At 38.2% G+C, this 143,602-nt stretch overlaps 8 protein-coding genes across 28 annotated transcripts in view; 2 read left to right on the forward strand and 6 right to left on the reverse strand.

The window, feature by feature from the left end:
• LOC105039542 (probable WRKY transcription factor 2) overlaps window positions 1–1,738 on the forward strand; it is a 4,814-nt gene extending 3,076 nt beyond the window's left edge. Inside the window, exons 4-6 of the mRNA XM_073250878.1 lie at window positions 1–562; window positions 648–806; window positions 972–1,738. The exon at window positions 1–562 is cut by the window's left edge and continues 295 nt beyond it. Of these exons, the coding sequence (XP_073106979.1) occupies window positions 1–562; window positions 648–806; window positions 972–1,530 (1,280 nt within the window). The 3' untranslated portion in view covers window positions 1,531–1,738. The remainder of the gene's footprint in view (window positions 563–647; window positions 807–971) is intronic.
• A 21,757-nt stretch (window positions 1,739–23,495) lies between these two features.
• Window positions 23,496–31,274, forward strand: LOC105039516 (uncharacterized). Of its 6 annotated transcripts, none has more exons than XM_019847294.3 (5): window positions 23,499–23,599; window positions 24,866–24,882; window positions 24,965–25,247; window positions 26,111–27,341; window positions 28,136–31,274. In XM_019847294.3, the coding sequence occupies exons 3-5, from the start codon at window positions 25,096–25,098 to the stop codon at window positions 30,872–30,874; spliced, it is 4,122 nt and encodes a 1,373-aa protein (XP_019702853.1). In that variant the 5' UTR covers window positions 23,499–23,599; window positions 24,866–24,882; window positions 24,965–25,095; the 3' UTR covers window positions 30,875–31,274. The 6 variants fall into 6 exon arrangements, with proteins under 6 accessions (XP_073102767.1, XP_019702853.1, XP_073102764.1 ...); XM_019847296.3 differs by lacking the exon at window positions 23,499–23,599 and adding an exon at window positions 23,617–23,779; XM_073246666.1 differs by having other exon boundaries at window positions 23,496–23,599; window positions 24,866–25,247.
• Window positions 31,275–43,969: 12,695 nt separating this feature from the next.
• On the reverse strand, window positions 43,970–45,576 carry LOC105039517 (chlorophyll a-b binding protein 8, chloroplastic). The gene is made up of 3 exons (XM_010915687.3): window positions 45,350–45,576; window positions 44,904–44,965; window positions 43,970–44,792 (listed from the first exon to the last, which is right to left on the reverse strand). Exons 1-3 carry the CDS (start codon window positions 45,494–45,496, stop codon window positions 44,177–44,179), a joined length of 825 nt encoding a protein of 274 aa, XP_010913989.1. The 5' UTR covers window positions 45,497–45,576; the 3' UTR covers window positions 43,970–44,176.
• LOC105039518 (uncharacterized) lies at window positions 45,432–52,737 on the reverse strand. Of its 4 annotated transcripts, XM_073246692.1 has the most exons (8): window positions 52,082–52,735; window positions 49,128–49,226; window positions 48,877–48,978; window positions 48,514–48,642; window positions 47,654–47,794; window positions 47,233–47,568; window positions 46,461–46,716; window positions 45,432–45,974 (listed from the first exon to the last, which is right to left on the reverse strand). In XM_073246692.1, exons 1-8 carry the CDS (start codon window positions 52,568–52,570, stop codon window positions 45,955–45,957), a joined length of 1,572 nt encoding a protein of 523 aa, XP_073102793.1. In that variant the 5' UTR covers window positions 52,571–52,735; the 3' UTR covers window positions 45,432–45,954. The 4 variants fall into 4 exon arrangements, with proteins under 4 accessions (XP_073102793.1, XP_073102794.1, XP_073102776.1 ...); XM_073246693.1 differs by lacking the exon at window positions 45,432–45,974 and having other exon boundaries at window positions 46,232–46,716; window positions 49,128–49,190; window positions 52,082–52,737; XM_073246675.1 differs by lacking the exon at window positions 45,432–45,974 and having other exon boundaries at window positions 46,232–46,716; window positions 52,082–52,734.
• Window positions 52,738–59,147: 6,410 nt separating this feature from the next.
• On the reverse strand, window positions 59,148–64,865 carry LOC105039520 (ubiquitin-conjugating enzyme E2 8). Of its 3 annotated transcripts, none has more exons than XM_010915697.4 (3): window positions 64,819–64,865; window positions 61,545–61,765; window positions 59,148–59,660 (listed from the first exon to the last, which is right to left on the reverse strand). In XM_010915697.4, the coding sequence occupies exons 2-3, from the start codon at window positions 61,758–61,760 to the stop codon at window positions 59,430–59,432; spliced, it is 447 nt and encodes a 148-aa protein (XP_010913999.1). In that variant the 5' UTR covers window positions 61,761–61,765; window positions 64,819–64,865; the 3' UTR covers window positions 59,148–59,429. The 3 variants fall into 3 exon arrangements, with proteins under 3 accessions (XP_010913999.1, XP_010913997.1, XP_010913998.1); XM_010915695.3 differs by lacking the exon at window positions 64,819–64,865 and adding an exon at window positions 64,555–64,712; XM_010915696.4 differs by lacking the exon at window positions 64,819–64,865 and adding an exon at window positions 64,555–64,712 and having other exon boundaries at window positions 61,545–61,768.
• Window positions 64,866–67,527: 2,662 nt separating this feature from the next.
• LOC105039521 (high mobility group B protein 15) lies at window positions 67,528–76,222 on the reverse strand. Its single transcript, XM_010915699.4, has 6 exons — window positions 75,864–76,222; window positions 72,159–72,237; window positions 70,970–71,132; window positions 70,687–70,845; window positions 69,066–69,400; window positions 67,528–67,834 (listed from the first exon to the last, which is right to left on the reverse strand). The coding sequence occupies exons 1-6, from the start codon at window positions 76,049–76,051 to the stop codon at window positions 67,805–67,807; spliced, it is 954 nt and encodes a 317-aa protein (XP_010914001.1). The 5' UTR covers window positions 76,052–76,222; the 3' UTR covers window positions 67,528–67,804.
• Window positions 76,223–81,894: 5,672 nt separating this feature from the next.
• Window positions 81,895–91,861, reverse strand: LOC105039522 (uncharacterized WD repeat-containing protein C2A9.03). 3 transcript variants are annotated; one of them, XR_003799931.2, is made up of 12 exons: window positions 91,647–91,861; window positions 88,135–88,300; window positions 87,699–87,866; window positions 87,533–87,619; window positions 85,009–85,143; window positions 84,752–84,862; window positions 83,598–83,689; window positions 83,413–83,518; window positions 82,967–83,053; window positions 82,467–82,881; window positions 82,216–82,365; window positions 81,895–82,111 (listed from the first exon to the last, which is right to left on the reverse strand). XR_003799931.2 is itself a non-coding variant. In XM_010915701.2 (11 exons), exons 2-10 carry the CDS (start codon window positions 88,273–88,275, stop codon window positions 82,468–82,470), a joined length of 1,341 nt encoding a protein of 446 aa, XP_010914003.1. In that variant the 5' UTR covers window positions 88,276–88,300; window positions 91,647–91,861; the 3' UTR covers window positions 81,895–82,365; window position 82,467. The 3 variants fall into 3 exon arrangements, 2 of the variants coding, with proteins under 2 accessions (XP_010914003.1, XP_010914004.1); XM_010915701.2 differs by having other exon boundaries at window positions 81,895–82,365; XM_010915702.4 differs by having other exon boundaries at window positions 81,895–82,365; window positions 88,135–88,315; window positions 91,647–91,852.
• A 13,166-nt stretch (window positions 91,862–105,027) lies between these two features.
• LOC105039523 (phosphatidylinositol/phosphatidylcholine transfer protein SFH13) lies at window positions 105,028–114,922 on the reverse strand. 9 transcript variants are annotated; one of them, XM_010915705.4, is made up of 18 exons: window positions 114,597–114,922; window positions 114,041–114,107; window positions 113,758–113,828; window positions 113,580–113,638; window positions 113,150–113,456; window positions 112,823–112,922; window positions 111,753–112,019; window positions 111,491–111,568; window positions 111,306–111,407; window positions 111,175–111,224; window positions 110,982–111,081; window positions 110,450–110,506; window positions 110,078–110,176; window positions 109,715–109,828; window positions 108,288–108,453; window positions 106,931–107,307; window positions 106,345–106,419; window positions 105,028–105,732 (listed from the first exon to the last, which is right to left on the reverse strand). In XM_010915705.4, exons 4-18 carry the CDS (start codon window positions 113,584–113,586, stop codon window positions 105,715–105,717), a joined length of 1,917 nt encoding a protein of 638 aa, XP_010914007.1. In that variant the 5' UTR covers window positions 113,587–113,638; window positions 113,758–113,828; window positions 114,041–114,107; window positions 114,597–114,922; the 3' UTR covers window positions 105,028–105,714. The 9 variants fall into 9 exon arrangements, with proteins under 9 accessions (XP_010914007.1, XP_010914011.1, XP_010914005.1 ...); XM_010915709.4 differs by having other exon boundaries at window positions 113,150–113,453; window positions 113,758–113,836; XM_010915703.4 differs by having other exon boundaries at window positions 113,758–113,836.
• Window positions 114,923–143,602: the final 28,680 nt, after the last annotated feature.

A 143,602-nucleotide genomic window follows, 5' to 3' on the forward strand; every position in this document is an offset into this window, starting at 1 on the left:
AAGGAGAAGTCTCATCTCTAGCTGTAGGAACTCCAGCTGAAGATGGATACAACTGGAGGAAGTATGGTCAGAAACAGGTTAAAGGTAGTGAATTTCCAAGGAGCTATTACAAATGTACTCATCCAAATTGTCCAGTGAAAAAGAAAGTGGAGCGCTCCCAAGAAGGCCACATAACTGAGATAATTTACAAGGGAGCTCACAATCACCCCAGGCTTTCTCACTCATTCAGAAGCATGCAGCTTGAGGGTTCGGAACAGCGCGGCTTGCAATCCGGTTGCCATGGGGAACAACACTCCAAGGTGAACACTCGAAATGGAACCAGTGCTCATGATGGGAGGAATGATGGCCTCGAGGCAACACTATCTCCTTCTCGAGCCGCTGAATTCCGTGACACATCCACTTCAATGCTGGTCACAGAGGGCTGCGCCAGTTGTGAGATCAAGGATGCCATGGATGTTTCCTCCGCCTTATCCAACAATCAAGAGGAGAATGACCAGGCAAACCATGGCAGTATGTCACAGGGTTGTGATGGTGAGGGAGATGAGATCGAACCAAAACGAAGGTCAGCTTCTCTTGGCTTTTGATGGTAGCTTTTAGATGTTAGATTGAGTGACATAGCATTCATTGGCTTGGATTTGTTGGTTCAGGAAGCTAGATGCTGGAGCATTAGAAATGAGTGCATCATCAAAAGTAGTACGTGAACCAAGGGTTGTGGTCCAAACCACCAGTGAGGTTGATATCCTTGATGATGGGTACCGCTGGCGCAAATATGGACAGAAGGTGGTCAAAGGGAACCCAAATCCGAGGTAAGTTGGTACATCATAGATGACTCCTTCTCAATCAATCAATATAAGAATAATAAGATCATTGCCTTGCTCAATTCTTTATTCTTGGTCCTCGTTCCACTGACGGGAAGCATAGGGGTTGTGGAATAAGTGTTTGAAAGAGTCGAGTTATTTTGTGCGATGCAGAAGCTATTACAAGTGTACGAATCCAGGTTGCATAGTTCGAAAGCATGTTGAGAGGGCATCTCATGATCTCAAGTCAGTGATCACAACATATGAGGGAAAGCACAACCATGAAGTCCCAGCTGCGAGGAACAACTGCCAGGCTAGTTGTGGATCCTTCAATGCACCACAGACCTCAGCACCCCAACCTCAGAGCCTTGATAGAAGGCCAGAGCTAGCTCAGATGCAAGAGAGGCTGGCTAGGCTGGAGTGGCCACCGCCATTGGGCAAAGCTTGCACATCTGGAAGTGGTCAGCTTGCACCAACCTCCAGCTTCTCATTTGGGATAAACCAAGGCCTGGCAATGAACCTTGCAATGGCTGGATTTGGCCCCCTGGCTTCCATGCAAATGCCAATGCCCCCTTTGGGTTACTCATTTCTGCACGACCATCACAGAGCTTCTGAAGGAGGGTTCATGGCATCGAACGGTGAGCCCGAGGAGAAGCCCATATCAGAGCCCAGGTTGCCAGCGTCGATCAACCATCAGTTGACGGGAAGGATACCTCTGGGACCTCAGCTGTAAACAGTAGTAGGATGATAAGCATAGATCCGTTCACCAACTCTTTTGTTTCTTTTCTTTCTTTTTTTTTTTCTCTCCATCTTCATTCCTTGCTTTTTTTTTATAGGCATCTTTAACAGGCCTCTCCAAAGGAACTTCAAACTTTAGATCAGGCCTAACCTAGCCTGTATTCAAGTTTACTATATGGCTTAAGCTTACACATAACCTTAGGCAAAAACTAGATCTTAATATGAACTTGCCTAAAGCTTTAATTCCATGAAGATATGAATTTTGGGATGGTAACCATCTATTCTGACGATATAAGAGGTATTTGTGGGCATAGATATTTTCATTTTATAATATTCTGAAATTTATATTCATATTATCTGATGACACATCACCACCCATATAGGAAGAACTTCTTACGTCCATGTCTAGGGTTCATGGTTTTATGTTTAGGCATACCCAGAGAATAGCAGATGCAAAAGCTGACATGGTCTAATCTTTTTTCAGCTACACCAGGCATATAATTAAGTAGACAGAAGCCGATAATTTACCTTCATCATCAAAGTACTCGAACCACTAAACTTTTCTCACAATCCATTGAGCTAAACCTTGCATGAGGGGCTCTGAAAGTTCTTATTCTCCGGCACCATTTTGTTGTGCACCCGAACTGTTACTCTGCTCGACAGGCTTACTCTCGTCTCTATAAGCTTATATCAATATTGTGGCATGAGTTTTCGTGGTGGAAGTGCCCTCACCCAGAAAATCTTTCCCTACGTCCATATCATATTATTTTTCGGTTAAAATCAATCTCTTATCATGTATAGTCTTCAAGCAATTCCAGGTGCTAAACCTTGACCTTAGCATTAAAAGAATCTGGCACAAATATTTGCTTCAACCTCTTTTAACTTTGCGTTCAAAACCGTACACCCTGGCGAATTTCTAGGATTTTAAAAGAACAAAGATTAAATAAACTTGCTGCAATATATTACCATCTCCTTAAAAACAGACCGCCAGAAGAAGAATTGAAAACACAATTCATTGAAGGGAAGGACTCCTGTATTAATTCTTGTTACCATGGAAGATCATGCGGAGTGGGGAAATTATTCACTTCTACAGAGAATCTGGAGCTATTAGAAGGTGGCGTTCTTTTGGTCATTTTGATCTTTAGGATCATATATCTTGTTTCATAGATTGTGATCACTCATTTGAAGTGGTGCATTTTTTTGGCCTCTATGATGCTTTGAATGATCACGCCTCTTGTTTCAGAGAATAAGATTGTTAATATCAGGTTGTGTAACAATGCTTCAGAGACTACCTCAACAACAGTTTCCTTAATCTTCCCAAGATAAACTGCATGAAAATAAATAATTAGAACCAAAAAAAATTATGCACATGATAGACATAATCCAGTTGTTCCCTTTAAAGCTTTATTAAATGAAATTTAACTTAGTGCTCCCACTTCTTGAAATCAAAGAAAAGGGAATTATCTTCCAAAGTATAGCTCCATTTTATTCAGATCCACAATTATTTCGTAATTGAGGTTTAAAGGCTGGACACAAGGCTCTGCGCAACGACCGGAATAAATCCACAAATATTAAGCCAAGCGAAAGTGGCAGGGCCTCAATGCTGTACATGAGCATCTTAACAGTGAGTCAGTGACCCTGGGCCTCCAAAGAAAAGAGAGCTACCGACTGCTTCCGGCCCTCGTGCAAACACTGTTATCCACAGTATCTGCACATTCACTTTATGGTATCCTGCATCCTTCTGTTTATTTTTAGATCTTTTTCCCCCCTTCACATTTTCTTTCATCTGATGAGACTGCAGTCTCAGATATAACATAGATAGTTGATCCGATAAGCTGCGGTGAACTGTGGGTCATGCAGCTCTCCGATTGGAAACAGCTCCTCAAAAGAGCTGATCACTTAATTACATTCTTTTTTCTTCATTCCTTAACAAAAATTGGGTGGCTTACAGCCTCCCTTTCTATCGGAGAAAAAACAGAGAGAGAGAGAGATAACCTGGGGTGAACTCATGAGCCATCTTCATCATTCAGAGAGAGAGAGATAACCTCGGGTGAACTCATGAGCCACCTTCATCATTCAGCAACAAGAAGAAGATTAGGTTGTCTTCCAAAGACTCCACAAGAACTTGTCTCAGTCTCATCCATTGAACTTCCAAAACTAAGTCATCCATTTCGGCCGGCACCCCATGCCCAAGCCTCCTCTCCCTTTGAAAGTGAGAGCAACTGAACATACAAGTCCGGCTGAAACAGACCAGTTTTTCTCTACTTACAACTTCAACCATCCTAGGAACATCGTCTCAATCCTAGCGTCCAAGTTGGTAGCGCCGGTTTCATCCCCATGAGATCACGTAGGTTCCTCCTTCTGAAGCTCCATGTGATGAAGCCTGACACACAACTAGAGAGCAACGAAGGCCTGCTCTGTGCGTGCGTGCGAGAGAGAGAGAGAGAGGAGTAATAATTTCCATCCTTAAGTCGGCAAAAACAATACTTAGGGGAGCATCTAAAAGCCCGGAGTAATAATTTCCCTAGAAGTTCATCATTTCCTGTTCTTTTGAATGAGTATATACACACCCTCATCAGTACACCTGTTAAATAGTGACACCATGAATCAGCCCATAAATGCTAACTTCCTAAATACAATTCCCCTTTAAAGCACATGAACTGATAATGCAAGGCATGAAAGGAAAAGAGGACATAAATATACAGACGATAGGATGCAATGGTTTCTATAAAGATTCTGGTTGAAACTGACAGAAACATCCAAAATTAGGTGATGATCGAAGGAGTGAATACTCACTGAAGAGCACTAGGGAATATCAAAACCACAAGCCACATCAGAAACTCTTGAGAGAACTCAGTTCAGTATATACGATGCAAGGCTCCAAAATGATGGGCACATTCTTCTCTTCCTCTAATCTTTTTCTGCAACTTGTTTGTCCATTACTTGTAGCAAAGAAGTGGACTTGTCCAAAGGCTTGTGAGAATTTGGAGGTTGGTGGTTTATCTAATAACTGCCCCCTTTCTCCCATAAAGTCTTTCACTATACCATAAAATATAATAAAAGATACATGAAGCTTAAGGCATTGGCACTGTAACTTATGTGATATTAACAGTAGTTGCACATCAGAGTTAACTGATATGGGGAACCAATGTCATAAATCATCTGCAACAAAACTTGAAATCACAGACTTGATCAGAAATCGATATTGACAATGTTGTGCTAAATCATCTACAACACTGCAAAAATTCCACTTTGACAACCTATTTCTTGTGGTTTGCCAACTCGTCCATATTTCTGTGTTTTAAAGTTCTGTTGCAGATGATTTATTACATTAGTTCCCTATATCAGTTAACTCCAATTGCACTGTCAAACAAGTGTTAATATCACATGAGTTACAGTGCATACTCTTGACAGAGTTCAGCTGAAGAATTTTTGGTCATTTCTTATAGAACTAGAATGTCAATTAGCGCCTTTATCATCTCATGCCTTGCAAGTGCCTCAATGCTGGAGGCCTGGTAGCTTCTGTCACTCCTTTCCCAAGAGCAAGTTGGCTATGCTTGGTTCAGCCCCATACCCATAGAGAACCATCATCCCCAATAGCTGCAGATATTACACCAGATGCGAAAGCAGCTTGGACTCCCACATGATCCAACCCTGCCACACTTTTCTGGTCCGTTCCATGTGTCTTTGTCATCGGTAAACTCACAAAAACATAAGAACAGGCTTGTTGACCTTCGCAATACTGAAAGCTTGTTTGATATTACAAATACACCATTGCTGACAATGAAAGAGTTGATTAGTTGAAACTGCTTTCTATCATTCATTCCATCTGAACTGTACGGTGTTGTTAAGTTTTCTTTGCTTGGAAACTCTTCTAATCTGACCAGCTGAAAAGTTTTCTCATTTGCAGCACTAAAAAACTTAAATTTTGTTTTATTGGGAAAGACAATTCGATTTATTATCATGGTGAGCTTTTAAGAATTCTCTTAAGAGCTCTTATCCTATGAAGGCTTTGCCAATTGTTATTTCTTCTGCGAAAGCCCACGCAGTTTAAATCTGGAACTTGATTCATTACCTTCAGTTTCAAAACTATAGAAACTGTTGAGTTCATGCGCACCCGATTGGATCGATCTAGGCTTTTGATCTAAAATCTAATCTCTTTGAGACAATTCACCAAACACATTGCAGGCATAAATAAACAAAGACAAAGAAACCAAGATTTACGTGGTTCGGCACAAGAGGCCTACATCCACGGGAAGGAGGAGCAATCCATTATAAATCCGTCCCGAAAAATAGGTACAGTATGAGGTATAAAATATCTTAATTCGAAAACAACAAGAAGGCAACAGAGTATCAAATAGAAGGCAACCAAGATCCAATCGGATCTACCAATCTCAGCCTCGGCAATAGATTAAGGTAAAATAATACCTGAGGTGAAGATACCTTTCTCAATCCTCGGTAAAAAATCAAGATGAATACCTCCTTACCAACCGAGGCAGCACAGGGCATCCGTGAAACCGAGAAGGAAGAAGACAGGTAGACCACCAACAGAACACCAACGGGAGAAAGCCAGGAAGCAACCCACACAAGAGCACAAGCGGGAGAAAACCAGAGAGCAAACCAGCACAAGAGCACAAGCGGAAGAAAATCAGGGAGCAAACCCGCACAAGAGCACAAGCGGGAGAAAGGCCAGAGAGCAAACCCGCACAAGAGCACAAGCGGGAGAAAAGCAGAAAACAGGCCCGCACAGGAACACCAGCGGGAGAAAATCAAATCGCACAAGAAACCCTAGAATCTCTTCCGCACACTCGAACCCGCACAATGAAGAAGGATGCCGCGGCCTCCTATTTAAAGAAAAAATCAATCTCCTCAAAATAGAGATTCACCCGAATTAGAATTCTAAACTGTCACGGGAGATAAACAAGGAAAGAGTAATTTTTGGAGCAATATATATATATATAACAATCCTCCTCCTTGCGACAAATATTGTACCTTTTATATCAAATGTGGATAAAAAACTTTTATAACCTCCTCCTCACCACAAGCCCCGCAGGGCATTACCAAATGCTTATACCAATCAAGTTCAGGAAATTCCTGAACTTTATTGCAGGAATTGGTTTAGTGAACATGTCAGCCGGATTATGGGCAGTGTATATTTTCTGAAGTCTGACATCACCTTTCTCTACCAAATCTCTGATGAAGTGATACCTGACATCTACATATTTTGTTCGTTCGTGATACATCTGGTCTCTGGCAAGGTGCAAAGCACTCTGACTGTCACAATGAATGTCTAAATAATCCTGTTCGAGATCCAAATCCTGTACCAACCCTTTTAGCCAAATAGCTTCCTTTGCTGCCTCTGTCAATGCCATATATTCTACTTCAGTGGTAGATAAAGCAACTGTAGACTGCAAAGTAGCCTTCCAACTGACTGCACATCCAGAAAGAGTAAACACATATCCAGTCAAAGATCTTCTCCTGTTCAAGTCACAAGCATAATCTGAATCACAAAATCCTGTAATTATGCAATTACTCTGTACAGTGAATATCAATCCCAATTTAGAAGTGCCTTTTAGATATCTAAGTATCCATTTCACAGCTGACCAGTGAGCCTTTCCAAGCTTATCCATGTATCTGCTTACAACGCTTACTGCCTGTGAAATATCAGGTCGAGTGCAGACCATCGCGTACATGATGCTGCCAACTGCACTCGCATATGGCACTCTAGACATATATCTCTCCTCATCCTCAGTCTGAGGAGAGTCTCTGGCAGAAAGTCTAAAATGACTGGCAAAGGAGGTAGTGACAGGCTTAACTGTAGACATATCAAATTTGTCCAAGACTTTTTCAATATAACTATGCTGAGTAAGAAAAAATCTATCCGACTGTCTGTCACGAATAATCTCCATCCCAAGTATCTTCTTTGCCGGTCCAAGGTCCTTCATATCAAATGCAGTACTGAGCTCGACTTTCAGTTTCTGGATGATTGACATGTCTTTGGCTGCAATTAACATATCATCCACATATAATAATAAATAACAAAAGGACCCATCTGAAAGCTGCTGGTGATACACACAACTGTCATATGGAGATCTACTGTATCCATGGTCGACCATAAATCTGTCAAATTTGCGGTACCACTGTCTTGGAGACTGCTTGAGACCATATAATGATCTCTTGAGTAAGCATACATGATCTTCTTTATTTGAAACCTAAAATCCAGGTGGTTGTTGCATATAGATCTGTTCCTCTAAATCACCGTGAAGAAAAACTGTCTTAACATCTAGTTGTTCCAGCTCCAAATTTTGAGAAACAACAAAAGCAAGTAACACACGGATAAAAGAGTGTTTGATTACAGGAAAAAATACCTCCTTGTAATCAATACCCTCCCGTTGACTGTATCCCTTTGCTACCAACCTGGCCTTATATCTAAAATCTTGAGGAGTGGCTCCTTCTTTCCTTTTGAAGATCCATTTGCAGCCAATTGCCTTCTCACCTTTTGGTAATTTAACTAACTCCCAAGTCTGATTCTTTTCTAGAGACTGTAGTTTTTCAACCATAGCCATGGTCCATTTATCAGCCCGTGAACTACTAATAGCCTCCTGATATGTGGTCGGCTCATCACCAATGGTGTCTGCAACACTCAGAGCATAATAGACTAACTTAGCACAAGCAAAATCCTCAAAATCATACCTTTGAGGTGCTCTGATCTGACGCCTAGATCTTCGAGTGGCAATACTATCAATCTGATCCTGATCTTGTAATGTCACCTCCTCCTGAGTCTGAATCTGTGTATCTGTCTGTTGTTGTTGTTGTTCATTGTAAGTATCTTCACTTGACTGCTGCTGTTGTGATTTAACAGTCTGATCAATATCTACAACAGTCCTATCCTATTGACCCCGATCCTGATCACTTTGAGAAGAATTAGGCTGTAGCTGCCTTGAAGCAGTGGCTGTCTCATGAAATGTCACATCCTTGCTGACTAAAAATCCTTGAGATCTAGGTTCTATGCACCATAATCTATAGCCCTTTACCCCATATGCATATCCAATAAATATGCACTTTTTAGCCCGGGGGTTCAACTTTCCGTCTCTTACATATGCATAAGCTGGACACCCAAAGATTCTGAGTATTGAATAGTCTGCAGGTCTTCCTGTCCACATCTCTTCCGGAGTCTTCATGCTTAATGCTGATGCTGGAGATCGGTTTATAATATAGCAGGCTGTGTGAGCGGCCTCTGCCCAAAAATCTCTACTAAATTCTGAACTAGATAGCATAGATCTGACTCTCTCTAGTAGTATCTGGTTCATGCGTTCTGCCACACCATTCTGTTGAGGTGTACCCACTGTTGTTCTATGTCTAATAATGCCTTCTGACTTGCAAAGTCATCAAATTCTGTAGAACAAAATTCTAAACCATTATCAGTCCGAAAAGTTTTCACTTTCCTTTCAGTTTGCCTCTCGATCATAGACTTCCACCATTTGAATGTTTCAAATACATCACTCTTATTTTTAATGGTGTATATCCAGACTTTTCGGGAGTAATCATCAATGAAAGTAAATATATATCTTGATCCACCCTTGGATGTAATTGGTGCAGGTCCCCATAGGTTAGAATGAATATAGTCTAATATACCAGTTGTCCTATACACGCCTGTAGTGAAGCTGACTCTGTGTTGTTTTCCAAATATACAGTGCTCACAGAATCCAAGTGCACCAATCTTCTGACCACTCAGCAGACCACGTCTGCTCAGCTCCTATAGACCTCTGTCTGAAATGTGTCCTAGTCTCTAGTGCCATAAATGTGTCAACTGCTCAAGAGAAGATTGTACTGCTGATGCCTGACCAATAACTGTACTGCCATCCACGTAGTAAAGGGTGCCACTTAATTTACCTCTCAATAAAGTTAATACCCCTTTATTGATAGTTATAGATCCTCTACCCCATCTGCTCTCATATCCTGCTCTGTCAAAGGCATGTATTGAAAGAAGGTTCTTTTTTAATTTAGGAACATATCTGACATCATCCAATATCACCATGGTATTTGAATTTGATTTAATTTGTATCGTTCCAATACCTTCTATATTACAGATACCATCATCTCCAAGAAGAACAGTACCACCTTCACAAAATCTAAAGGAAGAGAACCATTCCTTGTGAGGTGTCATGTGGAAGGATGCTCCAGAATCCACGATTCAAGTGTCAGCATGACTAACACTGCAGACAGCTGTAAATACTGCATCATCTGATATACTGCTATGACTTCGAAGAAACTGCAATTGATGCTATATCAGAGATTGTTCCTTTATCCTTTTGTTCCTTTTTCCTTTTGGATTGTAGAAGTCTACATTCAGATTTCCAGTGGCCTGGCTTTTTGCAATAGTGACAAATACTTGATCTTTTGGGCCTAGACTTTGATCTATTTTTGGACTTACTTCTACCCTTCCCCCTTTTTTCTGTTCATCTCTACCTCTAACAGTAAGACCTTGAGCTGGAGTCTGAGCTTGATGCTGAAGCTGTACTTTTAATCTAAGTTCATTGGATAACAAAGTAGCTTCTACTTCTTCAAGACTTATTGTTTCTCTTCCATAAAGCATGATAGTGGTAATATGCTCAAAGGACTTAGGCAAAGAGTAAATTAGAATCAAAGCCTTATCTTCTTCATCTACATCGACACCAACATTTACTAGATCAAGCAGGAGCTTAGTATACTCATCCAAGTGATCCTTAAGTGAAGTTCCTTCTGTTATACGAAATGTGTGTAATTTTTCCCTCAAATATAATCTATTAGTCAGGAATTTTGCCATATATAAACTGTCTAGTTTTTTCCATACACTTTTGGCTGTATCTAGTTCCACAACATTGCGTAGGACTTTATCACTTAAACCTGAAAACAAGGTTCCTAGGGCTCTCTCGTTAATTTCTTCTTTAGCAGCTTCATTATCTCCCGGGATTGAATCCATACCCTTAAGGGCTTTTGCAACATCTTCTTTAACCAACAAATATTTCATCCTTACCTTCCATAGTGAAAAATCTCCCGTGTCATTAAAGACGGCCACTTCATGCCTGATGGTGGTGAAGTGAGAGACAAACGTCGGATCATTAGCTATTAAAAAACTTTGTTTCTTGTCACCAGTCATCCAAGAGCTCTGATACCAATTGTTGAGTTTACGCGCACCGGATTGGATCGACCTAGACTTTTGATCTAAAATCTAATCTCTTTGAGACAATTCACCAAACACATTGCAGGCATAAATAAACAAAGATAAAGAAACCAAGATTTACGTGGTTCGGCATAAGAGGCCTACATCCACGGGGAGGAGGAGCAATCTACTATAAATCCGTCCCGAAAAATATGTACAATATGAAGTATAAAATATCTTAATCCGAAACCAACAAGAAGGCAACAGAGTATCGAATAGAAGGCAACCAAGATCCAATCGGATCTACCAATCTTAGCCTCGGCAATAGATCAAGGTAAAATAATACCTGAGGTGAAGATACATTTCTCAATCCTCGGCAAAAAATCAAGATGAATACCTCCTTACCAACCGAAGCAGCACAGGGCATCCATGAAACCGAGAAGGAAGAAGACAGGTAGACTACCAACAGAACACCAATGGGAGAAAGCCAGGAAGCAACCCGCACAAGAGCACAAGCGGGAGAAAACCAAAGAGCAAACCAGCACAAGAGCACAAGCAGGAGAAAACCAGGGAGCAAACCCGCACAAGAGCACAAGCGGGAGAAAGGCCAGAGAGCAAACCCGCACAAGAGCACAAGCGGGAGAAAAGCAGGAAACAGGCCCGCACAGGAACACCAGGGGGAGAAAACCAAATCGCACAAAAAACCCTAGAATCTCTTCCGCACACTCGAATCCGCACAATGAAGAAGGATGCCGCGGCCTCCTATTTAAAGAAAAAATCAATCTCCTCAAAATAGAGATTCACCCGAATCAGAATTCCAAACTGTCACGGGAGATAAACAAGGAAAGAGTAATTTTTGGAGCAATATATATATATAACAGAAACCTTAGCCCAAAATGTAAACAAGGATAGATTCATATATCTAGCCTCATAGAAGCAACACGTCAGTAACAAATCAATGAAATACTTGTCAACAACTCAATGTGAATTTTTATCAGGAACACAAACTAGTTTTCTGCAAAAACTCATTCAACACTCTTAGACCCTAAAACTCTAGGGCAATACTTGAAGAACTGAGAAACTTATTTTCAACAGTAACTGTTAATTTTGCAAAACAAAGAAAATGTCCTATACTTCAAGAGACAAATATCCTAATATAGATTTTCTGGAATAAACCAAGGCATCAATCAGCTCAATAATAAAGGTACATCGAAAGGCTGGATGTTCAACACATAATACATAGAGCCCAAGAAAAACCCTGCAAACTTCAATAGGTACCCCAAAACCCACCTTGCAAGAATCATGACTCATAGAAAAGGTAGCAACGAAGGGTATTACCAGAAATTCCAAAGGCACCAAATTGTCAACAACTTGAACAGGTACAAGAATCCACAACCACATGACGGGCCATAGAATCAAGACCACCTTCCAAGCAAGCCACCCAAATTTGTGCCGTGATCACTAATTGGAACTTCAAAACCTATTTTCAAAAAAAAAAAAAAAAAAATCAAGATCACAGAAAAGCTGCAGATCAAATAATTACAAAAGAAATTCAAGAAATCAAAGGCATTGCCCGAAATAATTCTTAATTATGACAATAGAAAAGGTCACAAAAAGAAACCTCGCACAATAGATGGAGTGATTCCAAACCAGCGTCATCAAACTGCAATGAGAGAGGGAAACCAAATCTCGACCAAGAAGCAGAAAGGCAGCGCCCAAAAATCATCGCAACATAGTTTAAGAATTTGGCATTCCCTAAAAGGGGCGAAATCAAGCTGAAAATGGGTCAAAGGAGGGACCTTGGACCGGCAGTCGCCCCTTCCGAGGTGACTCTCCTCGTTCCGGCCCCACGCCCAGACCTCACCGTCGGCGGTCACTGAGAGGGGAGAGAGACCTTTCTGCAATGGCTGCATTTGAGTAGGCAAGCATATAAAGCAAGGAATGCCGCCTTTTTGGCCCTCGTCCAATTTTCTTTGTTCATGTGCGCCGTTTTTCTTTATTTCCTTCCTTCCTCCCTCCTCCTTCCTTTCTTTCTTTCTTTCTTTCTTCCCTTTCTTTCTTTCTTTGAACAACAAAATTATCATACTTCTAATCTAATATTGTGAATCAAAAATTATGATAACCATCATATATTCATAAAAAAAAATTTTCATAAACATACAAAATATCTTATCACGGTATCAATACTTCACAGCAAAATAATTAGATAATAATTTAAATTAAAAATATAATAATTCAAATTTTAATTTTAATATCTCAATAAAATTAATAAAATTTTATAGATCTGACATCAAATTCAATAAAATTTTTAACATAAAATAAAAATATGAAAATTCTACTTCTAATCATTTTTTTTATTCATATCTTGTACATCTTAATTATTTTATTATAAATTTATTTTATTTTTATGAATTTAGTTTACCTCACATTACATCCTTATCCAATAGATGAAATTTACGGATGCAGTCCATGAGATAGTAGAAGATTATTAGATTTTTATTTTATTAAATTTTTATTTTTTAAATAACGGAGATTGATGAGAAAATTTTTTGTTAACCATTATTTTTTATTTGTTAGGATTTGACGCCTCGAGATTCAGTCCACATTGAGCCCATAGCGAGGTTCGCGGCGAAAAACGGAGTCCAATGAGACCAAGATCACCTGAAACAGAGCTCGGATGGAGGAGATACAAGCTTTTAAAGTCGGTACGAGAATCGAGACGGCGGAAGACCGCCGGCGACCGGCGGCGCGGCCGCAGGCGGCGGCGCGTGGGACGTGCGACCCAGGCCCGGCGGCCCAGGCGGGCGCGCGGCCCAGGCAGGCGCGCTGCCCAGGCGCGCGCAGGCGCGGGCCGGCCCAGGCCAGCGGCCTGCTGGCCCCTTTGCCTCGGTCCACCGTGGACCGGGCGGTCCACGGCGGGGCCTGTGGACCGCATGGGCGTTTCTCACGCATTTCTCGCGGTCTATGATACTATTTCGTGGATCGGAGCGCGATCCAACGGCATGGGTGGCTCCCGGTCTTGATCCGACGGTCTGGGACGTGATTTGGGTTGATTAAGGAGTTCTAATTATGATCTAAGTAGTGATTAAGGTCTATAAAAGGCTCCTGTGACGAACAGAGAGACAGTGGATTCGGATTTGCGCCGTACGAAGCTCGTACGAACCCGAGAAGAGAGAGAGAGGCGAGAGCGCTGAGAGAGAAGGAGCAGGAGGCTCTTGGACAGTGGTCGCTAGGCACTTCAGGGGTTCAGGGGGTCTTCAAGAGAGAGAGAGCTTTTGTGAGGGGAACTTTAGGTCAGAGAGAATTGGGTGTACGAGGGTTGAGGGTGAGGTCTCCTCTTGTAAAATTTTCTTTTTCATAGTGAAGTTTGCATGCCCCGTGGAGGCGAGCCCTTTTGTGGCTGATTCACGTATTTTGATTATTTTTCTTTTGTTTTGTTTCTTCTTTCTTCCTGTTGCATCGTGTGGTACTGAAAAGATCTTGAGAGGTGGTGTCCTGGCCAGACATACACCCAACAAGTGGTATCAGAGCAAGGCGGTACAAAGATACAGATTGCAGTGGTGGTGAGCAAGACTGAAGATGGAGAAAACAGGAACAATCAAGATGGAGATCAACAAGTTCGATGGTAAGAGCAATTTCTCCTTGTGGCAGGCAAGGGTGAAGGACATGCTCATCCAACAGGGGTTGATCGATGCTCTCTTGTTCGATGAGAAGCCGACCACCATGGAGGTGCGGGATTGGAAACGGTTACAGATGCAGGCGGTGAGTACCATCCACATTTACCTGGCGGATGAGGTGGTGATCCATGTGCTGAGCGAGACTTCTCCGACGGTGCTGTGGTCGAAGCTCGAGGAGTTGTACATGGCGAAATCTCTCACCAACACTTTTTTTCTTTGGAGGCAGTTTTACCAACTGCGGATGACTGAGGGACAGAGCGTGCAGAAGCATCTCAGCCACTTCCAGAAGATCCTCACCGATCTTCTCAGTGTTGGTGAGAACGTTGAGGAGAAGATCAGGGCGCTGGTTTTGCTGGCGTCGCTTCCACCTTCGTACGAGTCCTTGGTGACTGCTCTTCTAGTGGGGAAGAGCACTATCAAGATGGACGAGGTCACCGCGGCGATACTCCAGAACGAGGTTCTCAGGAGGGAGAACCCAGCTTCGAGCTCAGGTGGCGGTAGCTCAGTTTTGGTGGCTTCTGGAGGAGCAGGAGGTGGTAGACGGAGCGACAGGAGATCGCAACGAGGGCGGTCCAAGTCCAGGAGGGACTTGAGCAAAACCAGATGTTACCGGTGTGAGGAGTTGGGGCATCTAGCCAGAGATTGCCCTCAACTTAAAAATCGGACGGTGGCTGCTGTAGCGACGGCCGGCAGCGATTCAGATGGAGATGTCCTGGAGATATCTGATAAGGTATCTACTTCTTTCCAGCAGTGGATATTAGATTCTGCATGCCCCTATCATGTATGTTGCAGAAAGGAGCAGCTTGACTCTCTGGAGAACAGTGAGGGCACTGTATATCTGCCGGATGGATCGAGCTGTACGATCAGAGGCATTGAGACGGTCAGCTGGAGGACACATGACGGTGCAGTGAGGAGATTGGGGGAGGTCCGATACATACCCGATTTCAGGCAGAATCTTATCTCACTTAGCAGACTGGATTCGAGAGGCTACAGGATGGTAGCTGGTGGAGGAATCCTGAGGGTGCTACGCGGCGATAGGATTGTACTGGAGGGGAAGAAGGGGAGCAGAGGATATTATTATCTGGCGGGGATCCCAGTACGAGGTGGAGCTTCGGAAGCCAGGTGGAGCCCAGAGCGAGGTGGAGCTCCAAGAGGTGGATCGGGCACAAGACAGGAGACTCGGGAGGACGAGAGGCGACGTCGCAAAGTGAGATTCCTGTTGCCGCAGGATGATGCCCCGAGCAGATCTCAGGTCAAGAGGAGCACAGCATACAACGGAGATGGGATCGAGCAGCCTGGCTCGACTCTCATATTTGCCCATTCATGATCAGCAGGCGATTGCCCCAGGGCATGGGGGCGAGGAGATCCAGAAGCTCTCGGAGTTTGGAGGAGGCCGAATATCGAGTCGAGGTGAAGATTGTTAGGATTTGATGCCTCGAGATTCAGTCCACATTGAGCCCACAGTGAGGTTCGCGATGAAAAATGGAGTCCAACGAGACCAAGATCACCTGAAACGGAGCTCGGATAGAGGAGATACGATCTTTTAAAGTCGGCACGAGAAACAAGGTGGCGGAGGACCGCCGGCGACCGGCGGCGGGCGGCAGCGGCGCGGCCGCAGGCGGCAGTGCGCGGGATGCGCGACCCAGGCCCGGCGGCCCAGGCGGGTGCGCGGCCCAGCTGGGCGCGCGGCCCAGGCGCGCGCAGGCGTGGGCCGGCCTAGGCCAGCGGCCTGCTGGCCCCTTTGCCCCGATCCACCGTGGACCGGGTGGTCCACGGCGGGGCCTGTGGACCACGTGGGCATTTCCCACATGTTTCTCACGGTCCACGGTACTATTCCTTGGACCGGAGCGCGATCCGACGGCATGAGTGGCTCCCGGTCTTGATCCGACGGTCTGGGACGTGATTTGGGTTGATTAAGGAGTCCTAATCATGATCTAAGTAGTGATTAAGGTCTATAAAAGGCTCCTGTGACGAACAGAGAGGCAGTGGATTTGGATTTGTGTCGTATGAAGCCCGTATGAACCCGAGAAGAGAGAGAGAGGCGAGAGCGCTGAGAGAGAAGGAGCAGGAGGCTCCTGGACAGTGGTCGCCAGGCACTTCAGGGGTTCAGAGGGGTCTTCAAGAGAGAGAGAGCTTTTGTGAAGGGAACTTCATGTGAGAGAAAATTGGGTGTATAAGGGTTGAGGGTGAGATCTCCTCTTGTAAAATTTTTTTTTTCATAGTGAAGTTTGCATGCCCCGTGGAGGCGAGCCCTTTTGTGGCTGATCCACGTATTTTGATTGTTTTTCTTTTATTTTGTTTCTTCTTTCTTCCTGTTGCATCGCGTGGTACTAAAAAGATCTTGGGAGATGGTGTCCTGGCCAGACATACACCCAACAAGTGGTATCAGAGCAAGGCGGTACAAAGACGCAGATTGCAGTGGTGGTGAGCAAGACTGAAGATGGAGAAAACAGGAACAATCAAGATGGAGATCAACAAGTTCGATGGTAAGAGCAATTTCTCCTTGTGGCAGGCAAGGGTGAAGGACGTGCTCATCCAACAGGGGTTAATCGATTCTCTCTTATGCGATGAGAAGTCGACCACCATAGAGGTGCGAGATTGGAAACGGCTACAGATGCAGGCGGTGAGTACCATCCGCATATACCTGGCGGATGAGGTGGTGATCCATGTGCTGAGCGAGACTTCCCCGACGGTGCTGTAGTCGAAGCTCGAAGAGTTGTACATGGCGAAATCTCTCACCAACATTCTTTTCCTTTGGAGGCAGTTTTACCAACTGCGGATGACTGAGGGACAGAGCGTGCAGGAGCATCTCAGCCACTTCCAGAAGATCCTCACCGACCTTCTCAGTGTTGGTGAGAATATTAAGGAGAAGACCAGGGCGCTGGTTTTGCTGGCGTCGCTTCCTCCTTCGTACGAGTCCTTGGTGACTGCTCTTCTAGTGGGGAAGAGCACTATCAGGATGGACGAGGTCACCGCGGCGATACTCCAGAATGAGGTTCTCAGGAGGCTGAACCCAACTTCGAGCTCAGGTGGCGGTAGCTCAGCTTTGGTGACTTCTGGAGGAGCAGGAGGCGGTAGACGGAAGGACAGGAGATCGCAACGAGGACGGTCCAAGTCCAGGAGGGACTTGAGCAAAACCAGTACCGGTGTGAGGAGTTGGGGCATCTAGCCAGAGATTGCCCTCAACTTAAAAATCGGACGATGGTTGCTGTAGCGACGGCCGGCAGCGATTCAGATGGAGATGTCCTGAAGATATCTGATGAGGTATCTACTTCTTCCCAGCAGTGGATATTAGATTCTGCATGCCCCTATCATGTATGTTGCAGAAAGGAGCAGCTTGACTCTCTGGAGAACAGTGAGGGCACTGTATATCTGCCGGATGGATCAAGCTGTGCGATCAGAGGTATTGGGACGGTCAGCTGGAGGACACATGATGGTGCAGTGAGGAGATTGGGGGAGGTCCGATACATACCCGATTTCAGGCAGAATCTTATCTCACTTAGCAGACTGGATTCGAGAGGCTACAGAATGGTAGCTGGTGGAGGAATCCTGAGGGTGCTACGCGGCGATTGAATTGTGCTGGAGGGGAAGAAGAGGAGCAGAGGACATTATTATCTGGCGGGGAGCCCAGTACGAGGTGGAGCTTCGGGAGCCAGGTGGAGCCCAGAGCGAGGTGGAGCTCCAGGAGGTAGATCGGGCACGAGACAGGAGACTCAGGAGGACGAGAGGCGACGTCGCAAGGTGAGATTCCTATTGCCGCAGGATGATGCCCCGAGCAAGTCTCAGGTCAGGAGGAGCACAGCATACGACGGAGATGGAATCGAGCAGCCTGGCTCGACTCCCATGTTTGCCCATTCATGATCAGCAAGCGATTGCCCCAGGGCATGGGGGCGAGAAGATCCAGAAGCTCTCGGAGTTTGGAGGAGGCCGAATATCAAGTCGAGATGGAGATTGTTAAGATTTGACGCCTCGAGATTCAGCCCACATTGAGCCCACATCGAGGTTCACGGTGAAAAACGGAGTCCAACGAGACCAAGATCACCTAAAACGGAGCTCGGATGGAGGAGATACGAGCTTTTAAAGTCGGTACGAGAATCGAGGCAGCGGAGGACCGCCGGCTACCGGCGGCGGGCGGCAGCGGCGCGGCCGCAGGTGGCGGTGCGCGGGACGCGCGACCGAGGCCCGCACGGGACGCACGACCCAGGCCCGGTGGCCCAGGCGGGCGCGCGGGCCGGCCCAGGCCAGCGGCCTGCTGGCCCCTTTGCCCCGGTCCACCGTGGACCGGGCGGTTCACAGCGGGGCCTGTGGACCGCGTGGGCGTTTCCTACGCATTTCTCGTGGTCCACGGCATTATTCTGTGGATCGAAGCGCGATCCGACGGCATGGGAGGCTCCCAGTCTTGATCCGACGGTCTGGGACGTGATTTGGGTTGATTAAAGAGTCCTAATCATGATCTAAGCAGTGATTAAGGTCTATAAAAGGCTCCTGTGACGAACAGAGAGGCAGTGGATTCAGATTTGCGCCGTACGAAGCCCGTACGAACCCGAGAAGAGAGAGAGAGGTGAGAGCGCTGAGAGAGAAGGAGCAGGAGGCTCCTGGACAGTAGTCGCCAGGCACTTCAAGGGTTCAGGGGGTCTTCAAGAGAGAGAGAGCTTTTGTGAGGGGAACTTCAGGTGAGAGAGAATTGGGTGTACAAGGGTTGAGGGTGAGGTCTCCTCTTGTAAATTTTTTTTTTTCATAGTGAAGTTTGCATGTCCCGTGGAGGCGAGCCCTTTTGTGGCTGATCCACGTATTTTTATTGTTTTTTTTTTGTTTTATTTCTTTTTTCTTCCTGTTGCATCTCATGGTACTGAAAAGATTTTGAAAGGTGGTGTCCTGACCAGACATACACCCAATATTATTAAAAAGAAAAAACTATACCAATGATGAAAAGAAGCAAAAGAAATGCACACAAATAAAGATGCAGGATCAAAAGATGATAAAAAGAAAAGCAAATAGCACAAGCATGGTAGCAAAAACCAATGGGTAATTGCACCAGAGAGAAGCAGAGGCAATGGGAGAAATTAGAAATAAAAAACAAATAGCAGATGCAGAAGAGAACTTTAGTCAAAGCATGCCAGATAGAAAACCAAATTAACAAATGCCAAGTTTCAGAGTCACCAATGGAAGTAAAAGTAGCAAATGAATCAAAACACCAAAAGGATCATGACGTATTATGGAGGCAGTGGACCTAGTGATAGTGTGATACTTTTAATCATCTCCCAAATCTTGCCAAAATCTGGAAGTACCTTTTGATCACAAAGAAAAGACCTAACATTGAGATGACGAAAAATTTTAAAAGCAATAATAGAAATAGAGAAGCAGCGGCTGAGCAAGATACGAGCATTCCTTTCTTACCAGCACCACCAAACAAAGATAACAATAAATATAAAAATAGATGGCCGCAGATCCATGGAGAAATGAGCATGTTCTCTGTTTAGTACAATAGGTCTTTGAGATCCATCTTAAGGCGAGGGACATTGAGATGAATGCAAAGAAATTCCACAGTTTAGAAGTAAAAGAGTAGGATATAAATAGATGATGTGATAACATGATCCGATCAACCAGCAGTATGGATCTTAAAATGGCCATAAAAAAAAAAATAGATAGAAGGATTTTCTCTCTTGTGTCGCTCTCCTTCTTTATAGGATTTCTCTCTACTTTTTTTTTCTCTCTCTATTTGATCCAAGAATTTCATTATGAACTTGAGATAGTCTTTTCAAAGAGATCCAAAATCATTTCGATATCCATACAGTATGTCCATCTCAATCCATCCTTATCAGATATTTATAAAATTTGATTATTATTAACACCTATTAAATCATCCTGAAATGATTCTTGACGATCTTGATTATGATTTTCTCTTTTAGAGATACAAAAACTCTCTCTTCACTGTCTCTCTAGAAAGACATGTACTTTAGGATGACACCGAACCACTTTGGTACTTGTGTGATCTATCGGACTGATCATCTAGTTAACCGTCATCTTTTATTATTAATTAATTTTATCGAATTTATCAAATAAAAATTGATTATAATTTAATATTTTAAATAGAATTATCTGATTCTTCTAATTAAGCCTAAAGATCTAGAACGAATGAGATAAACGGATCTTACACTCTTTATTTATTTTTAAATTATCATATTTTTTATTAAATGATCTATTGCTGATGAAATCATATTTTTCATAAAATAAAGATCAGCATATGAGATATAAAAAAATATATTTTATTGTGACAAGTGATTCTATGAATATATTTTATAAAAATGATATATTTATGAAGCATTAATTTTATTATTTTTCTATCTACATATATATATATCTTTTAAGAAAAAGATATAAAGATTTCAAAAATTTTCATATAGCTATAAACGAATCCTTATAAAAAGGTCGACAAAAGGAGTTAGCATTCATAAGAACACAGACTTTACCGTAGGGTAAGTTGGCATACAAAATTAGAACTTTATCAATTAAAAATGTTAGCCCTATCATGGATATAAAATAACTATAACACGAATATCTGTAAGTAAAATTTTAAACTATGATATAAATACATGGCAAGAATGACTTATAAATCATGTTTACAAAAGGTCCATAATTTATGTATGCATGATTATCTTTATAAATCATTTTATCATTTATCCTATAAAATATTTTATTTTTATAATATCTATTATTTTTTAAATATTACATTATTTTATAAAAATATAGGTTTAATCTAATAAGCAAGTGTAGATTTTACTTATTGAGCTGGTGTTGCTCGTACTACTTTATTTTTTTCTTTTATAGAGAAATAATTTTAGAAATGATGAAGGATCTAAGTTTAAGGGTTTGCATAGCAAGTTTAAAAATTTTGTAACTGAAACTTAGTTGATCGGATGATCATGAACTTATAGTTAATTATTATGAATTTTGAGATAGATTTGATATTTGATTTTGGATTTAGATACTTTGAAGTAATCTTTGTTTAATTATTTAATGAATGATAGAATTAATTTTTTTTTATATCTTATTTATGATGGATTTTAGTTGACTATAATTGACAGGCTTTATGTTTATCGAGAGTGGTTCTCTCGGTAGTATGGTCATGTATGTCTTGAATTTGGGACGTGACAAATAATTCCCAAGTAATCCAATCATAAAGGGAACAAACGTGCCCACTTAAATTTGTATATAATAGTGGACAAGCTATCTACGTATCTATAGTATTATTTATTAGTAAACAATATATATTTTTGATATTGATATGGTACTTCTTTCTCATCTTATTGGTCCTTGCTTTTTTACAAATCTTGCAAAGCTAGTTATTTATAAAGATGTCTCTCACAAAACTATATGTATGAAAATAACCAGCCGAGTGATACAGACAACCAATCTATTCATCCTAAATAAGATATCTTGATACCATAAACCATGAAATTCTAAGAGTTCAGGTTATGACTAATGAAATGAGATTAAATGAAAATTCATCCCTCTTGCTAACAACTATTTTTCTTTTTGTTTTACATTTTAAGTTGTGATCCATCTATGTCCTAACTATTTGGACTAACATATTTTTGCTTTTTGTTCTGTTGCATCAAATTATTTAAAAATCGAATCATTCTTTTATCCTAAACACTAGTCGTGTTGCTCATGTCAACCAAAATATTAATTTTTATTGATATATATATATATATATATATATATATATATATATGCTACAATTTGATATATCTCAAAAAATCAAAATATGTTTAATAAAAAAATATTAATTTATGAAATCAATAAAGCTATTTTATACGAAACAATTGGATTCAAATTCTACCCTCACTATGATATTTGGAGAGCTATCTTTGCTAGTTTAACTCATATTAAAAAGAAAAACTAATGAGAAATACCTAATGAAATTTAAACTTAAAAGTAGCTATTCACTTAAATTTCAAATAATTTTTTTTTTAATTTGAAATATAATTTAAAAATAATTATCCAAATAGGATGAAATGATCCAATTGTCCTTACAGTTATAAAGCAATACTAACTATTATAAAATAATATTATATCATTATAAAATAATATCGTTATATAATAAAAGCAACATTACATTATTATAAAGTAATACTACACTATTATAAAGTTATACTATACTATTATAAAGCAACACTGCATTATTGTAAAGTAATACTATAATAAAAAAATACTACACTATGATAATGTAATATTACCTTATTGTAAAGGAATACTACATTAATATGATACAATAAAGCAATACTATATTATTATAAAAGAATACTACACTAATATAATATATAATTATCTTATTATAAAGAAATACTACACTAATATAATATAATAAAATAATACTATATTATTATAAAGAAATACTACACTAATATAGTGTAATACTACCTTATTGTAAAGGAATACTGTAATATGATAATGTAATACTACGGTATTTTAAAAGATTTAAAGATAATTTCAGCTAAAATAGGTAGTTGCTTTTAATTTATGTTTGGAATGGATAGATATTTTTACATAAAATTTATTTGGAGGCTGCTTTTCAGTTGAAAATAGAGCTGGAGATTTTTTCTAGTTCTTTATATTAAAAACTCCTCTAACCAAAAATATTGATTATTTTTTGATGAGAAATAAAATTTTAACTAATGAACAAATTTTAACTTTAACATCTTCTATAATATTTATTTCCAAATTATTTTTAATATTTTAATTTATATATTATATGGCAGTGAAGTGGATTACTCCTAATCTCGCTTAAAAAACTTCTCTGAATTTTTATATCTGGCTGAGATAAACGGACGTTCCAATTTATTACTGTATCAAGTCCAATTTCGAACATGTCGTTATTACTCACATCAGGAGTATTTTAGCCAATCAAAATGACCAGTGGAAAGGTACGAGCATAGTCTCTTTTTTTTTTTTTTGATAAAATATGAGCATCGTTTAACTGAAAGGTAGGACTATGGATACACACCCTCGCAATTAATACATGATACCAAAAAAATAAAGCTGAGAAGCAAAAGAGAAAAAACAAGGAAAAAAAACAGAAAAGCTGACACACTACGTATGGTATAGGACAGCTACCTCTGAAAGCCCCTTCGCCTCCCCCCCCTCTCTCTCTCTCTCCTTCTCTCTCTCCCCCCCCTTTTGGGTTACTGTTCCGTGTACTACGTCCTGCTTTTGGATGGACAACCTGAATGCCTTAACATTGTGTGAGTGGGTGGTGTTTTCTTTTCCCCAACTGTTGCTCTCTCTCTCTCTCTCTCCCCATTTGTGAATCTCCATGTTCTTTCTTCTATTCTCCTTTCAGCACCTGAAGGGACATTAAAATCTCATCTGCTATTTTTGAGCGTCTGCTCTGTTTTGCAGACCAGTTGTAGTACATGAGGGGGGTAAGATTAGGAACAGAGGTTTTTAATATACTTGTTCTTCTTGGGTCGTTTTTCCTTTCCTTTCATTTCTTTTTTGTTTTTTATTTTTAGAAGAAAAATAGCGAGTCTTTCACACCCCTCGTTCAGAACCTGGGTTTTCTTTCTTTGAGAAAAAAAAAAAAAAAAAAATCTGTTGTGATATTGCATCATAAAATAGCGGTAGTCATGTCGTGATGGATTCTCCCGTTCTCTGAGTTCTCTCTTCCTCTACTCTCCTTTATTATCATCCACCTTTCTCTTGGATCCAGGAGTTTTATGGCGTCTTAGTACCTTCTAAGAGGGAATCTAGGATGGATCTCTTGTAGATTTGCTTATGATTATGCCCATGTGTTCTAATATCATCTGTACGTACGGCTCCTCAGTGTCACCCCTCTTCTTCTCTCTATGAACTTCTGGTAAGAAGCCATCAAAATAAAGTTCGACATCTAAATCTTTTTGTGATACCATCGCCTCTTTCCCCTTCTTTATTCTTTCTGTTCTGCCTCTACTTCTTTGTGCATCCCATGTTAAAAAACTTTTAGCCTCTTTCCTAACAGACCGGTCGGTGAGTTTGCCTCATGGTTTGCTTGTGGTTTATGGGCTTGTCGTCTTTTTCTTTCCCCAATCTCTTGTTCACTCCACTCAGTTCTGTATTTTTTTTTTTATTATTATTTTCCTTTTTCATATAACCAATATTTCATGTGATGGCATTTATTTGGCTGCTCCAAATTTTCCTTCCCTCTGTCTGATTTATTTCTCCTGATATTTTGGATTGGTTGTTTTCCTTTCTCTGATCGGTTACTTCAAAGCTCTATCTTCTCCCATGGATTCCTTCACCTTTTTCACCACATAAAATAACACTCCTTTGCTTTCATGGCTTTCAGCTTGAAAGGAGTCCGATCTGATTCCATGGCTTTCCGAGTCCTCAAGTCTCTCTCTGTCTTGCGGCTACATAAAATGATGTTCTTGAAGCGACCCTCCATGTTTTTCCATCTTATTATTCTTCCCAGAATTATCTGTTTTTCTTATTGTATATAATCTAATTTCTAGTTTTCTTATATCTTGCAGGCATCAAATCAGGTGAGGTGAGGAAAAGAAAGGGTGCCTCTTTTGCTGTACGGGGGGTTTGGTGCTCTCTCAGCTAGCTTGTTTTGTTTTGTTTTGTAGACGGCTGTTGCTTCAGAGCTAAAAATCCTTGGTTGTGCTGGAGGCTAAGCATAAGAGCAGGCCCGGTTGCAGTAAAGCACTTGTACTGCTGCAATTCTGAGCATTAGGAAAATAGAGAAGGCCTTCTTCAGATGTCATCTGTAGAAAACTCTTCAGACCCCTTAGTTCCCTGCAAGGCTTCGGCATTGAAAGGTGATGAGAGGGATTCTGATGAGCCTGCCTTCCAAGAGTCCGCAGATCCAGCAGGCCTTGCTGAGACCCAGCCCCCTCATTTTTCCATAAGGTAAGCTGTTCTCTTACCACACAAAAAGCCTTTGTCATGTCATGTAGTCTTCCTTCCATGAGAGAATCTTATAAGTAGGTTCAATCACTTCAGAGGCTGGGTTGTTGTCCTTGTGGAAGACTTAAGATGTCTTTGTTTCCTCATATCTTGGTTCATCTCTGGCAAATTTGTGGGATGTGGGGCTAAATTTTATGTGGGTTTGTGCTTTCAGGGTTTTCATCTTCATTTTGTTCATGGGTTTTGAGGAAGTCCTTGCGAGAACCTTTTCCTTGGGTTCAATCAGAAGAATCTTCTGGTGGCGACCCCTTGCAAAGGGGGAAAAAAATTGTTTGATTTTGAGCTTTCCAAATGTTTTTGCTCCCATTTCATAGATTCGTCTAAGTCGAATTGTTGATGTCTATCATGATGATTTCATGTCTTCTCCTTTGAGATTGGAAGCATGGAGAAGTGGTTGCTTGAATTTTTCATGAATCCTTCGCTTCTTCTTCAGATGCCTCTGTGCTTTGTTTATGGTTCTGATTCTCCATTCATTTCTATTTAAATATCAGGTGTTGAAAAGTATGCTTCCTTCTTAATGGTGTGACTAATTTGGTGGGCCTATCCATCATGCGATCGATATATGTTCAGTTCCGTGGTTTATTTGTGTTTTCCAATAATGGAAGTTTACATGTGATAAGGTTTTAAATAATTCATTAGAAAAGTTTGCTGAAAATTTCTGAAGAGAAAAAAGAGAGTGATGAATATACTTTTTAATGTAATCTTTCGTTGAATGGGAAGATGGGATGTGAGGTTTCGACATTGGGGTTTAATTAGTTATTAGCTATGTAACTTTGTAAATGAAGAGATTGTGGTTTGTCTTGCAGAGATTATGTTCTCAATTTGCGGAGCAAAGATGTCACGAAGAATTGGCCGTTTCCTTGCAAATTTTTGCAGCTTTGCTTGGAGTGTGGTGTCAAAGATATATTGCCACCTTTTGAATCGCCTGATTTGGTAAGAGCCCAATTCTGCAGAAGAGGAGCAGAATCCCAGCAACAAATTGCATGCTCATACAGTGAACAAATCTCAGCAGAGGTCAAACCACTTGAAACTAAAGATGTTGGTCGAGATGATGATGAGGAGCCCAATATCATCATGCATGAATTGTGCCTGCCACCAGATCAATTGGCTATAGAGTGCTCAAATCGAGCTCAAAACTTATCCTCAAAGTCTATGAAACCGAAGATCGATCACAAAATCCATTCAGGTGATGAACTGATTGGTGTCGAAGCTGAACCTATCTCCACCATTACGGGTCATGATCAGATTGAGAGAATCTCAGGTAAGATCAGTGAGCTTCCTTGCACAGTACATGTAACTAAATGTGCCTCAGGTGGATCATTAGCATTAGAGGTTGGGGAGCCTCCTTTATTGCCGGAAAAGCTTGATGTCAGACATGAATCATCAGAGAATAAGTGCAAGTTAATAGTAAAGTTGAGCAGCACTTCCGAGACCATCCAGGGAGAAGACATAGTATCCACTTCTAGCACTGTTTCAGATACCATGGCTTCAAAGGTCTGCCCTGTTTGTAAGACGTTCACATCCACATCCAACACCACTTTGAATGCTCACATCGATCAGTGCCTGTCTGAGGATTTTAAAACTATGCGGCGCATGACCGAACTCTCGAAACTCAGAGCGAAACCAAGGAAGAAAAGGCTGATGGTGGATATCTACACTACCGCACCTCACTGCACCATTGAAGACCTTGACAGAAGAAATGGCACAAACTGGGCTACAGATTTAACTTTGGTGGCACCAACCAGGGAGGTGGGCACTGAAGTCAAAAGATCAAAGCTGTCAATGTCAGGTACTATAAATGATGTAAATGAAGGGGCTGTTTATGTTGATTCAAATGGGACGAAGCTTCGAATTCTATCTAAGTTCAATGATGTACCAAGGGAGGATTTTAAGCTGAGGAAGCATGTGAAAGGCATTAAAGCAGGCAGGAGTTCTTTGATTAGCAAGAAAAAGTGTCTGAAATCAAAGTACTCAAAGTGTGCAGAAATTAGTCAACGGAACAAAAGACTACATTCATTAGAGCTGTTTAAAGAGAAGGTACGCCGCACTAATTTTTCCTTTTAAGTGCATATTAGAGCAATATGCTGCCAAATCTGAGCGAACATAGAAGCCTTATGCTTTAGTTGAACTCATGATGAATCAATATGTGGTAGCTGTTTGATCTCCTGAAATCAGGAGAATGTGGTCCTCTGGAGAACTTTGATTTAATCTACCATCTTGAGCATAAGCTACTAATACTTGAATATATGTTTGTCTTGCTTTTATTTTGTATAGTGTTACAAACTTACACTAGGTCTGTCAGAAGTTTCAAAATTTGTATTTCCAATTCAACATATGTTGTCTGAAGCATGAAGTAACCACCATAGTCTTTCTTTTCTTTCTTTCTTTCTTTCTTTCTTTCTTTTTTTTTGGCTGATATTGATCTGACCATTAGCTAGTAACCCATAAATAGGACTGCTTGGCCCCGCATTGCAGTCTCAATATTGTTACAATATTCTCATGATCATCATATCATGCACCTTGCTTATGCTTTCTATTCAACTTTGTGCAGTTTTGAGAGGTTCTAGCCTTTCAAAACTCTGGTATCATTTTGCACTCATAATGTTCATTTTTATTTGAATACTTCTTATGAAGTTAAGTGATAAACAACGAATTCTTGTTTGAGCATCATGCTGCATTTATCTTTTTTTTTTTTTTTTTTTGTATCTTTCTTTTCTGCACCTCAGCATAGTTTTACTTGTTAGTTTGAGCTGTCATGGAAGTTCACTCTTGTAGCATGATATGAGATGTGATAGTATGTGTATCCCTTCTCCTTCCCTTTTTCTAATCAGACTCAAGTGACACAAATTGGAGATTGTCATTCAAGCACTTATGAAGAGAAGGAAGAATCCCTATCATGCATACTTAATGCTCAAGACCAAGTCAAGGGTCATGGTCCTGGAACTTTAAGGCAGTGGGTATGCTCTAAGCGCTCGGGCCCCTCTAGAAAACTCGACAAGAAAGGCTATGATAAAAGCATGGAAAGCACTGTGCCTAGCACTATGGACACTTTAGTAGAAGGTAATCAGTCAAATCCAGCTGACTCTTCTGTTGTTAAAAGCCATATTCTGAAACTCTCTAGGTCATCTGAGGACTTGCTGTCTTCTACAAAGACCAAGAGAGTGGATGTTCTATCTAATTCTGTCCATGCCACTTACAATGGGAAGACAAGGCCTCCAAAACCTCTTGATTCGAATTCTGGATTATCCCCTCAAAACATTTCTTCAGAAAGTGCTCTTATGCTGAAACTGACAAGATCATCCAGGAATTTTGTTTCTTCTCCAAGAAGCCAAAGAGAAGAGATAAACTTGAGCACCATACATAAGACTGATAGTTCTTCTGACATTGCTATAATACCTTATGGAAGTTGTCATCCCTCACTTAAAACCAAAAAAAGATTAATGCCAAAGAATAATGTTTTGCTGGGAAAATCATCCTCTTTGGAAGTGAGCAAAGGTGATGAGAGAGAGAAAAGATCGACTATCAGGAAGTTCAGTAAGCAAAGATCCATATTAAGCAATGGTAAACAGAGAGAAAAGTTACCATCTGGCATCAACAAAGGACTGCATGCTTCTCCTGAATATGTTGGCTTTGAATACTCTCCAAGAGCTAATGAAACAAGCAATGCTGACTTGCCCAATTTCTCTGAGACTATACCAATCTCCAGTGTCCCAGGATCTGAACGAGAACGAGATGCCTTCTGTACAATGGCTAAGCAGGAGTCTACTAAAACGAAGTTGCATATGGGAGCTGACTGTTACAGTTTTGATGTTGAAGCTTCAGATATGCAGCATGAGCCCTTGGACTGTGAAGATATTACAAATGATCATTCCATGGATAAAGCTGTGGATGAACATGGTGGCAGTGAAAATCTAATTATTCAATGTTTGACACCAGCTTCCAGTCCCGAATTAGACCCATGGCCATCCGGACAAGAACACCTAGAATCTGTCTGTGGATCTGAAGCACCTGTAGAAAGTGGATTGATTGATGAGCAAGTCATGCTTTGTCATGATGTTGCCAGTAACAAAATCATTAATAAGAACATTGAAAAGGTGGGTGAAGAGGGAAATTTGTTCAGAGTTATGCAATTAGAAGACCAAACAAAGACTTCCATTAAAGGGTCTTCTACTTGTTTGATTGGCCATGTGGATATGGTTCCTGAATCTCCTCAAAAGAATTCATCGGCAACCTCCATGAGGATGACATCAAGTCAAGATCATAATTTGCATGGTGGTGTAGAAGCATCTGCTTCTCCTTCAACTTCCTCAAACATCTCTCTCCGTTCTCCTGAAGTTTCCCAGTCAGAAGATGCCAACAAAGAACAATTTGTAAGACATAATGCTGACCAAGATAATTTAAGCTCAAGCTTCTCAAATAACTCAGAATTGCCATCCATAGTAAACATTAGAGGAACTGAAGGAATGAAGGAAGAGAAAAGGGATCAAAAAGTTAAAGCAATTGCAGTGGCACAGGAACCTGAAAAATTGTCAGATGATCAACCTTGCTGCTGCTTTCACAGGGAAAGTCTTTCACAAGAATCTCTTCAGCTCTTAAGACAAAGTATCATGACTAACTCAGTGTTTCCTTCAAAAGTAAAGCAGGTTGTATCCAACCCGTGCATTAGACCGGTCATCTTGTCTTCCAGTGCTTTTCATAGTTTGAGAGCAGGTGAAATGTCTGCCCCCATCCTGGAGTCGCCAACTGAATCCATTTTAACAAAAACTCCTTCAGATCTTGCTTCTAAAATCCCACCAGGTATTGATTCTAGGCCACCAAGTCCATATTCTCAGGCTCAGGGCCAGGCCTCTTCCAATCCACTGCTGAGGCTGATGGGTAAGGATCTAATTGTGAAAACAGAAGAGTTGGCCGAGCATCATACAATTCTCCCTTGTGATACAGACTTTGCCTCAAAAGTGAAATCTCTACCTCCTGGATTTACTTCTACCAATTGTGGCTCAAGCAAGGTTAGCTTCTCATGCCAACAACATCAGGTTTCAAGTGGCTCTACAATGCGCAGCAAGGCTTCATCAAAAACTAAGCAGCAGATAAGTGGCTTTGTGGGGCTTGGTTCAATGAAGTGTCAGCAGAAGAGAGCAAAGAAACTCCATAATCCTTTGCCATGTAGCATAAAGAGAATGGCTGCATCCCACCATCACCAAAAACCTATTTCTTCTGCTCAAGCTCCCAACAGCGATGTAATTGTAATTGATGACTCTCCTGGCATTGAGGTTGAACCAAACAGAAGCATACCTAGCCCGGTAGTAACTTCGCCACCAGCTTTTCCAGCTTCCAATCTTATTCCACCATGGCCTTGCTCTTACTTGTCACCAAAGAACCCATTTGTGTCAAGAGAGGTCTCTGGAATGATCAGGCCTGCCTCCATCTCATATCCAATGGCCAATTCTTATATCCCTGTGAAGCATGATAGCACTTTAGAAGGCTCGGTTCCATGCAGCTCTTATATGTTCCGATCACCTTTGACAGCCCATTTGACACCATCATTGCATTATAGTCGGACCTTGGAATGAAACTATCTCATAGTGAATGAAATTATCTTGATCTGGAACTCAAATGCAGTATCCAAGGAAGGCTGACATTTTTGCTCAAAAAATTGGCCATAAAGCTAGGACCTCCTCTTTGTGCAGACTGATGGCTTATTGAGATGCAGGATCGATGATGAGGACTGAAAGCATGAAAGTGGAGAAACTGAATTATGGAGTTTTGTGATTGTTTTGATTGTCTTTTCAAAAGCATGAAAGATGATGTTAAATGTTGCGACTACCTTTCTGGATCGATGGTCTTAATCTTGTTCAGAGTATGTTTTATGTGTAAGCTTGGAATATTCCATGACTCTGATCAGTTTACTGAATGAGAGAAATCTTTCATGCAGTTTTTCTTTTCTGAGGAAATCTTGAAACATGTTCTTAATGGTCCTTAATCATTCTTCATGCTGCTTAATTGAGGACCATATCGGTCTTTTTCTTTCTCGTTGGAACGTACAGTGCATGAAATAACTAATGGTCTTGTGAAAAGAATTTGAGTTGTAATCATGGCAGGTCAATTTCATTTTAATTTTGGTTAGGCCTTGAAGTTATTCATTTTCCATGAATCCCTGGACCTGCTTTGTTGTTTTTTTTAAAGTTATCAACTATGTCGATGGCGATCCTTTTCTAATGATTCTAGCATTTGAAGAAAATGTCAGATTTGCTCTCTTTACTGGAGCTATAGCTAATCCTGTTCCTTATGTTCAAGCTAAATACCTTTGGATGGATGCAAATGCACTTGGTATCTGATTTTGTGTGAGGATAATTTAGAAATTAAAATACATTCACATATACTGTGGTCTGTCTCACTTTTAGTAGTGATATAAGATTTAGTAATCCACTAGCTGCACATGTAGAACAAAGGACTGCAATTTTTACAAAAGTGGAGGAGAAATTGTTGAGGTGGAAGATGATAGGAAGGTAATTTTGGCTATATATACATTAGCATAGGTATCATCTGTGCTTTCCCATTTTCATTTGATGCAACTCTTGTAACATAATAAATATATTATTATTTTAAAACATGCATTTTTTGGGGACTTTACTAAGTGAGCAGTTGGCACTCTCATTGAAGTTTTATATTGAAGACACTCATTTTATGCTCTATCTTAATGCCAATCCCTTGATTTAACTAAATGATTAATATTACAGATGTTAGCTGGCCTATCGACCGACTCACCAGATACAGGTTCGGCGTTATATTTCATGTAGTTATGTTCAATCATATCATTCAGATCCTCAGTATTCTAGTGACTCCTATTTCATGCGTCGACTCAACACATATTATTTGGTCATAACAACTTAGAGGTTGTCTGCTAGCCACCATTTTTAGATGCCTGCATTATTATACGTCGACATTTAGAAATGTTGCAATTGTATTTGTTAGTGTCTGTTTGACTTGATTGCATTTGAAAACTGGAAAACAGTAATTTCTGTATTTGATGTTCAATGTGATGAGTATTATATAAAAATATCTTTATACTATAATAATATTATATTGATATATATATATATATATATATATATATATTATTATATGATGTTATGAAACAATTATTATGTTATAACTATTGTGATGAGAATCACGATAATATTATAATAAATTTTTTTATTACTAAAATAATAGCACTATCATTCTCACATGATTATTAGAGAAGCAAAAAAAAAAAATAGGGGTGATTTTAGCCCCTCAAGGCTACATCTAGAGCATACATTTTGGGGTGTGGCCATTTTTATCTGCATCTCTGGATGCAGCAAAAGCGTTTTAGGATGCAACTAAATTGCTTGCATTTGGCAACCAAAAACCTGCATTCCGTCTATAACTAAGATATGGTATTTGAGGCTTGGATGCACTCAGCCAAACAACCCCTAAATACTTGAAAGTTGGATATATATGTCTTAATGCTTTTGCCGGAGGTGGCATTCATGTCGTTTGTTTCGGTAAAGAAACAATTGGAACGGATGACAACTTCTATCAAAAGTCACTGAGCGAAGTAAACACCATAGGTGACTACAACTATTCGACGGCACCCGTTCATCTCAACCATAGGATACGGAGGTTCGTTAGGTAACCCTTCCCCCTGGTATATTTAAGTTCATTTCGATATCTCTTTTCTACAAGGTTAATTTGTGCTAGTTTTTTGGCAAGAAATCATCCTGTTCAGGTCCTATTGCTGGCTCCAGAGTTCTTCTGCTGCATCTGTTCCACTATCCAAGTTTAGGTTTGTATGGAAAGATTGTATATTAACCAATATTCATGAATTACACATTGTAATAACTAAGATCATTCTAGGAGGGGACTCTGCTGTTGTTATCAAATGGATGTCAGAAGCTTCCACAGGCAGCCCACTGCATCCCGGCCAGCTACAGTATTTTGAGGTGCACCTTATATTCAGAGCGGCAAACTTCTCTGCATACTGATTTACTGGACGACACACAAATTTGATTATTGCTATATATTCCTCTTTTCCTCCAGATCATTTTGCTCGTTTTGTTCAATATGACGTTTTGGATTAGATAATTTATTTTCTTGAGATCTCTCCATCCTTCCAGTTCATTTAAAAAAAAAAAAGGCTGTAGGTGGCAACTAGACAAAGTGTCTGAAGTCCGAACCAATAAAAGCGCCCCTGCTAGGTATTTCTACAAGCTCCTGTATCGCGGTTATCACCTTATCCTTCTCGTGTTGGCTTCGCTGAATGCATTATAGGAACAAAAGGTGGCAAAGGGTATTCCACTGCAAGGGGTACATGGTCATTAAGATTGCGAGACGAAGAGAGGGAGAGGGAGAGAGGGAGCACTCTATGCGAATATGCCACTTGCGAACAAGCCCCTTCGATTCTGTTGCCCAACCGTAGTCCTGCCTTCGTATTACATTATTATTTCCGACCCGTTTGTACCATCCTACGTACATTTTCTTGCTCTCCAGGGGTCAGCGGAGGTGGACGTGGTCCAATAGTAATCCGCCACGTAGGATTTTTTTTGAATAAATCGGATGAATTAAACCAATAAATACATCCCTGGGAACCATGTCGTGATTTGCGCGCTTGGAGAAAGATCCGCGGGTCCCATGGGGTTTGAATTCGCTGTACCCCGACAAAACATACACCGGAGCCTCCTCGACTTTCTAGCCTCTCTTCGTTGAAGTAAAGAGGGAAAAAAAATTTAAACCAGTGTCACATCATTTTTATTTCTTTTATATTTTAAAATAAAAATAAAAATATATTTTATATTATTATTTTATCTGTTTATTTTAAATATTTTATTATATTATTTTATAAAAATAAAAAAAATATTTTTTAAAAAGACAAAAGAAAAGTCATGCTTTTATGGTGCCATCCAAGCAACTTTCATCACCACTATCATCATATTTATCTGCCACTGTTATCGTCTTGCTATCTTCACCATATCATTATTATAATCATCACTATATTCACTATTATTGGGACAAATCAACCGAATGCCGACTCTAACTCTACGACGGTTGACTCCGACTCTACGACGGTCGACTCCGACTCTATGATCGAATATCGACTGAATGTATTTCACCGACTCCGACTCTACATCGGCCAATCGAACATATTGCACGTACTCACAAATGGTTGATCGACCTACAGTCGGCAACTATCGATCAACAAGCAAACGACTTGATCAACCTCCGACCTAAGACCATCGGCATATCAAAGTTACTAGCCGATGGTTACTCGGACGTTCTACTGACATATAGTCGGTCAATCTGCTCAACATACTATAACCGTTATTAAAGGTTATCGACTACGTATCATGGCAATTAGTGAGAATTAACAACCCACTAATTCTACAATTATGGTCCGATAATTTAGCGCCATAAAAAGCGGGACCACGTGCTTGACGGTTACATCAGAATCATCTATAAAAGGAGGATAAATGAACAACATCGGTAAGAGACTTCGGAGCCAAAGTTCTGCTACTCTCGACATTCAAATCTACTGTTCACTAATTTCCTCTCTGACTTAAGCATCGGAGGGTCTTCGTCGGACACAACTCCGATCTGTGAGGACGTTGTTTTGTAGGTGCTCATCACCGATGACAGGCAACAAGGAGTTGGCCGCAGGGGTGGCTCAACACATTGGGAGGCCTAAAGCTAAATACTAAAATATGATCTTTTTTTATTGAACTTTATGTAAATTTTTTACTGAAATTTTAGTTTTCTAACTTTTTGAGATGCAAAATTTTTAATTAAATTTTTATAATAAAGTTCTTCTAATATTTTTTTTTCAATTGATAATATAGTTAATCCATTTAATCTTTTTTGAGATATTATTGATCTTAAGAAAGATTTTATTAATTTTAATTTTAAAATTTTTTTCTATCGAAGCAACACTTACTGAAATTATTAATATTATTTTAAAAATAATATATGTATTTAAAAAAGAGTCGAATCATTTTATATGATTGAGTATGTTCATTGGACTGTTATCTTCCACTTGTATAATTTTTTTTTAAATTTTTAGCTCTGAAAATAAATCTAAATTATCAATATCAGAGTAGTTATTATATTTTAAGAAACATTCAAGATTAAGATAATATTCTTTCAAACTATCATTGTCTAATGACTTCGATTTTTTATCGTTAAATATAAAATTAAATATATTTTCAATATATCTGAAACTGTTCTAATTTTTTTTAGAGTGAAAAAATTGCTTGATCTACTATATATAAGAAATCATTAATTTTAAATATTTCTTCAAGAGATTTTATTATTTCATTGTAAATATTCTCATCAAATTATTTCTTTCTATAAATGATACATTTATCATAAAATTTAGGTTCTATTTTTATTTCAAATATAATTTCTTTAAAAAAAATCATAGTAGATGCAAATCTATATTCTCTATATTTTTCAAAAATAGAAAGAAGACTTTTTAGTTGTTCTATAGCAACATCAATATGCATATTTTTTGATTGTAATTTTTTACTAAGTTAACAGTAAATAATATATCATACCAAATAGCCATATCCAACAAAAACTCAAAATTTTCAAACTCATATGTTGCTAAGCAATTAGCTTTACTTTTAGTTTTAGAATTTTTACTAATTTTTACTAATTTTAATAAAACATCTCTTATTTGTGGAGCTTGAAATCTTATTGCTTTAACACTTTCAATATGACTTTTTCAATGTATTTGTGACAATGATTTAAGAGTTAGATCAAATATATTATTGTGTAAATTTTTTTATCATTTAGTAGAAGAAGAAAATAATAAATATATATATTGTACCACTCTAAAAAATGATATAATTTTAGTACAAGAATTAGCCTTCATATATTTCTGTTTACCCTTCATATTATATCTAATATGAAGCCTTTTTTATACACGGCTATAGGAGTTTATTTAGAAATATATACTGTGTACAAAACATCTGAACATAGCCCCAATACAAATATTTGCATTAGTAAACGGAGAGGACTAAGTTCAAAAAGTAAAAAGAAAATAAAAGAAACAACAACTATGAATAATACAGTAGATCCAAAAGGTATAAAAATCGTTAGAAAAGAATATTAATCTGAGTAACCCAGCCAAACTTTGAACCTGAACAAAAGGTGTGTAGTATGCTGAAGCAGGGATAAGTGGCCTCCATCTATAATAGTAAAGATTTATCATGATTGTTATAAAAGGTGCTGTTAAAAGTGAAGGGAATCCATAGCACGATTCAAGTTGAACCTTCTTTTTATAAAAAAAAATAACAATGCAGCATTATTTCTTCGATCATGCTATTGCCAGTCCCAATTGCCTCATGTGTCGTGACTCAGGAAAGGAAAAAAAATAAAAGAAACAAACCGATGCATGAAGACTCTGACCTTCCACCTTTCTTATCGTCGCTCAGACATCGGAAGCCGGAAAACCCCCCACCGCAGTGCCGACGGAAGCCTGAAACTCTACCCCACTGGAGATATCCCTTAAGCGTGGAATGTCCGCCGTCGGAGACCAGGAGATGCCCCTCAAGTCAGATCGTTACCGTCGGATGGTGGGACGGATCTGCATCCTCTCTATCGATGGTGGTACCATCAGTGCCTCTGATGGCCTTCTCATTGGTGTCGCCCTCACTTGCTTTAAGGCCTCCCTCTGCAAGCTCTCCGGCAACCTCACTACCCGAATTGCCAACTTCTTCACCCACGGCCCCAACGGGCAACCGCTCTTCTCCACCTCGAGGCCTCCTCACCCACTCCTGTCTCGTCGCTCCCGCTCGTCGTCTCCTGTCTCGCCGTCTCCATCTTTGTCTCCAGTACCGTTCATCTTCTCGTGCCCGTAGGTTGATGGCTGGATGTAGTGCAGATGGATGGCAGAGGGAGGGGGCTTGGGGGCCTAAAACAAATTGGGGCCTAAAGCCCTTGCTTTGGTGGCCTTACCCTTAAGCTGGCACTGGTTGGCCGCAATAGATTGGCGCACCAGGTAGGGGGGCAAGACATCTGTAGTTCTTCAACCAGAGCCAACTTTCAACCAGTTCGGCGAGGCACTCTTCCCGTCGGGAAGATCTTCCTCCCCTACATCCGGTAGCAGAGCCTAGTTCTTCACATCCCGTGGTCACCACGGACGTCCAGATCACTGCACTTGTGCAGCAAATGAATGTTTTGACTGAGGCGATCAAAAAGCTCTAACAGCAGCAAACTCAGCAGCAGTAATAGCCACTGGCGGAACAACCGGTGGCACAATCAGTGCCTTCCAGGCACAGCCATCGTCCTCCACGGTGATCACCTTCTTCCTCTCCAGAGCGGCCGTCTCGACACTCTCATCGAGACGGACGACCACATTCTTGGCACTCTCACCGTGCAACCCACTACTTACGGTGTTCTCCCTCTCCTTCCCATCTCTACAGTGCTAGGAAGGGAAAACGACCGCAGACACCTTCTGCTTCTCCTTCAAGCTCGTCAGGAGGTTCCACCTCTAGAGTTTTCTGACAACGGCGGTTAGACGACTATGAACACAAGTTCAAAAAAATTAACCACCGACTTGCCCGACTTCAGGTGGAAGATCGAAAGTCTTCTAGTGACTACGACTTCTACACTGCCCAGCCTCTCTCTCAGCACATCGTAGATAAGCCGATCCTATCTCGATTCAAGATACCGCAAGTGGAGTCATACGATGGCTCCACTGACCCAATCGACCACCTGAAGAGCTATAAAGCTCTCATGATGATCCAAGGGGCAACTGACGCCCTCTTATGCATCGACTTTCTGGCAACTCTTCAGAATGCTGCTCGGGCCTGATATTTCAGACTTCAGTCGGAAAGCATCGACTCCTTCGAGCAACTCGAACATTCTTTCATGGCTCACTTCAGTACTAGCTGAAGGCTACCACAAACATCCGAAAGTCTCTTCTCGATCAAGCAAGAAGAGACTGAGACATTAAGAGATTTTGTGGTCCGTTTCAATATGACCACACTTGAGGTCAGGGACCTCAATGAAGATATGGCTATATCAGCCATGAAGAGGGGTCTGAGGGGATTCAGATTCGCATACTTCTTGGACAAAACTCTCCCCCAGACCTATGTCGAACTTCTCAAATATGCATACAAGTACATTCGTGCGGACGAGACTACTTCTGACCGATGCCAGACAGAAGGCAAGAGTCAGAAGAAGAAATAGAAAAAAGATGGAGCTCTGACCGAATCAAGTCGACCATCTTTCAATAAGCGAGTTTCATCCTGATGTCGGAGTTCGAAGCGAACTATGATAGGTATGACTCCTATACTCCTCTCTCTACTTTTCGTATGCAGATTCTCATGGAGATCGAAGGAGTAGAGTACCTACGGCACCCCCACCGATGAAGGCACCCTCGAGGAATCATGATCGGAGGAAGTACTGTCGGTCTCATTATGATTATGGTCACGATATCGAACAATGCATCCAGCTCAAGAATGAGATAGAGGCCTTGATCCGATGAGGCTACCTCGAAAAATTTCGAAAAGATCAACCAACCTAACCTCCTGCTGATCGACAATCTTAGCCACAACCTGAGGAGATTATCAACAATCGACTGATTGCAGGAGCCATTAATATGATCTCTGGATGACCAAACTGGGGGGGGCAACTTTCGAAAAAAAGTCGGCAAAAAAATAACAATTTGATGACGTAATAACTTTTTCGAAAGAAGATGTTCGGAGAAATCAAACTCCCCATGATGATGCTATCATTGTTTCGATAATAATTAGTTAATAAAAGCTTGACGGATGTTTTATTCTACTCGACTTTCTTCCAAATGCGACTACTCGATGAAATCAATATACTGCATCGCCCACGTCCATCAATAAAATACTAAATTTCAGAATCACTAAATTTGGCCAACTATTAAGTGATGGACGGTCAATTCCTATCGACATCAATATTTTGATTTTCACTATAAAAACTGACATAGAGAATATATTTTAGCTTTCACTGTAAAAGCCAGAAGATCGACTTTATCTCGGCACCGACTATATTTCGACTTTCATTATAAAAGTCAGAGAATCGATTTTATCTCGGTATAGAATATATTTCGACTTTCACTGTAAAATCCAAACTATCGACTGTCTCTCGGTGCAGAACACATCTCAGTTTTTCACTGTAAAAACCGACTTCAACTATACTTTGGCTTTCACTGTAAAGCCATAACACCGACTATGCCTCGATACCAAACATATTTCGGCTCTCCATTGTAAAAGCTGATTATGCCGACTTAGTCTTAACTAAGTGGAATGCTATGCCAATACGATCAAGATCGCATTGGAATCATATCGACTAGACTACAATCGGTCGAAGCATATTCGATTTGCCACCGATTATCAAATAGCCTGACGTACTAATCCAACTAAGGTCGGATGGAGGGTATGGCTTATTACTATTTATCCTAATACTTAAAGTACATCAAATAAATATGCGACTAACAGATGATCCTACAACTACTATCGAATGTTCGATTTGTCGATTGAGGTTCGGTAATTAAATGGTTACTCTATAACCTTGCAGACATACAAAAGAAAGAGTTTGGACTTAGAAAAAAAAAATTCATTCGTTACAAAATTAGACCGAAGTTCAATTACAAAATAGTTTGATTATAAAAAAAAAGCAAAAAATTACACCGATCACCAGTCGTCATCTCCATCTCTTTGCTCCAGTGTAACATCGGTGATTTGAACAACTTCTAATGTTGTCGGTACTGTCTGCAGTCGATGCGACTTCTTCGGTAGCTCCACTTTCAGGAGCAAGAGGGATGATACTGCTCAAGTCAAGATCTGGATACAACTTTCTGACTACCTCACGTGGCCAACCACATCAACAGTCTGACCCACTCATATGGGAATAGAAAAGGGCTTCAGATTTTTCATCCACTGTCATTAGCATCCTTGGTTGCATGGCTAAGACAAGGATATAAAGCATATAATGGTAGCTCGTTCACTCGCTGCAAGTAAGACAGGAGTGGAATGTATCTGAAATCCAGTAATAGTCTTCGACCATCCCGCCTTCAACGGATGGTACCTCAGGGAGCACCGTCCGAGCCGACAGTGCCAAAATTGGCTCAAGAACTGACGCCAATGGTAAGTCGGATTCCCCCGACGCAGATGAAGCACCTGTCCGATCCTTCTTCAGTCAAGAAGGTCCAGCTTTGAATGCTCTCCTCTTCTTGGCAGCATGTTGATAAATATCGGTGCCCGATACTCTTATCCTCGACTGCATAGCTGCAATCAATACAAAGGCACTGCCATATCCTTCAACCGGAGGAAGTCTTCCCGATCATCGACCTCCACCCGACTGTTCCTATTGGGGTTGATCCTTGGATCACCCCAGCACGAAGGGAAGCCTCAAGAAAGACAAAAGACTTAACCTGAAAGCTAAAAACAAAAAGGCGAAGAAGGGTCTTCTGGCGCTGGGACGATCTTCTGGCAGAGTTTCTGCAGCAGAAATGAAGACAAAATACAAAGTAAAGGCGTGGTCTAAAGTGACTCTATATATATAGGATCCCTCAATGGTCAAAATAAAAGCGATCAAATCGAAGTCTCATCAGATGACGACATATGGCAACATTCAAACCGATCGTAGATCAGACGGTTCGACACACCTACTTCTAATTATGCCACTCACCATCATCCACGTGAACAGCTTCGGCCCAATGTCGTTCTGACACGTGGATAAAATCTACTTGTCAGAATCGTATCATCCGATGTCGAGTCATCTTCTTGAAACGACATCCGATACGGACATCCGATACAATGTCCCATCAACATGACAGTTTAATGATAGTTCTGCAGTTACCGAAACGACAAAACAGCTGACTCTCATACTCCAAAGAGACTAGCAGTCAAGTCAGGGCTCAATTCGACATATGAAGACTCCCTTCGTCCAACGTAACAGACCACGTGATGATATACACGTCGGATCATCTTGGATTTAGGAGTGGAGGGCAACTATTGGGACAAATCAACTGACTCCCAACTCTGACTCTACAACGGTTGACTCCGACTCTACGACAGCCGACTCCGACTCTATGACCGAATGCCGATTGAATGTATTTCACCAACTCCGACTCTACATCGGCCGACTAAATATATCGCACCTACTCACAACGGTTGACCGATCTACAGTCGGCAACTGTCTATCAACAAGCAAACGACTTGATCAACCTCCGACCTAAAATCATCAGCATATCAAAGTTACTAGTCGATGGTCACTCGGATGTTCTACCGATATATTAATATTACCGATATATAATCGGTCAATCTGCTCAACATACTGTAACCGTTATGAATAGTTATCGACTACGTGTCACGATAATTAATAAAAATTAATAACCCACTAACTCTACAATTATGGCTCGATAATTTAGTGCCATAAAAAGCGAGACCACGTGCTTGACGGTTACATCAGAATCATTTATAAAGGGAGGGCAAGTGAACAGCGTCGATAAGGAACTTTAGGGCCAAAGTTCTGCTACTCTCGACATTCAAATTTACTGTTCACCAATTCCTTCTCTGACTTAAGCATCGGAGGGTTCCGGCCAGATACAACTCCGATCCATGAAGATGTTATTTCGCAGGTGCTCATCACTGACGACAAGTGACAGGCGACAAGGAGTTGGCCGCAATAACCATATATATCAATACTTATATTGTCGCATACTATTACCACTATCATCACCATCTCCACTGTATCTCATCATCACTATATTTATCATTATATCTTCACTTTCCTACATTACTGATTTTTTATTACAAACACTATCATTATTAATATCATTACTAGATCCATCTTATCATCATCTTCTTCTTCATCATCATCATATTTATATTTAAAAAATAATTTAATAATATTAAATATATTTATATTTCAAGAATTTGGACATAAACGAAAGTAGGATTTTTATTTTTATTTCGAAAAGTAAAAAGGAAGTGATCCCCAAACGGTACCAATTTCCTAATTAGTTTTCCTCATGTTCAGTAATTTAATAATTTAGGATTGGTTGCTTTTTATGGTTTGTGGTATAGTTACATTATGGATACATTAATCATGAAGTACAGGAAGAATTTTCAGGCAAGCTTTTGATTCCAATCTGTTTCCTTCATATAATGTGATATCTTAACAATTATAAAATTAAATGAAGCACAGCTTGTACGGAGAATTACCGTTTGCCTACATAGGTCAACATCTAGTGTAGCTTATTTCATTAGGATTATAGGTTGGTAGCACTTTATTTCTCTTCAGATGTTGATATATAGGTGCACTTGGTATACCGCAAGAATGGCTGTCCCCTTGGTAGAAAGATTATATAGAAGAAGGTGGAAGTGACACTAAATTTGTTTAAAAAGGAAAAAAGAAAATTAGGAGGAGGATGGTGGAGCAGTGTATCTTTTAAAAACCTAGTTAGAATTGAGACAAGTTTTATTATATTATTTAAATAAAAATGAGAAACCATCACATGCCAAGAGTGTGGAAGAAGAGAGATCACCTAACTGAAAACCTTTCCTCTATGATAGATTAGATAATATCAAACCAACACTAGCTCGTGCAGTGGATCATGATGCATGCCACGGAATAGCTCTGGAAGCTTCCGATACCTTGATAATTTGAGTCATTCGGCGTACCCTGAAAGGATTCTGTAGTCCCACGATAGTAGCCAAAGGGAATTTATCTCTAAACCATGTACACAATCGACTAGCACTGGGCTGAAATTGGATTAAATACGAATTAGATATCCATATCTATGTTCATGTTGTTTGGTAAATGCAGATGTGAATACGAACATTAGTAAATTCATATTCATATTGGTTTAAATAGATACAGATTTATCAAAATATAAATATAAATATGGATATAGATTAGATAATTAAATTTTATGATCATAAAATCAAAAATATTATCAAGTGGATGATAAATCAAATTAATAGCATGTCAATATAGTTATATATATTTTTTAAAAATTCATAAATACTATATTAAATTAAATAAGATTATAAATAAAATCAAATATTTGGATATAAATCAGATAGTTATCTATCTATATTTATATTTATTTTTCTTTGGTTGATATAGATATGGATGTCAGTCGAATGCTCAAGTTTCTATGCATATACAGATAAATTCAGATATAAAAATAGATCTGAATATATATCATGCGGTCCACTATCACCACTAGACTCATGCATCTTAGTAGATTTATAATGCATAATTATGAATACAGGTGATAGGGATTTTTCAAGTAGTTTTGTTTGTCTCTATTTTAGGAAAAAATCATGTCAGATTTTTGGATTACAAGCAAGGGATCGATGGATCAAATGGGCCCATCAACAAATAATGTGGAAATTGAATGGGGTGTGTATGTCTGTGTGTATGTGTGATAAATCAGATGTTTTAAATTAAAAAAGAAAAGATACATGCATGAGAGTCAAACAATAAAATATTATAAAACTCGAGAAGAATATCAACTATGGATGCCTATAAATAAAATATGGAATGATATATTTTTTATATATTTTCCTAAATAATGCATCCACTGCAACTATGTTATTTATCATCGTAAGAAAATTAGCAAGCATTACCTTCCTAGTTCACCCAAAGGGGCCATCAACCACTATCCTCCAATCCAAAGTTCCATTTAATCACAAGTTCTGCAACTTATTAATTAACAGAGATCAGGATCATAACTACATAGGTTACAGTTTTTCCAACATGTCCGCAGCTAATGATACACCATTCACAAAGCCTTCACAAAATTAAATGTCACCACGCAAACAGAGAGAGTAACACCAGTCTCAGACCAATAGTCCAAAACCGTAATCTTAGTGGAACTTGAGGCTGGTCAAGATGTTGTTGTTGACCGGGTCAGCCAAGTGGTCCAACAGATTCTGGTAGGGCCCCACCCCAGTCGCCAGGGCCTGAACAAAGTACCCCACGATAGCCAGCATGGCCAACCTCCCATTCTTCACCTCCTTAAGCTTCAAGTCTTTCATGGACTTCTCATCCTTCCCAAACCCCAGAGGGTTGAACAAGGGACCTCCAGGGTATATAGGGTTCCCGGATCCACCCAAGTACTTCTCAAGCCCCAGAAAGTACTGCTTCCCCATGGAGCCTGGCTTGGCCCAGTCCTGGAACCGCCGGTGCTCGGCGAACCCCATGAGGGCCATCTCAAACACAAAGAGGGTGTAGGGGTCAGCCCAGTAGTTGTAGGTCCCTGCCGGGGGGATGACTCCGGTCTTGAACCACGGGAGGGCGGTCTCCGCCGGAATTAGGCCGAGCTGGCCCAAGATCTCGGGTGCAATTGCACCAACTGCACCGAGCATGGCGTACCTTCCATTGATGACCTCGCCATAGGCTAGCCATTTGGGCTCGATGAATCCACCGGTGCCCTCGGGGTCCGACAGGCCGAGCGGGTCGAAGCCGTAGTCGCCGGGGAGGCTGCAATGGTGGAAAAGAAGCAGCATGAGTTGTGTGCCTTGTACATGCTAGTTGCTAGCCATGCAGGTAATGTTTATTTGAAGAGCTAGTGCTTGGAAATATATATAGTACCTTCCATCTAAGTAGGTGAGGGACTGCTTGGATGCAAACCATAGCTGTCTGTCTGCTCCTTGCTGTGAAGGCATCAAGCAATTCACATTAGCTGTGGATAAGGTCCTCAAAGCTCTGAAAGTCTTCACGCTTCGTATTAAAGTCTTATGAAGTTTCATAAAAAAAAAAGTCTTACGGTCACATGCGAAAGAAATTGAATCCTTGGTTTTCTGAGGCCCAACATAGATATCAGACTGCTAAAATTTGATAGATGTTTGAATATATGATAATATATATAAAATTAGGATGTGTAATCTGTTAACAAGAAGCCCATTATTCAAACGATAACGGATTCAAAACTCTCATCCATCAAGCGAGGATGATAATAAAACCTTATGCTAGTTAAAACATATATATGTATGTTTTGCCGAGGGCAACAAGGAGTCGATTGCTTAGGGAAAACAAACCTTTGCTGGGGGTGTGGAGGCTGCTCTAACAACAAAGGAGGCCTTTCTTGGAGACCCAAAAGATCGCGAGGGAGTGGATTGAAGGGGCCTTCCTCCTAGAAGTTGTCTTCCAGCCTCCATTGATGAGAGAAGAGTCTGGGTTGCCATTGGCTTTTTGTATGTCCTCCCTCTGTTCCTTTCCTTTCCTACTCTACAGAAGTTTTCACTCAAAATTATAGAATGTCTCCTCCGGTGTTGATCTTTGTGAACAGAATCCAACAAAAGAGAGGAAGCAAGAAATCTTAATTAGATTTGAGGTGGATACCCGCCAGATCGTGCCTGATCTGGATGCCCAATAGATGTCTGACATATGGCAAGGGTATCTAGATAAGGGGGGGTTTGTTTGTGGTCTTCGATTGAAGCTCCATCGCAACGTGGAGAAGTGTGACCCAGTGGCTGAGATTGCTTAGATGGGCCGCTGGTTGGAGGGCTGATTTTTTTTGCAGAATTTGTGGCCCCAAAGGAGCGTGGCCTTAGACCGGAACATCTATCACAAATAAGGGAGCAGCCAGATCAACCATGCAATTGGTGATCCCTCTTCATGACAAGGCGTCAAATTTCCCCAACTACATTATATGATGGAGACCTAAAGATTTAAAATATGACCATTCGTCATTACATTAAGCCTCGATTCCAAACAAATGCTGCAAAGATCAAGTACTCAAGGATTACAAAGATGTAACCAAGCCATCAAAAATCTCTTGTAAACCTGAGTAAGAATTGTGCCCAACTTACCAGCAACTCCAGCATAGACGATCATGGAACTGAGACGACGAAGGCCACGACAATAATGTCAAAGCCAAAACTCTAATGCAATGCAGTTTGCGAGCCTTATTTAGCAAATTTAAGGAACTGATGCTCCTTTATAAAAGATAGCAACGTTCAGTTACAAAAATTTAAACAGGGGTGGTAGCTTGGATTTGAAAAGCAGACATTTAACGCTCAACCATTTTAGGCGGATGATCAATTCAAATGTCTATATACAACACTCTACGTGATACAAAGAAAGCTAAACTTAGTTAAATCTCAAACCAGCTCTATAGTATGGTTCTTCCACATAAAATCAGGCTACCTGATTCTATTCTCTGCCTCTGCCGCAGCCTTTCGAAGAGGAGATCTTCATTGCGTTGCAAGGCCAGGTAATCATCCATGTCAAAATTAGACCCTTTTGCTCTACCATCGGAACTGCTCAGGTGGTTTACTACATCTCCAGGTCTGCCACCCTTTTTGTCTCTGCAAGGCACAGAGGAGCCGGGATCTCCTTCAGGGTTCCAAATCCCAAGACTACTTCTGATGAGTTTCCCACTATCAAATCCAGCACTTGCTTCCTGAAACAAAATCATGTCATAGAGAAGTCATTATCTCACAATTCAACCAGCCAAGGAGAATCGGATACTTCAAAAAAAAAAAAAAAACAAAACAAAACAAAAAATTGGGACTCGGCACAAATAATGGTTAATATGTAAGATAGTAATGAGCAAATGTCCGAATGAATTGATTCATGGTAATACCATACACATAAATTCTCAAAAAAATAATTACACATAAAACATTGTAATGCTTGGAAAGCCAGCACTTGGAGATTGAAAAGGAGAGTCCCAATAAATACCAGTCTCACACAAAACCATATCTACCAATATATGTTAGATTGCACATTATATAATTGTTACAAATAACAAGATGCATTTGGAGTTCAGCACCAGATTTTATTGCCCTACTGTCTCATGAGTCATGAGACTTACACGATCTGAAATATCTAAGGTTATTGTCCAAGAAACAGATTTCACCATCACGTTCAAAAGAAGGAAAAATACTCAAGAATAAAATAAGGACAAAAAAAAAACCTGTGCTGAAGCAGGCAAAATATTTTCTGATGCCACTGGCGACTCTGTCTTAGTTTTGCATGGTGAAGGAGATGTATCATTACTGGTTTCCCACTGCAACCAAGGAAGTACAACACCATCTGCCTCAACAGGCAGTGAAGCAGCTTTTGTCAAACTTGTCGATGTTTCTGGTACATAATCATGCACCATCAAGTCTCTTATCTTTGAGCTTGCATCACTTCTTTCTCCATCAAAGGAAGACATGTCTGTATCTTCAACATTTGAAAGAAAATCTTCAAAATACCTTTCTGCCTCTTCAGTCAGATGTCTTGACGCCCTTATTCTATCATTGCTCCTCTGATATATGTTCAACCAAAAATAGTATTGCAATGAAAAAAGGAAAGATGAATTTACTATAAAGGATGCTTAAGAGGTAGCTTACTCTTCTAGATCGAGAGGGTCTTTCCGAAGCAGCAGTTACTTTTGACGAAGGAAGAAACTCTTTAACAATTTTAGAAAGCTCCTGACCATGCTGCTCCTCTGCTGCTAGTTCTGCCAGTAATTCTTGCTTCCGCTTCTCTGACTGGAAATAAAGCAATAAAAATATATTTTAATATGCAGCAAACTATAAAAGCAGCTGCTATAAGTTTAGAATAATTTAATCTGAATTTTCAACATAACATTATCTTTCTTTTTTTGCCATCAATTTGAAAAAAAAAAAAGTCGTGTAAAAGAACATAACATTATCAAATTCTACAACACATTATAGCAAAATATGATGATCAAGAAAGAAAGGGCATCTCAAACGAAGCAAGATATTTTGACTGAAAAGATTAAAGGCAACAAACCCAAATGAGGCAAATATTGATTGATGGAGAAGCCTCAGTACCAACCTACACGACCAAATGAAGTGTAGTGGTTTACTAACCCTAGGTGACTTCAACTTCATAGAAGAATGATTGTTTGGTATCCTCAGTATGGTAAGCAATGAAGGAAGGTGATCAATAGCGGAAAACATGTAATCTGAAACCAAAAGATGCTTTTGGAAAACAAAAAGTACACAAAAGATGCGAGCTAAAAAAAAAAAATAGTGCACATCTAGCATCACTTGTTTCCCACATTCCCATGCATTTCTGACACATTCTCAAAAGTAATACATAGAGTGGGATATGTACCAGCATGACAGATTAGACAGACTATTGCACCTTCATGAGTTAACAGAATTAACCATGCATTCTATTGCAAAACATAACCAAATACTCCATTGTCACAAGCATCAAAAAGGATTCTCCTAAATCATGCCTGTTCCAATTTGGTGGTGTAATTCCTTCTGATATCAGCAATAACTTGGATAATGTTGGAACTATTTGCCTGTTTCTCATTGTCACTGAGAATTGTTGAGGGTTCCGTTTTTGTCATGACCTGCGTAAACTACAAGTTCGGTTAGTATAGGAAAGTACAGTATATTTCATATCTTTCTTATTATGAAGATAATGATGAAATGAAAACGATTATAAGACATCCACAAACTATAATAAATGATTATAATAATAACAAGCCTCTCCAACTATTTGGGGATAGAAATAGCCACAGCTAATGACAAGATGGACAAAAATTTAGTCAAATAATGAAAATTGAGACATGAATTCAGTAAGAACACAAAACCTTCTCGAGCTCTGTCCTGATCTCTTCTACTGCATGTCTCACTTCTTTGCGCATGGCTTCATATAATCCAGTCCCTTCCCCATCCCCAGTGGGATGTTCCAACTGAATATGCAATGGAAGCCACAGATGTTAGATGCGCAGGCTGAACTGAATAAATTCGACTAACTGATGGAACTCTATCCCTTAGGAAATTACTGCAGATATCGAACATTATCTCATTCAGACCGTTGGTCTCAACCAGTAAAACTGACCTTTTCCTGGGCATAAACTGCCCGAATTGTTTTCTCAGTCCCACTTTTACTTGAACGAACTTCCTGTGCTTCATCATCAGTTAGTGAAGAAGAGTGGCTCTAGAAAAAAAATGAATGAAGGAGAAGAAAAGAAAGGCACATAAATTAAACTTTTCTAGTTGTTCAAGATTACTTCTCACCAAACCAACACTAAAAACAAAGGGTGCGATAATCAGTATCAACACATTCCAATAAAAGCTATACTCAAGAAAAATCAATCCTTTTGCAACTATTTATTTGATCTCCTACTGTATTATTCTTTTTATACAACAGTCATCACACCTCCAATAAGGGGAACATGCATAACAATCATAAAATTTGATAATAGAATCTTTCATGTGACTCAAAGAAATCTTTTTGACTCATAGATCTTCTCAAAGCATGACATGCATTTGTTAGGTTTTGTGATGAAGGCCACTGGGAGCTAACACTGCCAATACTTCTCCATTTGGTTTGAGTGATGATATTGTCACAAAGGTCCAAGTCATTTTGTACTAAATAAAATAAAATAATTAACCTTTCTAATTATTATCTTCTACAGGAACAATGAAAATCTATACATCGGAACCATCAACTGGTGGCCAGATCCTAAAATCTCTCATACCAAATGCAGATTTGCGATGAACTGCAAAACAGTTTCTAAAAGTGCAGAGATGAGGACAGGTCATGTTCATGGCACAAAAGCTCTTAGCAATGCAAGACCCCCTTATGAAGTGAAAAATAAATTGTTGATAGTGTTCCACAAGTTAATGGAGACCAAAGCATGCCATACCATATAATATGATCAAATCAGATACCGACACTGAATGTCACACAGAATGCTATTTAGACACTGCATTTTTCAGGTTGCGGGAAGACAATACTTTTGGACATGCAGACATGGATGACACAACACAAATAGGTACTCCATTGTAAAGTGCCTGCTGATGTCAGCAAAAAGTGTCTGACACTTGGCATATTTTTTTAGTGTTGTGCAAGGAACCCTGAGTTTCAATGCTAGACACTTTAAGCAAATTGTCCTTATATTTTTAATATTAATCACCAAGGTTATATGGACACTTCAAACAAAGTGCCTAAATTTTTTGTGTTCTGTATGCTCCAAGCAAATTGTCCTTATGTTTTTAGTATAAAGCTATCAAGGTTATATGGACACTAAGCAAAGCATTCTAATATTTTCAATATAAAATTATCATAATTATATGGACACTTTAAATGGTGTCAATATGTTTTAGTATAAAACTATCATGATCAATTGATCAATTTAAGTATTTTAACAAATCTCGAGTAATCTTAAACAAAGAACTCAAAAGCAACTTACACACACATGGTTATTCTATTAATTAGTTTGTAAGAGACACTCCATCTCCTTTCTGGTTTCTACTTTTTGGATAAGCATCAAAAGTCCATGGTTTGTTGTACCAGACAAATACCGGTAGCAAATAGATACTTGGCACAGGGAATTTATTGTGTGTTGATATCACGACCAGCCTACACCGACATTGTACCACCATGGTACCGATACAAGCATTAAAACTAGTATCGTTAAGCATGATCAAAATAAACATATAATTTATATAATTGGATTGGTGTCGTTAGTGCATTATATGCCATGTCTGTATATCTAGATTTTTGGAGGTTGCCATGTCCGATACTTGAGCACACTTCGACACTTGGTACCTGTGCCAAGTGTCTAGGTAATATTCTATATACCTCCTTTGTAACAGAGACATCCAAGGTATTTAAATGGGTGCATGTATTTTCCTATTTGAAAATACAATATGTTATCTTATTTTAGATTGCTTTCTAGAGACACTAATACAGTCTAATACACATACTAACCACTGCATTTCAATTCAAAAGGCTTAAAAAAAAAACACACATCAATATAAATTTATAATAGATGTTAATCTAATCCAAAGTTCTCTTTTTTTTCATTGATATTGCATTTTACATAGATGCATGTTGGTGTTAGCTCATTTCCTAGATACGCTAATATACTTTAAGAAGGGATAAAGTTTCCATGGGAACCAAAATATTTCTATTGAAATAGGCTGATTTCAGTCAAACCAAGCAAAATTGACCCCACAAACTTGTTTCAGTTAGCTTCAAGTATAGGTGAGCAGTTTCAGTGGTTTCACTCGGTTTTGCTAAAACTAATGGGAAAAGGTCATAAATGCTCAATTTAATTAGTACCCGAACGTCTGTGGTCGATTCACCATGCCAAATTGACCTACAAACTAATTTGGTTAGTTTAAGGTAAATGTAACTAGCTTCAGTAGTTTCACTCAGTTTTGCTGAAACTAATGGGAAAAGGTCCTGGACGATCAATTTAATTATTTTGATTATTTTTTGTATACTGATTTTAATCTAATATATTGATATAACCATGTTAAATTGTTAATAAACAAATATTACCTTAATATAGATAATATTAATATAATATTGATATTAATAAATATTATATTATTATAAATATTATATTACATCATACTATATAAAACATCAATAGTTAAAATTATAGCCATAATGATTATTTTTATAAATATAGTAATAAATTAATATAGTATATCAATAGAAACAACATTCTGAGGGCGGTTTGATTATTTTTTTAAATTAATTCTCCCACTTTTTCCCGCACTCCCGCATCACCTGCTTAACCCAAAGTTACAGCTCTCCTGGTATGAATCTATCCCTAATATGCCTAGTTTCACGGAACTGTCGGGGATCGCATCTAGGGGTAGATAAAATGGGCATTTAGGAATTATCTCAGGGATAGACGGTGTTAAACGGGTTAAACCAGCCTTATCCCGCTCCCAAGTGTTCTATGTCAAATGGACATTTAGGAATTATCTCAGAATTAAATGGACATTTAGGAATTAATTTAGGGTTCTATGTCAAGATAAGAGCAAAGGTACCTCCGAATCACTACACCGATGCCGAGCTACCGACACGGATCGCTGCCGTCTCGAGTTACCACCAGAGGTGGGTTTCCCGTTCACAGAACTCCGGTCAGGAGGCCTCGACGCCGACCTTCCCCGCCGGCGAGAAGACTCCGTCTCCATCCTATAGCTAGCGACTGAACTCCGGCGATCGGACCGGCGGCCCGCCGACCTGCTTCCCTCCTCCTCATCCGACTCCGCCCTCGCCCGAAAGAACTCGTCGGCAAGATCATCGAGGCTGATCTCAGGGAAGCCGGACCCCCTCACCTTGTTGACGAACCTGCCCCTCGGTGTGGAGAACTCGTCGGACTCTGGCGGCGGTGGCGGCGGAAACCGGCCGGAGTAGTGGCTGAGGCTCCTCGACCGGCGGTGGCCCGCGCTGCGGTTGGAGGACCCTGCGTCCTCGGCACCGCCGCCGCCTACGGCGGACCGCCTCGAGGTCGATCTGAAGGCCGCCGTCGCCATCGCCGGCGGTAATCGGAGGATCAATCGGCGTTACAAGGCCTGTGATCGAGGCAGAAGTGTGGGAATCGGAAATTTTTTAGGGGTTTTTTAGGTCAAGAGAGAAGAAACGAGGGATTCCGTGTTCGCGAGAGCGAGAGAGAGGGCGGAGAGGCCGAAGATTTCGGGATTTTTAACGTATAAAATTATTACAAAATAGATATATGCACTCTTTTATTGCATAGATTCGCTCCTCCCGTTACTAGCCTTTTTGGAGAGACTAGGAAGAGCAATGATGTGCATTTTTTAAATGGAGTGTAGTTATCGGTTATAATTTTAGTGGAAAATTTCAAGGAGTAAAGGGCCAGAATTCTGGAGGAAATTGCGAGGATGCCATCAGAAGAGGGGCGGTCTTAAATGCAGGAGTCAATTCAGACAACGTTCAAATGGACGAGTGTCGTTTATGGTCACCGCCTGCAGAGCTGAAGGTCGCCGTCAGTGCGGTTGCATTGCAAGCCTTCCAAGGCAATCAAAATTTGCCCACACATTTAGCAGAGATTTTGCTTTGTTTTGCTCTTAAGGAGATCTCATGGTCCATCGTATGCATGATGTAATATACTTGGTAGTTATTATTATTTTTGATAGTTTGTAATATTAATATTGAAAAGATAAGTGAATAATCCCACATCAAAAGATTACAAGAAAGAAAAATATTTTGTATATATTTAAACTAGTGGTATACTTAAAAAAATATGGTAGAAATTTTAGAGGAAAGTTCACATTTTCTTTCAAAAAGTCATTAAAATATTATATATATAATATTTAAATAATCAAAAATTTGGCACTTGACATTTGACAGTTAACTGATATTTATTTTTGATTTATCAAAATATTTTTTTTATTGTGACTGTTGATAAAACAAGCATGTCTGTTTCCAAAAGTATATAACTTTTATGTTGAATTGACATGACTGTTAAATTGAACGGATGCAACAGGCATGTTCTATTTTTATATATAATATCATCTGCAGGTGGTAAAATATGAATCAAATTTTTATTATTTTTTTTATTCTATCTTATATTAAATTAGATGAATAAAAAAATAAAAAAATTTTAAAAATAAACCTTCAAAAGTTACGGTCTGCAAATTTCTGAGACTTTGTTATATCCTATAAGTGATTTACCATCAATCTTATAGCAACTATAATGGAGCAAATATCACTTTAAGTATAATGATAGTTCACACCTCAAAACTTTTAAATTCTTATTAAGATCCTCCTCAATTCTTAACATTATATTGTTCTGTAATTTATAGTTCTTTTTATATTTTTATCTATTTATTTATTTTTTATTAAATAAAAAATTCGTAGCATGTTTAAGTTCAACATCCATTGTTCTTTCGCACAACTGCATGTATGCTAAATATGTTACATGTATCAAACTATATGTATTTAAATGGATTAAATGTGTTTAGTTATGTGAGAAATTAAGTAATATGAATAAGTGAAATTTGTGAGGAGCATAGTATGAATAAGAACTATCACAAAGAGCTATTTTTATTTAAAATACCTTCATCCTTGCTAGCAACGAGGAAAAGAGATGCTATCTTACTGTGACTTTTAGCTGCTACTCTAATTTTTCCTCCATATACAAAAAATAATTATGCCTAATCTGATACAAAAGTGATTAATCAAATAATTCTGAATAATACTTTCTTTTTGCGTAAAGGAAGTAGATTCCACATGTTGGTCTACGCATTTTGTAGGACACTTTTTGCATTACAAACTAAAATATCATTGCACAATAATGATAGTATATGTGAAAAAATATGTTTTATAAAAAAACATCATATACTTACCTTATTTCATATCCTAATCAATTGGATTTATAAAGTAAACTATATTAGATTACAAAATTTTGTATGTTATATTGAACATAGTTGTCAAACCAAGTGATTAAACATTTCCAAATAATTGCAAAAGGTAATTATTGAAATATTTTTCTTTGTTAATTGATTTAGTTTATATCAAAATCTCCCCTTAAAAGTAAGTTTCTTTCTTTAAAAAAACTCATTATAAAAAAACATCATATACTTACCTTATTTCATATCCTAATCAATTGGATTTATATAGTATACTATATTAGATTACAAAATTTTGTATGTTATATTGAACATAGTTGTCAAACCAAGTGATTAAACATTTCCAAATAATTGCAAAAGGTAATTATTGAAATATTTTTCTTTGTTAATTGATTTAGTTTATATCAAAATCTTCCCTTAAAAGTAAGTTTCTTTCTTTAAAAAAACTCACCTGACACTTTCCTATTACCTACATAAAATCTAATATATATATATATATATATATATATATATATATATGAAAGCAAAAATTGAGAGATCAAATAATAATCAAAGCTGTCCACGTAAGCAGCAACTTCTTATCTATGAATGCCATCTAGATCACAATTAATCTTCAATATGCTACATATCTTGACTATCCTATCTAACGATCCTTCAAATATTGAATGACAACATATGTTATTAAAAGATTGTATTAAAGTCCACTTATATATATTAAATTTTATTATGAAAGCATGATGTTATTGTACTCTTGCAATTAAAATCCACTTATATATATAGTTGAGTATATGGATTGACATCAGAAATTTGGAACGAACATTATATGTTATTCATAAATAATTTTTTTAAAAATGATCAATTATGTGACCTAAAATTCATGCGTAATGCACGGGCTCAAAACTAATTATCATATATAGCTTGTTATACAGGAGCAGCGAGAAAGCTCGATACCAAGTGGTTTCTTCTTTGGAAGAATTTAAGGGTTAGTTATGTTACTGTGTTTGCATGTATTCTAGCATTTGTGAGTGGCATTTATCTTATTTAATTCAATCAACATAGATTATCTTAACTTTGGTTAGATCATGGTCGTTCTTGGCTCCAACCAAAGTTGCCAGCCTCATACATGGCTCTGTTTAAATCTCACGAGTGTCTTGCTTCCAGCACCCTTCCACACATGGAAACTTAAAAAAGAATCAGAATCAGAATCAGATGGTAAGCTCACTCAAGGTAATCAGACTAACAAACAGGGCGGTAGCTGCAGGTGGTTGCTATCATCATCATCATCTTCACTGTTAAGAAGTGCCTCTAATGATCGCATTGCAATTATTAATAATTATATCCACCATCCGTTTTATCTTCGGCGCATTTAGCAGGCCCACTGCCTGCTCCCCGAATCCTCACCAGCCCTAACTGAAATAATAATCTCAGCGTACCAAACAGGCATCAACTCGTCCAAACCACGACATTAGAACTTCAAAGGGACTTGCTCGCAAAACAATTTGGGGTGTTAATAGGTCAAGCCCAGCCTTCGCACGTCAAAAGCCAAAACGAAAACCTAAATTAGAGAGAGGTGCATGAAGAAAAGATGGAAGTTGGGAAGGGTGGTTTTGTTATATTATGAAAAGTTGTGGGTGTTCGGCGGAAACCGGGTGTCGCGGGAAATTTGAAAGGGATATCTGCGGGCTAAAGATTCGATCGACTTGGAGCTCAGGAGGGCAAAGCAGTGGCTGTTCGACCACGTGGCCTCGGTTTCCGGTCGCGGTCATCTGATGGCGCCAAATGTCCCTACCGTACAAACTGTGCTTTAAGAAGTTGGTAGAGCCTTTTGTTTAAATTTTAAATTTGAGTGCAAGGTGGGAGATCCCAGATAATCCAGACCCAAACAGGGACAGGCTACAGAAAAATCCCGAACCCAGTCTGCACAGGTCCGTAGAAGGGCATCGCAGCGAGCCATGTTGGAGGTTCATCAAGTGAGTCGACGCGATTCGAGAGAGGTTGGCCACATCATGACGCGCCCGCATGTACCAAAAAGACCAACTCGGTGACTAATTGGATTGGTGGAGTCCCATAGCATATTTTATGATGGTATATTATATAGAAACATTGAGAGAGGGAGAGAGAGATCCATGCTATAATTCCAGATATTTGAGGTTTTTTTTTTTTTTTGGTAATTGGATATTTGAGATTTCACTAATCAAGAATTGAACCCCAAATTTCTTGTTACTAGGTAGCCTGAGGGTTTTGAATGGTAAAACAAACCCCAACTTCTACTCGGAACCGACCAAGACGGACCAACAGAAGAGGATTGGATTTAATTTCAAGCTAACCTGAAAAACGACCCACCTCAATCAAGAACGACCATACATACATACATATTTACAAATACACATACACATATATTCATTCATACATACATACATATACATATATACCCATGAATATAGAAAATATGGTTATCAACCCTTTGAACATGACTTCGATTAGTATTTTTATTATTATTTTCCATTCTTTGAAAGAATTAAATACTTAAGTAGGCAAAGAAGCAAGCTTGAAAGGAACTTGACAGCTTTGATTCAAGCTTGAAGCTTGATTTGAGAAGATTATAAAGCTGATTAATTAAGCTTATGTTTGGCTCAATATAAAATTAATTTTTCAATAATTAATTGTAAACAAATCAAGTTTGATCTTAAAGGATGTTTGGTTGGAGGAAGTTGGATTTTGAAATCAGAATAGGGATAGGTGATTTCTGTTTCAATCGTTTGATTGGGAGAAGCTCCATTTCGATTTCAGATAAAAATGAAAATAGTTCAATCTATCTAAAATTCAATTCTTATTCTCTCTTAAGGATACAAACTTTCTTTCCAATTCCGAAATCAATTCCAATTTCAATCACGAGGCTAACGCTTAGAATTTCAATCGATTTCAGTTCCAATTGCAAACACCCTTTAAAATAAAGCTAGAAACTGGTTTCGAACCCTGCCATGAGGTCCAACCTCAATCAAGCTTCTATTGCACCCCTAGCGTGAGCAACGTCCCATGCGCTCAGGTCTATGGCGCACTGCCTAGGGCGGCTCCCAGCTCAAGTTGCAATACATACATACCCTGAAACCCGAGGTATTGTAAAATGTCTAACATACGATGGGAGGAAGAAATCCGTTTCCTGGGTTCGGAAGGCGTAGAGTTCGTCGGATCAAATTTTCTACTAGCCTCCCGCCAACTTGTATTTCTCCACACTGCTCGGTCTAGTTATCTACTCATTTTTCTAAAAAAGCTCCTTTCTTCCAAAAAGTAAACATTTTTACTTCTTGTTTTCGGTTTGTTGGATTGATAAACACAAAAACCTTCTTCTTTAGAAAGCTTAAGATTCTAGAATAGATTCGGAAGATTACCCGTTTTAAATTTAGGCCGAGGAAACCAGCGTACACCGCAACATATGGCGACCGCAATTTCTTTCTTGATATCATACTAATGGATGTGAAGGAAATCCCCTAAGAGAAATAAAACTATCCTAGCCTAAATTTAAGGAGAGACTAGTGAGAAAAACTACGCTCTTATTTGACCGTCTGTCATATATTGCGATCAAAATACATGATGATCATTTTCCCAGCTAAAAAAGATTGATACACGGTCAGACAAACATTGCTGCTTTAAAACGATTTCCACTTCCCCATGTACCCGAGTCTTAGCAACTGCATGTTCTAAGCTATTAGTGATCTTCTTCCTCGTCCATGTGATCGATTTCTAATTATTTTGGGTTCAACTTTATGACATTGTTGCATGATAAATGAATTTTGTTCTATAAACTATCAATATAATACATCCAAAAGTGGTTCAACTGACAAGCTTGGCCTATAAGCTTACAAGTGGGTTAAAAAAAATCCAAAATTTATCATGCACCATGACAAAGACTCTATAACAAGATACGCCATCTTAGTACCGAATTCTGTACTGATATCATCCAGTATAGAGATTAATTTAATGTTTCAACCTGCCAAGCCTTAGTTGCGCCTGATCGCTTAGCCAACTGCTTGGGCATTAAAATGGAAGTCTGATCATCGTCTGCACCGAAAGTTCTTCCAAACCATCCAACGTCCCTACATGAACGTTGGAAAAGAAGGTTTATAGAAATCTGGTAAGGTTTTGACTTCAAGGCGCTGTTTCTTTTTTTTTTTTCCTCTCATTCTGACATAATCCTTTGTTTTCTTCCCTTTCTAATTTCCTCGCTTAACTGGAAACCGACTATCCCTTTCTAATTTCCTCGCTTAACTCGAAACCGACTATAAATTTCAAGTCCTTGGGATCTTTCTTTGACTCTCCACGCTTGGTCACTTTTTCCTATATTTGTCCACTTTCCATGTCTTCCCATTCATATTTATAATACTTTTTCCTTTTGACATGGAGAAGGCAGAGTTTAAAAAGATTGCAATTATACATACTGAAGTCTCTCTACCAATCTCTGACTCTTAATAATTTCCCATGGAAGCAATAAAGAAGCTTGTACACTTGGAATCTCCGTCATTTAAACAGTAGATAAAGAAATATCAGTATTTTGGAGGACTAGATAGAGAGCAATGTTGTAAAACAACTAAATCTTATAAATCAATCTATGTTAAAACAAACAGAATTTTCAAGGTGAGTCGATAACCTGCAACCAGGTCTAATCAATAAAACTAATGCAATCCACAAAAGCTGAGCAAGTCAAATGAAAGAAATACCAAGAAGATTGGAGAGTCAAGAATCATGACAGATAGCTAAGATATATATATACGTAATGCTTTGAAGCAAAGAAATACCTGCACGACATGCCAGATGTACTTAAAGTATGGAACAGAACCACATACAAAATTCATATATACCACAGTAATCCAATTCCACGGTATTATACAGAAACACACATGCAGTGCTAACTTCTTTTCATCTGGCAAAGCCATCTTAGACATCACAAGATAAGAAACTAGTTTGTCCTAGTTCTCACAACATGATGTTCATTTACCTCGCAATTTTATTTCCAGATTGGAGGATGTCAGCCCATGGCATACTTCTGGGTCCATGCTCTGGCAGTCTCCTCATAGCGGGACCTCTGAGTCTTGTATATGTGGGCAATCTCAGGGACAAGGGGATCATCGGGGTTGGGGTCTGTGAGGAGAGAGCAGATTGACAAGAGAACCTTTGAGATGGTCAGGGCAGGGCTCCACTGCTCCTTGAGGATGTCAAGGCAGATGCTGCCATTGGAGTTGATATTTGGGTGATAAACCTTCACAGCCCAATGCAGGAAGTCAACATCTTAACATCAAAAAGCAGAAAAGTTTCTTCCAAGAGATTCAAACAAGAAGCAGATTTTGATTGCAAGTACCAGTATAATTTGTAAAGACATTCAAGCAAATATTATGCATACTCTGAAAGTGGCCTGAATTTAACAAGGATTTTACCATCCATTACCCGAAGTTCAATTTATCACACAATCAAATGAATATTTGTTTAACTGAGAAGTTTTATAAACTCCATCATCAAAGAGAACAATATCCACCTTTTTAGAAAAGTATCATTCAGGAACAAGCAAATAAAGACAGCGTACGCCAGTTATTGCTGTAATCTTATTGTGTTATTTGTTTAAGGTCATTTAAAAGTTAACTGAGAAATAGTCAGTCCAATATCCAGTATCAAGTCTATTAATCAACTCATTTGGCAGCAAGATGCAGCCATTTATTTGCATTGCATGTATAAACTTCTACTTGCCAATCATCTCCATTTGACTGGCCTCCACCATAAAATCATAAAAACTTGAAGGAGGATCAAGCTTCTGGAAAAAGATCTCAAGGACGAGATCTATACAGCAAAAGCAAATGATGTGCGATTGAATTGCATCACATTCAATAAACTGAACTTTGTTAATTTAATGTTCTTTAATTGTAGGCTTTTAAATTGAAATAATTAGGGTTTTTTTTAAGTCCAATAATAGCCAATCAAGGCCGTATCATAAGATCATTAAGTCCATAACTTTAAGAGTTGCAAAAATGATCGATTTAGTTGAAGGGCCAGTTATTATTCATGTTACTGTAACATACATAGTGATGCTACAGTACCCATGGGCTGTTAGGACTTAAGGAGTCAAAATTTTTTTTGTTTTGAATTTTTTTTTTTGAGGGATTTATTTCTAGCTTTTTAAAGAGTCCTAGAAGGACTAGAATTCATGAAATTGTGGGTCAAGTTTGAGAGTCTTTATAAAGTGTGTCCGACAAAAGGCTTCTATGCCCGTATTTTATGGTGAAAGGAATTGAAGATTCAAGGCCAAGTTCGGCCCCCATGTTTCCTCTTACTCTCCTCCCCTCTCCTCGTCTCTGTATTTTCTCCCACTTATTCCTTCTCTCTCTCTCTCTCTCTCTCAATCTTCTTCTTCTTTGTCTCATAAATCTGCTGTTTATCCCTTATTTTGGGCTTTGAATAGATCATATTGCTATCTACAAACTTCTGTGTACATTATTTAAGTTAATCTGATTACTGATTATATTTGATTTACCTGAGAGAGCTATGGATTGGGATTTGATTCATCTTCCCACATATAGGACACCCTAAATAGACATCCTTTTGAACAACCATTACCTTAAAATTCAAGTTTTCTTATTGACTATCCTAATCTCCGAACCTGGACTGCAAGCAATAAAGTCCTTCGTAACTCTAATCCATTGCCTCAAGGTCCATTATTGCATGTAGGTAGCCCTAACCTCCTGCTGTCCAACATCAACTATCCATAAACAAACTCCCTGAACAGGCAAATTAACAACCAGAAATCTTACTTGAGATATTTCCAGCCATATATGCCACCTTAGACACAGTTCAAGTCATTTATGAGCAAAATTATGCATCTAAGCCATTTCTATTAAATTATAAAAAATAATCTGTTTAATAACAAGAAAATATCTCACTCCAACAGTTTGAAATATTTAACCATCTAGTTTGTCTATAAAATAAAATAAAAAAAAATTAAAAAAATAATAATAACATATAGACAACAATTCACAGGACCACAACCTTCCAAAATCATCTCATAAGGCAGACATTACAACAGGATATATCAGCAGTCAAATAAAAAATTAGTAATAGAAAAGGCAAAAACACATAGATGCAGGAATCCTTGTACCTTGGTCTGGAAGTTGACCTTGGGAGGCTTGAATGGATAGTCAGGAGGGAAATGAATTTTCACAAAGAAGACCCCTCCTGAAAAAGGGCTTTCAGCAGGACCCATAATTGTTGCCTGCCAATGGAATAGATCCTCCCCAACAGGTCCAGCACTGCATGATGTTGGAGGATCTTTTTGCAAATCTAGAAGTTCCTTTTGAATTCGTTTGCTAGCCATAATGCCTGCTGATTCAAAAAGAAATAAAGCAAAATGGTAAATATCTTTAAAAATGTTATCATAAAGAAGATATCAGAAAATATGCAGTGGATGACCCAAGCATGAAACTTTCAAGAACACCTAAAAAGGAGACATATCTGATGAAAACTAGATGGTGAATCATTACAAATGAAATGATCAATTTGGTACACAATATGTCACACACACTGATCAGTAGAAAAGAAAGGAGATAGGAGTGAAATGTTAAATGGTTGTTCTCCACAATTCTACAAGGTTGTTTTCAGCAATTTAAATGCTCAACTCATTCACTTTCCTAATCAATGAAAGACTTCACTCAGATACTCTATGCTTTGGCCTCTCAACCACAAATGAAGAGTGCTCTTGCAAATTGTTGGTTAGTCAAGATCATATGTGTATTATGGTCCTTCAATCAGGTCCATTTATCTCATTTCTCAAGTGAGAAGACATCAACAAGTTATGGACTTGCTAGCTTTGGCAAACATTCATTGTCATTTCCCATCCATCTCTGCATGCAAATATACACATACATGAATAGAACACACATACATGTAAATAAGGATTCAGATCCCAACGGGACGTCCTGTGGAATTACAGGAAAAGGTACCATCCCACGCGTTGGGACAGGGCCGTCCCGCTAGTGTCCCGATCAGGACGCCTTGGGAAATCCTCTGTCCCAAGTGTCGGAATGGGGCAGGACAGTGGCGCGTCCCGTTTCATAAAAGAATCGGGACAGTCCTATCTCACGGGATTTAAAATCTTGCATGTAAATGCACAAGATGAGAAAATATGAGCATGCACACATTGCACATGGAATATGAAAAGAGTTAGTGCTCTGCAAAAATTAAGTCATTGCACTTCTGGAGAAACCCTTTTATCACAGGAACAAGACTGCTAAAGTTTAAAAGCTTATTAATTTGTTAAGAAATTATAGAAAACATACATTACCATAAGAAGACTTTCTTTATTAATAAGATATACACATGTGAGTTTAAATCATATGCAAGGATTTCAGCATTTGCAAATTAACATCACTAATCCCGATGGTCGGTGCATAGTTAGATATCTGAATCAATGATCCACAATGTCCATCATAATTCACAACAAGAACAAAAAGCCCCAAAACAAAATTTCACATGTTTTCTAGAAATGTTACCTATGCATCAAGCAATAATCCCTTAATCATCACTTAGTAGTTGGTCTTTTAATATAGAATAATTTATCTGTTTGAATGGCATAAACAACTGTTGCAATGCTAAGGCACTCTAAATCATACACTTATGACAACCATTGCTTGCTGATTTTCTAAGCCAATCTAGCAAAATCTAACAGTTGCAAAACTACTGTCTGCTCAAATGTCAAATCTCAAACAAATCATGTCTGCTTTACATGATGCCTATTATATGTAAGCATGCCATTGATTCTAGAGACAATGTTTCATCACAGCGATATTATCACATCTTTTAGAGCTTGTTCTATTCAAGTCATCCTAGTCCCCTTCTCAAGTCTTCCTTGGCCAAATTGAAGACCGCAAAAAAAATAGTGACTGTCATTGGATTTTGCAGCACATGATCTAAAAATCTTCCTCCATCCTCATCATCGGGATCATTGTTGCTAAATATTATATTCGTGATTCTAACCATATATAGGCAGAACTATAGAAGGGTCATATGTAACCTAAATTTCCAACTACCATTGCTATATGCACATGCTCCCTTTTATACTTTTGGGTTATCCATATAGAGCAACTGGTCTCCCTTCCTTTATATCATCAATTTGCCCTTGTGTTACCAATGGAGGGCGAGACCATCATCACCTTCCAAAAATAGCATTCTCCACATCAGCTCCTTTTTTTCTAAACCTTCTCATTCATCTCTAACTCTTTACGTGTAAACAAAAGGTAATATTGGAAACATCTCAGGATGTACAGGCCATTAGATTTGGAATAAACATTTATATGTTTCCACTGCACTCGCATTACATATAATCATCACAACGGAAAAAATTGATAACCCAAATCGAAGCAGCTTTTGAGCATCCAAAGTTACACTATAAACGAAATAGATCAGAAAAGGCAATGGCTGAGAATCTAAAATCTAGAAATTTAGCATCAATTGAAAGGGGCTTTTATTCTTCTTCCAAAAATAGGGCTTTTGTTGAAGAACGTACTCTAAATTTGACTGGAATAAATATGAGACCTCGACAGAGATCAAAAGAAAGGGAAAAACTTAGAGATCCAAATAAAACATTATAAATCAAATCGAAATCTGGAAAGCGCACCGAACCTAATGAAAGGCTAAATGATTTCACCCATACCATTAAACAAGACCTAGATCAACGAAAGTCAATGGAAAAAGGAGGAAAAAAGTTGCAAAGAAAAAAAGGATCATAAATGATCAAGAATTTCCAAACAAATCGATCTCAAACGAAATATAGTCATCAAAAATTTCAAAAGAAATCAATCTCAAACAACAGATAGTCTTAAATTCTATCGCAATAATAAGAACCAAAAAGAAAAAGAGAACATAATAACAAAAAACTAGATTCTTTATATCGACACCAGAATCTCCCTAAGATCCAAATGAAACCCACATCATTTCAATCAAATATCACCGGATCTCGTCCTGATCCAATTATAACCTCGTCTTTTGATCTAGAATTAGGAAACCAGTCAAAAAGACATACAAAAAAAGGGGAAAAAACATGCAGGATGCGTGATAGCAACAGATCCGAAACAACGAGGGTTGAGCTTGGATAAAAGGAGAGATCTGCTTACAAATGGGAAGATATCGATCGAGATGAAAGCCCTATTGGACGAAGAGCCCTCTTTCTGTGTGTGGGTGTGAATTCTCTCTCTGTGACAGAGAGAGCGCTAAGAATGGAACGGCGAAGAACGGACAATGATTGGAAAAATAAAAAATAAAAAAAGACACTAAGAAATAACGGCGAGCAACGGAGAATAATTTTCTTTTTTTTAAAAAAAAAGGAAAAGAAAAGCGATGGCGTTGCTGTTAGTAGAGGAAGACGTGGATCCGGTCACCTCCCTGCAAGGACGGGGATGTTAGACGTTTGCTTCACATGAAGTGCCTCCTGTGACCCATGAACGCAGGAAGACCGCCGCTTGCACTGATTCGCGCTTATAGACTAACATGTACTGCCCAAGTAAATGGTTGCTACGTGGTCACTGTGGCGATCATTAGGTAAAGCTGCACAATTGTAGCAAAATACCAGTATTCTAACTTAGCAATATCACGAGAGGGAAACCTTCCTAATTGATATGTTTATCTATTGGCCCTTTTTTTCTTTTTTTTTTTTCAAGAGTTACATGGTAGTTGTACTGTCTTCATCATTGTTGTTGTCTTTTTGTTGTTCCTTATATATGGGAGGTAGAAGTAGGGAACATATTTTCCTTTGGTTATAACACTTAAATACAAAAGTCCAAACTATAGATTCATCAAAATTTATTTATTTATAAAAATTATATTATTTTTTAATAAAATTATATTACATTGAAGAAGTCTAATGGAATATTAAGCATATGTGTTGAAAAATCATGCATAGTAAATTATTTAACTAATCCTCCCATATTTATCTGTCACTATTGTTATTTTTCAACCACCGCAAAGATCCGAACCCTTTATTTTTGTTAGTACCAAAATTCGTTGATGCCGTATTCGTTAAAGTTGCAGGTGTGAAACAAGATCTCTGGATGGTGTACCTGTAAAAAGTATAAATCGTAAAGTGTTCCAACGGAGGCTCTCCGACGCTCAAATCAGCTAGTAGAATCAAGATAGAGGAGCGTGAGGCTTAAAAAAATTGCCTACCTGAGATTCCTCATTTTGTCTCTTTTTATAGATGGAGGTCGGAGCTATGGTTGGCAGATGGACTGACATGATTATACGAGATTTAAGATAGATTTTGCATAATACATCAACCATTTCAGAGATTTCCGCATCATGGAGATCATGATTGTCTTATCTATTTTCTGACAGTTATTATCTAATTAGTATCAATTTTTTGAATTTTGATTTGATTGGTTTAGACCAACCAGGACTCGATGTTGGCCGATGATGAGTCGGAACTATATGTTGGTCGAGTAGGAATTAAGACTAAATTATGGACAACCGCTCAATGAGGGATCGATCAAAGATACTGACCGATCAAGGATCGGATCAACACTGGCCGATCAAAGATCTGATAGTCTTTAGTTGAAATTATCGAGTTTGGACGAGCGAATTATAATCGATTATTTGTACGGCTGAGATGTACTGGCACAGACTTAATGGGTTGGATATCTTTCAATCCCTTTGTATTATTGGCCCACTCTAACATTCCCTCAACATTTTCTATGAACTGTTGTTGATAAATTGCAAACACTTTATTTTACAGTATGTTATCTGTGTGCTGATACATATACACACACATATGATTAGAATTTCCATCGATGATTACAACTCTTGACCTAAATGTTCCTTTCAGGACTGCTAGAGCCCAGAGGATCTCCAAGTTCCAGCCGGGCATTAGGACGATTTCCCACCGGTGACGGGATCCAAAACGACCAGGAGGTCACGTGACCAAAGAGTGGATGAAGGGACCCGAGAAGCGCTTTCCTTTGTAAAAATAGAGCACACCCTTAAAATAAGTCCAAACTAAGAACTCGGCGCCCCCATAACTGCCGATCCACAAGTCCAAAATAAATTAACCAATAATCGACTTGGGTTTTGTGTTGGGGCTTATTCCAGTGATCTTCAGAGGCGTGCTGTCTCGTAACCGCCCGCCATTAATCTATTGTAAGAAATGGAGGTGGCGATGTCTCATTGGCAACGCAGAAGGCTTCCGAAGCGTGAGCGACAATATTCTTCTACCGAAATTATCCCCAGTTGCTTTACTTTCGAACCTTCATGTCCTCGGCCTGTGACCCGTGTCGACTTCAGTGCTGTTTAGGTACATCCAGCGGACAGCTTCCACGAACAAATCAGTCGGGCGGCGACTGCCACGGTTGACCGTTTCAGCCTTTCAGGCTCCTGAATCCAAAAAAGGCCGCGCTATGAGACCAACCAACGTTCTCGTAACAGCGGTTTCCATGGTTTTATGAAACCTATGCTGCAAAAAAATCGTTTTGTGTACAAAGTTACCATCATAATGGTGTCATATAGCAGTCATAACTCTAATAGCCACTAGTTAATCTCGCCATTTCCTGAGTAAATTTACTTTCAAGTATCAACAAAAACAAATGACATTTTACTAATAGCAGCCAAAATGATATTGTCAGAAACCTGGTTCTCCATGAAATCATGGTCTCTGGAGTGCCTCTCTGTAGACCAGCAATCAGAGCAATAATTAGAAAAAGAGCTACAGCCTACATACCAACCTCATGAGACACCCTATGAGCATCAAATGTGGAAACACCTGGTACCTGCAACCAAATACCCCAGTCCACACAGAGCACAAGCACACAAAGCCCACATAACTAACAACCGACCTACCTTGGGGCATATGTAGCCCGTTATAGCAACAAAGGCACAAGGCCCAAACCAGGAAAACCTGGCCCGATAAGTCCAGGATGCCGACATCCTCACAGGCCTTTCCTAGCTGAGAACAAGACTAGATGGATGACATAGACCATATAGCCGATCAATTTGGCTAAGAGAAACAAGCCGACATGTCAAACTCTAAGAAACTAATGACATCGGTATAATTAATCATCATTAAACTTGTAAGAAAGAAAACAATATCAAACCAATGAACATGGGAGAAATAGAGACATCATCAACCATTAAAATGACGACTTTAGTTTGAGTATAGAAGTTTGAAATTTCCATGGGTCTACTTCAATAATGTCTTAAGAGCAACATCTTATGTATGGATAAGTTCTCAAAGTCTAAATCTATTCTCATGCCGGACTTCGCTTTCCATGAAGCATCAGAATCCAAATGCACATCTATATCTATGCAGAACTGAGGACCTAATTCATCTCAGACATGCTAGAAGTTTTTATTGTATTGCAGCATCTCATTCCAGTAACTTTACGCCCTCATTGCTCTCTCCTGATAAACCTGTACAACAACAACAAAAAAGGTACAATGTTAATTAAGTTCAGAGAATAGGTTCCAACTCAAGAATAATGAGAAGCAGCAGCAAAAGTGAAAAAGGGGGAAAACTATTTTCAGGGATTACAGTTTTCATTAGCAGCTTTTCATGCTCTTAGACTGGTTTAAGAACTTCAAACTCACTTAATTGGGCTTAATTTCCATGATTTGCAACTGCACTTAAGTTGCATATAATATATAGAATTCCCAAGGACTAACAGAGCTGCCCAAACTGAGTGTCAAATACAACCATGTAGTGTCGTTTCAGTCCTTTCCACATAGCAACAACTATTCGGGGGAGATGGTGGAGATGCCAGCACCACAGCTCAAAACCTCGACCTCTTTCCATGTGGAGAAGGATGCCAAAGCTGAGGTAAGAGTAGTTGGTCTTTCCAACATACCAAAACTACATTGAGAATACTAAGATAGCTTTAATTGCTCTTACCTACTGCTTCTGGCTGTTACAAAAGAATGCACTGCTCTTGTTACTCTACTCTTTTGAGCATCTTGAATTCTAATCAAAATAAGTGACGAGAAAGGTTTCATAAAACGTTCATATAACTGCATATAATTAGTCGGATTCCCAGTAGTAGTGGTCGTGGATAGTATCTAGGATTTTAATATACAACTAGCCGTCCCACTCACATTTATGCAGTAAGTCAACTGAATGAAAAATCAAGATATACAACAATAATGACCGCCAACGTGCACATGCAATGACATGTTACACCTGGATGGATTTTTTCCCTTTGGATAACAAACCCCTACACCCTGTGCTGCACTCGTAAACAAAGATTATAGCAAGGACTGAAAATTTCGGTCCATTTATGAGTACCATATCATTGCCTCGCTCAGCACCCACTCGTTCCCACAACGACTGAAAGTTTCAGTCAATCCATGAATACTACATCATTGCCCTCACTCAGCAACCACTTGTTAAGGAGTTTGCTCACTGTTTAGAAAACAGTCATTTTTGTTTAATTTTTAAATATCCAATGAAACAAGTTAAAAAAACTAATCTTCAATATTTGCATCCAGGTAGGAAATCTATCTCCGGCATTTACATTTCATGTATTGCTGTATAACTTGCTTCATGATTTGGTTCAGCACAAGTTGAAATGCAGCAAAGTGAGAAGGAGATGGAAGCCACTGGCAAATAAATCAATAAAGGTATTACGGGTAACAGTTTTGATCATACCTCCTTTTCAGCCTTAGTGAGTCTGCTCCAGAGATATCGTATATGCCTGCTGATAGCCTTTTCTTTCCCAGGATACACAGGCTTCAGTATTGCATAATTCTCAGCAGCAAAGAAGTCATAGCCACTCAGGTTGGATCTGGGACGAGAAGGTGCCTTTCGAGACCTCCGACCATGGTAACTTGATGAACTTTGGATTGTACATGGCACAGGAGGAGAATGATACACAACACCTTTCATGGTGTAAGAACCAAAATTTGCAGTCACTAGATATCCATATTCAAATTTCCCATAAATGTTGCCAGTTATCCGAGTGCCTTTTCGTAAGGGGGGAATTTCTGTATATCAGAAGCCAGTCAAAAGCCTAAAAATGAGTTGGGCACTTCAAGATCATATAACATATGTTCATCCATATATAAAATGCATAAAGTATGACTTGGAGAGGAGAAAATGAGGTGCATAAATTCATTCTTTTTTGAACAAAAGGGTTGAGGAAGTGTCTCATGGATAGAATTTACAAGAGAAGAATCAGAAACTTTCCACTGGGCAAAACTACCAGCCACAGGCCTTTAAAATTGCACTAACGGCTTAGATACAGCTTCCAAGACATCCACAAATATATTCGTATTACACAAGGATCAGCATGCTAGTACCAGTCTAGACGCAACATTCTGGACTGAAAACAATTCCTGATCTGCATTCATTTAGCCTTAGGGAACAAGTATCTCCATAAAGCAGGGATGCATGAATTTTCATGGCTATGACCACTTTCATAAAATACTATGTATTTTATGAATGCAGATCCTCTTATTTCTACCATATAACACTGACCTGAGATAGGGAGTTGCGAGCTTACCGCTTGTCATCTCATTCACAATATCTCATGTAACGTAGAATACTAGACTCTAGAGAGAGATGTCCCCACATTTTATATAGACATGTCTAGAAAGACATGCACAATGGGAAAAAGCAGCCGCAGAAAAGGAAATGAAAGCAATAGCAGGGCAACGGTAAAAAAAAGGAATTGCTTTAAGAACATTCATTATGAACATGTTTTTGAAAACCATTCACTATTTGGGTAACTACTCCATAACGATATCATCTATCATAACAATGAAAACCCTAATCTCCCCAACCAGATCCATAAGACCCTCAATAGAACCCCCTTTATGTGAAATCCATTTATTTCACTACTTAACAAATTTAGATCCCTCAGACATGCCCAAGACAACTATAAGAAAAACCATACATTCTAAAAAGTAACAAGCGTAACGGCTTCATGCATTAAAGAGATATGGATCGGTAATGCTGGTGCAACTAAGTGGAAGGTGCACTGAAATCAGATGGGATCAAATCACTGTAGAATTTTCAAGCAGGATCAAGCCATCAATGGATCAAACAAAAGAATGTCCAAGGTACCAAAAGAGAGAACCAACATCATCATGTAACAACAATATCATTATGCCAGTGGAACAGAATTTACCAAAGCAATAGTTGAACTCATGGTCAAACTATATTTTCATTTTCAGCTACATCAGCAAATTAGTCTTTTAAGGCAAAGTATGACATGGTCACAGCAAGGGAAACAGAAGCGAAAGAAAAGAAAATTGTTTTTAAGTCCAACCTGTCAGTAGCTGGTCTTTGATGCTGCTATCCTCGGTTGATGTTGTGGAAACTTGTTGCTGAGATGCCTCCGATCCAGTAACAGGATTAGCATCTGGTGAAGCTATTATCATGCCTGCCTGAGGGTGCAGTGGTTCTGACTGATTAACAGGTTTGCCAGCTGGCAAAATGAAAAGGAAATAGAAAGCTTAAATTAGCAGGTGCTTGTTCCACACACACCATCAGGTGAAATAAAAAGGGATATTCAATGTGACATTCTATGTTTGTTATCGAAGTTAACATACCAGATACAGAGTCAGAAGAACCTTTATTTCCAAAATAATAGACTTGTTCATAGCTACGAAGCAAGGACATATAGTACTTGCGTAATACAAATGATGCATTTGTGATTGTTGAAGGAAAATTGAAGGCGGCTACTACATCCCTCCATTTGCGATCTCTTATGACCTGAGGCAATTAATATACATCCACAGCAAAATAAACAAAGCACACAATGAGCATTCTTGTTGTTCAAACACTGCAAGCTAAGAAACTATCAATATTCAACATTATCCTAATGCAATATTTACATGATTATGTATAAGAAAAACAGTCCACAGCCAGTATCACCCTAATGCAATGTTCGTATGTTCATATATATGATGAACAGCAGCAGGAACCCTCACAAAACGAAGATAAAATTCTAGCTAAAAAAGAGATGGTAACAACTAATCCACAAGTCTAGTTACAGAAACAGCAAATGAGTTTAAAATTGTTTCCCAATAGACAATGTGATGATAGACCATATATAAAACATTCTCATTCAATATATTCTCTGATTGCCACAAGCAAAAAAAGGGCCTAATGAAACAAATATTATATCAAAATCACATATTCCATTGTGTCAAAATGCATATAACTATGGCATGTCTCAAGAGTGAAAAAGCTGTGTATGCATTGACACTTAATTACTGTATTGATATTATAATTATCCACTAAGTCAACAATTTCAGCGAACCACTTAAAAAAATAGTCTAGATAAAATAAACAACTGCAAAAGTCACTTAGTATTTGTCATGAAAATAAGAATAATAAACAAAAGAACTATAAATGTATACCATCTTCTCCATTTTCTAGAGACATATAAATGAGAGATATCCACTGCAATGCTACCCTCTCTGAAATGAATAAAACTGCATTTAAATTCTATCTCACTTGTAGCTACAGTTTCAGGTTAAAACACCACCTTCAACCATTATGCAGTTTAAGTGCCTCCCTGAAAAGGCATGGTAGGGGAGGTTGATGGGTTTGAAAATCATTGAAGTTTGAGAAAATTAGAGGCGTCACTTATAAGATATTACATCACATACACATATATCAAAATAAATCCAGACAAGTCAAATGCTAAGACTAAGATAAGACTGTAAAGGAAAAAAGAGAAAATCGGCAAATTCGTCCTGCGAATGTAATTACAGATGGCATCTTTTCACCTACAATTTCCAGTCCACCTCGGGAAGTAACTTCTGCAAAAAGACGATGAAGATCGAGGGGCCTTCCTCCCATTGTAGGCACCCTAAGCAACAAAATATATAAATATGCAAGAAAAAGCAAGAAAAATATTAGAATTTGAGACCTCAAAATCCAACTAATTATGCAATTGGCTGATGAAAAATTAAATCATCCAGTAAGACAAGCTTAATTTTTTTCATGATAATAGTACATCTGAGCCAATGCACACCAAGTGTTAACATTACACTACAAGACCAGTTCTGCACTTTTGGGGGCTTTGCCTTCGATATGAACTGATGAAGAAAGAGGACCCCGGAGACCCTCAAATAACAAATAAGGACCATGAATTAACATAGTTGAATAAGCACTACATATGACAGGTTGTCATACAGCAAAAGGTTGAACTAATGTATAGTTATTAGTTTTCAGAAGACATACTGTCAAGATAGATGGAGCCCTGAGATCAGAGGAAGTGAAGAAACAAACCAGAGATCAATATGTTGATTGAACTTTGAGAAATCTTGACTACTTATTCATATATGGTAGTTAACATAAGAGTACGTGCTCCAGAAAGTGAAAGTCTCTAAAATATAAAATTATGCTACCCAAGTGAAATTACAAGCAAACATTTAGTGAAGTTTTAGGCCAAAGCAATCTCTGAAAACAAATACAAAAATGGAAATCACTTCTTCTAGTTCCTTACAAATTCTGTCGCACCCTTAATAACATTCATTCCGAAGAGAATATATCCAGAGGTTTAATTAACCCAATTTTCCATGCTTAAATGCATCTTACTCTTGCTAAAGTAGTGGTTGCAATTTAACAAATCTTGGTAAGTTATAAGACAATTTTTTAAGACCTCTAAAATCATCCTTGCCCTGCTTTTTCACATTTTCTTATTGCCTGTCTTCCCTAAGGCTTCTGTCCTAGGAAATAATTCATGCTCACAATTTTTGACAGCTTTCCTCCCAGATAATAATACGATTATTCAAGCTTATAGATTAATAAGACAGCAAGATGAGAATAAACTTCCAGAAGACAAAGTTTGACATCAAAACCCAAAGATAGCACTTTGAAATGATATTATAATAAAAATCTAAATAAGAAGCTTCATGTCATGCCATATATAGTATGTGTGTGTGTGTGTATAATGATTGAAACTATATATAGGCAAACAAATATATTCTTATGGGCCTGTGGTGATAATTGAGTTCTGATCCTCTCTAGTCTGGAGCTGACCAGAGAGAATTAGTTCTAGAATCATGGCCATCCATTTATCACACGATAACATGCATGTGTGGGCCCCATGCAGTATTGCAGCACACCAACCCATGCACTGCATTGGCCCAATGCAATCACAGCCATCACACAATACACGAATGGCTGTGATTGCAGAACTGAAGTCTCCAGTTCTACCCTGAACTGGAGAGGAATCAGACTCATGACAATCCAAATCCAACCAACTCCAAGTCTGTTATCTTTATGTCGTTCATTCCCAACTCTCCTAGAAGGCCCTAAGAAAAATTTTACTTGGGTGTTCTTGCCCATTATTTCCATCCTAAAATTCTCGCTATCTTTGAAGGGCTCGATATTTCTAGCTGCACACTAACTATGGACATAGCGTTGAATAGAAGAATAGAAGAATAGAAGAATAGAAGATCAAGAAACTAGACTTAGGAATCAGCTCATGAATCTTCAGCAAATAAATGAAACTCAATATGCCACTCCAAGTCAAATCCATGAGCACTATATCGGGCAAATGTTTGTTAAATTTCAATCCTCTTAAATGCATAAGAAGAGCTTAATAAGAATGGCTCGAAAATAGAAAGGAATGCCTACTTATGCTATGCAGATCCAGTAGATAATACCCGATAGGCATACACGGCGAAACAACATGGATCAACTGGAAGAGATTCTAAGCTAGAAAAATTACAAATTAATAGTACCTGTACAGATTTCTCCTACTTTAAATTTTCCTATGGAAAAACATACCGATTGAAGAAATGAAAATAAACAATGGCAATAAGATATACATAAAGAAAACGATGATCAATTTTGGAAAAAAAAAAAAAGTAACTTCAATTAACAGAACGCACCAAGTGCACATAACACAATCATAATGATCTTAATGCTAACTAAATAAGAATCACTTCAAACGATCACTTCAAAAAAACTACTCACACAATCATTCCATACCAGAAAATGTAGAAAACAGTGTACAATAACAAAAGGTACATTAATAACCTGTTTCCAAATCTTACAGAGATGAGAAATGCTCAAATGCTAATTTCAAACCACAAAAAACTAAATTCCAGTGAAAATAAGCACACTATAATCCACCATCACAGCACGTTAGAAACAGAAAATTGAACAGAATATTGCAGAAAATTAAAACCCTCCTATGCATTGCATGGACAATAAAAGCTCATTTTGCATGAATATGCACATGTATAGCACTTATAGTAACCCATAGAAAACAATCTAAAGAATCCACATGGGATAAACAATCTATAAGCTATATTGGCATCCATCAGAAAGGGAAACCTGGCTGAATGATGAAAACGAAAGATATTAAACCTAATTCCACATTTGACTGGAAAAAATGCTCACTTCTAGATCCATAAGCACATGGAATCAATTATAATAAATCCAAAAAGCTAAAACCCACTTAAAATAAGCACTCTATTAACTAACTTCACTTCCATTTAAAAACAGAAATTCTACCAAACATTCAAAACAAGTATTGAAATTGATCTATATTCCACATACCCAACCACCCCTCTCCCACCAAAAAAAAAAAAAAAAAAATGCTCACTAAGCATCTATCTTTATATGTAATCCACTCCTATTAATCATATATATATATATATATATATATATATATATATATAACTCACTTCCCGCTTCCACCAAAAGTCCATATAACATCTAAAATCACAAATCGATAACAGAAGATAAGAACACAGTGCTCGTGAGGCAAAGTTGCTTTCACAAATTTGATTCAAGCCGGTTGAGTAATATCATGAAAAAATTCCTGAAACAGTGAAAACCAAAAACAAAAAGGGAAAAAAAAAAAAACAAAAACACATATTTTGCATCTAACTGCATGTAATCGATTAAAAAGAAACCAAAAAATGAATTAGAAATTCACTTGAAATGAGCATTGTAAAAACTCCATCAACATTCATCCGGAAATAAAAAAGATTATCACATTAGTGTAGGGAAAGAAGTATGGGTATCCACTTCCCCCTGACACTACGAGATTGCATTATATCATCCAGAATCAAATTTTGACAATAGAAATACAAGAACGTAGAGATCATGATAAAAATCCATCGATAAAAATCGTTCAGAACGACTTTTACCAATAAAACCATGAAAACAAAGCACGAGAACTCGCTTCCACATTCCACAGACAACAAAAAACTCATGTTTTGCATCTGTGGATGCAGGTAACGGATCAAAAAATCGAGGCCGAAAAAAAAAAAAAAAACTTCCACAACACCTGGAAACAAGCGCTCAAACAGAGCGAGTCTATGGAGCTGCTGAAGGGTTTCCACGAACACCGTTCACCAAAAGATCACATACCTCGATCAAAAAAATCTAAACTTTTTAATACCGTGGTATTCAAAATCAAAACTTGACAAGAGATACCCAAGAAAACAGCAGTCATAAGAGAAACCCGCTCACATAAACTTGGTTCCGGCCGATCTATGGAGCTTCTGAAGGGTTTCCACGAACACCCTTCCATCTGATATCACCTTCTCGTACGTTGCCTGTGGCGTTATGCTCAGGATTTGGGATGGCTGGGTTTGGACTGGGGTGGCCTTTGGTGGTGGTGGTGTTATAGGTGGTGGGCAGCTACTGTCTTTGGACATTTTGTTTTTCTTCGATTTTTTTAACAGAGGTAAAGAGGAATAGTGGGTAGAAAGAGGAGTTTGGCCTAAAAAACACCAGTGTTGCCCTAAAACAAAGGAGCATAAGATAAAGATGCTCGGAAAGGAGGCTAGATGGGTATTTAAAGGCACTGGGGACCGGACATTCCATTCTGGTAAGTGGTATCTACTGGATATATATGAATGAGATATTCTTATCAAAAAGAGAGAAGAAAAGATATGAATAAGATCTGGAAAGGAACAGAGAATAGAAATCCGTGGGAGGATAAAAGAGTCCGCCGATGTCAATCCATTACAACGGCGGCAGTGCCACCTTGGCACGGATGGTCGTTACCGGAACTCTTCCCCTGGGGTCCATTATAAAATATATCAATCGAATGGCTAGGATAAATTTATCATTGGTTAGAATAAATCGATTGCCAAGGGGTTTTATTCTAACTTCTAAATAATATTTCCCTAAACTCCGAGGAGTCCTATGGCTTTTTTTCTTAAAAAAAAAAAAAGAAATTATAAACAAAGTTATGTGGATGATGTATAGCGCTTCCATTGCAAGTGTATTGATGCAATAACCACGTGACGCATCCGCAATCTGAATCAAGTAAAAATTCAGATAGATGCTAAAAAATATTTTTTTATAAATAACATGCCGCTGTTTTAAATAATTCTAGATCGGAAGGTTGCATGTTTGATTTACGTCGGCTTCAATTTTATAAAATAGTGTTTTTTTTTTATCCCGAAAAAAAGGTTTTTTCCCTTTTTTTTTTTTGTGAAAAACTTTTGTAAACCTGTTTAAGAATCATTTTTAGAACTTTTTAATTTTAAAGAACTTCTGTTTGTTTGTTTCCCCAATTTTTTAGAAAAAAACTAATCTTTCGGACAGTTTAAAAGAATTCTAATGTCACCTGGTTTGGAAGATTATTTTTGGAATTGTTTAGAAACTTTTTCTGTTTTCAAAAAATTCATCAATTTCTTTGTTTCCTATGGTACTTCATGACTGATTAATTTTGCTTATATAAATTTTTCATTAATTTTTAAAAAATGAGCCATTTTTTGATGTATTTTTTTTTCCAAGGCATTTTTTATCTGATCGATTTTGCTTATGTAAATGATTACAAAACTCAAGAGACATCTAATTAACAAAAATTTTTGTACTTTATTATGTGGTGCTCAGTTAGTTATTTTTTCTATTTGTTTAGTACTTAATAAATTATTTGATATATTTTAAAATTTATTTCAGAAACTTTTTCCAACATATTTGTTTTGCATCGCACTTCTTGATAGCATGTTTGGCATCATTTTTATTTCTTATGTGAAATAAAATTATAGAAACCAAGGCAAAAAAATATATTTCATGATATTATTTTTCTATTTCTCAAGAATTATGTTCAATATTTCTAAAAAAAATAAGAATTTTTTATTTTTACTATTGTTTAAAAATAAAATATTTATTTTTTTTATCACTATCATCTTCATCATCACTATCATTGTTATTACTGTGACTGCCAATATTTTTGTTGTCTCTACTATTGGCATTGCTGTCTTTGCTACCTTTACTACTAACTTGATTGATTTGCTTTTATATGCAACTATAAAATTAGACATTAATATAATCAATAAAAACTTAGAAACAAGAGAACCAAAATTTTTGTTTATATCTAATTTTGCATTTCTTGTTTTATTATTATTTCTTTATTATTTTTTATATATATTCTAATTTTTATCCTTTTAATCTTATTGATGCATTTGATTTTATATTTTTAGTTAATCTTTTTTTTTGTTATTAGTACATTTATTTCTATCAAAAAATAAAGAAAACAAAATGTAATAAATAATTTAATTTATTTGATTATCATTATTTTTTTAAAACAGGCATGGCATATATAATCAATTCCATCTATTGCTTTTTATACCGAGAATACCCTTTAATTATATTTATTTTTAAAAAATATATTAATTATATCGATAATTTTCTTACCTACATCCATATCTTCTTTTTTTTTTTTCCTTTTCCAAATAAACTATCATCATCCTGTTCTTTTCTTCCTCCCCGAGGTGCTTGTATGTGCTCAGTGACTTTATATATATATATATATATATATATATATATATATATATATATATATATATATGTATATATGTATATATATATATGTATATGTATATATATATATGTATATATGTATATATATATATACACACGTGCAAATGAATAGCCGTTTGAAACGAATAACTATTCTTTCTTAATTTTATTATTTTTATAGAAAAAATATTTTTTTAAAAAAATATTTTAATTTTTTTGTATAACTTCCTTGTGTGTCTCCGTGCACTCTCTATCTTTTTTTTTCAATTATTTTATACCTCTTTCTAATTGGATTTCCAAACAAATTAAATTATCTTCTCTCAATTTCAACTCATTAGACTAGTTATTTATATTAAAAATATATTAATTATCCAAGTAACTTCTGTCTTTTTCGAAAGAGACTATCACCCTCTTTCTTCTCTCTTCCTCTCTTTGGCTTAATAACTTTATGCATATATGTGCACACGCATATAAATAACCATTTCAAATCAATAAATATTTTTTCTTAATTTTATCATTTTCTATGCAAAGAATATTCTTTTAAAATGTTAATTTTTTTATATAACTTCCTTGCCCATCTCCATATGCTCTCTATCCTCATTTCTTAATCAAATTAGATCTCTTTCTAATTGGACTTCCAAACAAATTAGATTAGCTTTTCTCTAATCCAATTCAATAGATTAATTATTTATCTTTAAAAATATATTAATTATTCTAGTAACTTCCTTTCTCACATCCATTTGCTTTTATCCTTTTCGAAATAAACTATCATCATCTTTTTTTCTCTTTTCCTCTCTTTTGTACAAGCATAGGCTCAATAACTTCATGCATGTATGTGCACATGCATATAAAATAACCGTTTCAAAACAATAAATATTTTTTCTTAATTTTATTATTTTTTATATCAAAAATATTTTTAAAAAAAATATATTAACTTTTCCATGTAACTACTTTGTTGTCTCCGTGTGCTTTCTATCCTTCTTTCCCAGTCAAATTAGACCCCTTTCTTATTGGACTCCTCGACAAATTAGGCAATCTTCTCCCTAATCCAACTCCTTAAGCTCTATTATTTATTTTTTTAAAAAAAAATTATTAATTATCCAAGTAACTTTCTTGGCCACACTATCACCAATAAGCACGGGCTTAATGACTTTATATATATATATATATATATATATATATATAATCATTTAAAATCAATAAATATTCTTTCTTAATTATTATTTTATATACCAAAACTATTTTTTTTTAATATATATTAATTTTTTTATACAACTTCCTCACCGTCTTCATGCACTCCCTATCCTCCTTTCCCAATCAACTTAAACCCCTTTCTAATTGGACTCTCAAACAAATTAAACTATCTTCTCTCTAATGTAACTCGTTAGACTCTATATTACAAAACAAGTGGACAATGGTAATTATGAATTGGTTACCCACCCACTATAATGTATTTATTGTTTGTTTGTTTATGCTTAAATATTTTTGGTTATATTTAGATGGCTCTAATTAGCTTTCCAAAAATGATAATTCAGACCTTTTCACCAATAATTGTGAATCACTATCTATCCTCTTTTATAAGCTCATAAAACTCCAAAATAGATTGGATAGACTCTTAACCTCTTTCTCTAATTAGACTCTCAAACAAATTAGACTATCTTTTCTCTAGTTTGACTCATTAGACTCTATTACTTGCTCTCTCTTCTCCCCAATGTACATTGCACGTGTAAGGTTGCTAGTGTATTAAAAAAAAAAAAAAAAAAGGGAAAGAAACAAGGGAACAAGGTAATCATAAATTAGTTACCCATCTGATATAATTTATTTATTTGTTTATTATTTATGCTTAAATATTTACAATTAAACTTAAATGGCTCTAACTAGCACGCCAATAATGATGAGTTGGACTTTTCACCAAATATAGGTAAAGCACTCTCTATCCTTTTTTTCCCCACCACGTTAATTGAACACCTTTCATCAAACTCCCAACTAGATTGGATAGATTTCTCTGATTCAATTCTAACATTCTTTCTCTAATTGCACTCCCAGTCAAATTAAAATGTCTTTTCTCTAATCTAACTCCCAAACACTTTTAGGCTCTATTACTCGCCCTTTCCCTTCTCTCTTCACTCAAGTATACATTGCACGTGTCAGGTTGCTATTATATTTAAAACAATAATTGAACAACATGAATTATTTACCTACCCATTCTCATTTATTTCTTTGTTGCTTAAAAACCTGCAGTTAAATTTAAATGGCTTTAACTATCTTGACAATAATAATGAGTTAGATCATTGCACCAACAACTAATATCGTCATTATATATTATATATGTGACAACCCATGCGAGCATATATTTAGTCTTATTTTGGATATTTATTGAAAAAATTTTCGATACTTATTTAGGATTAAAGAACTCAAGTAATACCTTCCGATTAGCCTTTTTAGACGAGATCTTAAATTCTTACACACGATATCAAAACCGTCCTAGCTCATAGTCTATGTGAACTAGGAGATACTACAACATGGGTTCATTGAGATTGATCATGGATCAATCGTGATATGGATTTGAATCCTTAGTCTGAGACTTAAACGAGCATATATTTAGTTTTACATTGAATATTCGTTAGCAAAATCTTGGATATTTATATAGGATCAAGGATCCTAAATAATATCTTCCGACTAGTCTTTTTGAGTGAAATCATCCAAATAATACTTTCCAACTAATCTTTTTGAATAAATCTGTTACAATATATCTTCATTTGCCTCCAACAATTTTAACTAAGCTTTCTCACTTTCACCTTGATTTTAACCAAGCTTCCTCTAGCTGTGCTTATTGAAAGCCCCTTGCACCACTAATGACATCTAGTAAATGAAAAATTAATTTACCAAATCTTTGCTGTTCGTTTGGTAGCATAAAAGCTGCAATTCATCGTCTACCTTCCCAACATGGTTGTTTGTCCTGCTACAATGAGGCAGGAGAGCAAAACATAATGCTAGCATTCTCTCGTGAATATGTTCTTTCCCGAGTCGCTGCCATCTTTATATCTTTCATAAGCAAAATATTGTTAATGCTTAAAGAATACGATAACAAAAAAAAAAAAAAAAAATTCATCTGATCTACAAAATTTTTTTTTTACTAAAATATTTTTTAAAAAAATTTATTTCTAAAAATATGATACTTCAAAAAATAATTCTAACATATTTAAACATGAGAGAGTAGTATATTCCAAAATATCTTATATTTAATCAAGTATTGACTTTTTTTGAAAAAATAATATAAAATACTTATTATGCTATTAATTTTAAAAAAAATCCTTATTCCATCCCATTCGTACCTTTAAAGATACTTTTGAAAAAAAAAATATCAATTTCTTTCCCCTAAAAAGACCAAAATCTACATCCCACATAGATCTTTTTTTTTTTTTTTGTAAAACATGAGAAGTTTATTCTTATAGAAATGCCACTTTACAATCCATCTTCTTTAAAAATTTCAATCATGCAAGAGGGATTCTTTCATTTTCTCATTCATCACTCTATTTCCCATTCTCTTCCCACAAACCAAACGTGTCCAAATAGATAGATGCTCATAGCAAGTCTAATCGACAATAAAAGAAGTTCAAGAAATATTTCTGTTCAACATTATAACGCAAACTCTAGATTAACGCCTTTACACCTCTTATTTGATACACCCCTCTTGATACCCTTCACTTTTTATATCGAGTCCCAGCGAAAGTAATGTAAAAGATACATCAACTAAGAACAAACTCTTCTTGAAATAAGACTAATGATACATGTCTGTTAAATTTGCATGTCTTGAATGCTACTTCATTGCTAACGACATAAGAAATCAGCTAACGAGTTGGACAGGTCCAGCCATGTGGCATGGAATGCAAAATCTTCCAGTGCGTTCAGCTTAGTGAGGATCAAAAACATCACAATACCTTATCCACCAAGGCTAAGCACTGAGAAGAATCAACAACAAACAAAAGACAGGTAACAGACTAGAGCTTTTAGTCAAACAGTTGGACAACAGAAGATTACCATAGAACCAAGGTTACATGAATACCAGGCTAGTCGTCTGGCAAGAACTCAACAGTCCTCTGCACACTGAGAGCTCCCCACGAGTAACTCAAACCTCACCAGTGCACTGTTTCAGGCAACTGTACAGCCCATCTCTATACACCCCACCCTGAGTCCATTTTTATTGAGCTAAAACCTGGAAACATTCATGACCATGAACGTTGAAAATGGGGTTGTTTGTAGTTTTCCAAATACAGGACATCAAAGAAGATGTGTGATAGAGGAGTGAGACTCTACCTCAAAGTAGGGAGTCAAGGTATGAGTAAACTCGGCGGCGATTGTACTGAAGGAGGCTGCCATAGGTGCGATCCCACACACCAACAAAGAGCGCCTCCGTGTCGGGGCTAAATGACATGCCTGATATCTCACCAAAGAAATCCAATTCCTGTTGCTTGTTGTACCCACTCCCCACATCAAAAATGTGAACAAAGTCCGCAGGCTCAGCCATTGCCATGAATCTACCATCTGAGGTGAAGCGGATTGATCTTATGGCTCCAAGATTTCCTCTCAGGACAGTAACTGATTTGGAGAGGTTTCGGACATCCCAAATCCGGCAAGTCTTATCCTGGTTGCCAGTGGCGAATGTTCGACCATCAGGGTTCCATGCTGAGGCAAACGAGTAGTCCAAGTGTCCATGCAAAACCTGGATAGTCTGTAAGAACCTAAGCGTCAGCATACCCAGTTTTTGAAGTTCATTCCCCGGTAGTGACAATGATAAAGGCAAATAAGCTGATTACCTTTCCAGTATGAGCATCCACCACCAATCCTTGAGGGTCGTCTCCCACAATGACAAGAAGCTTTCTATCAGGACTGAGTGCTGTATGCTGGCAAAAGAATTGGAAGAAGGACAACATTATATGTTCCACAGCCATTTAGTAGAAAAGGGAAACATACTGTTTCCGGGACTCAGATATTTGACAGCAATCCAGCACCACGATCCAATGAGGTGGCAAGAATCAAAATTGCCATTATCTTCTTCATTTATGTCGTTCATTACTTACCATACTTTTTTCTCACTGTTTTTATTAATTTGTTCCAAAACGGTTGAGAGTTGATCCTCTTCTAACTTTTGAAAGAACAAAGCCAAGCATTCAATAAAAACTAACAATGACATTCCTTTTCCCAGACTGCCACTTGTAACCAAGTACGCACATCAGGAGAGACAAGAACATTTAGGGCTTACATTCACTGGCCAATCGAAATGGAAATGCTTGGAAAGCTGAAACTTCTCCATGTCAAAATCTCTGACTCCACAGTCATTGTTTGAAGCCATAAAGTGGACAGCACCACTGCAAGTTTTAAGCTGGATGAGCTACTGAAATGTTCAAAAGGGGAATAGCAAACCGCGTGCAAAGAATGATAAGAGACCTGGAACTGTCATATATCTCCACGGCATTCGTGATTGCATTGTCATCATAAGTTGTCCGTGAGCAAAAGCTCACTCCAGGTCGATCCAAATACTATCACTTCCCATGTCAGTAGCATCACATGAATAAACGAAAGTACATTCCAAAAAAAATAAAAAATCATCATGAAATGCATTGATGTTTCAAGAAGCAATAGCATACAGTCTATCCTTATGTTTTATCAGTGTCTGTCATGGTTTTACATGCCGGCATGTATCATGTCAGGCCAGTACTAGCACCTAGCACTCAGTCGATAAGGCATCTATCAAGTCCCCTTCTTACTTTTCAAAGTCATTTTTATTTGTTTCAGCATGGAACATGCCATGCTGCCAAGTGAATGTGTAAATTCTCCAACAGACATGACGCTGCAAAACTGCAGTGGCATCAAAAAGATGTCTAAAGCTGGCTTATCTGCATAGGATATAATTTACATATTTACATGACACGAGTTTATGACCTTCCAGTGGTGACAAGAGAAGTCAAAAACTTCACAATCAAGTCAGTAAAATGGGTTTTAGTAAAGAGGCATATCAGCAGAAACCCAAATTTTGGACTGGATCCCCATGTAGTCACATGATCAAGTATTTGTGTCTGATGGTAGCAAGACGATAACCAAAACCTCCAATATGAGACAATCTAAGAACTGATTAGTGTTGGAGTCCACTGCTCAGATGGTTGTAAATATATGCAACTTTATGATAATTGGTTTAGACAGTTTTACCATCAAAACTTGAGAAAATATCTCAGCCACGAAAATACTTAGTATGTATCATATTATATGGCGCCAATTAGAACTCATTGACTGTTATATCAAACAGCCTTGGAGGGTTTGACCTCTTGGAAGGCAGATAATGTGCTTCATTCACATGAATATAACTTAAAAATGATTGACAAGTTTGCACGACATGCAGCAAAACAACATTAAAGTTCAAGTAATGATGAAATATGTTGTTTCAACTATAGAAACAATAACTACACAAATGGTCGGTGACAATATTACATGCTAAGAAAGGAGCACAGGTTGGTAGATTCACATGCAATATTGGTAAGTGTTTGCATCTTCCTAAGTTCTTATCTAATCTTGTAACATAATCAAAGTCAAGTGACGAAAATTACCTTACAAATAAGTTCCCCCTGAAATCCACCAGCTACAAGTAACCCATCCTTTACTGCTAATGTACTAACTTGAGTCTGAGAAAATCCTTCCAATAAATTCCCTGGGTGTTTCTGTACCAAAATCGAACAGCATAAACAGTAAGAATACAACAATCCTCTGCACAAGATGATCTAAGGAAAACTCTAGCCATAACTGAAATATATGGAAATGTTTGGAAGAAGATATGAAGCAAAATTATAGAGAAGAAAATATGCACCTCACATGGTGCCACATGCCCTGAAACATTTAGAACCTCAGACTTCTCACAACTTAATGATGACCAATGAATGACTGAAAAGTGTGACATAAGGTAGACATTATGTTTTGATGTAGCCCAGACCAAGTTCCTAAGCTGCAAGGAGGAAAAAGGAAAAATAAATAAATAAATAAAGCAAGTTAGTTATTCATCTTCCAGAGTACAAAAAATTGAACAGCATATCCAACCCATTATTTCACAAAAAATAAGTAGTACGCGAACCTTCTGACTGCCACTACACCAAAATGCAAAGGGAACATGATTTTCAGATGATGGTGGTTACAGTATATTCATTGAATTGAGGTAACTACAACACAGACTGGAAGACAATGATAAATTGGCAAAATAAAATTTAAAAAAAAAAAGGAATCTAACAGAATTTCTATGGGCATTGACTCGGAAATAAAATTAAAAGTATTAATATAATTTCAACAACACTTGTCGCATCTATCTGGTCATAACTATGAGATCACGCTTGTACTTTGGGGAGAAACTGGGGAAAGTGAAGAACTGAAAATGGCACCAATTACAGGCATCCTCATCTAGAACATACAAACCTAACACTTCATCCTGGTGCCCACTTCTAGAATTGAAGAGATCAAATTCAAGGAAAAAAGGAAAAAAAGATCCTAAGAAAATGAAAACAAAACCGAAGGGAGGTCACTAACATAAGATTCAGCAAAAGTACTTTTTTTACCTAATTTAGCCTATATCAAAGAGTGTGAGTTTGTTGAATTGCTCCATATTGCTATGCCACATGATGTGGGTAATCAAGCACCAAAAGTAAATCCAAGCTAAGAATACCTGAGAAGGTGTATCTCTGCCTAAGATGATAAGAACTATAGACCCTTGATCATGTTTCACAAGTCCCAACAGAATCTGGGGAATGTTTTAACACCAGCAATCAAGAAATGTCCTAACTTATCCCACATAGTGGGTACTAACTACAACACAAGCAGATAGGCTATTTGTAATCAACTGCTTACACATGTCAACTCTATAATCCATCTGGGAAGACTAGCAGACAAGTGACATATGCAAACAAAATTGATGCATGGGGTAACATATAACCTTAAGACATACGTGTCTACTACAGTAAACTACTGAAACTTGGCTCTTGGCAAATGTCACTAGCAAATCAGGCACATAAATAGCTATAATCACCACTAGCACATTGCAGTATGCGAGCCCCCTTGGACATTACTTGAACAGGTTTTATGTGCAAGGACATAAAGAAGAAAATTAATCATGGGATTCAGCACTAGAATATCATCTGTACCATTTAACATTATGACATATCAACATATTCACTTTCTACAACACATGTAAACACTAACATATATAATTAAAACTGCCAGCATCAGTAATCCACTATTATCCAACATGTAATTTGACCAAACCCTAATAGTATCTTTCATGGTTTACTAAGCTGTCAATTTAGGGCATGCCGAACCATACCGACGGCTGATCGAAATGTTGCAACATTTGAAACGAGAAACCAGCAAGAAGGTGGAAAGGGAGGAGGAAAGAGAGGAAGAGAGAGGGGAGAGAGGCCTTCCAGAGGGCCACCGACCTCGCCAAGCTTGGCGAGGGCGAGGGCAAAAGAAAGGAAAGAGAGGGAGAGGGAGAAGAGGCCTCAAAGGATGCTGAAGACCTCCGAAGGTTTAGCGAGATTGCCACACCACCACCGAGGCCAGAGGAGGCACTCCACAGGGACTAAAACTCTTGTTTTGATTGGAAGGAGGGTGGAGCCCCTCCTCCGGCCTTCATCAACCTCAGTGGTGGCATGGTAGCCTCGCCAATCCTCCAGAGGCCTCCAGCAGGCTCCGAGGGCCTCCTCTCCCTCTCTTTCTCTCCCTCCACCCTCATCCGGCTTCCATTGAGCTCGACAGTGACACAGCGAAGTCGGCTGCCCTCCGACGACCCTCTCTCTCTCCCCCCTCCTTCCCTGACCCTTCCCTCTCTCTTCCTCTCCCGGTCTCCCTCCACCCTTTCTCCGTGCCGGTTCAAGACCAGTACAGAACAGCATGGAGCATACCGAACTATACCGCTGGCTGACCGATCCGAGCTCCGGTACAGGCACAATGAACCTTGGTATCTTTTCTTCACACCTCTTTTCTCTTAAAAAAAGAACTAATCTCATGCGCCTTAAAACAAATCATGACATGATAGCCACAGAAATATTCATTCAAGTAATTAAAAAACAGCCACTATATATGTCATGAAAACTAAGCAAGATGAGAGTACTTTCTTCGAAATCCAATGATAAATTTCATGAATTTTATTTCTAACAATAGGATTTTTAATGCAAATCCAACATGCAATTTAGAAACAGTAAGCTATCATTATATCAATGAGAGCATTTGCATATATCTTAGGAGAAAGCAAATTGTTGTTGCAAGATAACCAAAATGGTTAGGCAACATTGAATGGGCATAACAAATTTAGAAACCACCGATATAAAACTATAATTATCATTGCTTACCTGAAAATGAAGAATAGTTGATTTCACAGATCTCGTATTGCGCCAAAACTCATAATACAATCCTCCTTTCTTGGTTGGTTTACAATCCTAGATATGAAAGAAGTCAACAAAGAAAAAGTAAGAACAAAATAATACAAAACAAATATAGAGGCATGCATTATGATACCTTTTCTGATGCTTCCCCAGAATTGGGAATGTTCTCATAATTCTTATATTGTTCCAACCTAGTTTGTCTGTACCTTTCCCTTGTTATGCTTAGCCTATTCCAAGGTATTCCTTGGATATCCTCTCCTTTCCTTGCTTGTGCAGATGAAGTATCTGTCACCTTACCATTCTGTACCAAAATAGAAACCTTGCTTTGCTGAATCACATGCATATTACCTTACCTTATTGGACATAAGAATGATGTAAAAATATAAGTGCTCTTTATTAAGAAACATATATATATATATATATATATATATATATATATATATATATATATATATATATATATATCATAAATGGATCTAGACCACTATACATCCCCCTTTTTTAATTTGGTTCAGAGGTAACTGTAGCACCTAGCAATATAGGACCATATTTTAAGAAGATGAGCATACCGACTGGTCATATTCTTCATTATCAGAATCTGAATATCCCATTCCTCTTCTATGATATTCTTCATCCATGTCATCATCCATATCAGCCATTTCGTACTCATCAGCCATTCCGTCAATGTCGTCCTCTCCGTAGTGAGACATGTCCTTCTTAGTATAATGTATGTCTCTGCAACACCCAAGTCTAGGTAACAAACCACAAACATTCAAGAGAGCTAGAAAGAAGGGGAGGAGGTTTGTGCGTTTGTGAGCACACACATGGTATCAAGGTCCACTCAAAATGGGGAAAGAGTTACTGCATCATTTTTCAAGATTACAATATGTGCTCACCAACACAAAAGTATGTTGACAAGAACGAGCTCCTAGAGTAACAAAATAATTTACCATGGTTGCAAAGGATTTAAAAATTAGCTACATAAGAATGACAATTTCAACTTATGACAAAGGCAACACAAAGTAAACAGGATTAAGAATGACGAAAAAGTTCCTCTGGCAAAAAAGATATTTATTCAAGAAAGAAAAAGACCAAAAAAAAAAAAAGAGGAACAATTTTAGCACTAGCATGGATAGTGATAACTCCCTTTGATCTTTAGCAAAGGCATATTTTTGCATATATTTAGGAGGCTTCTATAACTGATCGAGCTCCTGCAAATCCTAAAACAATGCGTACATATACTTACTATTGACCTTATCTTTTGCAACTTCATGAATTCAAGTTTTTAGGAACTCCTCTAGCAATATTCTGAGTCCTAGTTTCACTAGTTAGAGTCATCCTATTGCAACCATAAATAAGGTTGAGAGTCCTAGAATTAGGTAGGTTGTGTTATTAAGTGTTTTATGTATATGAATTTTTAGGGTGTGTTGATATGTTGATAGGTCTTTGTTATTCTTGAACAGAATTTATATCAGTGTCATGCTGTCTAATTCTTTTCTTTCTATAGTTTACACCTTATAAGCATCCACAATGCAACAATTTCTCCAGCAACATAGAAACTGATCAACAGGTCACTAATGAGTGATTACCAGACAAAGGCTTTGATTGAACTTTTGTTCTAACATTTTGTAATAAGATCCCGAAAGATCAAAACAAACAAGGCTGCCCACATTAATGACCAGTCGGACAATGTAGAATTTATATAACTATAGAAAACTAAAGGTAGTACAAGATGTCAGATTGGCAGCCAATAGAGACATGGAATCATACCATAATCATTAAGGTAAGTTTAAGATGCATATAGAAGGAAATGTTTAATCTAGTGAAGCCAATTGGATGCCACTTAAGGTTTATTCAATCCATGTTTGTATAACATAACGATATATTATAAGATGGCCTCCAAAGGTTGTATGCATTCAGCTTGCATTAAAGTCAGAGAAAAGGAGACCAATTAGAATGCTGGAAGCTATGCAAATTACCAAGTTGATGGGGAACATGTTGTAACTGAGAAATGATGGATAGAGGTTAAACATCTGCATCCACAATAGACAGTCTACCCACCTCTCTACTCAACACAAAGACCACCAAAGTCAAAGCCTTCAATGATGTCATACATCCACTAATGCAATAAGAGTGAAAAAGAATGTTTAATGGGTCCTCCACCTTATGAACTGCCGTACTTTTCCAAACTATTCAGTACAGGGTGTGCCATACCGTACCGGGTTGAAACCGATATGAACATCATATTCCAGCAATTTACATACAAACCTGTACTGAGGTATACTAACCCGTACCAAGATGTATCAAGATAAAAAGAGAAAAATAGCTCGAGAGCTATTTCGAAAGGTTTAGGGTGCATACCATATCATGCTGATCTGTACCATAAGTATCTGGTAACATACATGTATGGTACATAGTTACAGAGATTGCAGACCTGACCCCATCTAGATGCATGAGCAGCTGGTTTGAGAGAAAATGAAAAAGGACAATAGATCAACTTCCATCTATGACACCCTAATCCGATCAAGGATTTTCCCACTGCATTCTCTATGTTTAAGAATCACTATCCAACCTCCACATAATGGCACAACTTGGACCGCTGGATTAACAAGGGTCATGAGGCCAATCCACATTTCATATTGCTATATGAGGAATGGTAGGGCGAAAAATAGCAATTGTCTAAAAGTAGCCATGTAAAGGGGAGTTCCCTTCAAATGCTCACTTTATTAAGGCATGAAATAAATAAAGGGGTCAACATGCAACAGCCCAAAAGATTACAGGAGTCAATATGCAAATACATTCGTGGTAATTTCTACATGCTCCAATGAATGCTTCCAGGTGTACACGAAATAGCATAAAATACGAACACTACTTGACCTTGTTTGAAACATGTCATTTATGAGTATCAACATATTCTTTGTAGGTAACCAAGTCATCTATCCACATCGTATATATTCTCTGTAAGATAACATATAATTGTTTCAGACTCCCTCATCTCTTACCTAAGATGACAATGAAAAATCCCATAAGGAGCAAACTTCATGTTCACGGAAAAAGGGTAAAGCTTAAAAGTGTTTTTTTAAAAAAGAACAAGCTCTAGGTTCTTGCCAATGTTAGAAAGTTTATTAATAAATTTGAAATGTTTGTTTTGTTTCAAAAAGATAAAGTTAATTAGTTTTGTTTCAACGAGATAGTTAAAGCATGCATGCACATACTGAATAAATAAAGGTGAGTGTGATATTAATTTGAAGTTTTACTAGAGCCGCATCCTTCAATTATACTTGCCTTCGAGAACAATATCTAAACCATATAGTCAATCTGAATCTCAAACTGAGACATTTCAAAAGTCATGCCCATGCACATGCAATAACACGCAAGAAAAGAGGGAGGTAGATCATTTACAATGACAAGCTTCAAGTTAGCTAAATGTTTACAAGAAAATTATATTTCCATGAGCCCAATCTAAACAGCCACTGGGAACCATTTGGCATAACCACCGATAGGCATACAAGAAAATTATGCCTCCCGTGCTAAAAACAAGACCTGTAATTGCTTCTTCTAAAAATCAACATATGAACCCTAAAATTAACAGGACACATGAAACACTTAAAAAAGGGAAAAAGAGAAAATCATATTGCTTTCATCCATCAAAAAAATTCAAGATTTTGTTCAAAGAACAAAAAGAAATTTAATCCTTATACCATCCCAGACAAACAGAACACCACCATCCAACTCCAGAACCAAAACTCCAGGTAGAAAATCATGATAACTTTCTGGTAACGAAGCAAGAACGAAAACTATAGATCCAAAAGAGAGAGCACATTTTTGTCAACCCAATTCGAACTTTACAATTTGAGCACAGAGATTGCACGAAATTATTCTCTTCTCTTCCCGACATTTTTCACTAAGGATCGCCAACAAACCAATTCAAGTCATAATTCTTGAATCCAGACAAACAGACCAGAGAGAAACAAAATCCAAATTCTTCAGTAAAGATTTCCAGGTTCCCATTTGAAACCCAAAATTGGAGTGCAGTCGAAGAACCTAAACATAAATTTCAAGAGTTAAAAATGTTCCACACCTCTTCGAGGGATCGAAAGCCCTCAGATCACGATCGAGGTGAGAATCCGCATCGGATGGGGCGAGAAATCCAAAAGATTCCACGCGTTCCGACAGTGGAATCGAACGAATTCTAGTTGGTGCCCGTAGATTTGGGGCTTCTTTTAGGTTTCTTTTTTCCTATTTTCTTTCCATAATTTCCCCGACAGCGAAGGGAGGATAAAAGAGGAGGCCCATCCACAGTGGATTAAAATGAAAAAAAACGTCCAGTGGCTTACCGTTTTATCCCAGTATGCTCACGAAACTACGAAAATGCCACCGTTCGGTACCGATCGCCCCGTCGCGTCTAGCTTTCCTTCGGACCAAATTACCCTCTATGGTTTTGGAAATTAATCACTTGATTGAGAAGCATTAAAAAGCAAATTTATGGATCACTTATTTGAGATCGTTTTAACCAAATTCAAGTGCCATTCTGAATTCCTAGTTAAGGGTTCTGGGTTGTGTGTTGTTGTTTGTTAGATGATTAAGTTCAATTTGAGATGATTACCAACTTCACGTAATATTTTTAAAAATATTTTTAATTATTTTTTTTTTTATCTTTCTTAATAGTGGATGGACTTCAGAAAGACCGTATCTGGTTGTGAAATAAATTTTAAAAAAATAATAGAAAGTTATTCATACCATGAAAAGGATAGATTTATTTCGTGGGATAAAATTTTATTGGAGTTTGATCGGACGAATAACTGATAAGGGATAAAGGCAGAATTTTATGGTGATTTGAATTTTATTATTAAAGAAATTATCTTTTCACATTTTCTTGTACACGAAGAGACTAAAGAGTGGATACTGGATAGGGACAATAAAGGCAATTGGGTAGAATAAGTTTTCGCCCAATCCGTCGCTTTATCAGAGCATAAATTCAGAATGGGCTCATGGCACGGGAGAAAGATTTCCTTTAGGACACCATGGGGATGTGATAATTGGGGATAAATAAAATGAAATCATCTACTTTTTCGGCAACCAAATGTTACCAAGATTTTATTTTATTTTATTTATTTTTAATGTTGAGAATTCTCCGTGTCACAACTTCTCGAGTCCGGGAGCGGAGAATTTGCCGACCACTAATTATCATTCGATAAGATGCCTGAGGAATTGACCGGATGTCATGATCCACCGGTCGCATCTCTGTAAACAGGGTGTTTTCACGGGAGGAGCAAAGAGGAAAACGGATGGCAAATGTGCGTATCATTCGATTCAAGAGGGGTGGGGAATTCATCTCTGCAACCTGCAATCGCCGTTGCAACAATAGCATGGGCGCGGGGATTGGGGGCCGCGAGGTTGGGGAGAGGGAAGGCGATAGCAATCTTTTTTCTGCTGACATAACATGCACTTAAAAACGTCACATGTTGATAGTCTCTGCTGTCTGAATTTCTTGCTGCTCGGCTGTTCTTTTATCATAGTGATTATGCATACATTTATTCATCAGCGGCATGCTTTCATATCAATTGTATGAGCGAATAGGATGACATGGCAGTTCTACAAGTTGGATGAGTAAATATGGCCTTTATGAATTATGGAGCCGGATTTTAAATCTCCTACGGTGGTGGTGTTTTGATTTTTTTTATGGAACAGGATGCTCTATGTCCCATCTTATCTCGATAGCCATCTTGAAATATATTTAAAATAATTTTAAAATTATAAAAAAATTAAAAAAATAAAAAAAAAGAAGTATACGTGAATTGAAGGATGATTTAATAGCCCTCTATCAGCGTCTATAGTTCTACACTGCACGATCATCAGTTGTTCACTTTGAGGCCTGTGCAGATAGATATATGATGAAGTTTCGGATGACTTGAGATCAATGTGCTTGGTGATTGAGGGATGAACTCATGCAAAGAAAGGAAACTCTCGTGCAAATCCACATGAAGAGCATCCGCTCTACCTGTGCATCAAGAAGGCAAAAAAGCCAAAAGAGAAAGGGTGGGGCTGGGGGGCACTCCCCGGACTCCTAAGCACCCCATGACTCCCTCCTTTCTCCCAAATGATCTTGTGCTCTTCTCATCATGGGAAAAATACAAAAGAAAGGTTTCCAAGCAATCCCGGCAGGTAAAAATGCAAAAGAAGAGGTTTCGAACCGGTTCGAGGCTCTGAGCCCATGCTCCACTTATCATGACAAAAATACGAGAGGAGGAGCCCACAAACCAAGCTTCTTTTGTCCTCCATCCCAGTGACGTCGCTGATGCCAAAATGTAGGGCAAGTTCTTCCTTCTTCCTCTGGACGATGGACCGAAGATCGAAGCATCATAAGAAAATAAAACAAAGGCACGTCCCATCTAAGATGGCTGTATCAGGACATGACCCAATTGGAGTGGAGGATGGAAGTGAGTTTTAGGACTTTGCACCAATCTCACGTGCCGTGATGTCGAACTATCGAAATGGCTTGTTACGATGGTTACCATGAGCATCTTGGATCAATGCTATATCATAAGATATTTTAAATTTTTGAATAATCAACACGATCGCTGACCGTCATATGAGCTGAGACGTTCTCGAAGTCTAACCTGTATATGAGCTGCTCAGCCGACTTATCTCTTCAACATACGCGACAACTGTCTATCCCGAATAGATAAAATCTGACGTAACCGACTCTCCTGATCTCCCAAAAGTGATTAAAGACTGAATTATCTCGCCCAGTTTGGCATGTCCAATGATCAGGCAATCTCGAGATCGTATAATCTCACAGCTAACAACTGAGCTGTCTGACATCCTTCTATATAAATAATCAGAGCCTCGAAGACTCAGGTAAGTCCAATCAAATTTCTCTCCGAAAATCCGTTGCTGCTCTTTTATTCTCTATTTTTCTAATTTGAGCGTCGGAGGGTCCTCATCGGAGTCACAACCTCCGACTTGGGACTTATCTTGCAGGTCACTCCAGCATCAGCATCGCCGCACGAGATGTCCAGGTGTCTATCTTCCGACCCCGATCGATTTAAGCAGCAACAAATAGAGGAAGGGTTTGAATTCGCATTCATGGCTCCAAGATGGACATCTTCCTGACTTTTCAATGCCGCCGCTTCCCGACAGACGGCCAGCCAAGCTGATAATCAAGTTCAACTGCTGGCGTCAGAAATTCCTCCGTCGGTTCAACCAATCGTCCATCCATCGGTTCAACAGGCCTAGCCGGCGCTAGTCACAGCTGATCAATTCGATCAGCTCTTCCAGCAAGTTCAACATCTGACGACCGCAATCCAAGTGGTCCAGACTTTTCTCACATCTTTTTAGGTGGTGCCACAAGCTCCTCAGGTTGTCCCTGCACACCCTACAGTGGTGCATCATACAATTCTCTCGGTGGTGCCATCTATGCCTTTCACAGTCGTGCCCCCATAGAATCCTGCTTTGACTGTGGCTCTGCAGCCACCACCCCAACCAAAGCCGCAGGTGCCTCCTCGAAGTTCAGAGAGGAGGTTGACTCATTAAAGTTGTCTTAGGGCCCAGCAGCCGGTCAGACGGTGATTTTCAAGCCCACGGTCGGGCCATGACTTAACCTTCGAACGTCGATCTTCTCTACGCTCCGAGGCTGGTATTGTTCGTAAAGTTGATTTTGAAAGACGGTTCCAAGAGTTCGACTAGCAGTTGGATCAGAAACTAGAAAAAACCCTCAACAATAATGGCTCCTCGGTGCTACCCTACGAAGGATAAAACAGCCAGCCACCCTTCACCTCGAGGATTGTGCAAGAACCACTCCCCCTCTACTTCAAATTGCCTTAGTTGGAGGTCTACGATGAGACCACCGACCCCATCGATCATGTAGAGATCCTCAAGGCAATCATACTCCTTTAGGGAGCATTAGATGCAATCCTCTATCGAGTGTTCCCTCCAAGCATTAAAGGGGCCGCTCGACAGTGGTACTCGAATTTGAGGCCGGCATCTATCCATTTCTTTGAGGATTTGTACCGGTCTTTCGTCAGTCATTTCATTAGCAGCCGATGACAGTAGAAGCGGTCTGACTATTTTCATACCATCAAGCAAAAGGAGAGCGAGTCAATCCGCTCTTTTATGAATAGATTCAACATGATGACCCTGGAGGTCCAAAATCTAGACCAGTCGACCGCAATAGCCGCAATAATGAGTGGTCTGTTGAAGAACGACTTGAAAAAGTCATTAATTAAAACTTATCCTCGGGATCTTTCGGATATGCTTGCCTGTGCAGGAAAGTATACCCACATAGAAGAGGCCTTTGCCGATGAGACTCCTGCCGGTTCAGCTGCGGTGGGATCCAGTAATAAGCGCCATCCAAGAAGAGAGGAGAAAAGACGCCAGCGCTCCCGGTCTTCACCTCTGAGGTGGAATAATGGGGGTCGAAATCGTCGATCCCGCAGTCCTTCGAGAAGGGTTTGGCAACCATCACCTCTTAGGCAGTATAATAATTACACATTCCTAACTGTCCCTTAGAGAGAGCTGTTGTTATAAGTGGGGCCTAAGTTACCTGAGCCTTGATTGATAAGAATAAGGTTGGAATGCCGCCAAGATCTGAATAAATACTGCTTTTACCATCGTGACCATGGTCACGATACTGAAGACTGCCACCAGCTTAACGATGAGATCGAGAGACTTGTCAGACAGGGACGGCTGAATCATTTTGTCCAGAGAGCAGCTCCTCAACATCAAGCTCCAATAGTTCAGCGGCCACCCTCTTTGCCTCAGCAGCCTCTCCCTCTGCCTCAACCACAGCAAGCGCCAGCGCGGCAGAAGTTGCAGTAAGTTGGAGGGCGAGTGGCAAAAGAAGAGCGACCCATCTCAGGAGAAATCCATATAATTACTGGGAGGTCATTTGGGTCAGAAAAGTTTCTCAGCTTACAACACCATCCTCAGCCGTCCTAACCTGTGGACTTTGAAAGTTATCATCTCAAGCTGTCATCTGATGGTAAAGTTTCTGACCAAGCACGGAGTGAGGCAGATCCGAGGCAACCAAGCCATGGCTCGTGAATGCTTTGCCGCTAGACTGAAAGCAGAGAATCAATCGACCCTGACAAAGATCCAGCCCAAGCTCCTGATAGGCTTGGATGCTAAGGAGGATCTGATTGACGGACGCCCCCAACCAATCGAGGACCTTTTAAATGTCCCACTGAAAAAGGAGAACTCGAGTCGGATGGTGAAAATCAGCTCGCGACTAGATGAGGTAACCAAATATCGACTAATTAATCTTTTGCAAAAAAAATGTATCTTTTCACCTGATCTGCTGCAGACATGTCCGACATTGATTCTGAGGTGATATCCTATCACCTAAGGGTGGACCCAATCTATCGATCGATAAAGCAAAAGAAGCAGAGTTTTGCCCTGAAGCTCTAAAAGAGTTCCAAGCTGGTAACATGGTGCTGCAGCGAGCCAAAGTCTCATAGCCTATCAAACAGAGGAAGCTATCGCCCAACTAGGAAGGTCCTTATCGAGTGGATGTAGTATGCCCAAATTTATATGCTAAAGCAGCTCGACGGGATTCTAATTTCTAAGCCATGAAACTTGACGAATCTCTGCATATATTACCAATGATGTAATAATATTTTTCATGAAAATAAAATTTGCAAGGCCATCAATTTGCGATGGGCACCCGAGTCCTCCAAGAATTGCCTCCTTTTTCTACTTAAGACCCTAAACTATCACTACGGTCAACTAACGTGAGGGCTAACTTATCAAATCCTTGAGAAAATCTCGACGACTCCGAGACGGAGCTAACTTACCAAACCCCTGTAGAGCTGAAATCGCACGAGAAGCGGAGGGAGACCCTTGAGGGAACCTCTGAAGGGCTAACTTACCAGATCCTCGATAAGACCTTGACGACTCCAAGACAGGGCTAACTTACCAGACCTCTGCAGAGTCCGAGTCACATAAAAAATGAAGGGAGACCCTTGAGGGAACCTCCAGAGGACTAACTTACCAGACCTTCGAGAAGACCTCGATGACTGCGAGGTGGGGCTAACTTACCAAATCCCTATAGAGCCCAAGTCATGCGATAAGTGGATGGAGACCCTTGAGAGAATCTCTAGAGGGCTAACTTACCAGACTCTCGAGAAGACCTCGATGACTCCAAGATGGAGCTAACTTACCAGACCCCCGTAGAGCCTGAGTCACATGAGAAGCAAAGAGAGATCCTTGAAGGAACCTTCAGAGGGCTAACTCACTAGATCCTTGAGTCGACGACTCTGAGGTGGAGCAACTTACCAGACTCCTGCAAAGCTCGAGTCGCACGAGAAGTGGAGGGAGATCCTTGAGAAAACTTCTGGAGGGCTAACTTACCAAATCCTGAAGAAGACCTCGATGACTCTGAGGCGGGGCTAACTTACCAGACCCCTGTAGAGTCTGAGTCGCACAAGAAGCGGAGGAAAACCCTTGAGAAAATCTCTGAAGGGCTCACTTACCAAACTCTCGAGAAGATCTTGATGTCTCTGAGGTGGGGCTAACTTACCAGATCCCTGCAGAGCCCGAGTCACATGAGAAGCAGAGGGAGATCCTTGAGAGAACTTTCGGAGAGCTAATTTATCAGATCCTCGAGAAGACCTCGGTGACTCCGAGGTGGGGCTAACTTACCAGACCCCTGCAGAGCCCAAGTTGCATGAGAAGTGGAGGAAGACCCTTGAGGGAGCTTCCAAAGAGCTAACTAATCAGACCCTTGAAACACCATCGAGAGTGCAAGATGCCGTAGGTACAAGCTCGCCGCTGGCACACACTGCCTCTCGTGCGAAGATGAAAAGAGCTAGATATCATAGGCACAAGATTGCCGCAGGCACACAATGTCACTCGTGAAGGATAACTAATCAAACCCTTGGAACGCCGTCAAAGAGCCCTGGGTGCCATAGGTACAAGATCATCGTCGGTACATACTGCCTCTTCAAAAGAAGAATAAAAAGATGGACAACATATGGCCAGAGGTATTACCTTAACAGTACTCCTTTTGCCTGAGGCATTATCTCAAACTCAGGATTAGGGGGTAGTATTGAGATGATTATTATGATGCCTCAAATCCATAGACGGCCAAATTACATTCAAGTTGTTCTAAACTGCTCTAAATATGTTCACTTCAATTGAAGTTGTTCTAAATATATCTATATTAAAGCTGAGCTATTTAGAATTTTACTCGTGCTGAGCTAAGCACTGAGCATTTTCTCATGTTGATCTGAGCTATTCGGAACCTTACTTGTGTCGAGCCGAGCAGTAAGCATTTTCTTACATTGATCTGAGCATCTACTTATGCCATTCTCTACGAGCCAAGTAAAATTTACAAAATTCACAAATGCAAGTTTAAAGTTGGAAACAAAGCAATGACTTCCAAAACAAAATATTTTTTTTATTTATTAAAATCTTTACAAAGAAAAGCTGGTGCTCCAAGTACTTTAGAAAGAAAAAGCTGGTGTTTCGAATTCTTTAGAGGATGGTTGCTCCAAGCACCATCTTGCGATCAAGAGAAGAAAACAAAGAAGAAAAGAGAAAGAAGAGGAGGATAGCAGAAGTAGAAGTGGACGTAAATCACTCCTCAAGGGGAGTGCCGGGGCAGTTGACTGCGGGATAGTATTCCTCAGTGCTGTCGATGCTTTCGGTCTGTATGGCTGCATCGATCTTATCCACCTTATCTGAAAAGTGGGATGTTATTATAAATCTCGATCAGTTATCTGACAACACCACCTGTAAATCTTTATCCAAACAATCGATTTGAAGATACTTGATGAAGTCAAGAAGAAGGTGTACCTAGACAATAAAATTGCACTTCTCGAAGCCCACGAAGAACACCACCTTGCAAGCTTGGGCTATGATCTTAGCTCCTTCTTTCTCCAGCTGCTTTCTCCTACTTTCAGCACATTTGAGTAAAATCTCTTGATCTATAAATTGGGCCTAGAGAAGCTTATGATTTACCTTTCTCTCTTCCAACCTCTTCTTCAGATGCTTCACCTTCGATCCAATCTCCTGGATTCCTGAGAGTGGCTCTGGGGATGCCTAAACCCTCTTTGAAGCTAAGTGCTCCTCCCTGAGGAGCTCACTCCTCACGGCTTGTCCCTTCGGAGATTCAGGCCCTCTTGGATAGACCACCACTGGGGCTCCTTCGAGAGTGAGTTTCAAGACAAGGAGAACCTCTTCTCACTTCAAGTGTCCTCCTCAGGTGCTCCAAGTCATCACGGATCCAGCGACAGTCTCTTTCAGTCTCAGACCTCTATCTCTCAAGGGTTCTAATCTTTCCTTCGAGGTCTTCAACCTTTCTGTCGGCCCTAGATTTTTATTATTCAAGGGCCTTAATCTATCTTTCGACCTGCCACAGTTCTTCATCCCGACGGAGAATCGACTCCTGGGCCTCCTGAAGAGCATCCTCTGTAAAGCTGAGCTCCTTGACCAGCTTAGTATTATCCCTCTCTAGATGCTCTAATCGATATTTCAGCAAGTCGATCTCCTCCTTCTCCATCGTCAAAACATCAAGGTTGGAACTAGCGAGGCTCGCCAGACATTGGCCCATATGTGCAAAAGATCTTAAGACGTCGGCAGATCGCTTCTCCCCCTTTGTTCATTGAGAAACAATCTCTTGATTGACGGTAGGAGGTCCTCAAGTATTCTGCCATGGATTGGAGGCTCTCTATTGTAAATGGAGCATGAGGGGTCAAATCTGAGGTTCCCGCATAAGAAGTGGATGCAAGAAAGTGCCCAGCAGGAGTCACCATCTTTAAAGATCCCCCAATCTCCATCGTCATTGTCAGATCCTTCTTCGGGTTGTCGACCACCTTCTCCGTCTGCACTACCTCAGTCGGATCCTTTTTGAAGCATCCCTCGGTGCTCATTTTTGGTGCTATATCCATCGGCACCCCATTGATCGAAATTTTTTTGAGAGAATCCTACATCATGGCTTCCAATAGTGAGGTCATGGGCTCAATGGTAGGAGTGGCATGTTCTTCTTCTCCGACCATGGGTCCCGTTTCAGCAACCGAAATCATGACCTACCTCCTACGAGCCAAAATTTGCTCAAGTCTCTTCACGTGCTGTAAATCCATCTTGCTCCAAAGAATCATGATGAATAATCAGCACAAAAAAGATCTATGACAACTTGTGCCTTCAAAGCACAAATTTAAAGGAGAAAGAAAATGAAAAGCCACCGCAAAGTAATTAAAACCTCGAAGAGACCGTCCTTTGAGTGGGCCTATCAGTTGTGTCCGTTCGTATCAGTCGCATTAGGTTGACGTCATGCGCTTTAAATACAGAAGGCAGAAATGAAGGCAAAAGTACGTGACATTGGATCTGAGGTATTTTTGGAGTACCCTTTTCGTCTAATTCTCAGACTTAAGAATAGAGGATAGTGTTACGGTGGTTACTATGAGTACCTCGGATCAGCGTTATATCACAAGATATTTCAAATTTTTGGATCATCAATACGATCGCTAATCACCGTATGAGCTAAGGCATCCTTGAGGTCTAACCTATGTATGAGCTGCTCAGCCGACTTATTTTTTCAACATGTGCAACAGCTATCTATCCCGAATAGATAAGATCTGACATAACCGTCTCCTCTGATCTCGCGGGAGCGATTAAAGGCGGAATTATCTCATCCAGTTTGGTATGTCCAACGGTCCAACAATCTCAAGATCGTGTAATCTCACAGCTAAGAACCCAGCTGTCTGATATCCTTCTATATAAACAATCAAAGCCCCGAGGATCCAGATAAGTCCAATCAAATATCTCTCAGAGAATCCGTTGCTGCTCATTTATTTTTTATTTTTCTGACTTGAGCATCAGAGGATCCTCGTCGAAGCTACAACCTCTGATTTTGGATTTATCTTGCAAGTCGCTCCAGTGCCAGCATCACCGCATGAGGTGTCCGTCTTCCGATCCTGACTGATTTGAGTAGCAACTGCCCCAATCCCACCAGGATGTCAATCCATGCAGGCATAATGAGGGATAAGATATGGATATGAAAATTTGGATGCAAAATTCATGTTCATATTTATTTTAAATTGTTGCGGTCAGTCAAGTCAGGCTCATGAGATTGGATCTCGAGTCCAATCTAACGTGAGATATTGTCTGCTTTGGTCAGCATGGGATAGGCTGTGGTCCCAGACTCGCTTGGGGTAGGCCGTGGCCCCCGACCTGCATGAGACTGCACGGTTTTGCCCTTGAAAAAAATGCCTCACATGAGAAGGGGGCTTCAAGTCTTATAAGATAAGGTTGCCTGACTGAAAAACTGATGTAGGACTAAAGTCCGCACCCCCTGCAACAGTAGCCCCCTAGTCAAAAAATCCCAACCTACTTTAGATAAATCCGTCTTTCAGCTCGGACCTTTATCGAGGAGACACTGTATATTGGGAGATCTATATGGGCCACCGATGTTGCGGTTGGTCAAACCAAGCTCATAGGATCAGATCTCGAATCCAATCCGATGTAAGGTATTATCCACTATGGTCAGCATGGGGTAGGCCGTGGCCCCAAACCCACGTGGGGTAGGCTGTGGCCCCCAACCTGCATGAGACCACACGGCTTTGCTCTTGAAAAAGGCACCTCACATGAGAAGGTGGGCTCCAAGCCTTATAAGGCAAGATTGCCTGACTGAATATCCGATGGAAGAAGAAAGCTTTTTGAACAATTGCTGGCGGACTCGAGGACAAAAGAACCACCACCTCTGTTCTCGAGGATGTTTCTTCAAGACAAAAATAGCCCAGAATAAAGAAATTCGGGGTTCAACCTGGAGAAGGTGGCAAAGAACAACAAAACAGGCCAAAATCCAAAAAGAATTGGGGATGAGCTGAGTGGGGACAACCTCATACAGGTCGAAGATATTGGTAAAAAAAAGATGCATGGAAAATCGGAGTTCCGCTCAAAGGAACTCCTCATAGATGACAATGTAGCCATCTGGAGGACAGACAACCCGACCTTCTTCGTCGGACGCCATCAACCGATACCAACTAGGAATATGATAATGACTCCTAAGTCAGTCGACGGCTGACTCCATCAACTTGGACCTCTCGACAAGAGGTACAGAGAGGTTCTTAGCAGTCGACTGTTCATTCGACTCATCTGGATCTAACTGATCCTGTCGAGAAGATGCCTCATTGAGCTCATCTCGAGTAATCTCCTCAGTCACCCTCTGGATGGTTGGAGCCCGCGAACTCCGATCATCGATCAGATTCTCATCTTCGGATCCTCTGCCAATGGAAGCCATGAAGAGGACAAAGAAAACCCAAGAAAAGGGGAAGAAGGTGGAGGAAAGAACCTTAAAGGGAAAGAGATCAATGGAGACCGACTACAACACCGATGATAGAGAACTGATGACAGACAACCGATGCTGGGGGAGATGACTCGTCTACTACGGGCCTGAGCTCTCTACAATAGAGGATGGGGGGCAAAGAACCAAAGGTGGAGCAAAAATAATGGAACCAGAAATGGGAGGGGATCAACCCCTATTTATAGATTCCTCCAATGGCCTGGATCGACACCAAGTAACATGCATACTCAGAGATCTCAATATGTGGCAATGATCACAGCTGACTAAATTGGCGCTAATTTGACACACCACCGTTTGGATCTAACCAAGCCAGTCGAATCCACATGATTGCAAGATGGACTATTGGACGGCCAATGCGTGAACAACTCTGATACGCATGCTCATTATTGTCCTACCAGCTGATCTTCTGCCATCAATATGGAAGATCACCTTGAGCTCTGTGGTATTTATTGCTGCACGACCTGCGATGGGACAGCGCCGCCACACGTTCTGCAAAATGACAAGGCGATGGTTCAATCTGCAAAATGACGAGATGAATGGATAGCAATCGGCAAAAACAACTCGGATCCAGTCGATGACGAACTCTCTTCCCTCGATTAACTGCGCAATCGAACTCGAAAGTTGGGAGTCAAGTGTCGGGGTAGATCTTCATCGCTCAACCGACTATTCATCTTACTTGTCTTCTGACCGCTAAGGAAACTGCACTAAGTAAGCTTCTACGACTTTGACTCTGATCAATGAGTCCCCACGTTAGTTTTATATCGATAGTCATTAACAACACCAGGCCAACTATAGGCAACGTGTTCGACTTAGTCGGTACCAAGCCAACTAGATTTGACGGCCCCTTTCTTCATCGAATACCTAAGTGACACTCAGCACCCGACTAATAACTCGATACTCAACCGAATACTTTCTACTCGGTGCAAAGCCAAGTACGCCTATCAAAGGCGAAGCATCGTCACTCAACGGTCTCATCCTCTCGACTCCAACTACACAAGCCTCTGCCGACTTGTTGGACGCCGAACGTAGCCGCCATGCCATCCTGACAAATCACTTCAGGTCATGTCACGCAGATACCATACTCTATCCGATTAGCTGCGTGCCATAAAAGGATGTCACGACTTCATTTATTGTGCCCTCACAGTCATTTATTACACCCTACGCACAGTAGCGTCCGCTACCATGTGCATGCCGAATAGAAAGCATCCCCATCGTCAGCATTTAAAGATGCCCACGCAGCACCATGCTACACCATATGACAGAATATGATCGACATGATCACCTATTCTCTTACCATTCATTTTGCTCCCTCTATAAATAAAGATAAGCGAAAACCTCTTCAGATAGACACACTATTCTATAATCCAGAGATTCTACCGCTCTTTTTCCTCAAGTCACTTCACTAACTTAAGCGTCGGAAGATCCTCACCAGAGCCACCTCCAATGGGACTTATTTTGCAGGCCTTTCTTCTCCGACGTCGAGCAAAACCCAACATCATCTTTCTCTGATCAACCTCACCGTCCTCAATCTCGACCTTGATTGTATGTACCTTCTCCAATGACGGCACACCATCTTCCAACATTCTCACTGCCTTCCAACAAGCGCAGCTTCTAATCAGCTCCAAGCCAACTACCAACCATCCACCGAAAAAAGACCACAACATAAATAAATATAAATAACTATAAATTATATGTTCATAGTATAGATATTACGAACATAAACTTGATAATTTAAGCTTCATACCTATAAAATCAAAAATATTATCAAATAAATAATAAATCAATTTAACTATAATTAAAAATATCAAATATTTAATTACAGATCGAACAATTATCTCCTTATGTCTATATTTATTTTTATTTTTATTTATATATAATTTATTTTGATAAATATGGATATAAATATCGAAATTGATTGGATACTCAAATTTATATCCACGATCAGATAGATTAAAATAACAAAAAAAAAAAAAAATGAAACTTATCCAAGACACCATCACCCTGTTAAAAAGCTATGTTAGAATCCCGTGAAATATTCTACCGTGCGTTCTGTCACGCATATGCCATCCCTACTTCATGTTCTTATATTTAGATATGACTATACATAAACACGGAATGCCCACACCCATCATCTGCATAGTTTGAATAATCCAATCACTTGGACAAGTTCAAAAGGGCAATGTAATCATTGATCAGGCACCTGTGAAAAATTCACAGCAGCCATTAGTTTCAACAGACAGCAGACAACAGACTAGGGTGCCATCTAAAAATTTCAAAGAGCACATCAGGTGAGTGAAATAAAGGCACAAATTACTAAAATCAAAATGCAATTTGAAAATCCTGCCACTTTGGATAAATTATTATGACAAACTAATGGACTCCAATATTGCTCACCATAATATTTGCACAAACAATGAGCAAGTCTTATGAGCAGTGATCAGTTCCTCAACCGTCAGCTGCATATTCTGGGGGCCTTGCTGTACTCCTGCTCTTTTACAATGTTTCTCACCAAGTTTCAATATCTTCAACTCTCTTGGCTTCAGTTACTGCTACATTCATAAAAATGACGGAACAGTAGGGGTGGCTGTGTGTGTGTGTGTTTGTGTGTGTGAGAGAGAGAGGGAGGACTGAGTTTACAACTAAAAACAGATTTCCCCATTTTTTTCCCTTCTAAATCATGCTCTACCCTTCACTTGGCCATATGACATGAACTCTGAACTTGAGACACCGCATTTGACACTTCAACCTATCAATTTACAGCAATGTGTACTTGATGCTGCTTGGAAATCATCCAACTACAAAAAAACCCATCCATTTACAACGGCTGCTGACATTCTTTCAATGTTCAACAAAATCTCCGCCTCTGAATCAACAGAACGAAAGTTAACATCAGGTTCTACCAAAAAAGAAATGAGAAACAACAATCTTACAAGAATTTTAAATAGGCATTCCAATTTGAAAAATAAACTTGCTGAGACAATAGGCTGAAAAGAGCAGAGAAGGTTACGACCTTCATGGATGGAAAACAGAAATTCTTCACTCCCAAGGAAAACTGAGGTATCATTTAAAAGGCTTGTAGCAATTGAAAATACTTACAGGACTATATTCTCAAAGCGCAACACAGATTCCAGAAAAGCAAAACTAGAGCACCTTGGTAGATAGTTAAAGATTTGGTGGCACTACTTTGAACAGGATGATATGGATGGCATCACTCAAAAATAGAATATTTAGGAGTGCATAACAGGATTTAACAACTTACTTTGGTCGAGCAACATACCTATGGAAATTCAACAAATATCATAGATAGCTGAATATTTTGGTGCTTGAGAAGCAGAAATATAGTACTAATTAGTAACACACTCCCTGAAGGTTTTTAGAAACCAAAGACCAAAAAGGCACCAATAGGATGGCATCTTAATTAAAAGAAAGCAGAATATACACAAGGAAGTAGATGTCATATTCTATAGAAACTTACCCGAAGGTTTGACTCCTGCACAGCTTCTAATGACTCGGCAATTTCCAGTTGCTTCATCAATGTGGCCTGCAAAACCTGAAACAGCCAAGAAAAGTGAAATTCACATAAAGAGGATGGTTAAAATGCCATTACATATAAAGAAAAAAAGCAGCATGACATATTTTGCTGGGTTATTGAAGAACTATTTTTCTCACAAATCTGCACCAGATAAGGTTTTTAACTGATCTGCAAAATGTAATTATGCACATAAAATATTTTACCACCAAAAAAGGGAAATTGTGTTTGAGTGGCCTTGAGATGCATACCTTTGCAAACCATTTGTGCAAATTTGCTAAACATAACGACAGATGTATATTTTTTCTCCAGTTGTAAAAGAAGTGTACATCAAAGCTAACAAATCCGATAAAGAACTTTAAATTCAGGTGAAACTCAGGTGTATGACGTAAAAAAAAAGGTACTACATCAATGATTAATTTATTACTAGAAAAAGAAGAAAAATATCATGAGCAATGTCTCTGTGTGTGATGCAAAAAGAAAGTATTATATCCATAGACTGGTAAACTGAAATGTGTTAAACCAAGCTTACTTTTTTTGTCCTGTCTAGGTCACACTCAACAGACTTTATTCGGTCCCAAGATTCTAGAAGCAAATGCTCTTTGTCTAAAGGAATCTCTGCAGGCTTGCAGCTGAGCTCATCAAACATCATCTCAAGCCTCTGAAGGCGCTCTAAACAAGGACTGAGGTGTTCTTCAATAGTTTCCATAGTTGGATGGGGATTGGGAGTGGGATCCAGTAAATCAGAAGGATGGTTGTTGCCCAATTGTCTCTCTTCTCTCCTACCTAAAATACGAAAGCAGGATAGAACTCCGATAAGAAATGCTACTATTATTCTTGCAAGATGTTGGAAAATTCCTTCCTCTGAATCCTCCTTTGTGGTAATGCGGCTCTCACTGGTCAAATTATCTGAAAACAACAAATGCCAACTAAGATTTCTGATCATAAATACACAGGATCATTGCAGCACTAAAAAGCTATAAGAAAGTATAAATTTAATGCATAGCCATATTCATCAATTTTTTAAAAAAGCTATGCCCAACATAAAAATCACATTTGCAGCCCTCCAATCTATATAAACAAAAATCAATCTAATTTTGAGAAAAGCGAGAACATTGTTGACACAAAGGAACACTGTTGACTCTGAAAATAAGCAAGTTTACAGATTTTTTATATTGGATAGATCAGTCTTTGCCTATACATTGAAATGACGAAGGATTTGGATAGTAGGTTTATACCCAATAAGCAATTCTAAATTTCTTTGACTGCGACTTCCAAATTCAAGTAATAGATGAGTTTCTTCAACTATGGCAAATGAAAGACATTTTATAGCCACACGATGCATATACACAAATCTGACAAAGATATGGATGTTAATTAGTGATATTTGCTAATGTCAGCCAACTCAAGATTCTTATGCTTGAGACATACCATCAGTGCATTATGAGGATAAGAATATGACAAAGATATGAGTGTCAGTTAGTGATATTTGATTATGCCAGCCATCTCTACTTAAGATTCTTATCCTTAATATCACCTCAACCTACCATCAGTGAGTGCATTAAAAAGGAACAAATATGGAGATTAACATGGAATTTGGAGAGTAAACCTTATTCATGAAATGATTTGACAAATATTTTGCCGAGGTAGTCAAAGAATGGCATCAGGAAAACCCCATCAATGCCTTGGTAAACAACATTAAGAATGAAGCATCACATGCCAGGGTAGCACGCCACTCACTAGGCAAAATTTAATTGGATTATAGTAACAAGTGGATCTGTCAAATTGTGTGTTCTCACAGCTCTGAGTTTTCAGCTGTTAGTGGAGGACAATCCAAAATGCAAAAGTCCTCATTTTAAAGAACTTTAAGTGCACTAAAGCATCCGTACCTAGGGAACTTGATGTTGCACCACCATTGGACAGCCTCCCTTGATCTTTAAGCTGTAAAGATGTTTTATCAGACCCTGCTCCTCTTCTACCACAATCCACAGCTTTGTCAACCACAACAAAATGGTCATCGCAACTGTAGTAAGCTGTTGAATCTCTTGCTCTGACCTGCATAAATGATAAATGCAAAAAAAATAGAAGGAACAGTAATAGACATTAAAAATTAGCTAAAATTAGCATAATTCCTAAAAAAATTTATAGTGAGGATAGTCCATGTTTTAATTATTATACCAACAGCTCATTAAAAGCTTTTTTGATGAAGGTGTTAGAGTAGAATGTACTCGAAATGGTGGTTAACATTCATTGCATCATCTCATCAAAACCACTTAGAGGACTCCTGTAGTGGATCAGAAGATAAGCTGAGGTAAAAAAGTGAAAGACGGACCAAATCATGACTGAGCTCATTCAGCAAACATGCAAAGGATGACAAATGAAGGACTTCTAAGAACAAAGTACTCATTTCCTTTAGGATTAGGATATAAGAGCACTTTATTCTATGCAATGAGGTGTAGGGGTCTAAGCTAAAGGTCTTCCATTAAAAAGGTGATTCGTGCAAGCCCCACTTTAATGGGGGCAACTAGACACACATTTAGACTGCAACTAACAAAATTAACAAGTATTTCTCAAGAACTTCTCTCTCTACAAGAATAAGAACAAGTAGCCTTCCTACTAGTTGCTCAATAATATTCCTTATGCACAAGATTGCTATAATGGTGATTCCTAGCAAGTATAAGCCCCTCTCCCACAATAAGAACTCATTGATACATCTATAGAATGAAGAGAAAAATTATCCTCATCATCTTTAAACAGCCTTGACCATTGAATGTTCCTCTTTCACGTAAGTCACTGTCAATAAATCAGGGAGAATTTTATGTAGGGATATAGGAAGAGGAAATCACAGAACAAGGATCACCAAACAGCTATGAAGCATTTATAGAATAAAAAAGCATAAAATTAGTTGGTTGATAGTTTATGAAATTAGATAGACAAAAATGACAAAATCAAACTTCAATTTCTCCACAAAAATGGTAATAATCAAAGATGTTTGAAGGAAGAGACTGCCAAAAGCATTTAGAAAGAGGTGCAGTTGCAAGGAGGATTACAGACTGGGTGTGACACAACCATATATAAAATTATATGCAATATTCTGATCTTTTTGATAAGTTAAATTGGTAATATTGCTGATACAATTGTCTGCTATCCATTAACAAAGGGCTTTGAGAGAGTCCAACTCCAGCATCAAAGGCAGTATAAGTCATATTCTATTGGTTGTACAAGAATTATAGCATGTACTCTCATTTCAAAAACCAAATAATCCAACCAGCAATGAAGTTGCAAATGAGTAAAATTTTCAAGAAAGAAAACTCACTTCCTCACAAACTGGAGGCAAATGAATATATTCACCCAACCCAGTTGTGATAGGAGAGCCAAGATCATCAAAATCTGATCCAGATTCAGCTGTCGATGTATCGCTGCTTCTTCCCTGTCATTCCGAAAAAAATAATTTTTTTAATAATATGATGGCAATTGGACACCACCAGGGTCTGAACCCTATACCTTCCCCAAATGACAAGGCCATAGGAGAGAGGTGCCAACCAGCTAAGCTAACAGCTGTTAGCAGGAAGAAAAATGTAATTTGAATTTTTGTTATATATGCATTAGAGAAAAGGGAGTTTATGGGCATATGTATTAAATATGACCGAAGCAAGCATTGATATATCCAGAATCTTACCTTCAGAGGATGTGGCCTTGTTAAGGAGGCACCTAGCGGTTCTCCATGGAATACTTGTCTAGCATGCCTTGACAAAGTCGTTTGAGCATTACGCACAACCTACAAAGTGTGGGAAAAATGGTAAGAATTTCATATATTCCTTTCATTTTCTTGGTAGATAAATGCATACCAAAGCAAGTGATTAGAGCAAAAGGACAACCAATCACTTTCAACCTAAAAATATGTCATCTTTCACCACAGCACAAAATGGAAGGACAAGTGTTCCTTCTAAATATGTTCACCCATACCCAAATATCCAACCTGATTAGTTTCTTTGAAAAGATTCCCTCACTAAAATCCTATTACATTCATTTGTCTTCTCAAAAGTATAACCTTTGTGTTCTCCCCTTCTCTGCCTACATAATAACTTGACCACTCGAGAAACAGCATCTGATAAGATGAGAGAGAGATTATATGAGAAGAACATGCATAATATTTTTTGGTGTTTGATAAACTAATGAAGCACCCTGATCAAATAAACATATAACACCATGAATGGCCCACAGAATTGCTTCTACTAGGCTTCTAGATGTCAGAAACAACTCTTTTGCCCAGTGCACTATAGCTGGAGACATGCAGCCATGCAAACATTGGCCCTTTTTTGCACTTTATTCTGAAGCTAGCAAAGCAAAGTGAGCACCCAAGCACTGTAAATGGTATCTAGGCTCAGGACAAAACAAAAAGAAAAGAAAGAAGGAAGAAAGAAAGAAAGGGGAATCAGCTTATGCTACGTTTAAGGATATGTTCCAAGGAAAGAGTGGTCAAAATGCTTTTCTTACTTCACGGAACCTGATTTGGCAGAAAGAATTTATCATCCAGTTGGACAGTATTAGTAAATATCCAGTTTCTTAACAAAATATTTTACCTTCATAATGTTAGGATCCTTCCATGGTCCTTTATTAGACCTAAGACACCCCCCCTCAGCGAGGCATATGCAAGAGCCACCCAAGAAGTCTGGCAGTTGGCTGAAATAGGAGGAAAGTCTTATAAGAATAACCACAAGAAAAGAGAAATGGATCAACAGAAAGTGATATTCAGAGAAAGCTGAGCATTATAACCTTGCATCGATAGCTTCTAGTAGTCTATGCTGAAATTTTGTTCCCAATACCTGAATGTAGAAAACTTACAAGCACCCATCAGGCAATGTTGGACAAACCAGTAAAAATCATTCAGATGTTATGGTCCTTACATGTATTTTTGCAGTAGTTTTGGGGTCAAGAAAACCCTTCACTGTGTTCCAGAGCAGCTTAAAGCCGGAACCAGCATTGACAATGAACATTTGATGTAGAGTCTGCATACAAAAACATGTCGAGTCTCTTCATGTTGAGATGGTTGAATAAGATAAATAAGCATTTTTGGACGTTCATTGAATACCTCAGGATAGTAATCACCATCTATTTTCTGCATAGTTAGTAGGAGTTCTCTTGCTGTCTTGCTAAAATTTTTCAGACCCTGCACAACAATAGAATGCAAAATTTAATTGCTTAATGCTTGTTGGAAGCCAGAACGAGTAACCCTGACCTCCAAACTAGGAAAATCCACTATGAAGTTCTAACCAAGCAAAACACATTTTTGTGCTCAATACTGCAATTAAAAAAAGAAAAGAAAGAAAAGAATGCTAGAGACACTGACATACCACACCATGCACATCTAATATTGTAGTTGTTGAATCAATGTGTCTCTTGGCTGCAACTGAACATGTAGGAAACTTTTCATGAAAAGCTCTCTCAAATTCCTGTACATGGTACTTTATGTAGCGATCTACAGTGGTGATGCGCATAAGCTTATTTGGCTCAACTTTTCCAAGCCTCTCTATATATACAGGTCTTCCCTCTTTATCAACTCCATGGTAACCCTGAGGATAGTAGCACAGAACTTCCTCCAGCTCTTCAAATTCAAAATCCTGAATCCAATAATATTTGTATGTTGCTTGATGTTAGCATTCAATTATGCACCTCAATCTAGGGAGAAAACATTAATTTTTAACTAATGGCTCCTAAGAACCACCAAAACAAAAAAAAAAAAAAAATGTTTATTATTCAGAAATGTCAAATAAAAATCCTGAACAAGTTGATCATGGTAAAAGAAGATAATTAGGTAACTAGAAAACAGAAATGATTACATTAAAACTAATAGGAACCATTAAAAATATAAAATAAAAACAGGATATTTGCAGGAAACTGTGAATTAACAATGTCGTGAATAAGAAAACAGAATAAAATGAAATGCATTGCTTAATATTGCAGTTTCCACAATGCTTCCAGAGCTTTCACACCCTCAATGAAAACAACAGCTATGTGTATTCTGAATGAGTTCCAAGAAAAGCCATGCTACTGGGTGGCTTCATTCACTACTGACCATTCCAGAGAGGTGTTGTGAACTGCTTGTGACTCTGCTCCGAAAGCATTCAGAGACATTTTATTTTCTGATTTCTTTGGATGTATTCAGACTAGGATTGTATGAAATCCCGGGTTTAGCCAAAAAAAAAAAGCCACTAAGTGGTAATGTGTAGATTTAGATCATCTAAGTTCTAAAAAGAACATGCATATCGTATCTGTGAATTTTTTTTAAGGTCCACAACATGGGTTAAGTGAGGTGCATGCAGGAAAGGGCATTTTTGGTCATTCTTTGAAACTGAAACCTAAAGAAAGTCCAGAGTCGAACATTCTTTAATGTACGGAAAAGTGTTGAACAAGGTGGCCTCACCTCCAATATGGTATCTGTTCCAAATTCTTTTCTCCACTGAAGCATCTCAGCCCACATCTGAATAGTTTTCTCAAAGTCAAACTTCCTAGCTTTCAAAAATCTGCAGCAAACAAATCAATTGATCGGTAACAAGATCAACCAAACAGTGGAGTAAGAATTATATATGTTCTTCCACTTGAGACAATTAAGCGGACATTGAACTTCAACTGAATCAAGATGGTTAGAGTTCACTCTATATTATTAGATTTTTAAAAGAAGAAGCCAATGCATAATTGAATAGCATATGTTAAAGCAGAACTTTGCATGTTATTGACATCTTCAACCAACCTGAGCAGCATGTGGTAATCATCATGCCTATCAGGCAACAAATTTCTAGAAATAAGTTCTTGTCGGAATGCATAGACTGCACGCTCTTCTTCTGCATCTCTTATATCCTCGATGGAAACCGAAGATGCCCTATAGTCAACTTTCCTTTTCCCCCGTTTCTTAAGAGAATGGGTGAGTCTACTTGAAGCATTCAATGCCTTTTTCTTTAGTGACCCAATCGATAATCTTCTTCTTTCATCTTCTGAATTCTCCACATCTGATCTCCTTTCTTTTCTCTCATCATGAGTAAGCACTCCTTCCAGACCTTCTGCATGGCAAAGTGAAAAACCAAGTAACACTCATCAAAAATTCCAAGTACCAATGATATTTATGCTTTTATTTGAACACCGCTTTTTGAAAAGAAGGCAGTGGTTTAATTATACAGCCCCACCTGACATTTCTCCAAGCAAAAGACAGAACTCTAACAGACCTCTATTCTGAAGATAGAATCTGCAACGAATGCCCAACAAACAAGAACCCATGGTGAACCACCAAACACAATCTATCTATCTAATGCAGTTGGGAGAAGGGGAACGGAAAACACAAGCATAAAGAAAAAGGAAACTTACATCAATTAAGGTATCTGGAGTTCCACAAAATATAGGTTTAAGGAGATTGAAAGATGACCTTCCACAGTTGTCTGTAATGCTAGAAAAAATGGGAGAAAAAGCATTATTAGCATACCGAATAACCTGCAATTTCAGAATTTTTTTTTTGCATTTTTTGCGAATCCTAACATTTCATTTTTGATTTAACAGGTTAGAAAACACAAAACCTTCTAACTGATCAGAGACCTAAATCTCAGTATTTAAAGACTTAAAAACAGAGAGATGCATAAAAATGGAAAAGCACCTCACAAGAACTCCAACATCCAGTGGCGTAAACAACGAAAGATCTACTGAAAAAGAAGGCTCGGGACCTGCAATCATTCCACCTCACTCAAATCCACAAAGCAATTGCATTCAAGGAACCAATAATGCAATCAATCTCACTAGAAATATCCATCAAAGCCGCAATAAATCTCCTCAATCCCATCTAAACTCTTTTAAACATTCGATTAAATCCGCCCAAGACGATCCGAAATCAAGATAACCACAGCATATCCCGTTTTATCGATCCGAAACACAAAAACGTCATTAAAAACGGTTTTCCTTAAAAGAACGCCAAAGACCCTGGATCTGGAGCTAAATACAAAAAGTATATCAATTAAATACCTTTAAACTATCTGAAATCAAGAAAACCATCAAGAGTCCGATTTCTTGATCAAAATCATCAAAAAAACTTACGATCCAAAATCTGTTGGACGGGTGAAAAAGATAAGAGTAAAAGGTAACGAAAAAGAAACACCAGAGACGCGGAATCCAAAGCTCAATCCAGGTGCAGCAAACGAGCGATCACCTGTATTTACCTCTTCAATACCCTAATTGGAGACCAAGAGTCCGAATCCTCCGAACAACGAAGAGAATCTCCGATCCTCGTACGAGAATCCTAACGAATTAATTATTTTCTTTCGGATCGGAGTTTGAGGCGAAACAGGAAGGGAATTAAGGGAACGGGATCGGTTCTTCTTCGGCCGCCGCCTGCCTGCCTCCCTTGTTCGCCGTCTTTGTTGGTCGATCCCCGGTTTATGTGGCGGGGTAAAAGAGAAGGTTCGAAGATTCGAGCACAACTACGACTCTTCTTCCCTCTCTTTGTTTCTCTCCCTTACGCTCTCTCTTTTGTTTGGTGTGGTGTCTCTGCGTCGACCATCCTCCTTTATATACGTGTCAGCTAATGTTGGCGGAGTGACAAAAAAAAAAAAAAAAGAATATGGGGCCGAGTAGTCGCTCTCGGCTGGATCAAGGATTCAAGGATGGACCAAAAGAACGACATCATGCCGGATCTAACATGAGTCGGCTACGGCGTGGTGAATACTTCATTTTAAAATACAAACAGGTGGGGCATTTAGCTTTCTTTTTTTCACGTGGTTTACTTTCTGGTCCATTAGACTAATACTCGTTTACAGCTTGTTAAGATTCTCTTGTCTCTCTCTCTCTCTCTCTCTCTCTCTCTCTCTCTCCGGGGGATATTTTTAGCTCGTACACTTGGAGAGGTTGGTGAAATTAGGTTTTGTTTGCCTAGTGATTTCCACTTTTCCATTTATCTTAGTAGGAAATTCAACAATTTTGCCTGGGTTTTTTATTCTATATTCAGTTTGCATCATGAGGGGAATCATGCCTGTCTCATGGTTAAATTGACCCGTAGGTGACTTCATTGAATTAGCCAGCTAGGAACTTAGGATGTGACTCTAAATTTTCCGATGACTGCCATTTGGACCGAGATTGTTGCACGGAGAAAGATTTTTCTTTACACAAATCGTATAATGATCATTTTGAAACCTATATAGATGTATGAATGAAGAAATTTGAAATACTGAGAGCTTTGCAGGATGCAACTGAATGATCAATATTAAGAGTAATTATTATTTTGAACAAAGATGCCATCCAATGGTCAACGTTAACAACAATCATTATTTTGCGCAAAACATAGGTCTGTACCCTGCCACTCGTAGGATGGCTTTAAGCACCACGTGGCATGATAACGGATGACAAGTGCAACTGACACGCCACCAAATAAATGCTTTTTTTTTTTTTTTTTAATGTGCGTGCGTGTGTGTTCCAGTGAGTTAAGCATGCCATCGGGTAAGGGCCAAGTCCCATGCAGTTACCAAACCATCAATTTACCCAGCATTTTGTGCCTCTAGGGTTGTTGTCCTCTCTCTCTCTTAGCCTTGCTAGCTTCTAAATTATTGCAATCCCTAACAGATGTCCTGTTCACAGAGCCAAGTTGGGTGCTGCTGGGGTGCAAGCCCTTTTTTCAAAGAGAAAAAAGAAATCGAAGCTAACATGGTTTGGTTGGAGGACTGACTGTTTTTGACCTTAGGACCAAAGGTGAAGATCCATCATACCATTCTCTTTTTTAGCAGGCTTGGGGTCTCGTACAGCTGTGGATATCTTATTCTGCAGGTATCGAGAGAGAGGGAAATCAACGTAGATTGTAATATTTTTATAGAGAGCGTAATCGCACGGAACCAGATATAAAAAAAATCAGATGAAAGGTATTATTTGAGCTTTTTATCTTAGATAAGTATCAAGAATCTATCTATTATAGAGATATATATACAAAAATTTTTATATATTTTTTTCATTTAAATCTTGATATTTTCGTCAGATTAAAAATTTAAATACATTCAAATCTAATTATATATACTATAAATTCAATCACAAATATTATGACTAATCCAACATCAATGCATATAGGATTGAGCTGCAGTGTACCTTAATTCACATGAACCATGGAATGGATTTGTTGAATCTCACTTACAAATACTAGCTGAAAGATATTATTTAATTTTTTTTACGATATTTATCTTACCACCCACCCATCTGCCCCTATGCCCCCTAGACACATACATACCCATATTTAAGAGAGAGAGAAAGAGAGAAATTTATTGGACTTCTTAAATGCGTCAAATTAAGCTTGCAACTTATAAAATATCTTATATGTTAAAAGTAATCAGTATAATATTCTGCAATTTCTATGACCCATAATCAAAAATAAATTATGCTGAAAACAATACATAATAAGCCATCATTTCAGTTGAAAATGCCTATAAAGGGATGAATGAAATTCCATAACTATATGGTTAAAAAAAACAACCATTATTGCTTTTTCATAGATTGATAGCATCCCTTGACAATTTGGACCACAACTTTGTTTAGGAAATGTAGTTTCATGGCATAGCGTTCGTCATAACACATTTGATTGAGACAAATTATCATACAAAATCGATGACTTGTTCGGGCAGTGAGAATGCCCGACTATCTTGAAGCCTGGTAGAGAAGCCAAGTCGAAGGAACAGCGACATCGGTGCTTGTGATCTAAGCATGTGAGGCCACAAGCTGACTAGTTTTGCGAACATGTTTAGTGTTTCTGCCGAACAAAATTCGCATGTTACATGATTCATACAATTTAGTCCCTGGAACGAGTGATCTGAAACAAGTTATACGGGTAATTCACAAGTGCTAAACTGTCATGATTTTTTTTTTCCATGGCACAAATTTTAAACTGTTATGATTATTTTTTTGGATAAATATTATGATTAATAATGTTGGGATAATACAATCAATCTCCTATTCCGACCCTGCATCGGTCGAATAAACACATTACACCGACTCACAATCGGTTGACCGACCGACAGTCAGCTACTATCAACCAGCAACGGATAATTTGGTTAACCTCCGATCGAAGATCATCACTATATCAGAGTTACCGGCCGATACTCATTCGGATCTCCAAGACTATCGACTTATCACTATTACCGACATATAGTCGGCCTATCTTCTCTATATACTCTAACCGTTATGAACGATTATCGACTACGTATCACGGTCATTAGTGAGAATAAACAATCCATTAACTCTATGATTATGGCTCAATAATGTAGTGCTATAAAAAGTGGGACCACGTGCTCGACGGTTATATCAGAATCATCTATAAAAGGGAGGTAAAGGAACAGTACGGATAAGATAATTTTGGATGAAGATTCTACCATTTTAAATTCTCTTTATCTGCTATTCACCAACCTCCTCTCTGACTTAAGTATCGGAGGATCCCCGTCGGATACAATTCCAGTCTGTGAGAACTTCATCTTGCAGGTGCTCTTCACCGACGACGGACGCAACAAAAGATTGGCCCTAACAGATTGGCATGTGAGGTAGGAGGAGACTACAATCAACTATGCTGAAAATGAGAGCTCAACACTCAACTGGATCGGCGAGACAGTCTTCCCACCGGAAAGATGTTTCTCCCCCACCTCCAGTGGTAGAGCTCAGTTCTTGACATCCTGTGGTCACCACAGACGCACAGATTGCTGCACTCATGCAACAAATGAAAATTTTGATGGAGGCAGCTCAAAGCCTCCAGTAGCAGCAACCGTCGGTAGAGCAGCTGGTACCATCCAGGCACAGTCGCCGTCCTCCACGGTGCTCACCCTCCTCATCTCCGGAGCGATGACCATCTTAATACTCCCATCGAGATGAGCAACCGTGTTCTAGGCACTCCCATCGTGCCACTCATCATTCATGGCATTCTCCCTCTCCTTTCCATCTACACATATCAGGAAGGGAAAATGATTGCGGACGCCTTCTACGTCTCCTTCAAGCTCTTCAGGAGGTTCTATCCCTGGAGTTTTCCAGCAATGACTGCTGGACGACTACAAACGTAAGTTCAGAAAAATTGATCGTCAGCTTGTCCAACTTCAGATGGAAGGTCGGAAGTCTTTCAATGACTACGACTTCCACACTGTCTAGCCACTCTCTCGGTGCATCTTAGATGAATCGATTCCCTCTTAGTTCAAGATGCCACAGATGGAGTCATACGATGGCTCTACTGACCCGATCGACCATCTGAAGAGCTATAAGACTCTCATGATGATTCAGGGGGCAACCGACGTCCTCTTATGTATTAGCTTCCCGGTAACTCTTTGAAAGACTGCTCGAGTCTGGTATTCTGGACTTCAGTCAGGGGGCATCAACTCTTTCGAGCAGCTTGAGCATTCTTTCGTGGTCCACTTCAGCACTAGCCGACGGCCGTCACGGACATTCGATAGTCTCTTCTCAATTAAGCAAGATGAGATAGAGACATTGAGAGACTTTGTGACTCGCTTCAATGCGGCCACACTTGATGTCAGGGATCTCAATGAAGATATGACTATATCGGCTACGAAGAGAGATATGAGGTGATCCAAATTCACATATTCTCTAGACAAAACTCTTCTCCGGACCTATGCTGAACTTCTGGAGCGCGCATACAAGCACATTCGCGTGGATGAAGCTGCTTCTGACCGACGTCAGACAGACGGAAAAGGTCAAAAGAAGAAATAAAAGAAAAGTAAAGCATCGGTCGAATCAAGTAGGTCGACTGTCAATAAGCGAGCTTCACCTCGACGACGGAGTTCGAAGTCGAACAACTATGGCAGGTATGACTCCTACACTCTTCTCTCTACTCTTCGTGCACAGATTTTGATGGAGATCGAAGGTGAAGAGTACTTACGACATCTTCCACCAATGAAAGCACCATCGAAGAGCTGAGATAGGAAGAAGTACTGTCGTTCCATCGTGATCACAGTCATGATACTGAACAGTGTATCCAGCTCAGAGACGAGATAGTGATCCTGATTCGATGAGACTACCTCGAAAAATTCCGACATGATCGTCCGACTCAACCTCCCACCAACCAACAACCTCAGCCGCAAGCTGAGAAGACATTCAACAATTGACCAATGGCTGGAGTAATCAACATGATCTCCAGGCGATAGAAAAACAAGGGGGCAACTTTTGAAGAAGAGTCGGTGAAGAAACGATGACTCGACAATGTAATTATCTTTTCGGAAGATGATATCCGGAGAATACAAACTCTCCATGATGATACTGTTATTGTTTCGACAACGATAGCAAATTATGATGTAAAAAAAAATTAGTGAATAATGAAAGTTCGATGGATATTTTATTTTACTCGACTTTCTTTCGAATGTGATTACCGATTGATCGACTCAGAAGAGTCTCGACGTCATTAGTCGACTTCATTGGAGATGCAGTTACTGTGGAAGGAAAAATCACTCTCCCATTAATCGCAAGAACTAAACCACAATAGAATACTATTTTTATGGCATTCACAGTTATCCGAGTTTTTTCGACTTATAATGTCATACTCGGACGACCTAGACTTAATGCTCTGAGAGCAGTAGTCTCAATTTATCATCTATTAGTTCGATTTTCGATAAGAAATGGAGTCAGAGAGATGCGTGGCGACCAACAACTTGCCTGATGCTGCTTTTTAATTTTTATATAAAATAATCAATTTGAAGACTCTTTATCCGTTGATAAATTGGACCCAAGAGAAAATAAAGAAAAGAATGAACCAGTCGAACAACTAGTCTCCATTCTATTAAAAGAAGAAGATCCTAAGAAAATAGTTCAAATTGGATCGTAGCTATCTGATCCAGAGTGGCAGCAACTAATAAACCTGCTTAGAGCAAACATCGATATTTTTTCTTGATCGGCTACTAATATGCCAGGCATTCCTCCGAAAGTAATAACTCATCGACTAAATATCGATCCAAAGATTAAGTCGATGAGATAAAAAAAAAGATATTTTATTCTTGAAAGATAAAAGATATCGATAAAGAAGTCGACAAGCTCCTCGCAGCTGGCTTCATCAGAGAAGCTACTTATCCTGATTGACTCGTCAATGTCGTGATAGTGAGAAAGACTAATGAAAAATAAAGAATCTGTATCGACTATACCAATCTAAATGAAGCTTGTCCGGAAGATAATTTTTTTTGCTAAAGATTGATCAACTAGTTGATGTAATTTTGGGACACCAACTCTTAAGCCTCATGGACACCTTTGCAGGCTACAATCAGATTTGGATGGCACTCGAAGATGAAAAGCACACAAGCTTCATAACCGATAAAGGCATCTACTATTATAAAGTAATACCTTTTCATTTAAAAAATATCGGTGCAACTTTCCAACGATTAGTCAACAAAATCTTCAAGGCACAGATCGGACAAAATATGAAAGTTTATATGGATGACATACTGATGAAAAGTCCTCGAACTATTGATCATGTCTGGGATCTGAAAGAAGCCTTCAGCGCACTTCGACAATATCAGATGAAGTTGAATTTGACAAAGTGTGCATTCGAAGTAATTCTTAAGAAGTTTCTCAAATTTCTTGTGTCACAGCGAGAAATTGAGGTCAATCTTGAGAAAATAAAAGCTATCATCAATATGAAGTATCCAAGCTCCAAGAAAGAAATACAACAACTCAATGAAAGGATCGTTGCACTCAGTCGATTCATCTCAAGATCGACAGAAAGATGCTTGCCTTTTTTCAAAACCTTAAGGCAAGCAAAAGACTTCTCATGGTCAGATAAGTGCTGACAATCCTTCGAAGATCTGAAAAAATATCTTGCATCTTCACTATTGCTCACAAAACCAAAGGTCTGAGAAATTTTGTATCTCTACTTGGTGATATCGACAGAGGTAGTTAGTTCGGTGCATATCCAAGAGGATGAAAATCAAATTTAACGGTCAATCTACTACACTAGCAATGTACTTTATAATGCTGAAGTAAGATATTCAAGAGTGAAGAAGATGATCTATACTCTGATCATATTATCACAGTGACTTCGTCTATACTTCCAAGCACACCCTATTATTGTCTTGATAGATCAGCCATTGAAGGCAATCTTACACCGACCTGATACGTCGGGTTGAATGGCAAAGTGAACAATAAAGCTTAACGAATTTGATATACAAAATCATCTACGTCCATCAATGAAGGCGCAAGTTTTGGCCGACTTCATCATCGAGTGTATAATACCTAATAATAATCTTGATGATGAAGCTAACGATAAAATAAAGCAGGCCACGATTCCTGAACCCGACTCAATGTCGGCATGGGTGCTACATATTGATGGAGCATCTAATGCACAAGGCAGCGAGACAGATCTCATCCTCACCAATTTCAAAGGGGTTATAACTGAGTATGCCTTTCGATTTAATTTCAAAGCTTTGAATAATCAAGCTGAATATGAAGTATTTCTAACCAGCTTAAAAATTATCAAGAAGCTTGATATTAATAGTCTGAAAGTCTTCACTGACTCATAATTGATTGTTGGATAGGTTAAGGATGAATTTGAAGCTCGAGATCCCATTATAATGAAATATCTTCAGAAGGTGAAAGATCTAATATCAACCTTAAAGTACTTTGAGATCTTTCGCATTTCAAAAATAGAAAATACTTGAGCCGACGTACTTTTGTGACTTGCAACCATTTTATTCAACTCGTTGGATAGGACATTCATCGAATACCTTGAACAATCGAGTATTGATAAAGTCAAGGAAGTGCTACAAATCACTGAGGACTTAAGCTGGATGGATCTGATTATCCAGTATTTGACTGATGAAACTCTCCGTACAGATCTCTCAGAAGCCAAACGACTCAGATGGACGGCCTCACAATACATTTTGCTAAATGGTCAATTATATAAGAGGTCATTCTCTCTTCCTTTACTGAAGTGTTTGGGATCGATAGATGCTGACTATGCACTTAAAGAAGTTCATAAAGAAATTTGTAGAAATCACTTGGGAGACAAATCTTTGGCTTATAAGGTCTTACGATAAGGATATTACTGACCCTCCATGAAGAAAGATGGAGCTGAACTTATCCGAAGGTGTGAACCATGTCAGAAATATGTAAATATACAACACCAACTGGCCAGTCAATTGACATCAATTGTTGCACCATGACCCTTCACATAATGAAAAATTGATATACTTGATCCTTTTCCTCCGACATCTGGTCAAAAGAAGTTCATAGTGGTCGCCATCGATTGCTTCATCAAATGGATGAAAATTGAACCTCTGGCACAAATCATTGAAAGTAAGATGGAAGACTTCATTCAAAAATTAATCATATGCAGATTTGGTCTACCACACACTATCATCACTGACAATGATCGATAATTCAACAATCAGAACTTCAAATAGTTTTATGTAAAATTTCATATTATGCACAAACTCATATCAGTCGGCCATCCACGATCCAATGGTGAAGTAAAAGTAACAAATCGAACAATACTGCATGGACTCAAAATCAAACTGAATGAAGCTAAAGATCTTTGGGTGGAAGAGCTATATCTAGTCTTATAGGCATACCGAATGACTCCTCGTATACCAATGGGAGAATCGTCATTTAATTTGACTTATGGAATAGAAACGATGATCTCACTTGAGATCGGAATACCATCAACAAGAGTAGAACAATATAGTGAGCCGAGCAATTCAGAATATCGAAGAGCTGATTTAAATCTACTTTCAGAAGTCTGATAACAAGTTCAAGTCCGAATGGCAGCATATCGGTAAAGAGTAGTCCGGTATTATAATGCAAAAGTTAAGCCGAAGGTCTTCCGTCCAGGAGATTTGATCCTAAGAAAAGCGAAAGTCTCAAGATCTTTGGATTAGAAAAAATTATCTCTGAATTGAAAAGGACCTTACAGAATAATCGAGACACTTAGACCGGACGCATATCGGCTGAAAATCTTTGAGAGAGCTGTAATTCCTCGAACGTGGAACGCTGACAACCTAAAAATATATTATCAATAAAGTTGTTCATATATATAGTATTCAGAATAAAATATTCAATTACAAAATTACAAAAATTTCGACCAACTACAAAGTGATTTTAGACTGATAAATGGATGGTCAGTTTCTATCGACTATATTTCGAATTTTCACTGTAAAAACCAACACATCGACTATATCTCGGCTTTCACTATCAAAATCGATGTACAGACTATATCTCAGTACCGACTATGCCTCAGTTTTCCACTATAAAAGCCAACTCTAGTTGAATGACTATTTATGCCGACTTAGTTTTAACTAAGCCGAACATTATGCCAATACAATCTAGGTCGGATTGAAATTATACCGACTTGACTACGATCGATCGAAGGATATTCAGCTTGCCATCGATTATCAAATAACTAGACATACTAATCCGACTATGGTCGGTCGAAGGATATTCGGCTTATTACCATTTATTCTAATACTTAAAAAGTATGTCAACGGATATTCGACTAACGAATAATTCTACAAGTACTACTGAATGTTTGGCTTGCCGATCGATATTCGATAATCATAATAATTCTATGACATTGCAAATATACAAAGAAAGAAAGAATCTGTACTTAGAAAAAAAAATTCATTCATTGAAAAGAAGATTACAAAATTAGGCCGAAGTTCGATTATAAAAGTTTCTAATTACAAAAAGAAAACAAAAATATTGCATCGATCACTAATCATCGTCTCCATCTCCTTGCTCCGACACAACATCAGTGACTGGGACATCTTCTGGTGCATTCGATGCGACGTCTTCAGTCGGCGCGGCTTCTTCTACGACAGCTCCATCTTTCGAGATAGGGAGGAATTATGCTGCTCAAGTTTAGATCTGGGTATAACTTTCCGATTGCATCTCGACCGTCCTCATACCCGATGCAATAAGAGGCGAATCCGCCTTCGAGAATTTCTTCCTTGAACTCCTCTGAGTTCTTGAAGTTTTCGATGGCTTGATTCAAAGCTACCCTTGCCGACTCTACTCCACTTTTGCCAGCTCTGCATCAGCTCTTGCGGAAGCCGACTCATCATCGGCCAGTGCCAACCTTTTTAGGATGGCCCGATATCTTTCACGTTCATCTTCGAGTTCTTTAATGCAGCCATCTCTTTCTCATTGAAGTCGGTGGATAGAATGCTTTTTGCTCTTGATTCGCAGCTCAAGAGATAAAACTTTTTAGTGAGCCGACTCAAGTTCGGCTCTAGAAGATTGTAGAACGGCGGTCAAGCGGGAGACTTCTTCTTGAAGCTTTGCCTCTCGCTCAATTGCCACTTGGAGTTGTTCAAGGGCAGCTATCTTCTCGGCATTGGCGGCCGCCACTTTGTCCATCCATGATCGATGAAAGTCGGCAATTCTTTAATGACCGACCTCTAGGTCATGCATATCATGTGCCCACTGAAAGCAAAAGATGAATCAAGTCAGATCAGATCCAAAAAAAAGATATGTTGAAGAACTTACCTCAAGTATCATCGGATAAAAGGAAAAGAACATCTCGGCGACAATCCGATTCTTCCTATTCTCCTGATCAGCCAGGAGAAGGATAGCTTCGATGAGCCTCCTAGCCAATTCTAGATTGGCCAGGGCTGACTCACCCTCAGATATCCGGATGTCGATGAGTGTTGGAAGGCCTTCAGTCGATCTGTCATCAGCCGAAGTTGCTGGAGCCTTCCCCCGATCCCTGGTCGGCAGCCCCACGCTTGAGAATGCGGGGAAGTCAGCACTCGACTGTGCCTGAGAAGGTTCTGCTGTTGGAATCATTGGCGCAGCCGTGGACTGTTCTGGTTCGACCGCGACTTCCACCTCGGCTTCAACCTCTGTTGATGGAGCCGCCGATGGAACTGCAGCAGCTCGGTCTTCTCCTGCCACCCCATCTTCAGTGGATGGCATTTCAAGGAGCGTTATCGGGGCCAACAATGCCAAGATCGGTTCGAAAATCATCTTCGACGATACATCGGATTCCCTCACCAGTGCAGATGAAGCAACTGTCTGACTCTTCTTCGATGGTCGGAAGGGTCCAGCTTTGGATGCTGCCTTCTTCTTGGCAGCTTGCTGATGAATATCTGTAGTCGATACTCGTGTCCTCGACTGCATAGTTGCAACAGAACAAAAAAGTCAGTATAATTCAAAAATAAATAAGGTAAAAATGAAAGTGGTCAACTATGCTATACCTAAGGAGGTGACCGAACTAAGCCCGACATCGTAGATAGATTGTTCGATCATCAACTCTCTCTACGGTGGAACTGTCATGTCTTTCAGCCAGTGAAAATCCTCTCGATCATTGACCTCCACCCAACTATTCTCGTTGGAGCCGGTCCTCGGATCACCCCAGCACGAAGGAAAGTCCTAGGGAGAAGGAGAAGAAACAAAAAAGAATTGGTTCTTCCATCCATGAATGGACGATGGAAGATCGGTAATGAAAGAAAGACCTTTTCTCAGGTTGAAGAGCTACCAACCCTTGGCTTTCAGATGGGAATGAAGGACTAAAAAAGTTTGAAAGAGAGAAGGGGGAGGCTCAGTCGGTATGAGCCGACACAGCAAGGCAAAGCTAATTATTAGCAGATCAGAGTTCGATGCCAGCTGAGAAGGGCAAAGGCCATAGTAATCGAGAAGATTCTGGACAAACTTCAGAATCGAAAATCGAAGATCAGTCTGAAGGTCTTCAACATAGAAGGCAACCTAGTCCGGAGGAAGAGAATTCATCCAACCATTGGAGCTAGGAGCGAAGAGCTGATACTACTCCGGGATACGATATTGCTCCTAGAGCCGTTCAACATTAGGTCTGGATAGGGAAAAAGCCTCCACTTTCGGACCCGAAAGAGAGTCGTCGATCGAATTTTCCGACCGACTATCCTGAGAAGAAGCTCTAGCCATGAAAATAGAAAAGTAGAGAAAACCCTAAAATGAAAACTCAAAGGAGAGACGGACTCAAGAAAAAGGATGAGAAAACTTGACCTGAAAGCCAAAAAAAAGGTAGAGAAGAGATCCTGGAGCTCTCTGGTGCTGGGGCGATCTTCCTCCGACTGAACCTTTCGCAATAGACGATGGTGACAAAATGCAAAGTAAAAGTTTGGCTAAAAGTGACTCTATATATATAAGATCCTTCAACGGTCCAGATGAAATCGATCAAATCTGAATCTCATCAGATGATGACACGTGGCAATATTCGAACCGATCATGGTCGGATGGTTCGACGTACCTGCTCTTGATCGTGCCACCTCACCGTTATCCGCATGAATAGCTCCGATCCAATGACGTTCGGACACGTGGTCAAAATCTACTAGTCAAAATCATATCGTCCGGTGCTGAATTATCTTCTTGAAATGACGTCCGATGCCGAATTGTCCTGCCAAAATGATAGTCCAATAATAATTTCACAACTATCAAAACAGCGAAATGATCGAAGATCTCTCGTATTTCAAAAAATTCTTAAAGGACAGCAACTGAGTCAGGACTCATGGCAACACGTGACGACTCCCTTCATCCAATATGATAAACCACGTAATGGTATACACGTTGGACCATCTTGGACTTGGGAGTGAGAGACAACGGTTGGGATAATACAACCGATCCTCGACTCTGATCCTACATTGATCGAATGAATATATTACACCGATCGGTTGATCGACTGACAGTCGGCTACTATCAACCAGCAATGGATAATTTGGTTAACCTCTGATTGAAGACCATCAGCATATCAGAGTTACCGATCGATGCTCATTCGGATCTCCAAGACTATCGATTTATCACTATTACCGATATATAATCGGCCTATCTTCTCAACATACCCTAACCATTATGAATGGTTATCGACTACGTATCACGGTCGTTAGTAGAAATAAATAACCCATTAACTCCATGATTATGGCCCGATAATATAGCGTCATAAAAAGTGAGACCATGTGCTTGACGGTTACATCAGAATCATCTATTAAAGGGAAGTAAAGGAACAAAATGGATAAGGCAATTCTGGATAAAAACTCTGTCATTTTAAATTCTCTTTATGTGCTGTTCACCAACCCCCTCTCTGACTTAAGTATCGGAGGGTCTCCATCGGATACAATTTCGGTCTGTGAGGACTTCATCTTGCAGATGCTCTTCACCGACGATGAGCGCAACAGGAGATTGACCGCAATAAATAATTTGATATGCCTCCTGTAGAGATGAAAGTAGTATGAATATTATCCGTCTGGATCTATTTTTATATCCTAATCAATCTGGATATGGACAGCAATTTGAAGATCCAACTAATATCCGTATCTGTATCTATATCCGTAAAAAAAAAAAGAGGATATAGATATGGATAGACGACTATCTGATCCATATCCGAATATCTAAATCTAAATATAATCTTAAATAATTTTATATAGTATTTATTATTTTTTTTAAAAAAATATATGATCATATAAATATATTTTTAATTATATTTATTATCTATTTAGTAATATTTTTTATTATGTAGTCATAAAATTTAATTATCTAAATTATATTTGTTATTATATCCATATTTTATATTTATCGTTTAAAATAAAAATAAAAATAAATTTTTATATTTAAATAATATTTATAATTATATTTATATTTATTAAATAAAATAAATATAGATATGGATGCGCGTGTTTCCCATTTAGATTCGAGCACTGGCCTCCTGCCTGCGTAAACGGAGCATCTTAGCTGTGACGTGCAACGCACGTGCTGTAAGCGCACGTGAGTCCGAAGGAATAGTTTATGATTGCGTTTAACAGAAGAAATAGTTGATAGTTGCCGTTGCAGATTTGCAGTGATAGCACTGGATGGTATGATTTAATTTGAGCGGTCCATTTCAAGAGAACAGCGGTTGGACGGTGAGTTTTCCCCCGTGCCACGGCTTAAAGGACGTATAGGTCGTTAGAGAAACATCGGACTCAGAACCACCTAACGCCTGGGCCTAAAAAATTTTATAATTTCACCCTAACTTTGTATTTAAGCTGTTTTTTTTTCCCCTTTTTTCCGGAGGACGCTCCTAATTAATGATTTTTTTTATAGATGATAATTAATAGGGAGTGACGCAGCAGTAAAATAGACCGTTAAAGTTAATAATAATTTAAAATTTACTCTCAAATTATCACACTCCGAATCCAATATCCGGATCGGATATGTGATGGCTGCACACTCCTTAGAACAAGCCCTAAAGAATATGCAAGGTCAAAATAAATCATTAAATCTTAACATCCATAATAATTAATTTCAACAATAATTCATAAAACCTTACATAATTACAAATTAAATTTCTTCAATTCTCTGATCAGATACTATGACACTCTATTTATCCTCCTGTTCACCCGTAAATCCAAGCTATAGTCCATCATAAGCATCCTGTAACTCTGAGAAGAAAAGAAAGATGAAGAGGTGTGAGCTTTACAGCCCAGTAAGAATTTCCATATCACACTGATATAGTAATATAGTCTGAAAATAAGGATAAGCAATAAAATATAAAATCTCATGTTCAATGTCCAGAATAATGCAAACATTCATAAATTTTCTGTCTTGTTAAAATAGATGCATCATCATATGTTAACAGGTGAAACACTTTTATTCAACAATTATTTCATGTCTTATCTTTCATTTCTCCTTTCATAATCACATGATTCTTAACAGTTTCTTTCCGGCTCTGGACTATCCAAGTCTATACCTCAGTCATCATCCGGATCGAATCTACTTAAAAAGTCTTTCAAGACTGTCCCAGGATGAGCTCCTGACCGGCTGTCCCACGTACGAAAGCCCATAAGAGGCTATCCCAGGCATACGCTCCTGGCGGGCTGTCCCAAGCATGAGCTCCTGACCAGCTGATCCACCTGTAAGCCAGTGGGGGCTGTCTCAGGCATAAGCTCCTGGCGGGCTGTTCCATATGACAAGGCTAGTCCATACCATATATCTCTTTCTTTTCATTTAATCATTTTGTGTTGATTTCATCAAATCAATTCTGTCTTACATTATGATCAATTCAGATATGTCATATCCATATAATCATGCCATCAATCTCTGATACATATATATATTGACATAACATACTAATGCTTAAAATCAAATAACAGTATCTCAGGTATAATAAATTCATCGATCTCAAATCCGATGATGCAAAACCAACGATGCAAGACCAACAGTAAAATAACATATATATAATAGTGATCATGTACAGAGATTCTTACCTTTACCGATGACTGATCCAAGCACAGAAATCAATGTTCTTTTTTGATTTATGAATTTATTTAACAAAATATTCCACTCGATATCATATGCAGACAATCATCTCTTCATAACTCTGATCAAATATAAAAATCATATATAGAGAAAATTACCGATAATCGATCTTAATAACACAAATCGAGGACCTCTCTTAGGATTAATCAAAATTAGGATTTATCTAAGTATCTGGATCCTCCACTGATCCATAAGACTTCTAGAGAGAGAAAATTCATGAAGAGAAAGAAAATTTTAGAGAGAGAAAGTAGAGAGAGAAAGTGGAGAGAGAAATTTTCGTATCCTTCCGATGAGGCAGTCATGATCGAGATCATCAGAGGTCCTATCAGGGTGACTCAATATGAATCAAGTGTTACAAATTTCTAATAGGATCAGACTGAGATCAGATCTACTGTACGAATTTCGAAGCAATCTCAATTCATCATATTTTTAATTCAAATTTATCTTAGGGTCTGTGATGCAATCAGAGAGAGTAGAAAGATTCTAGAGAGATAAAATCCACAAAAAGAGAGAAAGATCTAGAGAGAGAAAATAGAGAAAATCTAGAGAGATAAACTGGAGAGAGAAGGTAGAGAGAGGAGAGAGAAAATTTTTCTCTCTTCTTTTTTTATTTTATTTTATTTTTTTTCTCTTTTTCCTTTTTTTTCTTTTTCTTTTTCCTTTTTCTTTTCTTTTTCTTTTTCCTTTTTCTTTTCTTTTCTTTTCTTCTTCTTCTTCTTTTCTTTCCTTCCCATGGCTTGTTTTTGACCGAAACAGGGGAAGACCGGAAAGGGTTCAGAGGCTCGACTCCGGTGAAGGCGGAAGCTTCGTCGGAGGTCCGGCAGCAGGTGGAGGCGGCGGTGGGCAATGGACGGCCGGCGGCAAGGTTCGGCCGGCAAAATCAAGGGAAGATTCAGAAAATAGAGGATTTCTTTTGCGACTGATTTTTGGCAAAGTCGGTGGCCGACGGCGAGGCTTTGGGCCAGGGGAGAAAGGAAAGAGGGAGAGGAAGAAGGGGAGAGGCTTACCTCGAGCTCCGACAGCCGAGAAGAACTCCGGCAATCCTTTCTTCCTGTTCAAAGAACTCACAGAAAAATCTTGAAAAAATCCCTCTAAACTCTTAATAATCTCTCAAAATCTCATGATAAAGACCTAAAGGGAGGGGAAGGGGGTTTTATAGAGGAGTTTTCTTAACCCGTGCCGGACTCTATCACTCCGATTTCGTCGGAAACAGAGAGGAAGAAGACTCCGATTAGGAGTCTTCCTCCTCCTCTATTTTTTTTTTAAATCTGGGTTATTACATTCTCTCCTCCTTAAAATAATTTTGTCTTCGAAATTAAGTTATATTGTTTAAAATATATTTCGAAGTATACATTCTTCATGTCATTCTCAAGCTTACGATAATGTCATATATATTATTTATTTCTCATGATCTTGTTATAACAAAAATTATTTGAAATCTCAAACTCATCCCTTCTTATTGATTTCTCAACTTTTTGAAGAACTATAATATTTTGGACTTGTATTAATATACTACCATTATTTGTCTAATACATTTCACTCGAAATTCATAATTATCTCAGACTACCCTTGATAGAAAAATAATTAAAGGTCAAACATTGGGCGCTCTTCACAATCATCGATTTTTTTTTCCTTCTCTTGACCTTCCAACAAATTTTATATATAGACTCTCATCTTAAGAAAACCTCAATCTTCTATATCAGTTCGAGTAACAATATTAAATTTTAAAAATATGAGATCTATGTTAGGACATTCTAAGTTTGAACTAATATCAGAACTATCAGGCTGTTAATAAACTTGAGATATCTAGGTATTATCTACAATGAAGCAACCTACTGACAAAAATTATCCAGCTATGATCAGATTAGATCAAAATTTATAGTATCCTTTCATTATCAATAAAATCCTTCCTTATTTGCAACTAATGTATTTCATCATAATATCTTTTGATTTAAAAGATTAATATTTCTAATCAATTTAATCCACCGTGCGTTTGCTGCATACTCTGATTTTAATTTATCAAATTATATAATTATATCAAAGATAAAAAAATATCCTTATATGTTAGATCAATCCAAGATAGATCTAACCTTCAAATTTCATATAAGACTTAGGATAAAATTTTAAGTTTCTTTATCTTTACTACCTTTGGGCATAGCATATAAAAATTAAATCTTGATCCACTTCCTATGTTTGAAATCATTGCATAAGTTTCATCACTCTTCAAGAATCCAACATGTCTAGAATTAATTGGAGTTAATCTTAGATTTACCTTACAATCATTTAAATAATTTCTAAATCAATCTTTCTTTTTAAAAAAATTAATTCTAACTTGATAAACTAGAAGAACTCAAGCCAACATCCTTAAGTAGAATCAACTTGATTATTTCCTATAAAGCTCCCTTCATCACAACCTTTAATATTAATCGATAAATCCATACAAAATTTTATCCCTTGTATAAGTCATTCAAAATTTAACACTAGCAAGATGTCTTAGTTCAATTTAAAAAAAAATCTAAACTTTGACTTGAATAATTAATACACTTCACCATCTTCAACAATCACAAGAAAAATTAAAAAAAATCTAATCCAAAAATAGTAATACGAATTATTAAAGATTTCATCATAACTTGTATATCATACTCTGACAAAATATATTTTTTTTTTAATTTTAACAACAATATCAAAATACTTTTGATCCACTTAGAAAAATAAACTATTGACTTGAAATTCAATGCAACTTGAAAGATCAAGGAATCATATTCAGAATATAATATTTTGAGTAACCAAAGATTTTACCAAGATGTGTATCTCGCATTCTCATAATAAAATTTAAGTATATATATATATATATTTTTTCATCTAAATTGAGTTTATATGACCTCTTATAGATTCAATGTTCAAAAATATTTCTCTCTCATATGATGTAATTTCTTCTTAGATCATACCCTAATTAACTTTCTTTGATAAGTCCAAAATTCATAATGCTCAGATAATTATCATCGAAATTAAAAAAAATTATCATGATCTTCAATCATATAAGTTTTACATTCCAAAATTCTCTAGTATACTCAACATATCTTATCAATACCTCCCACTTTATTTCAAGGTCAACTCTTTCATACTTAGGTCAACCTTACTAATTGAAATCTAAGATATAACTCGTCAATTTTATTATAGACATCATATACCACTTATACATAAAGTTTCATCATAGTATTTATTGATTCAAAATCTAAATATTGATTCCTTTCTTTTATGTCAATCATGTTCATTATGATCATAACCTAAGTTTAAATATCACTAAAGTCATAATTTCAAATAATTATAACCTTAAGCTTAAATACCACTTAAATCATAATTTCTAGTGATCATAACCTAAACTCTAATATCATTATATTACATCCTTAATGATCATAATTTTAAACTCTGATATTATCTATCATACTCTATCAATTATAATCTCAAGTTTTGATATCATTTATATGACAATCCCTAGTGACCTTAAACTTCCTGTCATATCCTAATCACTTGTATCATTGTCTCCAAATAAACGTAACCTAAGCTCTAAGCTCAGATGCCACTCTGTCACATCCTACTGATCTTACATAAAGTTTTAATATCTCTTCATAATCTCTAGTGATCTTAAACCTAAGCTTTGATATTATTCTATCTCATCCTATTCATTTATATCGTAATCTCCAATGATCATAACCTAAGCTCTAATATCACTCTGTAATATTCTAATCACTTATATCATAATTCCTAATGATCATAACCTATGCTCTGATACCATTCTGTCACGTCCCGAACCCAACACCCGGGTCGGATACGTGATGGCCGCACACTCCTTAGAGCAAGCCCTAAAGAATATGCAAGGCCAAAATAAATCATTAAATCTTAACATCCATAATAATTAATTTCAACAATAATTCATAAAATCTTACATAATTACAAATTAAATTTCTTCAATTCTCGGATCAGATACTATGACACTCTATTTATCCTCCTGTTCACCCGTAAATCCAAGCTATAGTCAATCATAAGCATCCTGTAACTCTGAGAAGAAAAGAAAGATGAAGAGGTGTGAGCTTTACAGCCCAGTAAGAATTTCTATATCACATTGATATAGTAATATAGTCTGAAAATAAGGATAAGCAATAAAATATAAAATCTCATGTTCAATGTTCAGAATAATGCAAACATTCATAAATTTTCTGTCTTGTTAAAATAGATGCATCATCATATGTTAACAGGTGAAACACTTTTATTCAACAATTATTTCATGTCTTATCTTTCATTTCTCCTTTCATAATCACATGATTCTTAACAGTTTCTTTCCGACTCTGGACTATCCAAGTCTATACCTCAGTCATCATCCGGATCGAATCCACTTAAAAAATCTTTCAAGACTGTCCCAGGATGAGCTCTTGGCCGGCTGTCCCACGTATGAAAGTCCGTGAGAGGCTATCCCAGGCATAAGCTCCTGGCGGGCTGTCCCAGGCATGAGCTCCTGGCCAGCTGATCCACCTGTAAGCCAGTGGGGGCTGTCCCAAGCATAAGCTCCTGACGGGCTGTTCCATATGACAAGGCTAGTCCATACCATATATCTCTTTCTTTTCATTTAATCATTTTGTATTGATTTCATCAAATCAATTCTGTCTTGCATTATGATCAATTCAGATATGTCATATCCATATAATCATGCCATCAATCTCTGATACATATATATATTGACATAACATACTAATGCTTAAAATCAAATAACAGTATCTCAGGTATAATAAATTCATCGATCTCAAATCCGACGATGTAAAACCAACGATGCAAGACAAACAGTAAAATAATATATATATAATAGTGATCATGTACAGGGATTCTTACCTTTATCGATGACTGATCCAAACACAGAAATCAATATTCTTTTTTGACTTATGAATTTTTTTAACAAAATATTCCACTCGATATCATATGCAGACAATCATCTCTTCATAACTCTGATCAAATATAAAAATCATATATAGAGAAAATTATCGATAATCGATCTTAATAACACAAATCGAGAACCTCTCTTAGGATTAATCAAAATTAGGATTTATCTAAGTATCTGGATCCTCCACTGATCCATAAGACTTTTAGAGAGAGAAAATTCATGAAGAGAAAAAAAAATTTAGAGAGAGAAAGTAGAGAGAGAAAGTGGAGAGAAAAATCTTCGTATCCTTCCGATGAGGCAGTCATGATCGAGATCATCAGAGGTCCTATCAGGGTGACTCAATATGAATTAAGTGTTACAAATTTCGAATAGGATCGGACTGGGATCAGATCTACTGTACGAATTTCGAAGTAATCTCAATTCATCATATTTTTAATTCAAATTTATCCTAGGGTCTGTGATGCAATCAGAGAGAGTAGAAAGATTCTAGAGAGATAAAATTCACAAAAAGAGAGAAAGATCTAGAGAGAGAAAATAGAGAGAATCTAGAGAGAGAAATTGGAGAGAGAAGGTAGAGAGAGTTGAGAGAAAATTTTTCTCTCTTCTTCTTCTTTTTTATTTTATTTTATTTTATTTTCTCTTTCTCTTTTTCTTTTTTTTTCTTTTCTTTTTCTTTTTCCTTTTTCTTTTCTTTTTCTTTTTCCTTTTTCTTTTCTTTTCTTTTCTTCTTCTTCTTCTTTTCTTTCCTTCCCACGGCTTGTTTTTGACCGAAACAGGGGAAAACCAGAAAGGGTTCAGAGGCTTGACTCCAGCGAAGGCAGCGGCTTCGTCGGAGGTCCGGCAGTAGGTGGAGATGGCGGTGGGCAATGGACGGCTGGCGGCAAGGTTTAGCCGGCAAAATCAAGGGAAGATTCAGAAAACAGAAGATTTTTTTTGCGACTGATTTTTGGCAAAGTTGGTGGCCGGCGGCGAGGCTTTGGGTCAGGGGAGAAAGGAAAGAGGGAGAGGAAGAAGGGGAGGGGCTTACCTCGAGCTTCGGCAGCCGAGAAGAACTCCGGCAATCCTTTCTTCCTGTTCAAAGAACTCGCAGAAAAATCTTGAAAAAATCCCTCTAAACTCTTAATAATTTCTCAAAATCCCATGATAAAGACCTAAAGGGAGGGGAAGAGGGTTTTATAGAGGAGTTTTCTTAACCCGTGCCAGACTCTATCACTCCGATTTCGTCGGAAACGGAGAGGAAGAAGACTCCGGTTAGGAATCTTCCTCCTCCTCTGTTTTTTTTTTATTTTTTTTAAATCTAGATTATTACACAAATAATATTGGCCCTACCAAGTAGCGGAGCTTTTCCAAATCATATAACATAATAGAGTGATTTGAAGTTCCAACTGAATGAGACAACGTGGCATTAGCAAGTGATGCTTGTTAGGTAGGAAATTGCTTATATTGATCATCATTGCACTATCCGATAAACATATATAAACTCTATTGAAAAAAAAATCAAAATATATTTTATAATTTCATAAAATTCATGTTTATTATCATAGTTGCTCTAAAAATTAATCCTTCTCAGAAGAATAAGATCAACCATGGAGCAAAATTAAAGATTTATTCCAAGACCGGCTATCAATCTAAAGCTAATCCATAGAGTTTGGTGTGAGACTATGGATCATGTAAAAACTAACGGGTTATCTGGAAACTAATTGGAGTAGCTATCAGTACAATATAGACCTATGTGGCTATCAAGTAGTTTTTCTCCCTCTCCCCCTTAGAGTTCGGGGACATGCTAGCATTATATATGATGCCACCCAGCAAAAAACCCAAGTATTGCACCTTAATTTTCCGTACCAGCTCACTTTTCAAACCTCAAGTAATGGCCTCAATAACCAGATCCGTTTGGGAATCTTAGAAATGGACATACCTTCGTGCATGGACAAGGCAGTTAGGGTCATGCCATGCAACAACCTATTCTTCCGGCTATCTTTGACGTTTTGGAAATTAAAATTGTTTTCACTAGATATGGAAATTGAAACAAAGAAAAAGAAGAAGAAAAAAAAAAAAAGGCATTCCTTGCGAGTGAGACCACCATGATTATTAATGCTACAGATCATGATGCCGGTGTTCAGGATATAATGGCTATTGTATAATTTAGTAGAGTAATGTATTAATAAAAAATGGTGGTAGCAATCGGAAAAAATAGAATTAGCAGCGTGAACGGTGCAGTAGTAGGTTTTAGAACACTATGATAATGATTGCACAGAACAGGGTGGGGCGAACCACAATGAGATAAACACATTAATCCCTTTGTAAAGCTGATGTTTCATTATGGTCACCGCTCTCCAAAACCATAATTTGGGGACAAAATTGACATCATGCTGCAATAAAAAATAAAGGCATTTATTTAGTCTGTATCAGCAGAGCTTCTAGAAAAAAATCAGTGTTGCATCATTAGTATAATGGAAAATAGTGGAGAGCAACAGCAGGCATCCGACCTTTTTGATTATATTATTCTTCAAAAAATAACTTATCCGAACAAAACATTGAAAAAGTTTAATTTATATTCTGATCAATAATAGACATTTAGAAAGCATATCAAATTATGAAATTAAACTATATTTGATGTTCATAGATATTATTTTTTTTTCATCTTTTTGGCACATGACAATTTAGTCCAGTCATGTTGAGAAGTTGATTAAGACTACTTAGATTGTCGTCAATTAATGACGCACCCAAATCTACAAACTTGAAAGAACAATGGAGATACTTTTATGTTCATGGCTTAGAAATGGGATGGACAATTTGGGAATAATTTGTATATGCTCAACAGGACAATAATGCAAGATAAGTTTCTACATGATAAATTATTTCCCATGCCATGATCATATCATACTACCGGATAATTATATAATAATACCAATCATTTTGTTAAAAGACAAAGAACCAGTCTAGATGTGGTTATCTTTTACTGATTAGTGGATTATTTTCATCATTTCATAAATAAATATGGGATAAAATATTGCAGCAAGAACCATTGTTTTATGATGTTTTAAATATTATGGATCCCTAATTGAACAAAGCAAGGCTTCCAAGGAAAAATTTATTCGTAATGGATATGCTATATGTAAGAGATTGGTGCAATTCATAAAATTAGTGCAATATATAGGATCATTATATTTAGAGTGCCAATACACTTACGAGGTCCAACTTTAGAACTTTTTTTTCTTTCCTTTTTTTTATTTTTTTTTGGGCACAGGGATTGGGCTTTAAAGTATTTTTTATTACCAATTATTTCCCATAAAAATAAGGAACTTTATGTTATTCTCTGAGTTATTTATATTTTTTCGTGGATCGAAGATTAATTAACTTCTCGCGTCCGTTATTTGGCTTCCAAACTAATCCAGCAGGTAGACTGACCTGACAATGGAATCCTCGGTGGAGGCCGGAGATAACCCTATCCGTGCGATATTCCCCAAGACGTTTATCTCACCCAAGAAAAGAAAGAAAGAAAGAAAGAAAGACAGACAACGCAAGACGTCGCGTCGTTATCTGCTGACGGCACCGACAACTACCGTCGACATTCCAGCGGTGACAGACCGTGCGACAGGTTGACGTGACATCGATCCGCGCTCGCGTCCTCTCAGCACCCGCATCCGGGGAACCGCATCGCATTCCTCGTCATGGACTCGTGCTCTCGACCCTCGTTTTAACGGCCCAAGCTACCCACCCGCTTTCTCTTTGCGACATGCCAGTCTTCCAGAGTTCCACCAGAATTTATTTATTTTGTATGTGTTGCTGAACGAGAATTAAAACTATTCACTTGACCAAAGTCTCAGCTCCTGTTCCAGGCCAATCCACACCAAGGCTTCCCTCCAATAGATTGACACCGTACGAGACATCCGCATGTGCGAGACGAACACATTTTTGAGAATTTACGCGCAGCGAGGAATAAGTTTTTTTTTTTTTTTTTTTTTTCTTTTTGACTAATTTGGTTGATGGAAAATGGAGGAAAAAAGAAAATTTTTAAAAAATAAAAAAGAGATCTCTTATTTAATTAGAGTTTTAAAAAAAAAAATGAAAAAAGCTCTTTCAATAAAAAGTCACTTTTATATTTTATGAGAAGTAAAAGCTATGGAGGAGATGAATTTTGGTATTTTTCATGGGATGGAAAGTAATGATATTTTTTTTTAAATATTTTTTTTAAATTCATGATTAAAAATTTATAAAATATCAGTGGATGGATATGATGAAATACTGAATAGTAATATAATATTATATTAATATTATCATAATATTTATATAAATATAATATTAATATTATATTATAATATTTATTATATTTTAATATTTACACTAATATAATATTTTTATTAACATTAATATAATATTTATATTAATATATCAATATTTATATTAATTTAATATTATATTTATATCTATATTAATAAATTTATTATATTAAAATATTAATATTATATTAATATAATATTAATATATATTAGTATTATATTAACATGATAAATTATTATAATCTTATGTTATATTATAATATATTAATGTTATATTTATATTTATATAAATATACTATTAATATTTGTATAAAGTTTAGGAGTAATAAGGTATAGTCTTAAATCTACTAAAGGTATAATAGCTATTTTACACAGTTTTTTTAAAAAATGAAGATTCAATTAAACATAAGCTACTCTGTAATAAATCACTTTTATATAGTCAACTAAACATACTAAAATTCTATTCTCAAAAAATAACTTTTCAAAAAGTAGTTTTCTGAAAAATTATTTTTTGAGAAGAAAAATTCTTTTCACGAACCAAACGAGTTCTTAAAGAAAGCTGAAGGCTTACATTTACAAGTAAAAGCTATATAGATAAAACTCATAAGCACCGCTTCCCTTTCGAATAATATATGATGTGAGAATAAGATGCAAAACTCCTATCAAGGAGGGGCTAATTATGATTCATGTTGCATTTAGGCCGATGCCACATGCATATCTAGTGACATTCTAATTTTTGTGAATCTAATTTAGTGGAAAAAAAAATATTGCACACACACACTATATATATATATATATATATATATATATATATATATATATATATATATATATAGGAATTTAAATGCCTAAGTTCTTGTACATATTTTGTAGGGTTCTCATGAACATTGAGAGTGCCAAGGGGCACAACTATGTATCTCATTCAAATCACTATGTGACCATATGACTCATTGCTTCAACTCTCAGTTATTATATATATATATTTTTTTTTGTAAGAACTCTCAATTAGTTTGTTGATGTGGTCTTCAGGAACTGTTTGACTATTTAATCGACCATGATGCCATGCGACATAGTCTAGAACCCAAGAGTACCAACCGAAGCTAATAATGGAAGTCTTCCTTACTAAACTATACAAGTATCCCAACTTATAAAGTTGGTAAAGTCTTTTACAGGTGTACCAAGTGACTCATGATCAAATCCCATCTTTATCAAGGTTTGAAGGGTTACGAGTATTAAAAAAAGGTCACAGACCTAATTATGTAGGCCATTGCCATCTATTAGAAGAAAAAGGGCTAGCTAATATGTGAATTGATGTTCCTCCACGTGTACACATTGAAGCAATATATGCTATAAAATATAATTGCAATATTTTTTGCCGTACAATCGATAGAGGATGAGGTTTAAGATCAAATAATTCTTGTGAGTCACATCACTGCAGTTTGATTGGGAATTGGTGTAATACATGGGGAAGTTGGATTTCACTCCATGCTCATCTCTTCCATCATCCTTGAAAAATATGGCAAATGCAATAATTTATGACATAAACAATTATTTTTGCATCAATTTTCAGCATGCATATTACAAAAACATTTCTCAATATAAACACATTTCACTTATCTCTGCCTTTTTTTTTTTAAAGAAGAATGCTTACACGATGAACAACAACCTTCTCCTATATATCTGTAGCTTGTTAGAGACTAATGAGAGTGGGATTTGAACTCATATGACTTGCTAGTTTGATCGCTTAGAGTCTTGCTAGGGGTTTGAACTCATATGACTCTCTAGTGTTGCCTAGAGACTTTACTAGTAATATAACTTGGCACCTTTATTTAGACCATGCTTCAGATGAAAAGATAATATGATGCTTGAGATAAGGCTCGTCAGAACATGGAGTACGGAAATAAATAGGTTATTGCAATTACTTGGCTTAGACCTTACTTCTTAATAATTCCTTTTGTCGATGGTCCCATAGTGCAAACTTTTTGATGGTTATTACTTCATGATTAAAGTAGCATGTCATGATGATTAATCATCCGACCTATAATTACAAATTGGCCATAAAAGCCAAGATATGATTTGTTAATAAGAAAAAAAAAAGATATTCACGTGAATGTGGGTTCACCCCCACTCTTTCTAATCCTTTGTCCATAAAATATTCATGTCCAATATTAATCATAAAAGATATTTTTTATACGATATTATATTTATAAAACTGTGATTAAATAATATTTTTAATACCCCAAACACCCACAATTAAATGATAGGCTAGCTAACCTTTGTTTAGGTTTGTTGTAATGATGACACACGCACGCACATACATCAGTCATTAATCATATCCACTGCATTTCAAAAATTAATTAACGCAATTTTTAGTTCAATAATATAAATTCTTCCCTTCTCTTGATACGTGATAGTCTTGTCAGATAGCAACATAGCAAGATGCTTTTTATTTATTTAATTTTGCCGAGAGGATCCACCCCACTTCGACGGTGCAAAGCCTGGATGGAGTTTGGTATGGTAGCTTGGTCAAAACAATTTTCAGAAAAGTTGGCGGTTCCATGGAGAATAAACTCAGGCGCGCCAGAGGTGGTTCCCCCGTCACGCCGGACGAATGGGGCCCACCATATTGGGTGCTATTCAAAAATAAGGCGAAATGAGAACTAGGGTGCTGAGGTGGTACCCACTCCCCAGCCTTATTCGCACGCCTCGCGCCTTGCCGCGCGCTTTAACGAATTCCAACGATCACCGTGAAAAAAAAGCAGAAAAAAGAAGCGACAGCTGTGATGCCAATATTCCTCGGCTGGTATTAGGTGATACTTTCTTTTAAACTTTCAGTATTTTTTAATTAAGAATCTTTGGATAACCCTTTTTTTTTTAATAAATCAAATTTAATGAACCACACTTGAATAAAAACGTCCATGGCTATTTCAAAATAAAATGTCTAGCAAAACTGTGGGAATATCTGTGCTCGCCGACCATATGATAGAACCACAGTGTGATCAGCAAACTAGCATGATTGGCAACATATGATGCTATTTAGTCTGCAATACTAATCAATCTCTGTGTAAATATATTTTATTCGAAAGATTAAAAAATATTATCATTCTTCAACAATCTTATCTTAGACGATGGATATTGATATTAGAAATAGTTGAACTAGAAAGCCAATTGACTGTTGTCAAGAAATCCTTTTTTGGGATAACATGAGATGGTATCTAGTAGGTAATTTTTTCTTTAATTTTAAATTGAAAGGATACTTGCCACTTATGCATCCCTCGCTCTTTGAATGGGGAAATTATACCCTACGTCAAGTAAGCCAATTATTTATTTATTTTTTTTTTTATAGATTTTATTTATCATATGCTCATCTCGATGATTGATTCATGTAAAGAAGATGAGTTGATTGGCATGATGCATAGCTATATTGCATGAGAGAAGACATGATGAATACCATCCAATATTTCATATATCAACACCAGAAGATGATCTCAATTTATTTCCAACACAAATAGATATTAATTTTGAAAGGGACCAAAACATTTTCAGACCGTGATCAATAAAAAGAAGTCAGAATATCTACATATCATCTGAATATTAGAACCAAAATCTGACACCTATTATTAGGCTTTAGCTTCATTGTTGTTTATTAAAACTTTTTCTATGATGATGAAAGAAAGACTGAAAAATCTCAATCGATATGTTGATAACTATGACATCCCACTTAATCCGAGGTAAATCGGATTCATCAAATGAGCACCGCCTACCGGTCTCCATTAGCCTTGAATTTTCATAACCAGTTGATGAAACTAAATCTGTTCCCACACTCACACTCAATGGCTGCAAGACCCAAATCCAAATTCTGCAAAGTTATCAGGTCTAATTTTGGATCAAAACTGCTTGTTTCTGACAATTAGTCGTACCCACTCCTGGCCCAGCAGGAAATAAAAGTTCTTTTAATTGTTTTTGCGAAAAAAAGGGAAATAAAGTGTTCTCCAAGGAACGTACTCAACATCAGCCAAATTATTGAAGGTTGGATCAATCACCAACTCCGGTCACTGCCATCCGGTAGCAATTGCTTATTCTATTTTGGTTGCTCACCGGACTCAGAATATTTTAGACCACATGCAACCGTATCATCAAGGTTGGATACTTGCTTGTCAGAAGTTGCAGCAACAAATTGACCACATCACATTGACTGGCCATCACTCATCAGGCGCGGCAGTGCCACTTAATTTGTAGTTGTTAAATACATTAAAGTACAAAGCTAGTCTGATGGTGGCATTATTTGGAGGTCAGTATCCATATATAATTAATTGCTTTGCAACATCAAGGTGGTGGAAGAAACCAAACGTACCCATCAGTCCAGACAACCTCCAAGAGTGTAGAGAGAGTTACAGGTTAGAGTTTATGGTCAAAGGGGGACATGGCTCGCTTTTCCAACTTAACCGGACAAATTTAAAGAAAGGGAAAGAGGGAACATGGCCGTAGAGGTTCATGGGGTGTTAGAGAAGCAATCATGAACATGTGCCCAGATCTTCTAATGTTGAATGGTCCAGAGAAGGTGAATATGGAAAGAAATGACAAGACGTAAGCTATAAACAGTTCAGAAGAAGTGAAAATAAAATAGCAATCAAAGAGAGTCCTACCAAGCAAGAGATCTTTCTGAAGGTTCACATGCAGTGTCTCCCCCTACACACTCCTTACCATAAACACTGCTCAAAATGTTGACATACTACTAATA

The sequence above is a fragment of the Elaeis guineensis genome, chromosome 1 (assembly GCF_000442705.2).
Source record: "Elaeis guineensis isolate ETL-2024a chromosome 1, EG11, whole genome shotgun sequence".
Taxonomy (NCBI): Eukaryota; Viridiplantae; Streptophyta; class Magnoliopsida; order Arecales; family Arecaceae; genus Elaeis; species Elaeis guineensis.

Bases quoted from the DNA above. Each gene is read 5' to 3' on its own strand.
- LOC105039516 (XM_073246666.1), top strand. From the start codon at position 25,096: ATGTCATCTGTAGAAAACTCTTCAGACCCCTTAGTTCCCTGCAAGGCT. The intron at 25,248-26,110 runs GTAAGCTGTTCT...TTTGTCTTGCAG, and splicing joins CCCCCTCATTTTTCCATAAG to AGATTATGTTCTCAATTTGC. The intron at 27,342-28,135 runs GTACGCCGCACT...TTTTCTAATCAG, and splicing joins TAGAGCTGTTTAAAGAGAAG to ACTCAAGTGACACAAATTGG.
- LOC105039517 (XM_010915687.3), bottom strand. From the start codon at position 45,496: ATGGCAACCCAGACTCTTCTCTCATCAATGGAGGCTGGAAGACAACTT. The intron at 44,966-45,349 runs GTTTGTTTTCCC...ATGCCTTCACAG, and splicing joins CCTCCACACCCCCAGCAAAG to CAAGGAGCAGACAGACAGCT. The intron at 44,793-44,903 runs GTACTATATATA...CCACCATTGCAG, and splicing joins CTCACCTACTTAGATGGAAG to CCTCCCCGGCGACTACGGCT.
- LOC105039518 (XM_073246675.1), bottom strand. From the start codon at position 52,570: ATGGCGACGGCGGCCTTCAGATCGACCTCGAGGCGGTCCGCCGTAGGC. The intron at 49,227-52,081 runs GTACCTTTGCTC...TTTTTTTTCTAG, and splicing joins ATCGGTGTAGTGATTCGGAG to AGCCACTCTTCTTCACTAAC. The intron at 47,795-48,513 runs GCATGATTTAGG...CTTTATTTCCAG, and splicing joins ACACCACCAAATTGGAACAG to TCAGAGAAGCGGAAGCAAGA.
- LOC105039520 (XM_010915697.4), bottom strand. From the start codon at position 61,760: ATGGCTAGCAAACGAATTCAAAAGGAACTTCTAGATTTGCAAAAAGAT. The intron at 59,661-61,544 runs GTACAAGGATTC...TGGGCTGTGAAG, and splicing joins AGGTCAACTTCCAGACCAAG to GTTTATCACCCAAATATCAA.
- LOC105039521 (XM_010915699.4), bottom strand. From the start codon at position 76,051: ATGTCCAAAGACAGTAGCTGCCCACCACCTATAACACCACCACCACCA. The intron at 70,846-70,969 runs GTATGTTAACTT...TCATTTTGCCAG, and splicing joins TTCTTCTGACTCTGTATCTG to CTGGCAAACCTGTTAATCAG. The intron at 67,835-69,065 runs GTATGATCAAAA...GTTGTTGTACAG, and splicing joins TCACTAAGGCTGAAAAGGAG to GTTTATCAGGAGAGAGCAAT.
- LOC105039522 (XM_010915701.2), bottom strand. From the start codon at position 88,275: ATGTCTCACTACGGAGAGGACGACATTGACGGAATGGCTGATGAGTAC. The intron at 83,690-84,751 runs GTAATTTTCGTC...GGGAAGTGATAG, and splicing joins AGGGGGAACTTATTTGTAAG to TATTTGGATCGACCTGGAGT. The intron at 83,519-83,597 runs GTCTCTTATCAT...TAAAACTTGCAG, and splicing joins GAGATATATGACAGTTCCAG to TGGTGCTGTCCACTTTATGG.
- LOC105039523 (XM_010915706.4), bottom strand. The intron at 110,507-110,981 runs GTAAAATATTTT...TCATCTTATCAG, and splicing joins AGGATCCTAACATTATGAAG to ATGCTGTTTCTCGAGTGGTC. The intron at 109,829-110,077 runs GTAAGATTCTGG...TCGGAATGACAG, and splicing joins CAAGGCCACATCCTCTGAAG to GGAAGAAGCAGCGATACATC.